Source organism: Hemitrygon akajei, chromosome 8 (genome assembly GCF_048418815.1).
Source record: "Hemitrygon akajei chromosome 8, sHemAka1.3, whole genome shotgun sequence".
In the NCBI taxonomy this organism is placed as follows: domain Eukaryota; kingdom Metazoa; phylum Chordata; class Chondrichthyes; order Myliobatiformes; family Dasyatidae; genus Hemitrygon; species Hemitrygon akajei.
The window spans coordinates 95374051-95489637 of NC_133131.1; the positions used below are offsets into that span (position 1 = coordinate 95374051).

Here is a 115587-nt window from a genome sequence, read left to right on the forward strand (position 1 = left end):
GTCTGTCTAAATCCAGATGGGCATTGCTTTCATATTAACCGTTTAGCACTGATAGCCCTTTTAATTTTTCTATGGTAAAAATAGCCTGTACAGATTTCTATTAGTCTGATTACTTTATTCATGATGGATCATGGTAGTTTTATTTTAAAATATTTGAACTCAACTACAATAGGTCAATTCTCTATTTTTCAAAATTTCTGCAATTAGAAGCACTGAACAACAGTATCTTGGCTTATTAACTTCACAATCTATTTTATGACTTATGTTACTACACAATAACTTAAAAGTCACTACTCAAACATAATGTAAACTTAATTTATGCAAACCACTTTTTCTGCATAGTCATCATGGTCAAAAACCTACACTATTGTTCTTTTAAAAAGGTTAATACAATTGCCTTAATGAAGTGCTGTTTTTATTGGCATTGTACATGAAATCAAAACACTTTTTGTGCACAATTTTAACAGTTTATATATAATAAATCTATCCAAAAACAGAATACAACATTATGCCAGTTAAGAAATTTGCATGAGCATGCAGACACTTGAAAAAAATGCGCTTGGGATTACATTTGGCGGAGAACTGAGATGCAACAATGAATTATCTAAACAAAATAAAGATCCCCCAGTCTCTAATGAAATTCAGGTAAATAAAAAAAAACTACTCCACAGGTATTAAATCTCTTAAAACAAGAGCGGCTTAAAAAAGCCCAAGGAAAAAAATGGTTTGCTTTATTAAACCAGTAGATAGCTTTTATGTTATCAGGTTTCCAGAAGAGTTTGGGCTGGGATTTGAAGCCCAGGAGTTTCCAACCTGGGATCCACAGACTCTAAGATTAATGGTAGGGGTCCAGGGCATAAAAAAGGTTGGGAACCCCTGCTGTAGCCTGAGCTAAATGATCAGATTACATTGTTCAGTGCCAATACACCATATAGACTCTTTCCGGTTCTCCCCAGCAAATGGCCTTACAGAAATTTGTTTCAGGGTTTTCACCTTTAGGGCAAGATCCATACTTCAATCTTTTGGAGCAAATCAAACTACTAAAACCCTATACTGTCCATTTATGAGAAAAGATAAACATACTATGAAAGATGCTTTGAATAGTATGTATGCTTGAAGTCAAAAATAAATCTATGCTTCATAAAACCAATCAAGTATTCTGCAAAATTAGATAAAAATATAAAAAAAACTGTCTTCAGTCATTAATGCATGAAAATTCTCCTTCTATAGAAGCAAATATCATTGAATGATATTTCACCTCTACAGCACTAATCCAATTTGAAAAAGGCAAAAATATTTAATCACAAATTTAGAAAGTGACAAAACTATAAACAATTCATATTAAAGAATTATAAAATATAATTTAACAATTTTTCACATTTCCTACCACCCTGGAAATCTGTCAAGAATGTAAGAATTTTAATTGAAAACTCAAAAGCTTTATTTGAAAACAAATAATTAGCTTTAAGTTATTTCAGGAAAAAGTTCAACCTTTATAACACCATTGAGATTGGAATCAGTGCAAAATCTCAAAAATGTTTAGTATTACAAAATATGTTCAATTTCCAAAAAACGTAACTCCAAATGTGAATGGGGATACTGAAACTGTGTTCCCAAGTGCAATTTAAACTTTAAGAGATTCATTTGGTATCAGGCTTTTGTTATTATAGTGATTTCTGTAACTGCAGTAATTTATAGCAAGTAAAAATCTAATCATTGCAGTTACTTCTTCAGCCAAATTATTTTAAATAAATTGAATAAAACAAATGCTTCATATAAAAAATACATCACCACAAGCCACGTATTCTGGAAAGCACATGCTGTTAGGGAAATGTTATAAACTGAGTCTTAGTGCAAAATTTACTCATTTGATCTTTTTGATTTTCAGAACAATTAATAAAATAGCAATTTACTAACATAAATAAAGGCGGAGTAGCTGTGGCAATTCCAAGCACATTAGTGCAGATATTACTAGAAATTTGGCTGCACTGTGGTAACTTTTCTACACCTCCCCCCCACCCCTATTCAACACCTGTTTGACCTCATTAAAAAAATTCTAAGTGCTAAAGCAGTTACTAGCCAGAATACCATGCATCATTTGATATTAATGACAGGAAAGTATTCAACTATAGAGAGCACTTACACAGAATACTATCACATGCACACATTTTAGCTCTTGACAAAGTAGAGCATTTAGCCCAAATCAGCTATCTCACTTATATACTCAGCTGTTGCTGATGGACCAGCTATGGTTTTACCCACTTAGTAACTGCAGGGAGGGAACCTGAGATTTTATTGAACAAAAAAATTAAAACTTAATTTAAATTTTTAACTTAATTCCAAAGAATTAGAATTAACAAATTTTGAAGATTCTTCTCTTACCCATTTTCAATTATCCTTAAACAAAAACAGATCAAAATAGAACCAGTGAAGTCTTGTAAGGTTATAAATACCAAATCCTTTAAAACTAATTGTTACAAAGTCAAACTTTAAGACTAATTGAGTTTTAGCATGTCTTGTTTAATAAAAGGTTTCTGACGTCAGATTTAGGGGTGGCATGGTAGCAGTGCGGTTAGAGCATCAATTTACAATGTCAGCAACCAGGGTTCAATTCCCGACACTATCTGTAAAGTGTTTGTTTGTTCTCCCCACGACCACAAGAATTTCCTCTGGGGGCTCCAGTTTCCTCCCATGTTCCAAAGATGTACAGGTTAGGTGGTTAATTAGTCACATGGATGTAACTGGGCAGCACAGGCTCATTGGGCTGGAAGGGCCTGTAACGTACTGTCCTAACATATAAAAAATTAAAATTATCTACAGTGAAATACACAGAAATGCTGAGATTCAAAAGCGTCAATGTGCAGAAGACAGTTTTAAAAGTAAATAGTATACTGCAGGATCTGTAAATGTGGGCTTGAATCAAGCCAGGTTAAAAAACTGCTTTTTTGAAAGAACTTCACCATGATTTGAAAGACACTGGTAATAATGGCTTATGGCACCCAGGTCATCACAAAAGACTCAGATCTGTTTTTAGCATTTTCCTTTCTACTCTCTCCTTTCTTATCCCTGCTAGAATCTAAATTTAGCAAATACATTTATCTTGTTTAAGGTTTTATCTAAAAACCAAATTGTAACATGTTGTTGGCATGGGTCTTTATATTTCTCAATAATCTCAAAATATAATTAATCATACAAGTTGAAGAGATCACAAACTAACATTTGACAATTCAATCACACTATCTTAATTTACAAATCGTTGCTCAATACCCTTGTACACTAAACAAGTGTCCTTAATTAAACCACTGTTTGTCATTTCATATCAAATTCCAACAACTATCACTCATTCCACAAGATTAAAAGCTATAACCAATGGGTGTAATTCTTAGCCCGTCATGATTTAACAACAACGCAACAACAGATTTAGTCATAAAGCCACAAAGCCCTAGAACATGAAGCTCTATTCATGTTTAACCCCTCCATTGTTGCACTTATAATGAATAACACACTGACTTCACTTCTTTTCCACCTTCCAATACATTTCAAGTGTTCAACATCAGAGTGTTAATATATTTAATAAATATGGCTGTACTAAATTGTGTAGAATATTATATGTAGGTATTTTACAATCAGATTTAAGCAGATGACTAAAATATTTCCTTCAGAAAACTGGAATAATTGCCATTTTAAAAAGTGAAAATATTGACAACCTGATGAAGACACGAAGTAAAAATCGCAGAAATGCTGTTTTACCAACTTTGAAATACCCAACACATGAATTAGCATTTGAAGAAATGCCATGTTTTCAGTAGTCAATCATGCCATTGTTATAAAAGTCACTTTCAAATAATCATAATTTAGCCAAACATTTTAGACACTATGTACAAATGCAGCAACTACTTTTTCCAGACTTGATGCTGTGTTGAATTTCACAGTGTTGCACTTAATTATGCTCTCTTTTCTCCATAAACTGAGGTCACTTCATTAAATATGAAGGTCAAAAGTAGTTATTACTTCAATTATTTGTTCACTTGTTCAAAAGATGACAACGCAAGAATCCCAAATAAAAAAATACCTACACACAACAATCTTTTCAGTGCAACGTAGTTATCTTTGGGAATGGTTATTTGTACAAGATCGTTTGTGATCTGAGAAATTTCATGAGCAACTAGAACAAAGATGAAGGTGCTGACAATAATATTGAGCACTGGGCTGCCAGGAATGAGTACAAGGATTCCTTTGGTATCTGCTGCAAGCCAGATGTGATATTGGCATATGAAGAGCTAGAAAAGAAAGGGAATCAATGTACAATGCGATTATCATGTTGATAGAATATACAAATTCAATATTATTAAAGAAAACGTACATTCTGTAATCTTCCTTCTGCTCTGCTGAATCTACAGGTTGAAGTGAATATACCTACCTCCCTAACTGCAACAAACTAAAACTAACTGGGCTGCATGCAGATAAGAACAGACTAGAATTTGCTACAGTGGCATGTTTATGCACACTGTCGCTGACCTGCAAACCAACTACAAAGCTTGGCCTTTCCGATGTGACAGTGCTATCCAAAGTCATTTCATGGAGAGTCACAGAAAGCCCTTAACAAAAAGTATTAAAAATAACCCCTGCCTGTGCATTCAGATGGATGGGCTTACTGTGCATGTTCCAGGTCTGGCTCTGGTTCAAGTTCAGTAAACAGACTACAGCTGGGAAATCACCAGTAACAATCTGCCCACAAATTTAGAACTGTGTATTCAATATTGACAGAACAATTACAATGGGGTGGGATGGTAAAGTTTGTTGATATGGCAGTCCTGCAGGTAAATCCTAACTTGTACAAATTATTTTACTAGTGACCTTCAAATGGCAGTGAACATAAAGAAAATTAGACAATTTCACCTCCCAATAGTAATCTGATCATGAATAGTATCATGTTACCTGCATGGCACAAAGAAATGGTCCAACAAATACATCTCCACTTCAGGGATGAAAAGGGGAGGGGAGGAAGGTACTTTAGCTCTGACTGTGAAGTACATATGATTGGCTTACATTTAATAAACATTCAAAAGGATTGCTGAATTTTCTTTCCTACTTCAAATTTAGAACATTGTGATTTTCATAACTCCTATTTAGCAACCTTTCCCATTAACAAGTAGTTCCACAGAAAATTTTTGAAGCTTTAATAGCTTTCAAAAACTTATAAAGAATTCATGACAGCTAATGGTGTCTTGAATCACATCTATAATTTAATGGAAATTACTAACCATCTTCACCGCAATTTGAATGATTACAAACACCCCTGACCCTTGCCATTTCTAATCTCATCTCAGCTTAATGCCAGTTTTTTTTTTAAATTCTCACACACATTTCATGTTAATCAAGTTCTTTTTTTTGACTCTGCTCAAAACCCAGTGACTTCACTCAGCAGTCTTTCCATCCATTTCTTCTCACTTCCCCTATCATCTATCAATGATTTAAGAACACACAGCCCATCGAGTCTGCTTACTATTCAATCATGGCTGATTTTTATTTTTAATCACACTCCCCTGCTCTCTGTGTAATTTTTAACACATTTATTTCCCTGTTCTCCAATCCTAGTGACTACAGAATGGCTGCGTAATGCAATATCAACTTGAATTCACATAACTCAGCTCTCAAAAACAGTCAACTTATGGTCTCACTTACTTCCAAGGAGATCTTGCCAAACCATGCAAAGAAGGAACTGTACACAGAGCGAACATAACCAGGAATGTTCCTAATGAGAACGAAGGACAGGATCTGAAAAATAATGTATGAAGGCATTCAGTAGGAAATAATGTTTATAAAAATGCTGCCCAATTTAATCCTGTAAATCAAGGAAATTACCTGCAATACAGAGAAGTAAGGATGATACTCATTGCACTCGGCTTTACTTTTACAGCTGGCACACCAGATTGAGTAGGTCTGTGAATAACAAGATTACCTCATTTGTTGCTATTGCAAATATGCACAGAAAAAAAGTATGATTTCTATAAAATATATACACGTTTTTCAGTTATGTTAACTACGGGTTCTGTTTCAACATTCTTCATTGTGGCAATAAGCATTGATTCAGAAAATGAATTTCACTTGATTTCATTTTACAAAGATTCAATGACAAAGTAATCAACTTCAAATTTCGAAATGTCCTTCCTGCTTCCATGTCCATGTACAATAATTTTTGACTGTTTTTACACAAAGTGCCACCTCAATATTTACATGAAAATACTTATTTTCCGTAACTGAATAAACAGTCTTGGATAATTTATTGAAAGATTAGACTCACCAAAAACACCACCACTGATGTAAAAAGTAAGAAGGACGACATTCTGGGCGCAAACAATGTCTCTCCTTTGCCTTCAGAAAGCAGATGACCCTTCTTTAATACACCATAAAGAAAAGCAAAGAACATACCATGTACAACAGCCTACAAACAAAAGAGCATAAAATAAGTGAAAACAGTTATATTTCCATAACACATGAGTTAAAGAATGTGTAAAGAGTATAACATTGTATGAAAGCTGCATTGAAGAGGCACTTAGACAAACAATGAACAAGCAGGGAATGGACTGACATCATGATTAGCACAGACTTCGGGAGCCAAAGCGGCTGTTCTTGTGGAAAATAGCAAACTGGTTTAAATGCAGATTTTGTATGGAAACTGGTCAGTTTCAAGCTTAACTCCTTCAATGGAAGGGCCAATAATGGTAAAAATCCCATTATGACTTCCTCACATTTAGTTCAAGTTCAATTGTCATTCAGCCATACTTGAATACTCATGTATACACCCAAACAAAACAACGTTTCTCCAGGGCCAAGGTGCAAAACACAGTACCAACAGTCATACACAGCACAAGAAACATATAGCACATCTATGGGGGGGGGGATTAGGGACACTATGCAACTCTTGGCATTTATTGATGTTCCTTTTTTCATATTTACAGTGTGATAGAGCTGGATAAATGCAGCTCCAATAACACTGAAGTAGCTTTACAAGCCAAAGTAGCTTGCCTGGTAGGTTGTTCTCCACTGTATTAATTCATAATCTCCACCAACAGTGCAAATCATGTATGAAATACTATCTTGTCAAGGTGCACTGCAGCAACTTGCAAGGGCTTCTTTGGTAAATCCTCAAAAACCCATGAACTTTACCACGTAGAAAGTCACTTTTTTTTTTAAAGACATCATCCAGCATAGATAATGTTAAAAAAAATCCTTAACTTGCTTCAAGATGATAATGAATCACCTCTGTTACCCCAGTCATGCTCATAATACTCATATATCATTAAGGAATAGAATGGTTTATTTTAAAAGAAAAATAACTTGTTCGTGTTATCGATATACGAAGATACTGACAATTTACTACAAGCAAGTAGTTAAGACAATATTTCCAGAAATAAGGCACTGTACTGCTTAATATATCTGCTTATGAAAGCTGACATGGTTACATACAAAACGATCCAACTTCCATCGAAACCACCATTCGTGAAGGAATCCTTGCCACTCAAATAGTTTTGAAATTGGCCATAGTGAAAAAACCTTCTCAAAAGAACTCTGAAATAGACAAAAATCAATACAACGTCAGGTATTTAAATACTGTTTAAGTGAACTAACTTCGAAACCACACGGAAAATAAACGTAAATTTGTTTACATGCATGTCAATAAACCCAATACCTGAAAATCTAAAATTTTAATCCAAAAATTTATTCAAGATATAATGCTAGTTTTATATTAGTTTGCACTACATCAAGCAACATTGCTTCCTAAGTTTGCATCATGACTGATAAAACAAGATCTGTGCACATTTTACTTTATTTCATACCTAATTTTGCAGTTAGAATAGAAATCCAACATAAGGGTAAAGCAATGCTAATTTGCTGAAAGGCAATGGAAGGTAGCTTGGGAAAAACTAAAGTTTTGTTGCTTAAGTGCTTAACATTTGATCTCAGATGAAACTCAAACAATGAAGTAACTGATCTTTCTGAACATCTTCTGTTTACTGAGTTTCTCTAGAAAAAAATCTAATAACTTTTGCAAAACATAATACAACATGAAATAGCCCCCCTTTCAAGACCAACATAAGGTGTTTGCAAATTATAGAAATTAATAGTAGAGTAAAAAATTGTGTACTCAAGAGATTGCAGATGCTGGAATCTGGGATGAGTAGGGGCTCCGCTCCTTTCTCTCTCCTTCTTAACCATGCATCTTCCCACTCACCCCCTTCTTTCCAAACCCAGCCCACAATACCCAAATGTTTTCCCTCCTCCATCTGGTTCCATTTACCTATAACCAAACATTTAAATCACCTTCATCCCCATCCCCTCCTCTCTGCTGTTCCCATCTGTCCAGTATCCCTCTCTTACATTCATTATCCCTCTCTTACATACAATCTAATTCTTATTAGATTCCATACTCTGTAACCCTTTGTTGCATCCACCAGACATCTCCCAGCCTCTGTTCTTATCTCCACCCTTCCTCCGGCCACCTGATGCTCCTCAGCTGGATGCGCCAGTCACAATAAATATCTCAATAACTTGGGGTAGGAGGTTACTATTCAGCTTTTGAACAGCCATTGCTGGGACAATTAAGTGTGCGATCTGACAGCCATTTCCATGTGGAAGTGTTCACACGTTGCCTTTTAGAACTAATTTACAGGCAACTTTAAAGTACAAGATCCTAACAGTGAAGTCACAGGAAGCACGATCTAGTAGCTTAGCTCGATTACAGAATAAATTAGTTTAAATCTTGAACAACACACACAAAATGCCGGAGGAACTCTACAGGTCAGGCAGCATCTATGGAGAGGAAGAAACAACCGACCTTAGAGCCAGTGGATATTTGCGTATGTGAAACATCCCAAAAGAGAGTAATGTAAGAAAAATTACAAGGAAAAGCAAAATGAATGTGAGTAAATTCCTGCTGCATTCTACATGGAAAAAGGAGGCAGTGGGGTGTAAATTAATCTGAGGAACACTTAATGCTTCAGGCTCCATGCTGTCATAAACCTCAAACAAGGGCCAAGTTGCATATGCACACTCCTATCAGGTGCAATTTGTGAAGGATGAACGACGATAAAGGGCTCAAATGCATGGCCTGAAACCACAGGCAGCCTATTGAGCAGTGGGGTTAATCAATGGACCCTGTCAATTTAATTATGCTGCTGCCATTTTATACTCCACACTCAAGCCAATGTTTAGCCAAAGAGAATAGAAGTGTTTTCAGGGACCCCACCAAAATTTCCAAGTTCAACAGGGCTGGTGGTGGGGGGAATGCAACATAGGGTGCATTGTATTACTAAGCAAGGAGTTATGATGCGAGATTTGTTAGAAGGCTCTTGAAATAAAGTCGCATAAAAAGAGTTTAAGAATAAAAAAGGGGGCTATGCTACAGGCCTCGTTGCAGAAGAAAGGGAGCAAATTTGTAGGTATATCAGAGAAGTGTAAGTGATGACACAAGAAAAGCTTACGATAGGAGGGGATTTCAATTCCCCCAATATTAATTGGGAAATCCTACATCTGAAAGGATAAAATGGGCTGGAATTTTTCAAGTGCTTCCAGGAGAGCTTTTTGTGATACTCCTACTGGGGATTCGGCAGTGATAAGCCTAATTCTAGAGAATGAAGTGTCAGTGGGCAAGCACTTTAATGATCATAACCCTACAAGTTAAGGGAAGGGTACCATGAATGGTAGTACCCTGGGGATGGTTGAGGTAAAAAGGGACTCTTGTGTAAAAAGTTCACAGATCCCTGAATGTGCAAATACAGAATGAAGGCAGAAGACATATTTCCCTCTACCTTGTCTGAAAAGGTGGGGAAGGGAGATGCTCTTACAATATTAAAAAAAACACTGGCTAAACACTTGAATCACCAGCATTAGAAGGCTACAGATCAAAGGCTGGTAAATGGGATTAGAACAAATAGATACTTAATGGTTAGCAAAGACATGGAGGGTTAAAGTTGAAGAGTCTGTTTCTGTGTTGTATGACTTTGACTATTACTATTAATAAAACAAGTGTTCGTTGGACATTTTGTTTTTAGTAAAGAAAATGCAGATTCTGGAAATAAACTAGCTTATGAAGTCCAATGCATCACCAGCGTTTCTCACACAGGAAGCTGCAAACTTGTACATCTACTCAAGACAACAGAACAGGAGTGCAATTTTTCCAAAGAGATTATTAACCATGACAGACATTTGTGTTGCAAGTATCTGGGAGTACAGTTAGACGAGAAGCTAGACTGGACTGCCAACACAGATGCCTTGTGCAGGAAGGCACAGAGTCGACTGTACTTCCTAAGAAGGTTGGCGTCATTCAATGTCTGTAGTGAGATGCTGAAGATGTTCTATAGGTCAGTTGTGGAGAGCGCCCTCTTCTTTGTGGTGGCGTGTTGGGGAGGAAGCATTAAGAAGAGGGACGCCTCACGTCTTAATAAGCTGGTAAGGAAGGCGGGCTCTGTCGTGGGCAAAGTACTCGAGAGTTTAACATCGGTAGCTGAGCGAAGGGCGCTGAGTAGGCTACGGTCAATTATGGAAAACTCTGAACATCCTCTACATAGCACCATCCAGAGACAGAGAAGCAGTTTCAGCGACAGGTTACTATCGATGCAATGCTCCTCAGACAGGATGAAGAGGTCAATACTCCCCAATGCCATTAGGCTTTACAATTCTACCGCCAGGACTTAAGAACTTTTTAAAAGCTATTATTAATGCTTTTTGAGATAGTGATTTAGATGCATATCATATTTTTTACTGAGTTAAGTATTGTATGTAATTAGTTTTGCTACAACAAGTGTATGGGACATTGGAAAAAAAGTTGAATTTCCCCATGGGGATGAATAAAGTATCTATCTATCTATTTCCTTCCCTATCCTCCCACTGCCAATTCCAAATATGGCATACTTAATCCTTTCTTCTCCATCTGGGAAAAAACAGCAATTTTTCCCTTGCATAATTTTCACTAACCTGAGAAGCAGCAAGCAGACATATGCACAATAGCAAACCAAGCAACTTGAACACCACTTCCCAATAAGGGGAACAGGATCCTAAAATAAAAATACAAGTTTTGGACTGGGTCAACGCTCAAATAACTTCAGATTATAAGAAATGCAAAAACATTCATTTGATGGTGGTGTTAACTAAAATATGGCGATTCACTACCTGGAAATTAATATGATTATTTACATGGTCCATATTATCCAATTCTCTTTTTTGATAAGTTAAACAATCCATGCCTTTTCAGGTTACAAGAATCATTTTTAGCAGAAGTCACGTATTTCCCCCATCTTTGTGCAAACATTCCTATTTGGTAGCAACACAGAGACCATAGTGGTGTATTTAAGTTTTTCGCTGGATTATTCAAATCTATCACAATTATTAAGTTATCTTTAAAAGTTAATCAGCAATAAATTGAGGAGCACGATGACCCACACATAACGATTCAAATAGCTTCTTCCCCTCTGCCATCAGATTTCTGACTATTTTTCTTATTTTTGCACTATATTTTGTATTTTACAGTAATTTTGTGTTTGCACTGTACTGCTGCTAAAAACAACAAATTTCACATCACAATACAATAATAAACCAGAATATGAAATAATTCTCAAATTGCCAGGAAATCAGCGTTTATTTTTGACAGTTAACATTTCACAATTTTTGATCATGTGTTTGCACTGCCTAATAATGCAGTCTGTCTGTAAAACTGAACATCTGAGCAACATGAGGACATTTTATAACTGCTCAGCCTCTCAGATTTTCAAATTTCCCTTAAGCCCCTTACTGGTAGAAATATTTAAACATAAACAAGTACTATACCATTTTCATCTTTTTTGCCAGTCTGAGGCCAAATCCCTAGAGTAGCATAGATGACCATGAACCAGAAAGTTACTAATGGAACAAAGTAGTAGAATTGATATGGTCGATCCATTACTAGGCACAATACCACCACTAAGAAGTTCAGACGAAATAAAATCTGCAAAAATAAATCACAAGTTATAACCCAACATTTCTGTAAAATTTCAAAATAAATGCAGTTGTGAATAATAACCATCATTCAATAGTTAATGCATGAATTTTCAACTTCACAAAATGTTTCTATACATTTTGGCTTGCTCTTCAAATTTCTTTTCTTGCTCTTCTGATACGAGCTTGTAACTAAAAGACTGATTCATTTTATTTGAAGTTTAACCTTAGTTTAATGGAAAGAAAATCCCTGAATGCTTTGCCAGAAATGTCATCACTATTTCTCTTTGATTAGTTAATCAAATGAACAGATAGATAGATACTTTATTGATCCCAAAGGAAATCATGGTGCCACTGTAGCCGTACAACTGCACAGATATACAAATATGAAAAAAGTAAGGAAAAATAAAAAATAAGTTACCTCAAACAGTCTAATAGGAGTGGTCATCACTTCCCTAGCTACAGGTTGACTCATTATAGAGCCTAATGGCGGAGATTAAGAATGACCTCATATAGCGCTCTTTGGAGCAGTGCAGTTGTCTTAGTCTATTACTAAAAGTGCTCCTCTGTTCAGCCAAGGTGGCATGCAGAGGATGAGAAACATTGCCAGGATTTTCTGTAGGGTCCTTTGTTCTACCACAGCCTCCAGTGTGTCCAAGTTTGACTCCTATAACAGAGTTATGCTTTCTAATCAATTTATTGAGCCCATTATACAGTATCCTGAAGAAGCCCTGGTTGCTTTCTTACTAAGACATATCAGCTGACACTGAATACCTGTTTCAGGCCAAGTAGGTTCAAAAATTCTGGAACTGTTATAAGGGGTAAATTCATTTTTTTCAACAGCTGAAGAAAGGCATCACAGAGCGCTGTGCTTGGTAAATAATTATAACGTTAAAAAACTTTAAAAACAAAGTTATTGGTGGTTATCCTCCAAACATGCTTTATACTTTAAAGCAATCCCTACAGATTGACAGGAGGAAAATGTGACTCTACTATTTAAATAGTGGGGGTGGGAGGAATGGGGAGAAAACAAACACGGAGATCACAGATCAGTAGTGTAACGTCAGGAGTAGAGGAAGTGACAGAATCCATTATAAAAGGTGTCATAAGAAAACACAATTGAGACTCAACAGAGTACATGTTTATGAAAGGGAGATCCTGACTGTCAATTTTAATGGTTCTTTTTGAGGCTGTTACAACACACAGAACATAGAACCGTACAGCACGGGAACAGGCCCTGTGGCTCATTGTGTCGGTAACCATATATCTAAAACTAATTCCTTCTGCTTGCATATGATCCATATACCTCCACTCCTTGTGTTTCATCAACCTATCTAACACTCCCTTGAATGCCACTATACTTGTCCCACACTATTCTTTAACATCCCCCTCTCACCTTAATGATAACGGCCTCTAGTATTTAACATTTTTACCCTGGGAAAAAAAGACTTATTTATCCTATCTATGTCTCTCAATTTTATAAACTGCCATCAGGTCTCCACTCAGCCTCTGCCACTCCAGAGAAAAAAAACAATCCAAGTTTATTCAACCTCTCCTTAAAGCTCATACCCTCGAATCTAGGCAGCATCCTGTTATACCTCTTCTGAATCCTGATCCTTCTTGTAATTAGGCAGCCAGAACTGCACACAATACTCCATATGTAGTCTAACCGAAGTTTTATACAACTGATAAACAGAAGAGATGCTGGAAATCTTGAGCAGAGCACACAAAATGCTGGAGGAACTCAGTAAGTTAGGCAGAATCAATTGAGGGGAATAAACATTTGACATTTTGGGCTGCTGTAACATTGACTGACAGACATACTTCATTGATCCCGAGGGAAATTGGGTTTCGTTGCAGCCGCACCAACCAAGAATAGTGCAGTGTAGAATAGTGACTTTACACAACTGAAACATGACTCGCATACTCTGTGCCCTAGTGATGAAGGCAAGCATGCCATAACCTACTTGCATTAAGGTCACTGATGACACAACAGTGGCTGGCCTCATCAACAATGAGTCAGCATACAAAGAGGTAGAGCGGCTTGTGGACTGGTGCAAACACAACTTGAATCTCAGCATGTACAAGGCTGAAGAGACGATTGTAGACTTCAGAAAGGTGCAGGTTGACCACTCCCTACTGCACATCAATGGCTCCTCTGTGAAAAGAGGAACACCAAATTTCTTGCAAGTGCACATCACGGACATTGGAAGTGTCCTGACCAGCTGTATTACTGTCTTGTATGGGAATTGCAAGGCATCTGACTGCAAGGCCCTGCAAAAGATTGTAAGGATTGCTGAGAGCATCAGGGGTGTTTCTCTCTCAATCCAGGACATATACCAGAAGCACTATATTCACAGAGCCCTCAACATTGTGACGGATTCCTCCCACAATCTCTTTGACCTTCTACCATCAAGCAGAAGGTACCACAGCATAAGAACAAGGACTATTAGGTGGGTAACAGTTTCTTCTGACTTCTGAACACCCTGCTACCACTCAGTACACATTATTTATGACAGCACCAATAGTAGTGGTACTGCTGTATATTTACGTCAACTTGTACATGAACTGAATATTTTATTAAAAATCTGTCAATATTATTTTATGCAGTGTATGTGATATATGTACTTTGTTTTGCACCTTGGTCCCTGAGGAACACCGTTTAATTTAGTATGCAAACATGTATGGTTGAATGACAACAAACTTGAACTTGAACTACCAATTTTAGGGCGGTATGGACCCTGACTCAAAGATTCCTCTGAATTTCAATGCTATTATGGGTCCTACCAATAACTGTATACATTTGATCTTCAAATGTGCAACCCTTCACACATATTAAACTCTATCTGCCATTTCTTCACCTACATCTGTAAACGCTTATAAACCCTGCTGTATCATTTGACGACCTTCTTCACTCTTCACAACTCAACCAACCTTTGTACTTCTGTAAACTTACTAACCAATTCATTTACATTTTCATCCAAATCATTTATGTAGAATATTTTAGTACTGAACATGCCATTTGGCATGTGATGCTGTGCTGATCACATGATCCCAGGAAGAGGAATTCAGGTCCTCTTCTTGTGCGTCATCCATACCCATTCCCTTCATAAATAAATATCCCGTAACAAAAGGTCCCAGCAGTAATCCTTAGTGGAATAAATAAGGATGAACCAGTGATGAATGTGAACATTCAAAGGTTTTCAGTAACGTTCCACATAAGAGGTTAGTGTATAAATTAAAGCATTTGAAGTTTGGAATAATGGATTAATAGGTAGGAAATAGGAGTAAATGGAGCTTTCTTCCAAGTGGCAGGCAGTGATTAGTGAGATGAAGTAACTTATACATCAGTACCATTACTGGTGCTGTCATAAATCAGTACCATGGCTATTCCTAATATGCATCAGCTATGTGAACAAGGGAGCTGTGAGGAGAGTACAAAAAGGCTCTAATATGATATAGGCATGTTGGATATGCATGAATCATGAAGTTTAAAATGGATAAATATATTATCCACTTAAGCTCCAAAACAGAAAGGCCTATTATTTGTGTGGCGATTGATTGGGAAAAGGAAATCTCAACGAGACCTGGGTGTCCTTGCAAACTAGTCATTGAACGCAGGCCTTCAGCTGCAACAGCTTGGAATTTAATGGTATGTTTGTCTTTATTCCTGCAGCTGTACAGGACATTGATGAGATATTATCTAGAGTTATAGTCTTCTTATCTGAGAAAGCAAGTTGCTATCATGGGAATACAACAAAAGTTGACTGGACTGATTTCTGAGATGACAGGATTTAGGGTAAGATGTGATTGGGCTGATTAGGCTACATTCATTGGGCTTCACAGAAACATAAAATACTAAAAGGATGAGTCACCAAGAGAATGTTTCCCATGGTTATAGCGTCCAGATCCCGGGATCAGAACTGTGAGTTATTAGGTACGTCAATTGAAATAGCTATCAGAGGAAATTTATTGACACTGAAGAAAGTGAACCTGGGGCATTTTCAATCACTGAATGCAGTGGAAGTCAAGTCAGTACATAGAATCAGGAAGATAGTAGATATATTTCTTAGTGCTAAAAGGATCAAGTGGTATGAGGAAGATTACTGAAGCAGATGATTGGCGATGACCACGATGAATGGTGGAGCATGCCCAAAAAGATAAACAATCTAACTCCTGTTCCAACATATAGATCTACATATTTATGTTTTATTTTAAAATATTAAATATCTTATAAAACTTTGGACGGGCTGTGTTTGAGGAATTGTGTGCATTACAGGAAAGATATGGAGACTTTAGAGGCAGAGGGTGTAGAAGAGATTCATAAAGATGTTGCCTACATTAGAGAGTATTCTTTTAAGAGTTTTCAAAGAAAACATTCTTTGATTGTTTTCTTTGAAATGGCAAAGGCTAAGGTGTGACTGGACCGAACAGCACAAAATAATGAGAGGCAAAGGTGGGGTAAGCAAACTCTTTATCCCAGGATGGAAATGTCAAGCACTAGAGGGCAAAGCTTAAAGGTGAGTGGCTGAAATTTTAAAGAAAATTTATAAAGTGAATTGTCTTTTTTAAGAACAGAGAGTGGGAAGCATTGCTAGGGGAGTGGTGGAAGCAGATACAATGCCAGCATTTAAGAGGTGTTTAGACAGGCACATGAATGGGCAAGGAATGGAGAGATATAGACCGTGTACAGGTAGACAGGCAATTTCGACGTGCATTAAGATCAACATGGGCCAAAGGGCTTGTACTGCACTGTACTGTTCTATGTTCTGAATGATTTGAATTCATGCTTTAACTGAACAAAAAGAGACAGTTTAATTATTCTACACAATGTGCAGTCTTTGTATAATTTTATATTGATTACCTGACAAATTCGAGAGATTCCATACTCCCCGCTTTTCCAAAAGTAAGAAAAGTGTCCATAGCCTGTTTGGAACAGGTAAGCTGCCACTAGAACGCGAACATGCATGTACACAGGTAAAAACTAAAAATAAAAAGTTCAACAGATTATAATGTTCATGTCAATAGTATTGAAATCAAAATATTACACATTGGCACCAAGGCACATTAACAATTAATGCAAAAGTAAACAAAATTTCAATCAAGCCTCTACTCTGAGCATGTAGCTAATATGCATAAGAACTGACACTTACAGTACTTGCTCCTGATATATGATATATCAGAATTATTAGCTGCATCCAGCCCTTCCATTCATCTGTCTGTTCTCTGTTTAACATAGTGGTCTAATAAGAACAAGAATAAACCAATCCATGAATATACATGTGTTAATAATGATTAATTCACCCCACTTATTAACCAGCACATTAATCTCTCCAGTTCTAAAGCCCAATAATATTGTTTGTCAGTCAAGAGCTTATTAGTGATTCAACCACCTTTTGATCCCCACTCCACTCCAAATCATTTATTCCCTTATAAAATAGCTTTTCTGCCTGCAGGACTGAACAAGTGCAATCCTTCCTATAGTCAAATGCAGAATTTCTCTACTTCACATCTAGCTTGGATGCGAGTTCACTAATAAGAAGCCAATACTGCGTAACTATAACATCATGACTTTCCATCTTGAAGGGAAACATGACAGCCAACCACCAAAGAAAAATAACCTTGAACATTATTTTGGACCACTAGAGTAGTGAAAGTATACTTAAGAACGCAAAATGCCTTTGACTAATGTTCAACTTAAATTATGGATCCAACCAATTACTTTAGAAAATCTGTAGTAGGACAAGTATCCAGGATTTTAACCACACATTCCTGAATTTCTTTGCAAATTCACTTTATGTAGCTATGAATTGTCCAATTTGATTTGAAATAAGACACACGTCAGTTTTATTCTTAATCTGCAATAATACTGTACTAAGCAATAAATGTACTGTAACATGTAGTGCTGAAAAACATAGATTAAAAATACCTCTTTTGTATTATCATTGTAGAAAACTCCCAGCACAATAATATACACCAGTGGGATGAAGAATGTAGAGTGTGTGTAATACTTCTGTTCTTTCATAAATAAATCAGCTCTATCGCAGAGATAGAAATAGCCCATAATCAGGCCTAATTTAGAAAGGCAAAACAATAGTTTTTCAGGACTAGAAACTGAAGCTGTGGCAGGTTTCTTCTCTTCTCCACTCTCCACATCAGCATTAGGTTTACTTCTTCGCCAACTATGACAGAAGTAAGTTGCAATTATACAACCAATTATGCAAGTGCTAAAAAAGCAGCCAGTCAGTTTCTGAATGAGAGAAAGAGGCGGCTGAGGATGGCAGCAGGAACCATCGATGGGCTTCACAATCCTGTTGCAGTAGGAATTCATAAGAATCATAGCATTCTGTAAGAAGAAAAAATTAAGAATTGCTATTTTACCTAAGACATCTTTCAATGTGATAAAACAGACCAAAATAGAATTTGTAATTATTCATTTCATATTGCATAAACACAATGTCACTACATATAAAATTTTACCGTATTAATCAATGCATTAAACATTATTGCATCAATGTATTAAAAAGTATCAGGACAACAAGCAGTTCACATTTTTGATGAGTGTTTTACATTTCTAGTGGTTTATCAGTTGGTTTACTCATCAAAGCCATTCATATATAAATAATAAAAGCACATACAGGAAGATCCTTCAGTACTGTCTAAATGAGCCTGGAAATGAAAAAAAAATACAGTAGGCTGCTAAAATACACTCAGTGGCCAATTCCTGTGCCTAATGAAGTGAACACTGAGTGTATGTTCATGGCATTCTGCCGCTGAAGCCCATCCACTTCAAGGGTCAATGTGCTGAGCGTTCAGCTATGCTCTTTTGCACATCACTGTGGTAATGCTTGGTTATTTGAATTACTGTGCCATCCTGTTAGCTTGCCAGCTTGGCCGTTCTCCTCTGAGCCCCTCTCATCAAGAAGGCATTTTCACGCACTCAGCTTCCGCTCACTGGATGTTCTGTTTCTCACGCCATTCTCTGTAAATTCTAGAGACTGTAGTGTGTGAAAATCCCAGGAGAGCAGCATTTTTTCAAATGCACAAAACACCCTGTCTGGCGCCAATAATCACTCCAGTCAAAATCGCCTATATCACATTTCTTTCCCATTTTGATATTTGGTCTGAACAGCAACTGAACCTCTTTTATGCACTGAGTTGCTGCCACAGGATTGGCTGATTGGATATGTGCATTAATGAGCAGTGTACAAGTGTACCTCATGGAATTGGCTGCTGCGTGTGTATCATTCCCAGCCACTGGGGTCAGACTAACTTCTGCCTCTCCTTTCTTGAGTAGAGAGTGAAGTGACATTTGCAATTTTCCAGTCTTCTGGAACCATTCAGAATCTAGTGATTCTTGAAAGGTCATTATTAATGCCTCCACAATCTCTTCAGAAATCTGGGGTGTTCCATCTGGTCCAGGTGACTTATCCACCTGCAGACCTTTCAGTTTTCCAAGAACCTTCTCTCTAGTTATGGTAACTTCACACACTCCATGCCCCCTGACACTTGGAATTTCCACTATACTGCTAGTGTTTCTACACTGAAAATTGATGCAAAATACTTATTCAGTTCATTTGCTATTTTATTGTCCCCCATAACTATCTCTCCAACATCACTTTCCAGTGGTCCGATACCTACTCGCCTCTTCATTTATCTGAAGAAATTTCTTGTATCCTTTTTAATATTATTGGCTAGCTTACTTTTGTATTCCATCTTTACCTTCTTAATGACTTCTTTAGTTGCCTTCTGTATGTTTTTAAAAGCTTCCGAATCCTCTAACTCCTCCACTAATATTTGCTCTAATATAAGCACTCTCTTTGCCTTTTATATTGGCTTTGATATGGTTGGGTCGTCTTTCCTTTACAGTATTTCTTCCTCTTTGGGATGTACATATCCTGTGCCTTCCGAATTGCTTCCAGAAATTCCAGCCATTGTTACTAGATATAAATAAGGTACGGAGTATTGAGAAAATTTTCAAGGATGCGGACCTGAGTTCCAATGAAAGATTGAACAGGTTATGACTTTATTTCTTAGAATGTAGAAGATTGAGAGATTTGGTAGAGACATATAGGGGATTATAGATAGGGTAAATGCAAGCAGGCTTTTTCCACTGAGATTGGTGGGCTACAACCTGACCTCATGGCTTAAGGGGGAAAGGTGAAAAGTTTAAGGGGAATATGAGGGGAAACTTCTTCCCTGGGTCCTGACAGTGTGGAACAACCTGCCAGAACAAGCGGTGCATGCGAGCTTGATTTCAACATCTAAGAGAAGTTTGGGTAAGTCTGGCACAGACCAGCCAGACCAGGGAGTCTGCTTCTGTGCTGCATTTTCTAATGACTCTACTATTAGCAAGCTGTAGGAGAAAAAAAACTCAGTGGAAGCCCACACGGTCACAGATAAAAATACAAACCACACACTGACAGCAGCGGAGAAACAAACCAGATTGCCAGAGCAGTGAGAGGGCTGCACTACCTGCAGAACTAGCATGCCATTTGTAGAGCCTTGCACAGAGGCTGAAAACATCGAGTGAAATACCAAACAGAGCAATGGAAGAGACCCCCGTCCTGTGCATTCTAAACTGATCAGTAACAGGTGTAATAGCAAGTAGATTTGCTCATCAATTCAACAGACATCCTCTTCCCCTGGGCTGTGAGACTGATAAACACCCTGCCGCAACCAAGATCTCGTTTCTAGGACTGTACTGTTTGCTGTTTAACTGTGGTTTTAAATTATGCTTTATTAGCTTATTTGTGGAAATAATTTGTCAAATATGCTTTGTAGGTGCAATGTGACCTAGATGAATGTTGCTTCTTTCAGTTAGAAACATAGAAAACCTACAGCGCAATACAGGCCCTTCGGCCCACAAAGCTGTGCCGAACATGTCCCTACCTGAGAAATTACCTAGGGTTACCCATAGCCCTTTATTTTTCTAAGCTTCGTGAACCTATCCAGGAGTCTCTTAAAAGACCCTATTGTATCCGCCTCCACCACCAGCAGCCCATTCCACGCACTCACCACTCTGCGTAAAAAACTTACCCCTGACATCTCCTCTGTACCTACTTCCAAGCACCTTAAAACTGTGCCCTCTCGTGCTAGCCATTTCAGCCCTAGGAAAAAGCCTCTGACTATCCACATGATCAATGCCTCTCATCATCTTATACACCTCTATCAGATCACCTCTCATCCTATATACAGTTGTACTGTATATATGCACAGTCTGAGGACAATTTACTTGGCTTTTACTACCCTTGCATTTCAACACAGAATGAAAACAGTGTCCTATGATCTTGCTTGTTTGAAAATTTAAAAATCTGCTGCTACATCAGAAATCTAAACTGTTGAAGCTGTTTGGCTTTTTGTGGCTGTAACCCAATTTGCCAAGTAACGTTAATTAAACTCCAGGGCAAGTGGGCAATGCTTTCTCTATACTCGTACAAACAAAACGCACACTTCTTCTATTAATTATGTTAACATACTCATTTTTTAAAATACTGTATTAGATTACCATTCTACTTGGATGAATCTTAACTAGAATAATATGAAATATACTGTATACAGTGTATTTTCACATAACTACAAAAATAAAACAAATATTTATACAGTTATTTTCACAGGATACCTACTATGTCCCTCGTAGTTTCAGGTAAATGCAAACCATCCAAAGAGCCTGCTATGGTTTCTTCTGCAACTAATTTGGAAGCCTGGAGAATCTTGACTTTGGCTGCTGTATTTCTGGTGCTGCTGTTCAAAATGCTCAAAGCTGCATTGTTGTACAAGCTAATCCTCTGATTAGTAATCATTTTTCTATTCTCACTCAGCAAATCTTCATATACTGGCTCTAAGAAAGATAATGAAAAACACAAGTTAGAGTAACAAAATATACATTTATAAAAAAGAAATGATAAAGACGGACATACCTTGTAAAATCCAATAAACATCATTAGTTTCTGCGAGCTTCTCCAGAAATGGTGTTATTGAAGTAAGGTTGACTTTGTACTGTGTGAGAGCTTCCATGCTCCCATTTTGAATTTTAATTGACCACTGTAAGCAAACAAACATTTGTTTGCAATGTAATGCTAACAAGAAAACCTGAAAATACTCTCTAATTCAATTTAGTGAAAAATTACCGTAGCAGCTCCCACCACAACAATATGTGGCTTCGGTTGGGTACCCTGCAAGGAAAAACAAGAATTATATACTTTTTACTGGCATACAAAGTCACATAACCAGACATTAAAAAAGACAAAGTTCTTCTGATATAACAACTCCAGAAGAAACACAATTACAACAACAGAAATACAATTAAGATCTACTTCAGAAGTTCACTCCAGAACTCAAGAAAAAATGCACAAGTACTTTAAATATTTATTTAATTAAATGTGCTCAAACTGAAAAGCCTACAAAAAATAGTGGATACGGTTCAGTCCAACGTGGGTAAAGCCCTCCCCAACACTGAGCACATCTACCTAGAGCATTGTCGCAGGATAGCAGTATCCATCATTGAAGACCCTCACAATCCCGTCCATGCTCACATCTCACTGATGCCATCAGGAAGGAGCTGCAGGAGCCTCAGGACTTACTCCACCAGGTTCAGGAACAGTTTTTACGCCTCAACCATCATACTACTGAACCAGTGGGGACAACCTCACTCAGCTACTCACTGAATTGTTCCCACAACTTGTGGACTCACTTTCAAGGATTCTTCTACTCATGTTATCAATAGTAATTGCTTTTTTTTATTATTGTTATTTCTTTTGTAGCTATGATAGCACAGAGGTTAGCACAATGCTAGTTTATCTCGGGGCATTCCAGAGTTCAGAGTTCAATTCTGGTGTCATTCTGGAGGGAGCCTCTATACATCCTCCCATGGATTACATGGGCTTTCTCTGGGACCTCAAGTTTCCTCCCACGGTCCAAAGATTCCTGGTAGGTTAACCGGTCACTGTAAGTTGTCCCATGATAAGGGTAGGGCTAATCGGGTTTGTTGGGGGTTGCTCTGGCAGTGTGGCTCAAAAGAACTGGAAGGGACTATTCCACGCTGTGTCACTAAATAAACAAATGGATAAGTTTGCACAGTTTGGTGTCTTGTGCACATTGGTTGTTTGTTCGTCCTGTTGGATGTGGTCTTTCATTGATTCTATTACGTTTCTAAGATCTACTGTGCATGCCCACAAGGAAACACATCTCAGGATTGTAGTATTAGGTTACAATTATATACTTTGATAATAAATTTGCTTTGAACTATAATGCTAGAGCTTGCACTTTTAAGTCCTACTGCATCAATGTTTCAGAACTTAAACTTTAAATAATTCATTTAATACCAATACTTGAAAAAGCAAACAAACTAATATCTCAAGTTATCTTGATTTATAGCAGAGTTATTTTGATATTGATTACCTTTTATTTGATATTTCATCAAATCACAATAGTTCCTGCTGGTTCATGGTAAAAAAAAATTGCTGCAATATTGCAAAGCATCAATATACAGGAACGTATGACAGTGTATTCATTATGCATGTATTACTGCACTTCTGCTTTCCACAGTTACTCAGATATTATGGAGCTTACAGACATCAGTATTAGTTGCTATCTTATGAATAAAATCCATCCTGTACACAGCATGTAAAAAGATAAGGTTATTCAAACTAAAAACTTTCATGCATTTAATTGATGAGAAATTTATTAAAACATGCCTTTAATTCTAAAACAGCATAAATACTTTTACAATTCTATTAAATATTTAGCCTTAATCCAGTTTACATATTTTCACCAAAGACACTATCTAGAAACAATATTCAAAAGATAAACTCTTTAAAATCAAGATTTAATTTTTAGGTGGATTATAGGTGATTATTGACATTGATTTTTTAAAAATTGTATTCCTCTTGCATTTAAAGTGATATGTCATGACTCAATGATTTCCGACCCAGTAGCTTAACATCAACCAGAAAGAAGTGTTTTGAGAGATGGGTAATGGCCCACGTCAGTGCCAGCCTCCCATACTGTTTAGACACCTGCAATTTATATACAGGAACAACACAGAGGATGCCATTTCCCTTCCATTACAGTACCTTGTAGAACTATTCAGCCCCCACCCCTTTGTTCACATTAAGTGAATAATACAAACAGGCATTTTGATCAATTTATCTGAGGATTTTTATTTGTGGACCACGTGCTCCTTTTTCACAGTAGAGCCCAAAAACTACAGGGAAAATTGTAAACCATGAAACGGAAACGTCAGTGGTTCAAAAGTACTCAGCTAAACCACCTGTTGCAGCTAATACAGCCCGTAGCCTTTTTGGATAGGTCTCTGTTAGCTTTGTATAATGCAATGGAGCAAGATTTGCCCATTCCTCCATGCGAAATTGCTGAAGCTGTGCCAGGTTAGCTGGGGAGCAGTAGTGGAGAACAATTTTGAGGTTTTGCCAGAGAGGTCTGATTGGTCAGGATTCTGACTGACCACTCAAGGATATCAATTTTCTTCATTCGAAGCCACTCCATGGAGTTAACTGCTGTCATGCAATATTAGATTTAGTAAAATCCCTGGTTGTAATACTCATTTATGTAAACAAAGCGTTGGGGACTAAATACTTTTACAAAGCACTGTACATACCTCAAGAATATAAGTACTGTATTAAGATATTACTCATTGAGTAACAGCCTAGTGGTAATGGCGCAAGGGGCTACAGATAGCAAGGTCAAAGTAGGAGTGAAATTGTAAACAACAGGCAACTGGAAGCTTTGGGTTACTCTTGCAGACTGAACTACAAAACAACTGCCCAGTGTGCACTTGGTTTCTCCACTGTAACGACAACCAACAGTAAACGCAACACACCAGAGTGCAAGTACAAATGAATAGCTGTTACACAAGTCTGATGCCTCACAAATTCATACAGCTAACAGAGCTAATGTGGCGACCCACTTTCTGCACAGGCGAACCAGCTCACAAATAGCCAGCGCGCGGTTAAGACTTTGGAAATGCACCTCCGACGTCATTTCCGCCCGGAGAGGGCGGGCGCTAGGGATTTAAATACCAGCACCGCGAAGTTTGAATAAACTAGTCTCGAAACGACTTACCGACTGCGCGTCGTTATTTCAGCGCTGTGTGTAGCACATCGCTACATTGGTGACCCCGACGGTCCAAACGGGATTTGGACCAAAGATGACCGACTCTTCATCTGTTCATGCAGTTTCGCTCAAACTGCCGACTTTCTGGACGCTGCCACCACGCGTGTGGTTTAGTCAAGCAGAAGCCCAGTTCCAGATTCAGCAGATATCCTCTGATTCCACACGTTACTACCACGTGGTGAGCTCCCTTGACTAGCAGACAGCCGCCCAGGTTGCAGATTTCATACAGTCGCCCCCGGAAGAAGGCAAATATGAAGCATTCAAAGCGCTGCTCATTGGGACCTTTGGCCTCTTACGGCGTGAGCGGGGTGCCCGCCTGTTTCACCTGGATGGTTTGGGAGACAGACTGCCGTCAGCATTGATGAATGAGATGCTGTCCCTGGCTGACGGACACAAGCCCTGCCTCATCCTCACCGCAGAAATCCACACCAGGCTTACTTCCCTCACAGGAAAATAGCCACTCACAGGAGACCTTGCCCACGCCCAGGATTACGGCTGCACAGGTGGAAGGTCAACTGAGGAAGATCTGTACCAGCAAGGCGGCTGGACCGGATGGAGTTTCCCCACGATTACTGAGGGCCTGTGCGACTGAGCTGGGAGAACCACTACAGCGCATCTTCAACATGAGCCTGGAGCAGAGAAGAGTACCCAGACAGTGGAAAACATCCTGTATTGTCCCGGTACCGAAGAAACCACAACCAAAGGAGTTGAATGACTTCAGACCTGTTGCCTTGACGTCGCACGTGATGAAGACCAAGGAGCGGCTGATAATACAGAATCTGAGGCCACAAACCAGGCACGCCCAGGACCCTCTTCAGTTTGCGTATAAGGAGAAGGTGGGAGTGGAGGATGCTATCACGTATTTGCTGCATAAATCACTCTCTCACCTAGAGGGGGTCAGTTGTGCTGTGAGGATTACATTCCTTGACTTCTCTAGTGCCTTTAACACCATCCAGCCCAAGATCTTAAGGCACAAACTAACGGAGATGGGAGTAGACTCTCACATGGTGGATTGGATAGTGGACTACTTGACAGATAGACCTCAGTATGTGCGGTTGGGAGACTGTAGGTCTGACACGGTGGTCAGCAGCACAGGGGCGCCGCAGGGAACCGTACTCTCTCCGGTCCTGTTCACCCTGTACACATCAGACTTCCAATATAACTCAGAGTCCTGCCATGTGCAGAAGTTCGCTGATGACATGGCCATAGTGGGGTGTGTCAGGAATGGACAGGAGGAGGAGTATAGGAAACTGATACAGGACTTTGTGATATGGTGCAACTCAAACTACCTGCGTCTCAATATCACCAAGATATTATATCCCATGGGGATGAATAAAGTATCTATCTATCTATCTATCATGTTCGAGCAAGCGTTCCTGCAGCAACTGCCCGAGGACATACATCTGCTGCTGGCCGACGCAGATTTCAGCGACCCCCGGAAGGTGGCGGCCCGGGCAGACATGCTGTGGAAAGCCAAGAGGGAGAGTGTGGTGTCCGTCAGTCAGATTACCAGGCCATGCGCCCAACAGCAGACCAGACCAGGCCCGGCAAGGGAGCGCATACAACACAGAGGCAGGAGTGAGGAGGACAGTGAACAGTGGTGTTTCTACCAACAGCGGTGGGGCACAAAAGCCCGCCGTTGTTGACCACCCTGCAAGAGTCAGCTGCCGCTAATGACTATGGCGGCAGGCCACCAGGACAGCCTCTTGTACGTCTGGGACAAACAGTCGGGACGCCACTTCTTGGTACACACCGGAACGGAGATCAGCGTTTTGCCCCCGACAGGGTACGACACCCGCAACAGGAAGCCAGGACCCACCCTGAGGGCCGCAAACGGCAGCACGATACGGACCAACGGCACCCACACAGTGCAGCTGCAGTTTGGTGCCAGCCGGTTCACATGGGTCTTCACACTGGCCGCCGTGGCCCAACCACTCCTAGGGGCGGACTTATTACGAGCTCACAGCCTGCTGGTCGACTTGCAAGGGAAAAGACTGGTACATGCCGAGACTTTCCAGACGTTCTCCCTGGGTGAAGCCAAGTTGTTGGCCCCACACCTGGACTCCATCACGCTGTCAGACAATGAATTCACCAGAATCCTGGCAGACTTTCCATCGATTCTGGCACTGCAGTTCACGGCAGCCATGCCCAGACGCGGGGTACAGCACCACATTCCGACCCAGGGAACACCCTTCCACGCCCGCGCACGAAGGCTCCCCCCGGAAAAGTTCTGCCTGGTGAAGGAGGAGTTCAAGAGGATGGAGGAATTGGGGATCGTACGGAGGTCCGACAGCCCATGGACCTCCCCTCTGCACATGGTGCCCAAAGCAGCCAGGGGTTGGAGACCACGCGGCGACTACCGCAGGCTGAACGAGGCTACCACTCCAGACCGCTACCCCGTGCCGCACATACAGGACTTTGCAGCAAACCTGCACAGGGCAAGAATCTTTTCTAAAGTAGACCTCGTTCGGGGATACCATCAAATCCCGGTGCACCCTGAAGACATCCCCAAAACAGCACTCATCACCCCGTTCAGCCTGTTCGAGTTCCTCCGAGTGCTGTTCGGCCTGAAGAATGCCGCACAGATGTTCCAGCAGCTAATGGATGCAGTGGGACGCGACCTGGACTTTGCGTTCATCTATTTGGACGACATCCTTATAGCCAGCAGTAGTCGTCAGGAGCATCTGTCCCACCTCCACCAGCTCTACTCCCACCTGAATGATATCGGCCTCACGATCAACCCAGCCAAATGTCAGTTTGGTCTCAATACCATCGACTTCCTGGGCCACAGGATTACCAAAGACGGGGCAACACCTCTGCCCGCCAAGGTAGACGCGATCCACCACTTTGCCTGGCCCAACACGGTCAAAGGCCTGCAGGAGTTCGTTGGTATGGTGAACTTCTACCACCGTTTCCTCCCCTCAGCAGCCCGTATCATGCGCCCTTTGTACACCCTGATGTTGGGTAAAGGCAAGGACATTACTTGGGACGAGGAGGCTGCGGCCGCTTTAGTTAAAGCCAAGGAAGCCTTGGCAGATGCTGTGATGCTGGTGCACCCCAGAACGGACGTTCCGACCGCACTCACGGTGGACGCATCCGACACAGCAGTCGGTGGGGTTCTGGAGCAGCTCATCGAGGGGCGCTGGCAACCCCTGGTGTTCTTCAGCAAGCACCTACGACCACCCGAACTCAAGTACAGTGCTTTTGACCGGGAGCTGTTGGCACTGTATCTGGCAATCCGGCATTTCAGGTACTTCTTAGAAGGCAGGCCGTTCACCGCGTTCACGGACCACAAACCGTTGACCTTCGCGTTTACGAAGGTGTCCGATCCCTGGTCGGCTTGCCAGCAGCGACATCTGTCCTACATCTCCGAGTACATGACGGACATCCAGTATGTCTCGGGGAAGGACAATGTCATGGCGGACGCACTCTCCAAACCAGCTGTCCAGGCCCTGTCCCTGGGGGTGGACTATGCAGCACTGGCAGAGGTGCATCAGGCAGACGACGAGATGCCCAGCTACAGGACCGCAGTCTCGGGTTTGCAACTGCAGGACTTTCTCGTAGACCCAGGTGATAGGACCCTCTTGTGCGTCGTGGCTACCGGCCAACCTTGCCCCATCGTTCTGGCAGCCTGGAGGCGGCGGGTTTTCGACTCCATACATGGTTTGGCGCACCCATCTATCAGGACAACCGTCCGGCTGGTCTCCAGCAAGTTCGCGTGGCACGGACTTCACAAGCAGGTCAGTGAATGGGCCAGAACGTGCGCACAGTGCCAAACAGCCAAGGTTCAGTGGCACACTAAAGCCCCGCCGCAGTAGTTCGAACCCACCCACCGGAGGTTCGACCACATTCATGTGGATATCGTGGGCCCCCTACCAGTGTCCCGAGGAGCGCAGTACCTCCTAACTATGGTAGACCGGTTCACGAGGTGGCCAGAGGCGGTCCCGCTCACCGACACATCTGCCGATTCCTGCGCCCGAGCACTGATCGCAACTTGGGTAGTACGCTTCGGGGTACCGGCCCACATTACCTCCGACAGAGGTGCCCAGTTCACCTCCAGCCTGTGGTCGGCTGTGGCCAGCTTGTTGGGAACGCAGCTGCACCACACAACTGCCTACCACCCACAGTCGAACGGACTGGTGGAATGCTTCCACCGTCACTTGAAGTCGGCTTTCATGGCCCGCCTGAGAGGACCCAACTGGGTGGACAAGCTTCCCTGGGTCCTGCTTGGAATTCGTACAGTGCCCAAAGAGGATCTGCACGCCTCGTCGGCCGAGTTGGTATACAGCGCACCCCTGGCCATCCCGGGAGAGTTCATACCAGCCCCAAGGAGACAAGAGGAAGAACCCTCAGCAGTCCTGGACAGGCTACGTGAAAGGTTCAGCAACCTGGCCCCCGTACCAACTTCACAGCACGGACTGACCCCGACCCACGTACCCAAAGAACTGTAAAACTGTAAGTTTGTGATTGTACGAAGGGGCGGACACCGGACGCCGCTACAGCGACTGTACGAGGGGCCGTTCAGGGTGATCAACAACAACGGGTCCACATACGTTCTGGACATTGGGGGGAAAGAGGTTTTCACAGTGGACCGACTCAAACCAGCCCATGTGGACTTGGCGCAGCCGGTTGAGGTTCATGCACTGCAACGCAGAGGCAGACCTCACAAACAGGGGCTGATCCAGACTGTGGACATTGGGGTATGTATCGCCCATTCTGGGGGGGGGGTTATGTGGCAACCCACCTTCTGTGCAGGTGAACCGGCTCACAAATAGCCAGCGCATGGGGGGAGACTTTGGTAATGCACCTCTGACGTCATTTCCGCCTGGAGAGGGCGGGCGCTAGGGATTTAAATACCAGCACCGCGAAGTTTGAATAAACTAGTCTCGAAACGACTTACCGACTGCATGTCGTTAATTCAGCACAGTGTAGCACATCGCTACACTAAATTAATTACAGAAATTATATAGACTAAAGGCTTCTGAAAAATGTACGCATAACTAAATTTTTAAATCATTTTTCAGAATTGCCAATTGCACAGAAATTATAAACATTCTTGTACAAGATTGGAGCATTAAATAAGTGGACAACTGAAAGACTGCTGTATGTTTACTCCAGGGAATAGTAATGACGATAATGGATAGTCAGTGGAATGAAGGGGGTGGAGAAAATCTCTTTCTCTGTGATTAATAGAAAAAAAGCATAGAATAAAAACATGCAACAACACAACAGTCTCATTACTAACATGACGTACAGCTGCATGTTCACGGAAAAAACAAACAAGGAAGCCAATCACAAGATTTTGCTTAACAAACTTTTGGAAAAAAAACCATGACCCAGAGACAAATGCATTCTCCTATCAAAAGAATTGCTATTACCTTTTCAGTATTGGATGCCTACATGTCTTATGGATTGCACAGTAACATGAATGAATCTAGGCACCGTTAAGGAAAATGAGAAGTTTGTATGTGTAATTAAGGTGAAGCATCCAGTGAGTGAACAGAAATAATATTAACGATTGGACATATTAGAGGCAATTATAGGAAGATACTATTGCTACACTAGAATAGATGAGGACGCCTAGGAAATGGAGGAATGAAGGAACAAGGCTACGTGAATATCAACATGTTAATTAGCAATGTAATTAATGAGTTGTGAAAAACCAGAACCTTCAGGTATTTGCCATGGTATATTTACTGCAACAGGTAGGAAATGTAGAAAACTGAAAGACCGGCTATTTGCTCAACAAGCAGTATTCATCTCTTGAAACATTTTGCACAGTTCTCATAATAATCTTGATCAGTTTTTCCTTGCAGGTTATTTCATTTTTTAAAAATATAAATAAATATAAATAGTACTGAACATTTTTAAAACAGACCTCAATCCAGGCCTTAAAACAGTCCTTCATGGAGTTGTTTACCTCTGGGTACCACAGGAAGTCCTGTATTGAAAAAAAGTACAAACACTAAGCAAAAAGGGTTTTACCCTTTAACAATTTGGACTAAGTGGCAAGATTATGAAAGTAGCTGCTTACATAGATTAAGCCAAATCATGAATAAGGACAAAAACTAGAAAGCAGGTGGGATATTATTCATATTCTATGCTTGCCTTTGATTCGTACACATTTTACAGTGATATCACTAGAAACAACAGGAGCAAAGATACTAATCTTCTTTGATTCTCCCTAGTTTGGAACAATGAGATCAACTGCAACCCTAAGAGCCTAGTAATAATCAGCTAAAGTGAAGGAAACAGATCAATTGAAAATCAATTGTTATACTGTGCAGCTAAGTAAATATACTCACTCTATTTACTCACAGATTATGGGGAGTCAAGGTGGTAGATCTCATCTGGTCCCTCAACACCACCTCTTTAGTCAAGATAGCACAGCAGCGACCCCACATCCTGAGGAGATTGAGGCGAATGAGATTTCACCGCCCCCCCCCCCCCCAATTCCAACCAATTTTTACAGAAGCAAGCACCATTGAGTGAATCCTGACCAGCTGCATCTCCATCTATTGCAGGAATTGCAAGGCATCTGACTAAAAGGCCCTACAAAGGATTACGAAGACTGCTGAGAGGATCATCGGGGTCTCTCTTCTACCCATCCCACATGTTTACTAGGAGCATTGCATACGCAGGGCCCTTAGCATTGCCAAGGATCCCTCCCATCTGTACAACAATCTCTTTGACCCCCTCCCCCCCATCCATCAGTGAGGCCTGGCTTCAACGCACAAGCCTACAGGTAAAGGTGGCAAGAATACAAGTGCAGCAGTAAATGGAGTGCACTCGGGGAAGACCCGGACAAGGTAATAGAGGTAGAAACAGCCACATTACTGGTGTTGCCCCAAACTCATTTAACTGTCAAATATGAAAAGTCTAGTTCAGTTTCACACAAAAAACAGGGAGAAAGATGGATTTGCTAGCTAGAAAATATAGCTTGTGACAGCTTTCCTTCACAAAAGAATAAAGCCATCAGAAGGATACAGTGAACACAAAGTACACTGCAGATGTTGTAGTCAAATCAACACGTACAAACAAGCTGGATGAACTCAGCAGGTTGGGCAGAATCCGTTGAAACGAGCAGTCAACATTTTGGGCTGAGACCCTTCGTCAGGTCTGAAGGAGGAGGGGGCAGGGGCCCCATAAAGAAGGTGGGGGAGGGTGGAAAACCAATCAGAGGAAAGGTCAAGGGGTGGGGGAGGGGAAAGGCAGGAGAGGTGAAGAAGGAATCTAAGGGGAAAGCACTATGGGTAGTAGAAGAAGGCAGAGTCATGAGTGACGTGATAGGCAGCTAGAAGAGGAGACAGAGTGAAAGTGGGATGGGGAAAGGGAGAGGGAGGGAATTACCGGAAGTTGGAGAACTCGATGTTCATACCAAGGGGCTGGAGACTACCCAGACAGTATATGAGGTGTTGATCCTCCAACCTGAGTTTGGCCTCATACATGGCCTCCTCTACTGCTGTGATGGTTTTCTACCCTCCCCCCACCTTCTTTATAGGGCCCCTGCCCCCTCCTTCTTCAGGCCTGACGAAGGATCTCGGCCTGAAACGTTGACTGCTTGTTTCCACGGATGATGCCCGACCTGCTGAGTTCATCCAGCTTGTTTGTTCATGTTAAGAAGGATACAGTGATTGTTCATATCAAAGACAGCACAGAGATTAAAAGAACAAGAATGGATAGAATCATGACCACAGCTTTTGACAGCTTTTTTGGCATTATTTGGAGGGATTTAAACTAGGAACCTCAAAAAAGATTTGCACAAATTTGTAGGCTTCAAGAATCTGAGAGCAATTTGAGCTTAGAAAGGGGGCAATAGTTTGCAAGGACAGGGAGGCACTAAAGTTCTTTTTGAATGGAGGGGTTGATTATGACTGATTTGTAGGATCAGGGCATGGTACCCAATCAGAAAGCAGCTACAAAGAGCAGAAATTAAACTGGATGGTCAGCGGTTTACTGGGAATAAGGCTAAGACAGGGTGAGATGTATTTCAGACAAGCTCAGTAGGGCAAGGGGAGGGGATGTAGGGAAACAGTCTAGTCATCCAAGAAGAATGCAAACTTATTGGTAGAAACAGTGGGGGGGGGGGGGTGGGTGTAGGAATTATAGAGAGAAAACTATTGCTGACTTTATAAAATTGCTAACCCACTCACCAGATTTTATCTAACTACAACATTAGGACATAGAAAAAATACTAGGACTTACAACTTTCAATGAACTACTTCCATCTTCAAAGGAAATATTTTCATGCTGTGAAAACAAAATAAGTAATTAAAATTTAAACAATGATATTCACATGAACAGTAAATTTTTAACAATCAGTTTCAAAACCATCAAAACTTCTGATTCTATATTCACTAGAAAGTTAATGTTCCCCACCCCCCCCCCCAACGCTTCTGATACTGAAACCAAGACTTATTACACCTTCAATTCTTACTCAAGCCAAGTTTACATATACTGCACAGAGGACAAGGTCTTGTTCATTTGGTGATATTGAAGTTGAAGACAACTTATCAATGGCATATGAAAAATTTTGAACCTTTTATAATGGATATAGAGCAGATTCAATTGTGAATAGAATTATAAAAAAACAAATTTTAATTTGTGTTTAGCTAAACAAGCTACATATGAAAAAATTTCAGCTAAATTTTGCACATTACTATTCTCTTGCAATATTCCTATACACTATATATCTGTACATTGTTAACTCAAAACTAAGTGTGCCCTGGTTAAATTAAGTAATTTTGAAGCACAGACATCTGGAACATAAAGAAATATGGAATTTTTTTCTTCCAGCTTCCCCACCACACCCCCCCCCCCCCCAACCCACATACACAAGAGAATCCCAGAGAGTTGCTGGTAGAGATAAATGTCCTTAGCAGGGTCTCAATACTTTACTGTAAGGAAAACCAGTATCTTATCCAAAATGTTTCATGAAGCTACTGAATACGTCAACCTTATGCATTGGACAATGATAATGCTGGCCTGTTCCTAACACTCCATGATACAGAAAATTGTATCTTAATGATAAGCACATAATACTCAACTTAAATGAAGACAAAATACAAGTTCGGCAAAATTCTAAAACATCAATCACTTAAGGACAAAATTAATGCTTTAAGTTGCAGCCAGGAACAAACTGTTATTAAAATTCATGTTGCTACCTTATCTGTTACTTCAACAAGGAAGAAACATGGCAATTGAACCATGTTTCCTTGGATAACTTATTTTACTTTCTATTCGTAGGCTTTGTAAGTTACTGGCAAGAGCACCTGCAATATTCATTTCTAATTATCCCCAAGCAGATAGCCTGAACAACTGCAAGCTTTGTGATAAGAGTTGAAACAAGGAATCCCAGATTAATCCAACAATGGAGAACCTAAATCTAGAGTGTACTTGGCTTTTGCTTGCTGGAGAAATTGTGAACTTCAAATTTCTCCCACACCTAAGAACTAATTCACAAAAATTCCAAGATTTTTCCTTTGCCATATGTTATCAATGTCTCTTCTCACTCCGAAATCTATGACAGCAAACTCAACATACACTATCAAAACGCTGAAGAGATGTGCGTTGGGGAGAAAGTGACAACACAATATAAGGTAGGGCCAAGAAGAAAGAACAAATTAAAAACAGAAAGTACTAAGAACATAATTAATTCATCCTATGTTCATTTTTGAGAATAAGAAATGGAGGCTTTTGAAGTAAACAAACTATTGATGCTGTATGTTGTGTAGTTAGATTTCCCAACTGTCTTGGAGAGAGCACTGCCTGGCTAACAAGAAATATAAAACAGACACAACTGGGTACTTTTTCTTCCCCGGTGGAAAGTCGTGGAACACAGGAAATAATCTTGGGGCCACAACTTTTTTACAATTTGCATAAATTAATATATGCAAAGATTCTGGTTACTAATTTGCTTTACAATGAAAATGGATAGGGAAGTAACATTTTGAAAAGTTCAAGTTCACTGTCATTCAACAGTAAACGTGTATACATATAGAGAATCAGATTATCGCCAACACGTCATGACATTTGTTAACTTAGCTGCAGCAGTACAATACAATACATGATAATATAGAAAGGAGAAGAAAAAAAAATAAGCAAATCAATTACAGGAAGTCCCTGAGTTACCAACGAGTTCCGTTCCTGAGTCCGTCTTTAAGTCGGATTTGTACATAAGTTAGAACAAGTACATCCGGTATTATTTAGTGTCAGTTAGTCAAAATTCTGTCTTAGTATATATTTTACCTTTCTATGCATATAAAACACTTAAGAAATGTATGTATTCCAATAATTAAACCACTGCGTTGCTTAGTAATAATTGTAGCTTTCATCAGGGCAGGGCCTTTCACATGTTCCATTATTCTCACTTTATCCTTCATCCTTTAAAATTGTCCCGATTGTTGACCGACTGTAGCCCAACGCTTTTCCAATGACAAATGAAGTTTCACCACTTTCCAAACGCTTTATTATTTCCACTTTATTTTCAATCATGATCGCTTCCCGTCAACGGAACAGGAACACCGCGGGCGGCGGGTCCCGAGCTCCTAAGGACCACTGCACTGAATTCCCTGGGTCCTAAATTCCACCGCACTGAGACAGGTTAAGTGGGACAAGTGGGGGCTGTGCTGGGTTTGGGTATTTGATCCTCCTCAATATTCCGCTTGGGAATTTAAACTGGAGGTGGCAGTGGTTTTTTTTACGAGGTTGAGTTGCAAGCTCGACATCAACCCGGCGCGCTCAGAAGCAGTCTGTCATTGGATCAAAATCGGGAACCTGCGTCCTCGAGCCCGACGCAGATCTCACTGTGACACCAGCCGACCAGAAAATGGTGGGGGGAGGGTCAGGGTGAATCTTGCTAAGAAAAATTTAAGCCAAATACAAAGTTACACACTCAACACAGCGTCAATGGCACAAATTAAAATGGTGGAAGGCGTCGTGATCCAACTTAAAATGGCAGACGGCATCGCGATATGACTTAGAATGGCGGACGGCGTACTCCTTCCTTGGTTCGTAAGTATGAGTCGTTCATAAGTCAGATGTTCGTAACTCGGGGACTACCTGTACCACAGGTATATATGCTCAGACCTCACACAGCATTGATTCATTACAACAGTTATTCAATTCTTTATTGAAAATTTTAAATATGACAAATTCATTCTAAAAAACACTTAAAACTTCCCAAAAGCAGCTGCCATTACAGTAAACATTCGATCGGCCAATGAGTGTGCTTTACATACGCTCTGAGCCACTCACAGCCAATCACGTATCAGGTCACGCACTGTCTCCCTGCATTCTTGCCTCCCTGCCAATTTATTCAATTTCTTTCACCCATAATGTCTGGAAAATGGCCTACAACTTTTAATGAGGGCGGTGCATCCAAGATGTTTAGGAAAAGCATTAGCATAGATGTGAAACTGCAAGTGATATGCATTTGGATGCTGGTGAATATTGGGTTGATATTGGCACCTTTGAAATTTACAATGTTCATCGATAAAAGGACACACAACCTCGTCCCTCCTCTAAGATGTAACCAACACCCCTTCCCTCCGCTGCTGCCCCACTGACATATAGGTTAGGCCTATTTGCATGTTTGCTACTCCAAGAAATTACTGTGTATACAGAAAATAATATATCATATATCTCAGGTTTGATTTATTTTTTTAATCAGGCACACGTCCTTTTACATAATGTTAAAATGACCCCACGTAGTATTGATTTATATAACACTTCATCTCCGAGGAATGCATCCTCAGCATTAAGTGGGGTCTGAGTGTACACATGTATTTTACATAAATTAAAAATAATGCAAAAACAGAAGTAGCAGTATTTTTTTAAAAATTAAGTCATATTCATGGGTTCAATGTCCATTTAAGAGTCATATGGCAGAAGGGAAAAAACTGTTCCTGACGTTGTGTGGATGCCTTCAGGTTTCTGTACGTCCTTCCTAACGGTAACAATAAAGAGGGCATGCCCTGGGTGATCGGGGCCTTTAATAATGGATGTCACATTTCTGAGGCACTGCTCCTTGAAGATGTCTTGGATACTCAGAGGCTAGTACCCAACGTGAAGCTGACTAATTTTACAACTTTCTGTAGCTTCTTTTGGTCTTGTGCAGGTGCACACACTGCCACCCCCATACCAGACAGTGCTGCAGCTTGACAGAAAGCTCTCCACTGTATATCTACAGAAGTTTGAGTGTTATAGGTGAAAAACCAAATTTCTTTAAACTCCAAATGAAATATAGCCACGGTCTTGTCTTCTTTATAGTTGCATCGACATGCAAATTTGCTGGGACCAGGTTAGATTCTCAGAGATCCTGACACCCAGGAACTTGAAGTTGCTCACTCTATCCTCTTCTGATCGCTCTATGAGGATTGGTATGTGTTCCTTCATCTTACCCTTCCTGGTCTACAATCAGTTCTTTCATCTTACTGACATTAAGTGCAAGGTCTGATGTCTCTCTGATACAACACTCTAGCTCTGAGATCTTCGATTTTATTTACTAGGGACTGTACATTTGCAGTAAGATGGGTGGCATTGGGAGTCGAAAACTGTTTTCTTAAATGCACCTGAATCTCTGACTGGCAGCAAGGGCTCCGGCTAGAAGTAGGCCACAATTGGCATTATTTCCGTCGGTTTTAAGCAGCGATAGATTATTCAATTGCATTAAGAGATCTTTATTAATTGTACATTTCTTGAAAGCAGTTGTGATTCTCAGCTGTATCCGGCTGAAATGGGAATATTTAATTGTATCCACTGAGCTGTGCTGCATGAGATAGGCTTTAAGGAAGCCAAAGGAAACAACGTTCCTCAAGGACCAAGAAGCAAAACGCAGCACATATATCACATAGGGCACATAAGGTATTTACAGTTAAAAAGTATTATGTTGATATATAAGTTGACATGAAGTCCATATAAAACACACAGTTAAATACACAACAGTTCTAATGCTGTCATAAATCATGTGAGCTGAATAGTAACAGGGTGTTCAGAAATCTCACTGCCTGGGGGAAGAAGCTGTTACCCAGCCTAACAGTCCTTGTTCTTATGCTGCAGTAACTTCAAACTGACGGTAGGAAGTCAAAGAGATTGTGGGACAGATGGGAGAGGTCCTTAACAATGCTGAGGGCATTGTCAAGAAGAGATATAGTGTTCGAGTGATTGGGCTAAAAATCCAGCAATTAAAGTATAATGGGGTAAACATGAAATTGTGTATTTTGACAGGAAAAGCAAAATCCTATTTTCTACATGGTGAGAATCTGAGACCGTGAAGGATTTTAATAGGCCAGATGTGGAGATAATTGTGTGAAGATCTGGAACTAAGGATCAGTGTTTAAAGATAAGGAGTCGTACATTTATGATAGAGAAGAGTCATTATTTTCTCTCAAAGAGGGTCTCAAGTTTTTGGAACACTTTTTCCAAAAGGCAGTGCGAGCAGAAATTTTAAATATTTTTAAAGCAGCCGTTGATGGATTCTTAACAAACAGTCAAGATGGCGCCTGCGAACAACACTTCCACCACCGACATCTTCTGGATTGACCATGAAACCATTTACTTCATTTCTGGTTTTTGTCCAGACTGTGATTCTGGAACTGTTAGAGCCTGTGATTAGCAGTTCAGAGATCGTTTGGGTGCTTCAGCGCTCTGCAGTCTCCGTAGAGGATTCCAGGAGGCAGAGGCAGCGAGCGCGAACCTTGTGGTGAGGGGACTGCGGGAGGGAGCATGAGTTGAATTTCGACTCCGTTTCGCTGATTAAAGTGAGGAGGGAGATTGAAACATCAAGGCGAATGCAGAGGGTGAGCATCAGCTGCCAGCCTTTTGATTGCTGGTGGGATCGCTCTGCTGTCGGAGAGGGAAGAGGCTGCTGCTGTGCCTGGAGAATGTTACCCAGGTTTTCAGCATTTTGGTTATGGACTTGGACTATTGGTTTCTTTTCAGTCTTAATTTTTTTTATATTCTATGTTTTCTGTCCGATCTTTCTTGTTTTTTTTGTGGATGGGGAGGGGGATTTGAGGGATCAATATGCCTGTTCAATTTTTGTACATTTTTTGTGCGAGGAGGAAGGATTTGGGGGTTGATAACTGTGCTGCAATTCTTTTCTTTCTTGGTCTTGTGCCTAGCTGGAGACAAAGGATTTCAGAAGCTGTATACTTTGATAATAAATGAACCTTTTAACAAGCAAAGCCTGAAAAATTACTAGCGGAAGAGGAAGCAGAGCTGAGGATGATATCAGATCCAATTATTAAATGCTGGAACAAGCTTGAAGGACTGAGTGGTTTAACCTTGCTCTGAATTCATAAGAATAAATGTAGTTCATATTAAGCTGCAGTTAATGCAGACACATGAGGCGTTGGTGAGGAACGACTGCTTTTGGATTTCTTTTCTAAAAATTGACACTTTTCCTAAAGAGTAAGTATAGTGTAGATTCACAAGCTTGGTTCCTCAAAGGTGGTTTTGTTGAATGAGAAACAATTGTGTAGACTCAGCTCTTAATTTCCAGAATTCAGAAGAATGAAATGTGATGTTGGAACTTGGAAAATTCTTATGGAGCTCAACAGGGTGCTTGCAAGGAGGCTGAAGAGTCCAGAACTACAGGGTTACAGTCACAGAGTAATGGCAGACCGAACAGGACTAAGACAAGGAGATATTTTCACACACAGAATGTGGAATCCTTTACGCAGATTGCTGTAGAGTTCAGTCAATGTTATCATTCAAAACAGCAAAAAATTTCTGAATATTAAGGGAATTAAGTAATATAAGGATGATAAAGAAAAATGCCATTTAGGACTGATTCTTCAACATCAATCTGGCAAATGGCTAAACAGACTTAAAGCAAGAGATGGCTGACTCATCTTGCTCTTAACTCTTCTGCTTTGAAGCAAATGATCCATGGGAGCAGAGAATAAACAAGTGCCTATGAGATCTTTTAGAAAGATAAAATGATTTATACAAGTACACTTAATAAGGATAAAGAATTGGAGAAGGGAGAAAAAACATTGTAGAGAGGGTGGAATGGCATTAGTTGGATAAAAGGAACATCACTGATTGGGTGGGACAGAACTGCCAAGGTAATAATCTGTGAAGTAGCCACCTGGTTGACAGATTAGTAAACAGTTACTGCCTCAGCTGCTAGACAGTTCCTATAACCTTGATCGGTATTTCATAGATTTTATAGGTCTTTTTATTTGCTTTCTCTCTAATTGCACATATTAATGTTACAACCAGATGGCTTTATCAACAACTTATCACTCTGCCAAGTTATCCTATCCTATCAGACATTACCTTTGTTTTACCTATCCCTCCCTCCCAAGCCTATTATGCAACTTAAAAAGAACTTGTTTGCTGTCCCTCCTGACTCTGAGACAACCCATCAACTGCCTGTCTTTCTACAGATGTTGCCTCAATGACTATCGTACAGTAGCACTCACAGCTAATGCAATGAAGTGCTTTGAGAGATTGGTCATGTTCATAATCAACTCCTGCCTAAACAAGGACCTGGGCCCTCTGCAATTTGCCTCTCGCCAAATGCCTATGTCAGGCTGCAGTTTACTGACCGCAGCTCAGTGTTCAACACAATAAAAGTTCAAAGTAAATTATTATTAAAGTACATGTACGTCACCATGGAAAAACCCCAAGATTCATTTTCTTGTGGGCATATTCAATAAAACTGTAGAATAATAACCAATACAGAACTAATGAAAGACTTCCCAACCAGGGCATTCAACCACAGTAAAGACGACAACAAACAGTGCAAATACAAAAAGAAGAAATAGTAAGTATCGGTAACATGAGATGAAGAGTCCTTGAAAGCAAGTTCACTGGTTGTTCACCAACCACCAAGCACATCTTTCCCTCCGTCCCCCTTTCTGCTTTCCGCAGGGATCACTCCCTACACCACTCCCTTGTCCATTCATCGTCGTCCCCCCTCCCAATGATCTCCCTCCCGGCACTTATCCTTGTAAGCGGAACAAGTGCTACAGCTGCCCTTACGCTTCCTCCCTCACCACCATTCAGGGCCCCAGACAGTCCTTCCAGGTGAGGCAACACTTCACCTGTGAATCCGCTGGTGCATCCAGTGCTCCCGGTGCGGCCTTCTATATATCGGTGAGCCACACATTTTAATTCCACGTCCCATTCCCATTCCGATATGTCAATCCATGGCCTCCTCTACTGTTGAGATGAAGCCACATTCAGGTTGGAGGAACAACACCTTATATTCCGTCTGTATAGCCTCCAACTTGATGGCATGAACATTGATTTCCCTAACTTCTGTTAATGCCCCTCCTCCCCTTCCTACCCATCCCTAATTTTTATTTTTTTCTCTCTCTCTTTCCCTCTCACAATAACTCCTTGCATGTTCTCCATCTTCCGCTGGTGCTCCCCTCCACTTTCTTTCTTCCAAGATCTTCCGTCCTGTGATACTCCCCTTTCTCCAGCCTTGTATCCCTTTTGCCAATCAACTTCCCAGCACTTAGCTTCATCCCCCCCCCCACCCCCACCCCCTGTCTTCTCCTATCATTTCGGGTCTCCCCCTCTCTCTCCCCCACTTTCAAATCTCTTACTGTCTCTTTTTTCCGTTAGCCCTGACGAAGGGTTGACTGTACTTCTTCCTATAGATGCTGCCTGGCCTGCTGCGTTCCACCAGCATTTTGTGCGTGTTGCTTGAATTTCCAGCATCTGCAGATTTTCTCGTGTTCACTGGTTGTGTGAACATTTCAATGATGGGTCAAGTGAAATTGACTGGGTATCCCTATTGGTTCAAGAGCCTGTTGGTTGAGGGATAATAACAGTTCCTGAACCTGGTGGTGTGAGTCTTGAGGTTCTTGTACACTCTTTCTGATGGCAGTAGCGAGAAGAGAGCATGTACTGGGTGGTGAGGGACCCAGATGACGGATGTTGCTTTCCTGTGACAGCAGTTCATGTAGACGTGCTCACTGTTTGGGAGGGCTTTACCTATGATGGACTGTGTTGTATCTACTACTGTATCTAAGATTTTCCATTCAGGGCATTGATATTTCCATACCAGGCTGTGATGTAGCCAATCAATATACTCTCTATTGCTCATCTATAAGTTTGTGAAAGCCTTAGATATCCTACGGAAATAGAGGCATTATGGTACTTTCTTTGTAATTGCATTTGCATGCTGGGCCCAGGACAGGCCCTCCAAAATAATAACACCTAGGAATTTAAAGTTGCTAACCCTCTCCACCTCTGATCCTCCGATGAGGACTGGCTCACAGACCTCTGGTTATGTCCTCCTGCAGTCAATAATCAGCTCCTTGGTCATCTTGCCGACAATGAGTATGATGTTGTTGTTATACCACTACTCACGCAGATTTTCAATCTCCTTCCTATATGCTGATTTATCACCTCCTTTGATTTGGCCTATGACAGTGGAGTTGACAAGCAAATTGAATATGACACTGGAGCTGTGCTTAGCCACACAGTCATAAGTATAAAGTGAGTAGGGCAGGGTAAAGCACATAGCCTTGTGGTGTACCTGTGCTGATGGAGACCGTGAAGGAGATGTTGTTGTCAATCTGACAAGGAAGTAAATCTGGGATCCAATTGTATAAGAAGGTATTGCAGCCAAGGTCTTGGAACTTATTAATTTTGAGGGGATGATTATAATGAATGCTAAGATGTAGTTGCTAAAGAGCATCCTGATGTATGCACCTTTGCAATCCAGATGTTCCAGGGTTCAGCGAAGAGCCAATGCAATGGCATCTGCTGTGGACCTGTTGCTCCAATAGCCAAATAGGAATGGATCTGAATCGCTTCTCAGGCAGGAGCTGATATGTCTCATTGCCAACCTCTCAAAACACTTCATCACTGTGGATATAAGTGCTACTGGACGACAGTCATTGACTCAGATCACCACACTCTTCTTGGGCACCGGTATAACTGAAGCCTGCTTGAAGCAGCTGGGTACCACACACTGCCAAAACGAGAGGTTAAAGATCTCAGTGAACACACCAGCCCATTGATCAGCACAGGTCTTTAGTCTTTGGCCAGGTATCCCATCTGGGCCGGATGCTCTTCATGGGTTCACCCCCCGAAGGCTCCTCACACACATCGGATTCAGTAACTGAAACCATAGGATCGTTAGGGGATAGGGGAGTTTGTGATGGCCCCTCCATCTTTTGACAAAGTGAGCAAAGAAGGCATTGAGCTCATATGGACTGAAGCCCTACTGTCCCCTACGTCACTTAATTTAAGTTTATAAGACATGGTAGTATTCAAGCCCTGCCATGAGCCTTCTCAAACTTTTTGCCTTGGAGACACCTTTGAAATAATTCTTAGGTGTCAGGGAACCCCTGTGTAAAAATTAAATCTACAGCTCACAGTACATTAGCATGATCTAAATTATAAGTTTCCTTTTAAGTCCAAGAATCTTGTCACTTGAAGTCAAAACATTTTCTCCAGAGCCTTGGAGAGACTTGTTTAACTAGTTCCTATGATGAAAAATGTCTGCTCAGTAGGCTAGTTTCTGCAGCCATTCTTCATCTTCAAAGTACTCAGCGATATCTGGCTTACTACTTTCTTGAAAGTACTACTGCAATTCACCTTTCAGCTCAAACACCCTGTTGAGAATCTTCCTCCACTAAGCCACCGGATTTCTGTATGTAGCGGGAGACTGGTGTGCTCTTTGTCTAGATTTTCACTCAGTTGTTTGACATTCTCGAGTAAGCTGGTCTTTAATAAAGTTAACCAATTTTTGTAGTATCATTCAGAAGTTCTTTCATTTCATCTCCAAGAGTTTTTGACACCAGCACCTCTCTGTGAAGCACTGTGTTGTGACAATGTCAGGGTTTTCTTTTCTTTACAAGAAAAATGAAATCACTCATGGAGTCAAGTATTGATGGGGCACCATCAGTGCAGATGCCAACACAGATCATTTGTTTCCAGATATGAAGACCGAACATTAAGTATATCTTGGCCTTTGCTTGTTTCAGGCAGCTCTTTGCAACAGAAAAAGTTTTCTTGAATTGAACCATCATTTGCAAATCTTACAAATGCTACAACATGACATCTATTGGTGAAATCTGTTGACTCATCAACCTGGATAGAGAAGCTGTTGTTTTTCAGTTTATCACACAAAACCTCTCCATGTAACATGTCATCAATATATGTTGTCTCATAGTAGTGCTGTTTGAGAGGGAAACCTTTTCAATTTCTCGTACTGCATCTTGTCCTAGCATTTTACCCACTATAATTTTACATGCTGGTATTATTAGGTTCTAAGCAGATGACTTTTCATTTTCTGGGTAATAATGAAAATTACGTCTCTAATTTTCTACTACACTGGTAGAGTTTGTTCACTCCCATAAGTCAGATATATGGTAGATAAAGGGAAGGTGGAGGAGGTAATTTGGGAGGGAAAGGCTGATGTCACAGCCCAAGTTGGGCAAACCCATTCAATGCTCAGAAAATGCACTTCACACTCATCAGCCTACCATCCTCCCCTCCGCACAATACAGCACTCACGAATTATCAACAGCCTCTCTCTCCTATCTCACATCAAAAACTGAGAGTGGACTCACCAAGTAAACACAGTACTGTGCACTGCCATACTAGACTGAGAGAGCACTAACAAAATTGCTAACAGGGCTGCCTGGCTACTGCCCACCACTGGGAGCACTAGCATTGTGCAAAGTTCAGAAAACTTTCAATTTTTTTTTTTAATCATGATCTCTCACAGGACCCTGGCTGAGAAACCCTGCTTGCCACAACAGTCAAGCATCCTTTGTTGATTCAAGTTTAGTCTGGAAATGCCACTTTGCCCGTAAAATGGCTTTCTGGGGATTATACCTGGACCTCCTGTAACTTTGTTGGTCAGCAAACTTGAATGCCTCTTGTCTGGCTCTCAGCAGATTTTGGATCTCATGTTTCATCCAAGGCTTGTGATAGGGGAAAACTCTAAATGATTTTGTAGGGACACACTCGTCTACAGCTGCTTTAGTAAAGTCCTTTACAACCATGGTGTATTTATTCAGATCCCAGATGAGTCATTGAACACGCCCCAGTCCATTTCGAGTTCACTGACTCAAAGCAATCCTATAGTCACTCCACTGCCTCCCACGCCCAACTCTTTGTTGTCTTAATCTCCGGTGCTTTATTCCTTAGCTTCTACCTGTACGCATGTAGAAGGGCCGGCAAGTGATCCAATTTCCCGAAGTGTAGATTGGGCATGGACTGATGGGTATTCCTTATCTTCGTATCATACCCTCAGTTGTAATCAAGAAGCTTCAAAACCTGAACCTCTGTACTTTCCTTTGCAAGTGGATCCTTGATTTCCTCACTGGCAGACCACAGTCAATGTAGATCGGAAATAACACCTCTCACTGACAATTCAAAACTGAAGCATCTCAAAGATGCGTGCTTAGCTCACTGTTCTGCTCTCTACACCCAAGATTATGTGTTTAGGCACAGCTCAAACGGCATCTATAAATTTGCCACCGAGAACAATTGTTCACAGAATTTCAGAGGGTGACAAGGAGGCATACAGGAATGAGATAGATCAGCTGGTTGAGTGGTGTCGCAACAACAACTTTGCGCTCAACATCAGCAAGAAATTGATGTGGACCAGAAAAGGGAAGTCAAGGGAACACACGTCTCAATGAGGGATCAGAAGTAGAAAAGGTGAGCAGTTTCAAGGTTCTGGGTGTCAATATCTCTAAGAATTAATGCTGGGCCCAACATATTGATGCAATTACAAAGAAGGCACAACAGTGGCTATACTTCATGAGCTTGAGAAGAATTAATGTATCACCAAGGCACTTGTAAATTTCTGCAGATATACGGCAGTGAGCATTTTAACTGGTTGCATCATCATACGGTACAGAGAGGCCACTGCACAGGATCGGAAGAAGTTGCAGAAAGCTGTAAACTTAGTCAGCCCCATCATGGACGCTAGCCTCCCTAGCATCCAGGTCACCTTCAGAAGGTGATGCCTCAGAAAGGGAGCATCTATCCCCATCACCCAGGACATGCCCTCTTCCCACTGCTACCAGTAAGGTGGTGGTACAGGAGCCTGAAGACAGACACAGACACAGACACACACACAGACACACACACACAGACACACAGACACACAGACACACACACACACACACAGACACACACACACACACACACACACACACACACACACACAGTTTCAGGAACAACTTCTCCCCTTCCCCCATCAGATTTCTGAATGGACAATGAACCCATGAACACTAGCTCAGTATTTTTCCCTCTCTTTTGTGCAACTTATTTAATACAATTTTCTTTATATATACTTTTTATTATAACTTACGGTTTTTAAATATTGCAGTGCACTTTTACCATATAACCATATAACAATCACAGCATGGAAACAGGCCATTCTGGCCCTCCTAGTCCGTGCCAAACTCTTAATCTCACCTAGTCCCACCTACCCGCACTCAGCCCATAACCCTCCACTCCTTTCCTGTCCATATACCTATCCAATTTTACCTTAAATGACACAACTGAACTGGCCTCTACTACTTCTACAGGAAGCTCATTCCACACAGCTATCACTCTCTGAGTAAAGAAATACCCCCTCGTGTTTCCCTTAAACTTTTGCCCCCTAACTCTCAAATCATGTCCTCTCGTTTGAATCTCCCCTACTCTCAATGGAAACAGCCTATTCACGTCAACTCTATCTATCCCTCTCAAAATTTTAAATACCTCGATCAAATCCCCTCTCAACCTTCTACGCTCCAATGAATAGAGACCTAACTTGTTCAACCTTTCTCTGTAACTTAAGTGCTGAAACCCAGGTAACATCCTAGTAAATCGTCTCTGCACTCTCTCTAATTTATTGATATCTTTCCTATAATTCGGTGACCAGAACTGTACACAATATTCCAAATTTGGCCTTACCAATGCCTTGTACAATTTTAACATTACATCCCAACTTCTGTACTCAATGCTCTGATTTATAAAGGCCAGCGTTCCAAAAGCCTTCTTCACCACCCTATCTACATGAGACTCCACCTTCAGGGAACTATGCACTGTTATTCCTAGATCTCTCTGTTCCACTGCATTCCTCAATGCCCTACCATTTACCCTGTATGTTCTATTTGGATTATTCCTGCCAAAATGTAGAACCTCACACTTCTCAGCATTAAACTCCATCTGCCAACGTTCAGCCCATTCTTCTAACCGGCATAAATCTCCCTGCAAGCTTTGAAAACCCACCTCATTATCCACAACACCTCCTACCTTAGTATCATCAGCATACTTACTAATCCAATTTACCACCCCATCATCCAGATCATTTATGTACATTACAAACAACAATGGGCCCAAAACAGATCCCTGAGGCACCCCGCTAGTCACCGGCCTCCATCCCGATAAACAATTATCCACCACTACTCTCTGGCATCTCCCATCTAGCCACTGTTGAATCCATTTTATTACTCCAGCATTAATACTTAACGACTGAACCTTCTTAACTAACCTTCCATGTGGAACTTTGTCAAAGGCCTTGCTGAAGTCCATATAGACTACATCCACTGCCTTACCCTCGTCAACATTCCTCGTAACTACTTCAAAAAATTCAATAAGGTTTGTCAAACATGACCTTCCACACACAAATCCATGCTGGCTATTCCTAATCAGATCCTGTCTATCCAGATAATTATAAATACTATCTCTAAGAATACTTTCCATTAATTTACCCACCACTGATGTCAAACTGACAGGTCTATAATTGCCAGGCTTACTTCTAGAACCCTTTTTAAACAATGGAACCACATGAGCAATACGCCAATCCTCCGGCACAATCCCCGTTTCTAATGACATCTGAAAGATCTCCGTCAGAGCTCCTGCTATCTCTACACAAACTTCCCTCAAGGTCCTGGGGAATATCCTGTCAGGACCCGGAGATTTATCCACTTTTAAATTTCTTAAAAGCGCCAGTACTTCCACCTCTTTAATTGTCATAGGTTCCATAACTTCCTTACTTGTTTCCCACACCTTACACCATTCAATATCCTTCTCCTTAGTGAATACCGAAGAGAAGAAATCGTTCAAAATCTCACCCATCTCCCTCGGCTCCACACATAGCTGACCACCCTGATTCTCTAAGGGACCAATTTTATCCCTCACTATCCTCTTGCTTTTAATATAACTGTAGAAGCCTTTCGGATTTACTTCCACCTTATTTGCCAAACCAAACTCGTAACTTCTTTTAGCTTTTCTAATCTCTTTCTTAAGTTTCCTTTTACATTCTTTATATTCCTCGAGCAATTCCTTTACTCCATGCTGCCTATATCTATTGTAGACATCCCTCTTTTTTCGAACCAAGTTTCTAATATCCCTTGAAAACCATGGCGCTTTCAAACCTTTAACCTTTCCTTTCAACCTAACAGGAACATAAAGATTCTGTACCCTCATAATTTCACCCTTAAATGACCTCCATTTCTCTATTACATCCTTCCCATAAAACAACTTGACCCAATCCACTCTCTCTAAATCCCTGCGCATCTCCTCAAAGTTAGCCTTTCTCCAATCAAAAATCTCAACTCTAGGTCCAGTCCTGTCCTTCTCCATAATTATATTGAAGCTAATGCTATTGTGATCACTGGACCCAAAGTGCTCCCCAACACATACATCTGTCAGCTGACCTATCGCATTCCCTAACAGGAGATCCAACACTGCCCCATCTCTAGTTGGTACTTCTATGTATTGTTGCAAAAAACTATCCTGCACACATTTCACAAACTCTAAACCATCCAGCCCTTTTACAGAATGAGCTTCCTAATCTATGTGTGGAAAATTAAAATCTCCCACAATCACCACCTTGTGTTTACTACAAATATCTGCTATCTCCTTACACATTTGTTCTTCCAACTCACGCTCCCCATTAGGTGGCCTATAATACACTCCTATCAGTGTTACTACACCTTTCCCATTCCTCAATTCCACCCAAATAGCCTCCCTAGAGGAGCTCTCTAATCTATCCTTCCAAAGCACCGCCATAAGATTTTCTCGGACAAGCAATGCGACACCTCCTCCTCTGGCCCCTCCTACTCTATCACACCTGAAGCAACTAAATCCAGGAATATTTAGTTGCCAATCACACCCTTCCTGCAACCATGTTTCACTAATAGCTACCACATCATAATTCCAGGTATCAATCCACGCTTTAAGCTCATCCACCTTTCTAACAATGCTCCTAGCATTAAAATAGATACATTTAAGATACTCTCCACCTCCTCCTCTCTTTTCATCCCTAGCAATGCATTCAAATTTATTATCCTTTTCTTTCTTCTCCCCTACATCTTCGGGCTGAGCGCATCCCTTCTCCATCACCTGCCTTTCCTCCCTCACACACTGTCTACTTACTTGCTCTACTGGTGAACTAACCTCCTCTCCCATAGTTTCCTCAAATTGATTTCCGCCGCCCCATCTTACTAGTTTAAAGTCTGCCCTGTAGCCCTAGCAAACCTCTCTGCTAGGATATTGGTCCCCCCAGGATTCAAGTGTAACCCGTCCTTCTTGAACAGGTCATGCCTGCCCCAGAAGAGGTCCCAATGATCCAGAAACTTGAATCCCTGCCCCCTGCTCCAATCCCTCAGCCACACATTCATCCTCCACCTAATTCCATTCCTACTCTCACTGTCGCGTGGCACAGGCAGTAATCCCGAGATTACTACCTTTGCGGTCCTTCTTCTTAACTGCCTTCCTAATTCCCTATACTCTCGTTTCAGGACCTCTTCCCCTTTCCTACATTGGTACCTACATGTACCACGACCTCTGGCTCCTCACCCTCCCACTTCAGGATATTTTGGACGCGATCAGAACGTCCCGGACCCTAGCACCAGGGAGGCAAACTACCATCCGGGACTCCCGATCACCTCCACGGAACCGTCTGTCTGAACCCCTGACTATCGAGTCCCCTATTACTATGGTCCTCTTTCTTCTATCCCTACCCTTCTGAGCTACAGGGCCGCCCTCTGTGCCGGAGGCCCGGCCACTGTCACTTCCTCCAGGTAGGCTGTCCCCCCCAACAGTACTCAAACATGAGTACTTATTGTCAAGGGGTAAAGCCACTGGGGTACTCTCTAGTACCTGCCTCTTCCCCTTCCTGACCGTGACCCACCTATCTGCCTCCCGTGGCCCCGGAGTGACCACCTGCCTGTAACTCCTCTCTATCACCTCCTCACTCTCCCTGACCAGGCGAAGGTCATCGAGCTGCAGCTCCAGTTCCCTAACTCGGTCCCTCAGGAGCTGCAGTTCGACACACCTGGTGCAGATGTGGACGTCCGGGAGGCTCGGAGATTCCAGGATCTCCCACATCCTACACTGAGAACAACAAGCTGCCCTCACACTCATACTTCCCGAATAACTGAAAATAACAGGGAGAACTAAAAGATAAGCCTACTGTGCCCTCTTCCGCCTAAGCCCTCTGAGCCCAAGCCCTACACTCTGCTCCCGGCTCACTCCGCTGCCCGCAAACGAAGCTGCCCGCTGCTTAAGGCTGCGTTCTTTTTATATCTTCCCTCCTTCCCAGGCCTCCTTCACGCGCCTGCGCAGTCCCGCCTCTCAGAACTCCGATCTGAGAAGCAATTTGAAAAATGGCCGCCGCCGCACTTCTTCTCAAAGCCTCGCTGTCCTCTTCCAAAATTTGCCACAAGACAACAAATTTCACGACATACAGTTGCAAGAAAAAGTTTGTGAACCCTTTGTAATTGTTTTTCTGCATTAATTGCTCATAAAATGCGGTCTGATCTTCATCTAAGTCACAATAATAGACAAACACAATCTGCCTAATCTAATAACACACAAACAATTGTATTTCTTCCCGTCAATACTGAGCACACCATTTAAACAATCACAGTCTAGGGTCAAAAAAGTATGTAAACATTAGGGGTAATGTCTTCTGCAAAATCAATTTGAAGTCAGGTGTTTCAATCAATGAGATAAGTTTGGAAATTTAGGGTTTAAAGGTGCCCTGCCCTATCAAAAAGACACAAAGTCAAGTTACTGACTGAACCTGCTCTTCTTAAGAAAGATGAGCACCATGCTTCAATCAAATTAACTTCCAGGGGACCTTAGAAGAACTGTAGAGATGCATGAAGCTGGACAAGGCTGCATAAGCATTTCTAAAGACCTGAGTGTACATCAGTCCACAGTAAGAGAAACTGTCTACAAATGGAGGAAATTCAGTACTGTTGCTACTCTCCCTAGGAGTGAGCATTCTGCAAAGATCACAACGTGCAATGCTGAAGGAGCTGAAAAAGAACCCAAGGGTAACAGCAAAAGAGCTGCAGAAATCTCTAAACTTGCTGACGTCTCTGTTCATGTGTCCACTGTAAGAAAAACACTAAACAAGAATGGTGTTCATGGTAGGACAGAAAAAAACACTGCTGCATGTCTGAAGTTTGCAAAATACGACTTGGATGTTCCACAATGTTTCTGGGACAATGTTCTATGGACAGATGAGGCAAAAGTTGAACTTTTTGGATAAAATGGACATTGCAATGTTTGGAGGAAAAAGGGCACTGCACACCAACACCAAAACCTCATCCCAACTGTGAAGCATGGTGGAAGGATCATCATGGTTTGGGGCTGTGTTGCTGCCTCAGGGCTTGAAGAGTTTGCAATCATTGAGGGAACAATGAATTCCAAATTGTATCAAGACATTATACAGAAGAATGTCTTTATCAATCTTTTTATTAATTTTTTTAAAAAGTACACATATATATATGAGGAGAATTATATCAAATATCTATATCGATAACAGTTCATTTAAAAGTTAAAATAAACATTATCAAGATCAGATATAGTATTAATCTAATAGTATAAAATAAAAATGATATATTCTCCACTTATCATTTCATGAAAAGAAAATAGATAAAGAAACTTCTATAATTTTATATACTGTACATAAAAAAACCCCACTAAACAAAAAAAGCAAAAGAAAAGAAGAAAAACAAAGGAACTGGGAAGCTCATACTGAGAGTGAAAGCAAGAAAAAAGAGAATTTTTCTGATCAAATCTAACGTTTCAAGAAAATAACTGGAAGAGCAATAAATCAAATCATATGAAAATATTGAATAAAAGGTTGCCAGGTTTCTTCAAATTTAAAGGATGTATCAAATGTCCGACTTCTTATTTTCTCTAAATTTAGACAGGACATAATGGAGGTAAGCCAATGAATAACAGTAAGTGGATTAGAGTCCTTCCATTTAAGCAAAATGGCTCTCCTAGCCAATAAAGTTGTAGAAGCTATCATCCATTGAGCGGAAACAGGAATATTTCCTGCTTCCAGTGGAGTGATCCCCAAAATTGCTTTAAGTAAATTCGGTTGTAGGTCCAAATTCAAGACTTTTGATAAAGTTTTAAAGACATCTTTCCAAAAATTATCTATCTTGATACAAGACCAAAACATATGTGTTAAAGTAGCCACCTCATTATTACATCTGTTGCAAATAGGATTAATATTGGAAAAGATACGGCTAATTTATCCTTTGACATATGCGCCCGATGTACTACCTTGAACTGTGTCAAGGAATGACGGGCACAAATAGATGAAGTACTTACCAAATGAAAAATTTTATCCCATTGATTATCTGAAAGTGACTCTCAAAATGCTAATACCCATGCAGCTTTAATTTTATCGTTAGATAACATTCGCAAATTCAATAACCATTTATAAATTATAGCTATCAGTCCTTTTTGAAATGGTTTAACCTGAAAAAGAGTATCTATAACATTGGGTGAATAAGCAGAAGAAAAATTTGGAAGTAAACTACGTAGAAAATTCCTAATTTGTAAATATCTAAAAAAGTGTGCATATTATAAGTAAGTCATATTTGTCCACTAACTGAGTCAAAGACATTACACAATCCCCCATAAACAAATCTAAAAAAGTTATTATTCCTTTGGTTTTCTAAATTAAAAAGGTCTGATCGGAGATTGATAGTTTAAACAAATAATTAAGGTGGATTTTACTAGAAAGAATTAAGTTATTAAACTCAAAGAATCTACGAAACTGAAATCGAATTCTTAATGTATGTTTAATAATGGGTTTGACAGACAGACAGACATACTTTATTGATCCCGAGGGAAATTAGGTTTCGTTACAGCCGCACTAACCAAGAATAGTGTAGAAATATAGCAATATAAAACCATAAATAATTAAATAATAGTAAGTTAATCATGCCAAGTGGAAATAAGTCCAGGACCAGCCTATTGGCTCAGGGTGTCTGACACTCTGAGGGAGGAATTGTAAAGTTTGATGGCCACAGGTAGGAATGACTTCCTCTGACGCTCAGTGTTGCATCTCTGTGGAATGAGTCTCTGGCTGAATGTACTCCTGTGCCTAACCAGTACATTATGGAGTGGATGGGAGACATTGTCCAAGATGGCATGCAACTTGGACAGCAACCTCTTTTCAGACACCAAGGTCAGAGAGTCCAGTTCCACCCCAACAACATCACTGGCCTTACGAATGAGGAATGAGGTCTCGACTACCAATCTTAGAATGCAAAAAAGAGGAGCTCCCAGTAAAGAGGCCAAAGAATACCCCTTCACCGAGTTTTTCTCCAAATCCACCCATAAAGGACAGTCATGTATGTCTGAATAATAAATCCGAAAAGAAATATATCAAATATTAATTGCCCAGTAATACATTCTAAAATTTGGCAAAGCCATACCACCATACTTTTTTAATTTCTGCAATAAAAGTTTGACAGAAGAATGTCAAGTTAGCAATTTGTCACCTGAAGCTTAATAGAAGTTGGATAATGCAAGAAGAAAATGATCTGAAACAGAAGAGTAAATCACAACAGAATGGTTTAAAAAGAAGAAAATTCATGTTTTGGAATGGCCAAGTCAGAGTCCAGACCTTAACCCATTTGAGATGTTGTGGCATGACTTCAAGAGGATCAGTCATGCAAGGTATCCCAGAAATACTGATGAACTGAAACAGTTTTGTAAAGAGGAATGGTCTAAAATTCCTCCTTGCCTTTGTGCAAGTTTGATCAGCAACTACAGGAAACGTTTGGTGGAGGTTATTGCTGAAAAAGAGGTTCTGCCAGTTATTAAGGACAAGGGTTCACATACTTTTTTTAGCCCAGGCTGTGAATTATCAATAAAGACCTGAAAAGTACAATTGTTTGTGAGTTATTAGTTTAGGCAGATTGTTTGTCTATTATAGTGACTTAGATGAAGATCAGACCGCATTTTTGAGTAATTAAAAGTAGGTAAACTGTTTCTTGCAACTGTATGCCCATGATATTAAAGCTGATTCTAATTCTAACCTGTTGAGTATTTGCAGAAATTTCTGTTTTTATTACAGATTTCTAGATCTGCAGTTTTCTTCTGTCATGTACCCCGTGACCCAGTTATCAAACCAGCAGAAATGGAATGATACGTTGGACTCTGGTGGTACTGTAACTAAAGGTGTTTATTAGTAAACTAAGTAATACAATATCAAAAATGCAAATATACATATAAAACAGGTTAGCAATGATAAATACAGAAGTGTAGGAATAAGAATCAAAACTAAGCTCTATCGTAGTCTAGGGGTAAATGAATAGTCTTAAGATAATGCAGAGTTCAGTTCAGTTTGGATTGAGGTAGTTGCTGTTGTGACGTGAGAGAGAGAGAGAGAGAGAGAGAGAGAGAGAGAGAGAGAGAGAGAGAGGGAGAGAGGGAGAGAGGGAGAGAGGGAGAGAGGGAGAGAGGGAGAGAGGGAGAGAGGGAGAGAGGGAGAGAGGGAGAGAGGGAGAGAGGGAGAGAGGGAGAGAGGGAGAGAGGGAGAGAGGGAGAGAGGGAGAGAGGGAGAGAGGGAGAGAGGAGAGAGAGAGAGAGAGAGAGAGAGAGAGAGAGAGAGAGAGAGAGAGAGAGATGAGCAGCTGCAGCAGGCAAACCTTCCGTTGTCTTCTTGTTCCGTTGTGGCCATCGATTATGACCCTTCCGTTCCCAGCTAGACCATTCTTCAGTGGTGGACTCATCACCCAGGTGAGGACGGACACACACACAAGCCCCAACCGGCCTGCCTTCACACACTGTGAGCTTCGGACTGATTCCCCCCGAATCGATCCTCCAAGCCCCCACCTTCCTGTGGGTGCACAACACTCGTTCAGTATCCAGTGGCGTGTCTGCCTGTGTCTCAGCAGACTCGTCTTTCATCTCCCCTGCCGGGGTACCAGCCATCCATCAACTGATCATGTCCATCAAACTGGGCCAATCCCTCCTGTCTCAGCAGGCACCTGGCACCCACTATGCTTGTGTCAGCAGTGATTCACACAAACAGGCGGAAGTGGCAAAGTCCTCGGAAGTAAAGTCAACAATCAGCGAAGAAGCCATAATTATTAAATCCTTGTGTCTCTCTCATTATCAGCATGTGCAGCATGGCGCCTCTCCCCCTCTTTATCTCTCTCTCGTTAGCAGCATAGTTCACGGGGGGTCAACTCTGGACCCCATCTCCCCATAGTTTTCTCATCACACATAACACTTCTTAATTTTCATTCATATTTAACAAAGGTTTTCACAACCGCAATAAAAAAAATGAATGCCGTTGTGAAATTAAAAATAGCTTTAAAAATTTGGCCAAAACTTCACTTCATAAATTGATTAAAAGGGCCCTTATCCACTTAGCAACCTAAGAAATGGATGCTTTCTTTGTCATAAACACAACTATTTGTGAGATTATTGTTAATTCAGACTAGCTGGATTGCTTCTTGATAAAATTTCACATTAAAAATAGTTTTCGTGGAGGTATTTTAGTTGTTTCTTGTCAAGGAGATGCTGCATTAATGCAAGGGTAACAATTATGCAAATAACAATTATCAGCTGCTTGGTGAACATCTAGAGAAAAAAGCCATTTAAGGAAAGCTTATAAATATCCTGTGATTTAAAGTCAACATATTTACTTTGTACATTTAATGTAAAACTGAATGAAATCATAAGCACTGGAATGACAACTGAAATCTACGTATTTATTCCAACATAGAACAGTATAGCACAGGAACAGATCCTTGGGCCCATCACATCTACAGTGACCATGATGCCAAACTAATGATCCCATCCGTCTGCACAAGGTCTATATCCCTCTGTTCCTTGCTTGGTCATTCTTCTACTTGCCTCGTAAACATTGCTATGGTATTAGCTTCTCCCAATAATGATTATTCTCCAATTTTCTGGGAACTTGCCCATGGCCAAAGATGATACAAAGATTTATTAAGATTTCTAACAGATTCCATTAGATCCTAGATACAGGCACCTTAATGGTTATCCAGGGAACCAAGATCTACTTCTCCTAATATTGACACGTCCTGGAATTTTCAGTGTAAGCCTCTTTGATTTCTACTTTCTACAGATCACTCCTTCCATAACTCCCAGCACTTTTCTCTGCCAGCAGGCAGAGGGCAACACTCATTTCTACACCTTTTCCCTCACCACCATCCAGGGACCTAAAAGCTTTTCCAGATGAGGCAAAGATTCAGTTGCCTCTCTTCAAACCTCATCTACTCCATTGGTGCTCCTGATATGGCTGCATCTATATTAGTAAGACCCAAATGCTGATGAGACGATCAATTTACAGACCATCCATGCTCTATCCGCAATGGCCATCCCAAACTCCCAGTTGTATGTCATTTCAATTTCAATCCAGGCATCACAGGGATGAACGAGAGAGGAAACAATGAATACAGTACTGCAGATGTTGTATATGGATGCATGCAGTATATGTGATAAGGTAAATGACTTTACAGCGCAGATCAAAACTGGTGGGTATGTTGTAGGCATCACAGAGACGCCTTTTGAAAGAGAAGGAAACTTCCAAGGATACACATCCTTTCAAAAGGTGGGCAGAAGTAGAGTGGTGGCACTGATGGTAGAATTGAGGAACCACAAAGATAAAAGGACCCAGACAGAGTTGCGACAGGAGTATAGTAGTCGAGATGTGAGATACAAAAGGCAACAGGAGATAGAAAAGGCATGTGAGAAAGGTTATGTTAGTGATCATAATTGGGAAATCAGATTAGAGGTAGATTGTAATGTCTATAAGATAGCTGCTCTTAAGCAGCTTGAGGTAGAGCTCATGTTGTGTCATGAGGCAGACTTCATCAGGGAGCTGAAGGTGAAGGAACTCTTAGGGGCCAGTGATGATAATATGATAGAATTCACATTGCAGTTTGAGAGCAAGAGAAGCTGAAATGTGATGTAACAGTACTACAGTTGGGTAAAGGTAACTGTAGAGGCGTTAGGGAAGAACTGGCTGGAGTTGACTGGAAGGGGATCTTATCAGAGAAGATGCTGGAGCAGCAATGGCAGAATATTCTGGGAATAGTTGAGGTAAAACAGCTGAAGCACACTAAGGGGAGTACTAGGCAACTATGGCTGACAAGGAAAGTCAGGGACAGCATAAAAGCCAAAGGAATACATGAGGCTGCAAAATAAGAGTCCACAACATTAGAGGCAGATTACTAACAAAAATAATAGATTGGTTGACTGGCATAAGGCAGGAATTGTGGATAAAGGGTCTTTTCAAAGATTCCTACTGGTAACTAGAGTTCCAGAATGGTCAGTGTTAGGATAGCAATTTATACATTAATTATCTGGATGAAGGAATTAATGGCATTGTGTCCAACTTTGCAGACAATACCACGAGAGGTAGAAGAAGAAGTAGTGTCATAGAGACAGGGAGTCTACAAAAGGATGGACAACTTGGAGGAAAAGATTCAAGGATAATCTAAAAGTCTCCTCAAAAGAGATTTGTGGGAACTACACTAACCTATGACAAAATTAAGGAGCAATCAAGAAGCAAGTATTCGTAAATTGAGAGCACTAAGCAGTCCAGTGTAAATGGCAGAATAAGCACACACTTCTCACTCACCGACCCGTGTCTACCTCTTGCCACCGCTACCAATGGTAGAGACAGAGTTCCGGGCTGACCTCATCAGCCACAGAAATGAAATGCAAGCAAGAGACCGCCAAAATGAGCAATCCGAGACCAACACCAAGAAAATAAAGTCTGAAGATCATCCTGGCAAATGGACGTATTTCAATTCAGTAAATTAAGAACCACATATTTTAAGAAAAGCTATTAACAGTATCAGCAACTCAAGCTACCATGTTGCTTTAAAACTCTACGTCCTTCTCTGATATAAACCAGGGAAAGAAAGCTTATGTGGTATAACGTATATGCAATTCCAGCCACACACTGATTCAGTGTGATACAGCTGATTCTGCCCTTAATGCCTTCTCTGTCCATTACTTGGTATACCAGGGAACTGATTTACTACTTATAAGACAATGCACTACAATTACATTTTAAGACCATTCTGCTCAATAACACTCACGCTTCTTTGGTCTTCAATAGTTAATATGACTAATTGTTACGGTGCAGATAAAAAAGACATTTCCAAACTGCGCAATAAACATTGATGCATTTCTAAAATTAGACTATTTGGTGTGTTTATATTAAAGCTGGATCATTTGGAGAATGGCTCTGCAGTCACAACCAAAATGGAATCCCTGGAGCATGATGTTGTCATTGTATGAATTAACTATTTCCTAATTGAAAACCTGACCTCTAACAGTCACTCAGTCCAAATCAAAGTAAATGAAAGTAGAAAAGTACCTTGTTTCCTTCTTCTTTGACAGCAGAGTTTATAATTTTAATAAACGAGTAGAACAACTGCCGAATTCTGGAGTCTCCAACAAAAGTTATGTATTTGTTCATAAGACAGCTCTTTACTTCACTGAAGGAAAGAAAAAGAAGTTCATAATAGGTAATACAATTATAAATTCAAATATAAAATTATAAAGAATATACAGAAAAGGTCAATTGGATCAACCAGTTCAGGCCATTTCTACTGACCTTGAGCTTCAACCCATTCATTCTCAATTAAGTCTTTCAAGAACTCGATCGACCTAAAACATATCTTTATTATTTGTCTCTGCTCTTGGATTTGCCAGCAAGTTCCACATTTTAACCATGCTCAGGATAAAAAACTGAGGAATATTACTTCTGAATTTCTCATTTACCATCTTACCGATATAAATGGTTTCTAATGGTTCTCTTCCATACACGAAGAAAACATTTTGGTATAAATAAATAATTTAAAAGGTGATCATTTAGTTATCTTAAAACTTCATTTTCATGGGGAAAAGAAACCCAGCTGGCTCACTTTTCCTTTGTAAGAACATAAGGACTGAAGTTGACTGAACAGACAACCACAGAATTAAACAAAAACTATTTTTAACAGTATCAGTGACTCAAGCTACTATGTTGCTTTAAAACTGTATCATTCACTGATATAAACTGGGGAAAGAAATCTATTGCTCTTATCTGATATAATGCATTAGCTTACAATTACTGTGTATAATAAATTGTTTTAAACTCTTTTTTATGTCCAGACTCTTCCCTGTCTGGTATAAAACAGAATAGTTAAAACAATTTAAAATTAAAACAAAATAGCAAAAAGGAGATACAAATGCAGATAAAAGACAAAAAAGTAACTGATTTCAACAGACGTTAGTGGTATGACAATGAAGGAAAAGAAAACTGCCATTAAATGGGGGATTCTGGAGACTGTTTTTGAGGGAATAGCAATAGGATCATATACAATGCTGTTGGATTCTGCAAAGGATTATAAAATAACCAGCAGTAAAAAGTTGAAAAGATTATATACACTATTGGAGAACTAGGAAAATTCCAGATCTTAAGCAGTAGAGGCCATCAAAATGATAATGAAACTTCAGCTATCGCTCCCAACAGAGGCCAGAGGGTCAGCGATCTCTCCCAGCAGAGGTCAGAGTGTTAGTGATCGCTCCCAGCAGAGGGCAGACGGTCAGCGATCGCTCCCAGCAGAGGGCAGATGGTCAGTCATCGCTCCGGACCGAGGAAAGAGGGTCAGCAATTGCTCCCAGCAGAGGGCAGAAGGTTAGCGATCGCTCCCAGCAGAGGGCAGAAGGTCAGCGATCGCTCCCAGCAGAGGGCAGAAGGTCAGCGATCGCTCCCAGCAGAGGGCAGAAGGTCAGCGATCGCTCCCAGCAGAGGGCAGAAGGTCAGCGATCGCTCCCAGCAGAGGGCAGAAGGTCAGCGATCGCTCCCAGCAGAGGGCAGAGGGTCAGCGATCTCTCCCAGCAGAGGTCAGAGTGTTAGTGATCGCTCCCAGCAGAGGGCAGACGGTCAGCGATCGCTCCCAGCAGAGGGCAGATGGTCAGTCATCGCTCCGGACCGAGGAAAGAGGGTCAGCAATTGCTCCCAGCAGAGGGCAGAAGGTTGGCGATCGCTCCCAGCAGAGGGCAGAGGGTCAGCGATCTCTCCCAACAGAGGGCAGAGGGTCAGCGATCGTTCCCAGCAGAGGGCAGAGGGTCAGCGATCGTTCCCAGCAGAGGGCAGAGGGTCAGCGATCGCTCCCAGCAGAGGGCAGAGGGTCAGCGATCGCTCCCAGCAGAGGGCAGAGGGTCAGTGATCGCCCCCAGCAGAGGGCAGAGGCCAGAGGGTCAGCGATCCCTCCCAACCAAGGGCAGAGGGTCAGCGATCGCCCCCAGCAGAGGGCAGAGGCCAGAGGCCAGAGGGTCAGCGATCGCCCCCAGCAGAGGGCAGAGGGCAGAGGCCAGAGGGTCAGCGATCCCTCCCAACCGACGGCAGATGGTCAGCAATCGCTCCCAGCAGAGGCCAGAGGGTCAGCGATCATTCCCAAGGGTGACAAGAGTGTCTGTGACCACTCTCAATGGAGACCACCATTTAGACCAGGACTGAGTTCTGAGTCACAGAAGGGCTGTTCAGTGTCTGTGATTTGTGTGGTTGGCCGTTACTTTACATTGGTCTCCTTCAGTTTTTTGGTGTTTTCTTTCATGTGAATGACTGGCGGGTGAGTGATCTGTAAGTTGTGTGTGAGTGGGGGGTGGTAGGGGGTTTTCAATGTTACTGTTGCCGTTCTTTTTGTGAGTGAGAGGGTTGGTCGCTGTTTTTTTAAGCATGGGAGGGTCTGGATATGTGTTGCTATTGTCACTGCCTTTTTTTCCCCTGCAAGTGAGGGGCTCACATATTATTTTTTTCCTGTAGTGGTGGGGGTTCGGGGATTGTTATCGTCACTGTTCTTTTTCTGCAGAGAGGGGGTGGAGAATTCTGGGGTCTGCGTGTTTTATTTCTCTTACTTTTTCCTGTGTATTTCATGACTATCTGGAGAAGATAAATATTAGAGTTGTATTGTAATGCATTCTTTGACAATAACATAATCCTCGATGGAACAGGCAAATTTCTTGAATTACTTAACCTAGATTTAGCAGTTAGTACCAAATGGTGCTAAACACTCATTACCCTTGCTTGTTTGATTTTTCTATGGAAATTTGTGAGAATTAAATTAAAATAAGCCAGCTTCAAAGGAAAATTTCAGAGCTTTGTGAAGAGACAAAACAATTCTACACTTATCTAACCAGACAGAAAAGTCCTTATTGAGATCAGCAAGAACCTGGAAATGTACCTTAGAATAATTAATTCAATGTGAAATAACTCACCAAAAGAAATATCAACCGTAAGTGATGGGATCAAGAGAAGTAAAGAGACAGATGAAATACAACACAAATGTTTTTGTCTTGTTTTAAAACCTCTAGGAACTAAAATCTCCAGGGATCAGTTAACACATTTGTAGGAGTTAATTTCCAGTGACATGGGGATTGTTTGGTAACACTCAAGATAATAGACAATAGGTGCAGGAGTAGGCCATTCAGCCCTTCTAGCCAGCACCGCCATTCACTGTGATCATGGCTGATCATATACAATCAGTACCCCGTTCCTGCCCTCTCCCAATATCCCTTGACCCCGCTCTCTACAAGAGCTCTATCTAACTCTCTCTTGAATGCATCCAGAGACTTCTCCTCCACTGCCTTCTAGGGCAGAGCATTCCACATATCCACCACTCTCTGTGTGAAAACGTTTTTCCGCATCTCAGTTCTAAATGGCCTACCCCTTATTCTTAAACTGCGGCCTCTAGTTCTGGACTCACCCATCAGCGGGAACATGCTTTCTGCCTCCAGCGTGTCCAATCCTTTAATAATCTTATATGTCTCAATCAAATCCCCTCTCATCCTTCTAAATTCCAGTGTATAAAAGCCCAGTCGCTCCAATCTTTCAACATATGACAGTCCCGCCATTCCGGGAATTAACCTTGTGAACCTACGCTGCACTCCCTCAATAGCAAGAATGTCCTTCCTCAAATTTGGAGACCAAAACTGCACACGATACTCCAGATGGGGTCTCAGCGGGGCCCTGTACAGCTGCAGAAGGACCTCTTTGTTCCTATACTCAATTCCTCTTGTTATAAAGGCCAGCATGCCATTAGCTTTCTTTACTGCCTGATGTACCTGCATGCTTGCTTTCATTGACTGATGTACAAGAACACCTAGATCTCATTGTGCTTCCCCTTTTCCTAACTTGACTCCATTTAGACAATAATCTGCCTTCCTGTTCTTGCCACCAAAGTGGATAACCTCACACTTATCCACATTAAACTGCATCTGCCATACATTTGCCCACTCACCCAACCTGTCCAAGTCACCCTGCATTCTCATAACATCTTCCTGACATTTCACACTGCCACCCAGCTTTGTATCATCAGCAAGATGTGGAATTAGCAGTCAATGAAATAGCTAATATTGAGCCAATTCTGCTATATTCATCACAAACACAAGTATTCCAACTTTGCTTATTTCCACTGGATTTCAAAACTGGAGTCTTTCAATTGTAAATCAGAATAGCATAACTTTTGGTGAAAAAGATCTCCTGTTCACTATTACGGAACTGTAAATTGCATAATTATTTCTGATGACTGGGTGTGTGTAGTTAATTACAGAAAACCAAGAAATTGCTTTTCTGTAATTAACTACACACACCCAATCACCAGAAGTTATGCAATTTACAGTTCGGTAATAGTGAACAGATTTTAGGCTGAAAGGTATCAGCTTTTATAGTCAAGGTTGAGAACATGCAGAACTACCGTAGATTCCGGACTACAGAGCGCACCTGATTAAAAGCCGCAGGCTCTAATTTTAGAAATAAAATCAATTTTTTAATTGTAAAGGCCGCACCGGATTTTAGGCCGCACCGCTACTTTTAAATATACATACGTATCGGTAACACAAATTACGTTGCATATACTTTTTTACTGAACAGCACGAACAACATTCCAATATCTCCTAGCGACTGGTAAAAATATATATACTGCAGCCTACCAGGAAAAGTTATTGATCGACTTTAACTTAAAAGCAGCGTTTTCGCTCGGGTCTAATCGGGTCTGACGCGCTCGGGTCTTGCTTTTCTTCGAGTATTTTCCATGTTGATGAGGGTGAGTACAAATGACTGATTTACAATAATTTAATTGTGAAAGTGCGCTTGATTTATCGTACAATTTCATTGGACCTCTGTGAACTACTCATCAATTTTATTGGTCTACTGTTACGAGGCAAAATGTTTACGAGGCGGCATGAAAAAAACCATGTATTAGCCGCTCTGGATTATAGGCCGCAGAGTTCAAAGCTGTTCAAAATGTGGGAAAAAAGTAGCGGCTTATAATCCGGAATCTACGGTAGTTTTTAAATATTCTAAAAGTAAAACTAGTTTAACCCAGGACTTGATGGAATTGTTCTGTAGATTCCAAGAGTTGAGAAAGGGAAAATTAGGACCTGTGTGGGGAAGTTAGTAACACTAATCATTAAGGACAAAGTGAATGGGTACTGAGAAATTTCAATTAGAGAAAAATGACAGGATAGATGACATAAGACAAATGGTAAGGTAAATGGCTTCACTGAACATGAAAGTCCACTAAAATGTTAAGATCCATACAGTATAGTAAAAAAGGACAAAGATAAACATCAGTTCAATTGGAAAGGAGTGACTGCTGACATATATCTAAGATTGGATTATAAAATTATACAGAATCAATTCATGCTGCCTGTGTTTTGTTGGGGAAGTCTACTTCTCTGATCAGTCAGACCAGAATATTATTAGAATTCTCTGTCAGCTGGAAATAAGAAAATGCAAGCTGTTATTTCAAAAAAAGATTTAACTTGAAGTTTCAGTTATATTATTTTGAAATCTTCTGTAATTTAAATTCACATTAACTTTTAAACATCTCTGAATGAGATACGTAAAAGCTTAAATTGCACTCTTAGCTTTTAAAGGAGACAATGCTCCGTCCAGAGATGTATTCTGTCAAAACACAGCATAAGTCAGCAAAACTATAGCTTGCAAACTTTACAAAAACAAATGTGGTATTTTCTGTTTGAGATCAAAAAACAAAGATAGAAGGGAGACTGCAGGCTGGTAAATAAACAAGCAAGCACCAGTTATTTTGCTTTGCACAGAGTCAGAGTACTACAGCATGCAAACAGCCCTTTTGCAACCACAGCAGCCTCCCTGCTAGTCCCAGTTGTCCACAATCAGCCCAGAACGCTTTGAGCCAATCCACTCCAGTACCTACCCAAATTCTCAAATGTTGCAGTGTTGCACAATACCCATCTCAACCACTTCCTCTGACAGCTTATTCCAAGTTCTCACTATCCTCTATGACAAAGAAGCTACCTCACAGGTCTCTTAAATCTCTCCTCTTTTACCTAATGCACCTTGTGCCCTTTAATTTTGTACTTCCCCATCCCTGGGAAAAAGATGATGACTATCCAGCTTATCCAGACCAAGATTTGGGTAAGGCCTTTGATTCTGCATCAGGAATCCTGTGACTAGGGGGTGTGCCCCAGGGGTCAGTGTTGTCAGTTAAATTTCTATGAGGCCACACCTCAGTCTCCTGTACTCCAGGGAAGGAAGACCCAAAATCTCCCTATAACTCAGGCCCTCTAGTCTAGGCAGCATTCTCATACATCTCTTCTGCAACCTCTCCAGCTTGACAAAGTCTTTCCTATAACATGGTGACCAAAATCGTACATAATACTCCAAGTATGGTCACATCAATGACCTATGTAACTACAATACACTCAGACTCCCCCATGACGCTACCCCGCATGGCACTTATTCATTAAAGCAATTAGGCAAAGAGAAGTGTTTTCGACATGATTTCCTGCTACCAAGAACTGCATCATAAGAGGAAATTTAAGAAAAGGCAGTCAAATCTCAACACTTACTTGAAGAAGCCAAAGTTAGAGGAGGACCCTTCTCTAAGATGTAACCACCACCCACTTCCCTCCGCTGCTGTGGCCATGTGTTGCTGCTCCACTAATGCACAGGTTAGGCCTATTTATGAGTAGTATTTGTTAATCCATGAATTACTATGTACAGTCGGCCCTCCTTATCTGCAGGGGATTGGTTCCGAGACCCCCCGCGGATACCAAAAAACACGGATGCTCAAGTCCCTTATTTAACCTGGCTCAATGCAGTGGTCTTTAGGACCCCAGTGGAACCCCGGACTTTAACATGCTCAGTGCGGTGGACATTAGGACCTGGCGGTGCAGCTCTGAATCTGCGGTGTTTCTGTTCACAAAAATAATCGCAATCACGATTGAAAGTAAGGTGGAAGTAATAAAGCAATCGGAAAGAGGTGAAAGGCCATCGGTCATTGGAAAAGTATTAGGCTACAGTCGGTCAATGATCGGAACAATTTTAATGGATAAAGTGAGAATAATGGAGCATGTGAAAGGCCCTGCCCCAATGAAAGCTACAATTATTACTAAGCAACGCAGTGGTTTAATTATTGAAATACGTATGTTTCTTAAGTGTTTTATATGCATAGAAAGGTAAAATATGTACTATATACTAAGAAAAACGTTTGACAGATACTAAAAAATACCGGATGTACTTGTTCCGACTTCAAATCCGACTAAAAGACGGTCTCAGGAACGGAACTCGTTCATAACCCGGGGACTGCCTGTACTTTTAAGTCATTTCTAGATTACTTAAAATACCTAATACAACGTAAATGCTATGTAAATAGTTGTTATACTGTATTGTTTAGGGAATAATGACAAGAAAATATAGTTTGTTCATGCTCAAATAATGAGTGCTGGAGAGAGAACTTCTGGGTTTTCCCGATCCGCGGATAAGGAGGGCCAACTGTATACATAAAATAATATACCATTTATCTCAGGTTTGAATATTTTTTTAAAATCAGGCACACAAGTCCACTTATGCAATATTATTATGACCCCGCAAAGCACTGATTTACATAGTGCTCTACCTCTGAGGAACACATCTTCAGCATTAAGTTGGGTCTGAGTGTATAGATGCCCCTACTCCTAAACTCAATGGCCTGACTGAAGGCCAACATGCTGACAAAACGCCTTCTTTACCAGCCTGCCTATCGTGTGGTTGCTTTCAGCACATTGGACACTTGTACTGCCAGCTCCCTCTTTTCCACTCATCACTGTCCTGCTAGTCACTGTGTAGGTCCGACCTGGGTTTGAATCCATAAAATGTATCATTCACAGTTACCCAAGTTGAAATTCATCAGCCATTCCTATCTTCCTAACTGATCAAGATCACTTTGCAATTCATTGTAACCAGCTTAGCTATTGACAAGACCACCTAATTTAGTATCATCAGCAAACTTGCTAATCATGCACATCCAAATCATGTACACTACATGTACAATGAACAACAGAGGTCTCAACACTGACCCCTGGGATGCCCCACTAGTAATAGGATTTCAGATGGAGAATCAACTCTCAACGATTACCCTCAGCTTCCCATCATCAACTCAATTCTGAATCTAGCTCAGTAGATCCCTGAATCCCTAGCAATCTAACCTTCCACATAAGCCTGCCATGAAGGGCTTTGTCAAAGGCCTTACTAAAGTCTATATGGACAATAACTACTGCTCTATCCCTGCAGCTATCTCTTTGGAAAATTCTAAGATTGGTAAAATGTGACATTCCACACACAAGATCATTCCTAAACAGGCCTGGACTATCCACGAAGAAAGAGTAGATCTTGTCTCTCAAAATTCTCTCCACTATCATCTTTATAACTGAAGTCAGGCTCACCAGCCATAATTCCCTGGCCTGTCCTTGCTACTCATGAACAATGGAAATATATTAGCTACATTCCAATCCTCTGGAACTTCGCCAGTAGCTAATGATGAAGAATATCTCTCTATTGGGGCCTTCGCAATTTCTTCATTAACCGAAGATACACTTGATCAGGCCCTGAGGATTTACCCACCTTAATATGCTTTAAGACCACAAATACTTCCTTCCTTATAATCTACGCAGGTTTCGGGACCTCACTACTTAATACCTTTATTTTATTTGGAATCCATGATATTCTCCTTAGTTAATATGATATGTTTTAACCTACAATTTGAGAAGGAGAAGGGAAAATCAGATGTGTCAGTATTACAGTTGAACAAAGGGAACTATGGAGCTGTGAGGGAGGAGCTGGCCAAAGTTCAATGGAACAATACCCTAGCAGGGAAGACAGTGGAACAACAATGGCAGGTGTTTCTGGGAATAATGCAGAAGGTGCAGGATCGGTTCATTCCAAAGAGGAAGAAAGATCCTAAGGGGAGTAAGGGGCGGCTGTGGCTGACAAGGGAAGTAAAGAACAGTATAAAAATAAAAGAGAAGTATAACATAGCAAAGATGAGCAGGAAACCGGAGGAAGCTTTTAAAGAGCAACAGAAGATAACAAAAAAGGCAATACGCCAAGAAAAAATGAGGTACGAAGGTAAACTAGCCAAGAATATAAAGGAGGATAGTAAAAGCTTCTTTAGGTATGTGAATAGCAAAAAAAAAGTTAAGACCAAAATTGGGCCATTGAAGACAGAAACGGGTGAATTTATTATGGGGAACAAGTTCAACTCATGGCAGATGAGTTGAACAGGTACTTTGGATCTGTCTTCACTAGGGAAGACACAAACAATATCCCAGACATAATAGTGGCCAAAGGAACTAGGGTAATGGATGAACTGAAGGAAATTTATACTAGGCAAGAAACGGTGTTGGATAGACTGTTGGGTCTGAAGGCTGATAAGTCCCCGGGACCTGATGGTCTGCATCCCAGGGTACTTAAGGAGGTGGCTCTAGAAATCGTGGATGCAATGGTAATCATTTTCCAATGTTCTATAGATTCAGGAACAGTTCCTGCTGATTGGAGAGTGGCTAATGTTGTCCCACTTTTCAAGAAAGGAGGGAGAGAGAAAACAGGGAATTATAGACCGGTTAGCCTGACGTCAGTGGTGGGAAAGATGCTGGAGTCAATTATAAAAGAGGAAATTACGACACATTTGGATAGCAGTAGAAAAATCAGTCCGAGTCAGCATGGATTTACGAAGGGAAAATCATGCTTGACTAATCTTCTGGAGTTTTTTGAGGATGTAACTATGAAAATGGACAAGGGAGAGCCAGTGGATGCAGTGTACCTGGACTTTCAGAAAGCCTTTGATGAAGTCCAACATAGGAGATTAGTGGGCAAAATTAAGGCACGTGGTATTGGGGGCAGAGTACTGACATGGATTGAAATTTGGCTGGTTGACAGTAAACAAAGAGTAGCGATTAATGGGTCCCTTTCGGAATAGCAGGCTGTGACCAATGGGGTACCGCAAGGTTCGGTGCTGGGACCACAGCTGTTTACAATATACATTAATGATTTAGATGAAGGGATTAAAAGTGACATTAGCAAATTTGCCGATGACACAAAGCTGGGTGGCAGTGTGAAGTGTCAGGAGGATGTTATGAGAATGCAGGGTGACTTGGACAGGCTAGGTGAGTGGGCAAATGCATGGCAGATGCAGTTTAATGTGGATAAGTGTGAAGTTATCCACTTTGGTGGAAAGAACAGGAAGGCAGATTACTATCTAAATGGAGTCAAGTTAGGAAAAGGGGAAGTACAACGAGATCTAGGTGTTCTTGTACATCAATGAAAGCAAGCATGCAGGTACAGCAGGCAGTGAAGAAAGCTAATGGCATGCTGGCCTTTATAACAAGAGGAATTGAGTATAGGAGTAAAGAGGTCCTTCTGCAGCTGTATAGGGCCCTGCTGAGACCCCACCTGGAGTACTGTGTGCAGTTTTGGTCTCCAAATTTGAGGAAGTACATTCTTGCTATTGAGGGAGTGCAGCATAGGTTCACACGGTTAATTCCCGGAATGGCGGGACTGTCATATGTTGAAAGATTGGAGCGACTGGGCTTGTATACACTGGAATTTAGAAGGATGAGAGGGGATCTGACTGAAATATGTAAGATTATTAAGGGATTGGACACACTGGAGGCAGTCAGCATGTTCCCGCTGATGGGTGAGTCCAGAACTAGAGGCCACAGTTTAAGAATAAGGGATAGGCCATTTAGAACTGAGATGCGAAAAAACGTTTTCACCCAGAGAGTGGTGGATATGTGGAATGCTCTGCCCCAGAAGGCAGTGGAGGCCAAGTCTCTGGATGCATTCAAGAGAGAGTTAGATAGAGCTCTTATAGATAGCGGCGTCAAGGGATATGGGGAGAGGGCAGGAACGGGGTACTGATTGTGTATGATCAGCCATGATCACAGTGAATGGCGGTGCTGGCTAGAAGGACCGAATGGCCTACTCCTGCACCTACTGTCTATTGTCCATTAACACCAAGGAGAAATGGACATTAAAAATCTCAGCCAACTCCTATGGCTCCACATGTAGGTAGTTCTGATTGTCTTTAAGAGGAACTAGTCTTTTCCTAGTCACCGGTTTATTTAACTGAAGAACCCCTTTGGATTATCTTTAACCCTACCTGACAAATCTATCTCATGTCCTCTCTTTCCCCCTCCTGATTTCCCACTTAAGCTTTTTATACTTGACAAGGAATTAATTTGTGCCCAGCTGCCTAAAAGCATGTCTTGCTTTCTTCATTTTCCTGACTAGAGGCTTTGATATTTCTCATCAGGCAGGGTTCCCTGAACTTGGTATGTCTACCATTCAGCCTAACAGGAACACTTGATATGACCTATTAAAAGCCTCCCATTTACCAAATGTTCCTTTGCCTTTAAATAGAATCACCAGCTAGATACTGCCTAAAGCCCTCAAAGCTGGCTCTGCTCCAGTTCAGGAGTTTATCATGTGAACCTGTTCCATAACTATTTTAAGACTAATAGAATTGTGTCACAAAAGTGGTCCCCCACTGCTACTTCAGTTACTTGCCTGCCTTGTTTCTTAAGAGAAGGTATTGCTCCTTCCCAAGCAGGTTCCACTAGTTCTCAAACTACTTTGGGTTAACACAACCTTGACTCACAGATTGCATTACCAGCATCCACTCTCCTTTTCTGGCTATTACAAAAAAGTTAAAAAGAATTTTGATTTATGATGCAGTGAAAGAAAATATGAAGTGAAAATTCAAAGCAGTGCCAAATAATGCAAAGTTTATTCAATCTAAATGACAAATAAAATTATATATTTAATTACAATGAAAGCAATTTTTAATCAACAATTTTAGAGCATACATTAATAGCCCAACTATTCAGTACTTCATTGCTTTTTCACCTTTCAAAAAATGGCACTTAAATCGATCAGGCAGATTTGGAAAGGTTGGGTGCAAGCTGAATCGAGGCAGTGGGGCCCAGGGTCTGAGGGTGTAGCAACGTAGCAGGGCCCAGGTCAGAGAGCGAGGAATGACCTGAATTTTGGACTATTTAAGTGCCAGGCCAGATTGAAAAGGTCAGGGTGTCAGGGACAGGCCGGTTCAGTTTTATTCATCTCTGCACTGAACCGAGGCTGTGGCCTGCAAGTAATGGGCTACTAAATCAGCTGCAATGAAGACTGGCTTCACGGCTGTGGACTCACTTATGCAATCTCTATTTGTTTGCTTGCACAATCTGTTTTTTTCCCCGGGCACACTGGGTGTTTGCTGGTCTATTTTTAAGATGGATTCTATCAGGTTTCTTTGTTTTATGGGTGTGTGTAAGGAGATGAACCTCAAGGTTGTATATAGTATACATACTTTGATAATAAATGTACTTTGAAAAGGATGGGCTATGTGCAGTGATATCAACTTCTCAACATTAGGTTCAATATCACTCAGGGTCATCTCAGATCCCCACCTTCAGTATTTGAGAGTCTGTTTTGTTGATCTGAAACAAGTTGGGAAATTGAACTGAAAACATGCTCCACTAAATATGATGCTGGAAAGGCAATAAAGAATATCTTTTCCACAGTGCAGGATAGCTTTTAGAGATTTCTTTCTGCAGCCAAAACTCTTGATATGATTTTTTGAACCTTTGCATCAGCTCAAAGTCATTTTGTACTGAGATCAGTTCTTCCTCCATCCCAACGTGAAATTCCTCATTACAAGTGTTCAGGAATGGACTTATTGCCTAATCGGGAATTTGGATCGAGAGAAGATGCTGAAATCTCTCTGACATCTTAAGTGAGGACAGTATACTTGAAGATCATCTGGTATTCTTTCTTTCTCCTCCAACTCCGAGGCTCAGAAACTGGAAAAAGGTTGTGACAGCCAGTGTTGCACTTAAATGAGCTCCACTCAATCTTGGAAAGAATTACTTCCGCCTCCATGCAATTAAAACGCACTGACTACTCTATCACGGATGGTATAAGGAAGTTATTTTACCCTTTTGCACTCTGGGTAGCCAATCAATACCAGGAAAACTTAAATCTCCCATCAGCAACACCCTACTATTCTCACAACTACTCTCAATACACCTGTTCAAGTTCCAATTGACATTTGGGGGTGGAGGAAGGTGGAATAATATGGACTACCAAAGTGACTATCCCCTTCTTATTTTTATGTTCTACCCAAATGTTATTAGTTAACCCCAAGGATATCCTACTAAGCACTGTTGTCAGGTCCCATCTTAAGAAGGAACTCCTACCTGAGGAGCAACTCGGATCCGCTCCAGTTTGCCTAATGTCATACCAGGTCAACAGCAGATGCCATTTCATTGGTTCTTCACTCAACCCTGAAACATTTGGAGAGTGAAGGTGCATTCATCAGGATACTCTTCTTTGACTACAGTTCTGCATTCAATACTATCATCCCCTCAAAACTAATCTACAAGCTCCAAGACCTAGGCCTCAATACCTCCTTGTGTTACTGGATTTTCGATTTCCTAGCTGGCAGACTCCAGTCAGTTCGGATTGGCAACATCTCCACAATTACCAACGGGGTACCACAAACAAGGCTGTGTGCTTAGCCCCTGCTGTACTATTTGCTTTATACTTAAGACTGTGAGGCAAAGTATAGCTTCAATGCCATATTTAAGTTTACTGACAACATCACTGTCATTGATCTAATCAAATTTGGTGACCAATCAGCATATACTGTAGCAGGGAGGTCAAAAACCTAGCTGAGTGGTGCCACAACAGCAACCTCTTACTCAATGTCAGCAAGACCAAGGAGCTGATTGTTGACTACAGGAGGAGGAAACCTGAGGTCATCATTGGAGGGGTGGGGGGGAAGGTGGTCACAGGTGGAGAGGTTCAGCAACTTTAAATGCCTCAGAATTATCATTCCAAAGGATCTGTCCTGGGGCCAGTACTTAAGCGCCATTACAAAGAACTACTTTCTCAGAGGTTTGTAAAGATTCAACATGTCATCTAAATCTTTGACGAAATTCTATAGATGTGCTGTGGAAAGTATACTGACTAAATGCATCACAGCCTAATATGGAAACACCAATACCCTTCAGCGGAAAGGCCTAGAAAAATTAGTGAATACAGCCCAGTCCATCACAAATAAAACCCTCCCCACCACTGAGCACACCTACGAGGAGTGCTGTCACAAGAATGCACCATCCATCATCAAGGACCCGCACCATCCAGGCTATGCTCTATTCTCACTGCTGCCATCAGGAAGGAGATACAGGAGCCTCAAGATCCATTCCACCAGCAACAGTTATTATCTCTCAACCATCAGGCTCTTGAACCAGAGGGGGTAACTTCACTCAACTTTACTGACCCCAACACTGAACTATTCTCACAATCTATGGACTCACCTTCAAGGACCGTTCATCTCATATTCTCAACATTTATTGGTTATTTATTATTATTTTAGTATTTGCACAGTTTGTCATCTTTTGCACTTGGGGTGAATGTCCATTTTGTGTGGAGTTTTTCATTGATTCTGTGGCGCTTCTTTGTATCTACCATGAATGGCTTCAAGACAATGAATCTCAGGGTTGTATATGGTAACATATATGCACTTTGATAATGAATTTACTTTGAACTTTAAACTCCAACTTGGTCCTTGGTCACACTGAAAGCATAGTATTCCCAAACATTAAGCTGCCAGTCCTACCCTTCTCTCAGATATTTCTGTTACGACCACAAATATCCCAGTTCCTAAATGCAATCTACACCCTCAGTTCATCTGCCTTACATGTCAAGGTACATGCATTGAAACAGATGCAATTTAAAGTAGGCCTTCTATCTGCTCTTTCAAAGTAACCATGACTATACTGATTGCTGGACTAATAATGTTCTTTGGAGGTTTCTGTCTTTTCACTGACTTTACTCTTATGAGTCCTACCCCTGCCAAAAAAACTCTCCCTGGTCACAAAAGCAAATTTCCCTGCTAGGTTACCGTCCCCCTCAGGTTCAAGTGCAACCCATCTAAACGGCACAGGCTTTGTACCTGTACATTTACCCATGTAGCTGCTGTTCCAAGTGCTTCACATTTTCCTAGAAGAGAGAAAAGAGAGACACAGAGAAGGGGGGGGGGGGAAGCGAGGAGGGTGGGGAGCGAGGACATGCACACATGCACACATGTCAAATTGTCAAGTGAACGATTAGTTTTTGTGGGACTGCAGATCATGATCTCTCTTTGGGGGCTTTGCTAATGCTTGGTGGGTAGTGGGTCCTGATGCTTCCTGCAGAAACAAGTGGAGTGGGTGAATGCTTCGCCACAGGAGGGTGGGGGGGCGAAAGAGAGGGCTTTGGGGTTCTAACATTTTACTGTCATTCATTCTTTGTGGTTCTCTTCTGTTTTCATGGATGTCTGTGAAGAACAAGAATTTCAGGTTGTATAATGTACACATTTTCTGATATTAAATGGAACCATTGAACCACTTCTCCTTTCAATAACTCAGCCAACCAAAATAAATACCTCAGTGCTGGCAAGTTATTGTTCCCTACACAAATCACAGGTGAGAACAGAAGTTTGTATTCAACTATGTCTACGGAAGTATTTAAATAGAGGATAAATGTCAGTAGTGGATCAACCATATTGAACATTTTGCCATTTGTAAAATTTAGATGGCATTTACAGAATGGGAGAGACAGATTTCTTCTGCATATTTGAGTGTACATAAGCTGTGTGCACATTCTGTGGAAATTTACCCAGTACATTAGCCCCAACTTAGCAAAATGATCATGCACTGACATACTGGAGAAAAAGATCACTATTTAACGAAGTAAAATAAGGATTTCAGTCAAAATAACCCATAATATTCTGTTAATTTAAATAAAATGGATTTGACAACAGTTGTAACTTAAAAGTCACTTTTTGCACAAGGCGAAGTATAATAACTGTGGACTGTATTAAAAGTATTATTTAAAACCATTTGACCTAAAATAAAATGACATGGAAGGCAGAAAAAATACAAAGCTACACAATTCAACTGTAATATGTAGTGTTTCCAAAATCCACACCACGGTGTTATGCAGGAAACAGACTTGCTTTATGAAACCAAATGTGAAAATGGCCATTTCTATGTTGTTTCTAGTCAGTCTGGAAATTTGACACAGACCTTTCCACGCACCCTTGGACACCTGACACTTTCTGTATTGGGGTAGATAGGACAACACAATTCCCCATTCACCACTCCAATTGCAAGAGAAATCTGGTTAAGTCGCTACTCTTCGTGCAACATTGTTGTGTGGTTCTAAGACAACAGCACAGTAACGTAGTGGGCTAGAGTAACACTTTACAGCAGCAGCAACTGAGGTTCAATTCCCGCAGCTGTCAGTAAGGAATTTGTATTTGCTCCCCATGACTGTATGGATTTCCTCTGGGTGCCCCAGCTTCTACTCCCCAAAGACATATGCAATTGAACAGGCGCGGGAGGCCTCACACAGTTCGAGGCGCAAGAGATTTTAAATAAAGGAACGTCTGGGGGATTTCAGTGATGTCGTCACAGTCGGCCTCATGCAATAAGCATGATAAAAGGCAAATTAAATGAAGGCAAGAACAAGTGGAGCAGCCATTGTGTGTGTGGTCCAGTGTTAAGAGTGGGGAGGCTTTCGCTCATCAGGCTTGGGCAAGGTAAGTATCTGGTAAGTTTCTTCTTCTCCATTCTTTGTCCTTTAGTACATAGTTAGAGCAGTAAGAATAGCTCCAAGGGCTGTGTTTTATTCTTTGTGTGAGATGTGGGAATTCTGGGAGACTCCAGCCTCCCGGATAACCACATCTGCACCAAGTACACTGAGCTACAGCTCCTCAGAGAATGTGTTAAGGAACTGGAGCTGCAGCTCGATGACCTTTCACTCATAGAGGTAACTGAGGTGAGATGATAGACATGAACTACAGGGAGGTAGTCACCCCCAGGTTTCAGGAAAATGGGTGACTGTCAGGAGAGAGAAGGGAAATGGGCCGCCAGTGCAGAGTACCACTGTGGCTGTTCCCTTCAACAATACGTATACTGTTTTGAGTACCATTGAGGGGATGACCTATCAGGGATTCAGCTGCACCGACTGGGTCTCTGGCACCGAGTCTGCTGCTGTGACTCAGAAAGGAAGGAGAGAGAAGAGAAGAGGACTGCATTAGTGACAGAGATTCCATAGTTAGAGGAGTAAACATGAGATTCTGTGGATGTGACAGAGACACCCAAATGGCATGTTGCTTCCCAGGTGCCAAGATGGCCTCGGACTGGGTCCACGGCATTCTAAAAGGGGAGCATGAGCAGTCAGAAGTCTTGGTACATATTGGCATCAATGACGTAGGTTGGAAAAGCAAGGAGGCCCTGAAGAGAAAACTTAGGGAGCTAGGCAGAAGGCTGGAAAAGCAGATCTTCCAGGGAAGCAATCCCTGGAGTACTACCTCTTCATGCATCGGTGAGAGTAAGAATAGGATGATTTGACAGATAAATGCGTGGCTGAGAAACTGGTGCAGGGAGCAGGGTTTAAGATTTCCTGCGTCAATATGGCTTCAGGTGAAGGTATGACCTGTACAAAAGTGTCAGGTTACACCTGAACCTGAGGGGGCCAATATCCTTGTGGGCAGGTTGCAAGAGCTATTGGGGAGGGTTTAAACTAATCTGACAGGGGGGTGGGACCCAGCGTGATCAGGCTGAGGACAGGACAGGGCGGGTGGTTTACAAACAGAGGCAGCATCTATTGAGACTGTCAGGAAGGATGGGCAGATGATGGAACAAACTTTCAGTCAGTGGGATGAGTTGCAGTGTAAAAGGGGGACAAAAATCGAAGAGGATGTTGAAGAGAGGATTGAAAGTTTTATATTTGAATGCATGCAGTATACAGAATAAAGATGATCTTGTAATGCAATTAGAGGCAGACAGGTATGATGTTGTGGGCACCACCGATCTGCTGCTGAAAAGATTACAGGTGGAAGCTTAACATCCAAGGATAGACATTGTATCAAAAGGGCAGGCAGATAGGCTCTGTTGATTAAAAGACAAAATCAAAGCTGACATCGCATCGGAAGACATAGAATCCTTGTGGGTAGAGTTAAGAAGCTGCAAGGGTAAAAAGACCGTGATGGCCTCTGAACAGCAGCCAGGAAGTGGGCTACAAATTACAATGAAAGATAGAAAAGGCTTGTCAAAAAGGCAACGTTACTATAATCATTAGGGATTCGCAAAATGCAGGCAGATTGTGAAAATCAGGTTGGTGCTGGATCCTAATAGACAATTTAGACAATGCCTACAAGATGGGTTTTTAGAGCAGCTCGTGGTTAAGCCCACTAGACCAGCTATTCTCGATTAGGTGGTATGTAATGAACCAGGAAGCTTAAGGTCAAGGAAATCTTAGGAGGTGGTGATCATAATATGATGGAATTCACCCTGCATTTTGAGGGACAGAAGCTAAAGTCAGATGTGTCAGTATTACAGTGGAGTAAAGGGAATTACAGAGGCATGAGAGAGGAGCTAGCCAAAGTTATTTGGGAGGGGACTCTAACAGGGGTGACAGCAGAACAGCACTGGCTGGAGTTTCAAGGCACCGTGGAATCTGTTGCCATGGGCGGCAGTGGAGGCCAAGTCATTGGGTATATTTAAGGCAGAGATTGATAGGTATCTGAGTAGCCAGGGCATCAAAGCTTATGGTGAGAAGGCGAGGGAATGGGACAAAATGGGAGAATGGATCAGCTCATGATAAAATGGCGCAGCAGACTCGATGCGTCAAATGGCTGGTTTCTGCTCCTTTGTCTTATGGCACAGGATGGATACATCCTAAAGAAGTAGTATTATTTTAAAAGGCAAGATGATGCAACCACGGCTAACAAGTCAAAGCCAACATAAAATCAAAAGAGAGGGTACCGTAGATGCCGGATTATAAGCCGCTACTTTTTTCCCACGCTTTGAACAGCTTTGAACACTGCGGCCTTTACTACGGTACGGCTAATGCATGATTTTTTTTCATGCCGCCAAAAACATTTTGCCTCATAACAGTAGACCAATAAAATTGATGAGTAGTTCACAGAGGTCCAATGAAATTGTACGATAAATCAAGCGCACTTTCACAATTAAATTATTGTAAATCAGTCATTTGTACTCACCCTCATCAACATGGAAAACACTCGAAGCATTGTGCTGCCTTTATGGCAGTTATTTAGTTTATAATATTTTCGCTTAGTAATTCATTTGTTAGTATTTTCTAGTTAAAGTTAGAAGTGTTTTAAGTATATTTGTTTTCTGTACTACATCCCGGGATGCTACGACGTCACATCCGGTTTCGCCGCGTCTTGTGGGAAAATACCGGTTTGCGATAAACGGAAAGGTGGGGGCCGAGCGTATTAGACCCGCGCGAGAATGCTGCTTTTAAGTTAAAGGCGATCAATAACTTTTCCTGGTAGGCTGCAGTATATATTTTTTTACCAGTCGTTAGGAGATATTGGAATGTTGTTCGTGCACTGTTCAGTAAAAAAGTATACGCAACGTAATTTGTGTGTTACCGATACGTATGTATATTTAAAAGTAGCCGTGTTATAGGCACGGTTTGAAAAAAAGCATTTGCATTATGTATTTGTTTATGTTACCATACGGATTTAATTAAAAGTTAAAAAATCCTCACGTGTAATATCTTTCTGTGTAAATATCTCATATTACAACGTGGGACACCTGCGGCTTGTACAAGTACAAAATTGATTTTCTTTCTAAAATTAGAGCCTGCGGCTTTTAATCAGGTGCGCTCTGTAGTATGGAATCTACGGTATATAATAGAGCAAAAATCAGTGGGAAGTTAGATTGGGAAACTTATAAAAACGAATAGAAGGCAACTAAAAAAAAAGCCATTACAAGGGAAAAAAGATGAAATATGAAGGTAAGCTAGCCAACAATATCAAAGAGGATAGCATAAGTTTTTTCAAGATATATAAAGAATAAAAGAGAGGTGAGAGTAGATATTTGACCACTGGAAGATGACACTGGAGAGGGAGCAATGGAGTACAAGGAAATAGCAGACGAACTGAATAAGTATTTTACATCAGTCTTCACTTTGGAAGACACTAGCGGTATGATGGAAGTCCCACAGTGTCAGGAGGAGAAATGAGTGCAGTTGCTATTACTAGGGAGCGGGTGCTTGGGAAAAATGAAAGGTCCTGCACATAAGAGTTTTGAAAGAGGTAGATGAAGACATTGTGGAGGCATTAGTATTGATCTTTCAAGAATCAACAGATTCCGGCATAGTTCCAGAGAACTGGAAAATTGCATATGTCAATCCACTCTTCAAGGCAGAAGAAAGGAAAGTATATGACAGTTAGCCAGACTTCAGTAGTTGGGAAAATGTTGGAGTCAATCATTAAGGATGTTTCGTGATACAGGTTTCCCCCGCTATCCGAAGGTAGAGCATTCCTATGAAAGCGTTTGTAAGCCAAAATGTCGTAAAGCGAAGAAGCAATTACCATTAATTTATACGGGAAAAGTTTTTGAGCGTTCCCAGACCCAAAAAATAACCTACCAAATCATACCAAATAACACATAAAACCTAAAATAATATGAATATATAGTAAAAGCAGGAATGATATGATAAATATACAGCTTATGTAAAGTAGAAATATTGTATGTACAGTGTAGTTTCACTTGTATCACAATTGGGAAGTCAGTGAGCCAAAATCAATTTGGAAAAAAAAAATCAGCACATACACGCCTTTGCATGTAGACGCATACATACGTACATGCATATGCATGTACACGCATGCGCACACAACTGCCCTCACAAGGCTTCACGGATATGGTAGTCTTTCTCGGGGTAAACACATGTATAAAGCAGGCGTCTTCCTTTCGTAAAAGCGAAAATCCTCTTTGATTAGTGAAAACAAGTACTAATGTTGTTGTAAAGCGAACGTTCGAAAACGGGGGCCACCTGTACTGTACTTGGAGACAAGTTGACAGGCCCATTAGAACTCTGAGGAAATAACAAGCAGGATAGTCAAAGAAGAATCAGTGGATGCTGTGTACTTAGATTTCCAGCAGGCCTTTGACAAGGTGCCCCACATGAAGCTGCTTAACAAGATAAGAACCCATTATGGTATTACAGGAAAGATATTAGCATGGAAAGAGCATTGGCTGACTGGCAGGAAGCAAAGAATAGAAATAAAAGAAGTCTTTTTCTGATTGGCTGCTGGTGACTAGTGGTGTTCCCCAAGGGTTAATGTTGGGACTGATCCTTTTTACGTTATATATCAATGATTTGGATGACGAGACTGATGGCTTTGTGGCCAAGTTTGCGGACGATACGGAGATAGGTGGAGATGCGGACAGCGTTGAGGAAGCAGGGAGGCAGAAGGACTTTGATAAATTAGGAAAATGGGCAAAGAAGCAGCAAATGGAATACAATGTCAAGAATTGTACTTCGGCAGAAGGAGAGAAAATTCGAAATGTAGAGAAAATGGAAAAATCTGAGGTGCAAAGGGAATTGGGGGGCCTCGTGCAGGATCCCCTAAAGGTTAACACGAAGAAAACTGCAGATGCTGGAAATTCAAACAACACACACAAAATTCTGGTGGAACACAGCAGGCCAGGCAGCATCTATAAGGAGAAGCACTGTCGACGTTTTGGGCCGAGACCCTTCATCAGGACTAACTGAAAGGAAACATAGTAAAAGATTTGAAAGTAGTGGGGGGAGGGGGAAATGCGAAATGATAGGAGAAGACCGGAGGGGGTGGGATGAAGCTAAGAGCTGGAAAGGTGATTGGCGAAAGTGATACAGAGCTGGAGAAGGGAAAGGATCATGGGACGGGAGGCCTTGGGAGAAAGAAAGGGGGAGGGGGGGAAGCACCAGAGGGAGATGGAGAACAGGCAGAGTGATGGGCAGAGAGAGAGAGAGAAAAAAAACAACGAAATATGTCAGGGATGGGGTAAGAAGGGGAGGAGGGGCATTAACGGAAGTTAGAGAAGTCAATGTTCATGCCATCAGGTTGGAGGCTACCCAGACGGTATATAAGGTGTTATTCCTCCAACCTGATTTTGGATTCATTTTTACAGTAGAGGAGGCCATGGATAGACATATCAGAATGGGAATGGGACGTAGAATTAAAATGTGTGGCCACTGGGAGATCCTGCTTTCTCTGGCGGACATAGCGTAGGTGTTCAGCGAAACGGTCTCCCAGTCTGCGTCGGGTCTCACCAATATATAAAAGGCCACACCGGGAGCACCGGACGCAGTATACCACACCAGCCGACTCACAGGTGAAGTGTTGCCTCACCTGGAAGGACTGTCTGGGGCCCTGAATGGTGGTGAAGAAGGAAGTGTAAGGGCAGGTGTAGCACTTGTTCCGCTTACAAGGATAAGTGCCAGGAGGGAGATCGGTGGGAAGGGATGGGGGAAAGGGGGGGAGTCAATGAGCTCAGCAAGTCTATACGGGTATCCGTCCCCCTCTTTTCCTTCGCTACATTGGCGACTGCATTGGCACTGCCTCCTGCACGCATGCTGAGCTCGTTGACTTCATTAACTTTGCCTCCAACTTTCACCCTGCCCTCAAATTTACCTGGTCTATTTCTGACACCTCCTTCCCCTTTCTTGATCTTTCTGTCTCCATCTCTGGAGACGGCTTATCTACTGATATTTACTATAAGCCTACAGACTCTCACAGCTACCTGGACTATTCCTCTTCCCACCCTGTCTCTTGCAAAAATGCTATCCCCTTCTCACAATTCCTCCGTCTCTGCCGCATCTGCTCTCAGGATGAGGCTTTTCATTCCAGGACGAAGGAGATGTCTTCCTTTTTTAAACAAAGGGGCTTCCCTTCTTCCACCATCAACTCTGCTCTCAAACACATCTCTCCATTTCCCGCACATCTGCCCTCACCCCATCCACCCACCACCCCACTCGGGATAGGGTTCCCCTTGTCCTCACCTACCACCCCACCAGCCTCCAGGTCCAACGTATAATTCTCCGTAACTTCCACCACCTCCAACGAGATCCCACTAACAAGCACATCTTTCCCTTCCCCCCCCCCCCCCTGCTTTCCGCAAGGATCGCTCCCTATACGACTCCCTTGTCCACTCGTCTCCCCCATCCCTTCCCACTGATCTCCCTCCTGGCACTTATCCTCGTAAGCGGAACAAGTACTACACCTGCCCTTACACTTCCTCCCTCACCACCATTCAGGGCCCCAGACAGTCCCTCCAGGTGAGGCGACACTTCACCTGTGAGTCGGCTGGTGTGGTATACTGCGTCCGGTGCTCCCGGTGTGGCCTTTTATATATTGGTGAGACCCGACGCAGACTGGGAGACTGTTTCGCTGAACACCTGCGCTCCATCCGCCAGAGAAAGCAGGATCTCCCAGTGGCCACACATTTTAATTCCACGTTCCATTCCCATTCTGATATGTCTATCCATGGCCTCCTCTACTGTCAAAATGAATCCAAAATCAGGTTAGAGGAACAATACCTTATATACCGGCTGGGTAGCCTCCAACCTGATGGCATGAACATTGACTTCTCTAACTTCCGTTAATGCCTCTCCTCCTCTTCTTACCCCATCCATGACATACTTAGTTGTTTTTTTTCCTCTCTCTCTGCCCATCACTCTGCCTGTTCTCCATCTCCCTCTGGTGCTTCCCCCCCCCCCCCCTTTCTTTCTCCCGAGGCCTCCCGTCCCATGATCCTTTCCCTTCTCCAGCTCTGTATCCCTTTTACCAATCACCTTTCCAGCTCTTAGCTTCATCCCACCCCCTCCGGTCTTCTCCTATCATTTCGCATTTCCCCCTCCCCCCACTACTTTCAAATCTCTTACTATCTTTCCTTTCAGTTAGTCCTGACGAAGGGTCTTGGCCCGAAACGTCGACAGTGCTTCTCCTGATAGATGCTGCCTAGCCTGCTGTGTTCCACCAGCATTTTGTGTGTGTTGTTTGAATTCCCCTAAAGGTTAATTTGCAGGGTGTGTCACTGGTGAGGAAGACAAATGCAGTGTTAGCATTTATTGACAAGACTAGAGTATAAGAGCAAAAATGTAATGCTGCGGCTTTATAACGCACTGGGGGGGGGGGGGGGGGCTCTGTTGGAGTACTGCAAACCGTTCTGAGCTCCTAATTGAAAAAAGGATGTGCTGACATTGGAGAGGGTTCAGAGAAGGGTCACAAGAATGATTCTGAAAATGAAAAGCTTTTGGTATGAGGAGTGATTGATGGTTCTGGGCCTTTATGCTGGAATTTTGAAGAATGAGGGGGTGATCTCATTGAAATCTATCAAAAGATGGAAGGCTTAAATACAGTGGGTGTACAGAGGGTCATTCCTATGGTGGGAGAGTCTAGGACCAGAGGGGACAGCCTCAGAATAGAGTGTCATTCATTTAGAACAGAGATGAGGAGATATTTCTTTAGCCAGAGGGTGGTGAATCTGTGGAATTTGTTGCCACAAGTGGCTGTGGATAGCAGGTGACTGGAAGTACTTAATAGAAGGCTGATAGGTTAATTAGTCAGGATGTGAAAGGTTATAGGGAAAAAGCAGCAGAACGGTGTTGAGAGAAAAATGGATCGACCATGATGAAATGGTGGAACAGATTGGATGGGCTGAATGTCCCAATTCTGCCCCTACGTCTTACGGATTAGTAATTTGTGGGCATGCTATGTCGGCACCAAAAGCATGGCAACACCGGTGGGCTGCCCACAGCACATCCTCAAACTGTATTGGTTGTTGAACCAAATGACACATTTCACTGTATGTTTTGATTGATATACTTGTGACAAATTAACTTTAACATAATTTTCCCAAGATAAAAACAAAAGGAAGTTCCTTCAAGCAAATCAATGACTTGCCTTTCAGCCCTTGGGACAGTGATCCCTGAAATGTACAACGCCTGGTTGGCTTATGCTGAGAACTTGAACTACAGATGAAAGTTTAGAGCCAGGGATAGCACAGAGTACACTGAAATTTCTAGGCAACAGGAGAATGCAGTGTCCATGTAAGCTAAATCAAGGTTTTAGTTATTTTAAATTTTATCAGATAAAATTGATGGTAACTACAATCTATATTTCTTTTCAGAAAGAACCTGAGATTTCTAGCTGGGGATCCCTGACTAGTTCCTAAATCATAAGTGTTTTATTGGAGAAGAGCAGAGCGAAATAATCAGATGTATTGATATCCAAAATACTTCTAAAATATCCCAAGATGAGAAGTTTCTGTTTTTGTGCAGATGTTTGCTATTTCCTAAACATCTCAAAGCAGCTTGGCGTTTTATACTATGGGGAATGCCATTATCATAGACTAGGAGAAAAGCTCTTTAGCCCACAATGCCCATACCAACCATATAGCAATAGCCTCATTTTCTAGCACTTGGCACATGTGCTCATCTAGTTACTTAAATGTTATGAAAATCTGTGCCTCCACCAGTCCCTCAAGCTGTGTTCCAGATTCTAACCACCTCTATGTGATGATGATCTTCCTCAGAAGCCTCTAAACCTCTTACCGGTTATCTATACATCTCTGCTATGGGAAAGGTTCATACTATCCAAGACTCTTGTAATTTTATATACTTCAATCATCTTCATTTGTGCTAATGTTACAATCCACACAGAACTTTAAAGAGAAGTAAATCAAAGTAACTTGCCTAATTTTGTATTTGTGCATCATACAGCCATTAGGTTGCCACACATTTTCACCAAGGAATCGGCCACTAGAAAGAAGCCATTCACAACTATCACCACCTAGAGAAAGGAAATCATAAATTTAAAATGATTATCTAGCTCGTTCAATAATCCAAAACAAGCTATCACAGGCAAATGCCAATAACAAAATTGGGTAATGATTAAAACAAGCAAAATTGTGAGAAAGCTGAGGTGATCAATTACTGTGCAAACTTATGCTGCGGAATGGAGAAGATATATTTATTTATTTTGATAGACAAAAATCATTATACAAACACATAGGATGCAACCACCAGCACAGAAAAACATTCACTCATGACTACAATGTCAAGACAGAAGCCCAACCTTCTCCAACCACAAGTGATAAGATTGACCCTAAAGACTATTCCCACTGTAAGTTTAATATGAAGGGAGTTTGAACTTTCATCTTTATGCCCATGTAACACCAAATTCACTTAATGTTTATTGTTTTCTGATGATAGCATATAAATGCCTTTATAAAACGTTTGGGATTGCCCAATGATCTGCATGCTTCTGCATATGGTTGGCCCTCCTTATCCGCGGGGGATTGGTTGAGACCCCCCCGAGGATACCAAAAATTGCGGATGCTGAAGTCCCTTATTTAACCTGTCTCAGTGCGGTGGTCTTTAGGTCCCAGCGGAACCCCGGACTTTATTTAACATGTTCCGTGTGGTGGACATTAGGACCCGGTGCAGCTAAGAATCTGCGGTGTTTCTGCTCACGAAAATAATCACGATCGAAAATAAGGTGGAAGTAATAAAGCGATCGGAAAGAGGTGAAACGCCATCAGTCATTGGAAAAGCATTAGGCTACAGTCGGTCAACAATCGGAACAATTTTAATGGAGCATGTGAAAGGCACCGCCCCGATGAAAGCTACCATTATTACTAAGCAACGCAGTGGTTTAATTATGGAAATACATACGTTTCTTAAGTGTTGTATATGCATATAAAGGTAAAATATGTACTACATACCAAGAAAAATATTTGACTAATTGACGCTAAATAATACCAGATGTACCTGTTCCGACCTCTATTCCGACTTAATGACGGACTCAGGAATGGAACTCAATCGTAACCCAGGGCCTGCCTGTACTTTTAAGTCATTTCTAGATTACTTATAATACCTAATACAATCTAAATGCTATATAAATAATTGTAATACTGTATTGTTTAGGGAATAATGACAAGAAAAAATAGTCTGTACATGCTCAAACAATGAGTGCTGGAGAGAGAACTTCCGGGTTTTCTCGATCCGCGGTTGGTTGAATCCGCGCATGAGGGCCAACTGTACTACCAAGGGTGGTGTTGGTAGATACAGAGGAATTTATGAGGCTCCTAGACAGACACATGAATATAAAAAGAATGGAAGATTATGGACCTAGTGCCAGGCATAAGGGATAGTATAAGGGATATAAAGGATAGTAACTTCTATAGATGTGCAGTGGAGAGCATACTAACTGGTTGCATCAAAGGAAAAATTTACAATAAGTGGCGGATACAGCCCAGTCCATTATGGGTTAAGCCCTCCCCACCACTGAGCACATCTACAAGGAGGAAAGCAGCATCCGACATCCAAGACCCCCCAACATCCAGACCATGCTCTCTTCTCACTGCTGCCATCAGGAAGCAGGTACAACAGCCTAGGTCTCACACCACCAGGTTCACAAACAGTTATTTCTTCTCAAGCATCAGGCCACTTGAATCAGAGGGGATAACTTCACTCACCTCAAAACTGAACAGGTTCGACAACCTACGGACTCACTTTCAAGGACTCTACACTTTCATGTTCTTGTTTTATTTATTTATTGAGATACACCACTGAGTAGGCCCTTCCGGCCCCTTCAAGCCACGCTGCCCATCAATCCCCCCAGAATTAACCCCCGCCCAATCACAGGACAATTTACAATGACCAATTAACCTAACAACCAGTATGTCTTTGGACTGTGGGAGGAAACCCACATGGTCACATGAAGAACGTTCAAACTCCTTACAGGCAGCGGTGGGAATTGAACCCAGGTTGCTGGTACTGCAAAGTGTTGTGCTAGCCACTGCACAAATGTGCCACCTCTTATTTATTATTACTATTTTGTCTTTGTTCACTCTTTTTGTATTTATACCATTTGTTGTTTTTTTGCATATTTGTTGTTTGTCCATTTGTTATGTAAGGATTTTCATTGATCCTATTGTGTTTCCTTGCTTTCATTGTGAATGCCCACAAGAAAGTCAATCTCAGGGTAGTATATGGTGACATATGTGGACTTTGATAATACATTTACTTTGAACTTTAATTAGGCATCGTTAGCTCAACACAACATCGTGGACTAAAGCATTGCCTGGTCTTGTACTGTTGTATGTTCTATGAGGAGTTAAAAGCAATGTGGAAAGCAACTGAAGATTTTTTCTTTAACTAACATATTTATGCCATTCACTTGTCAGTGAGATCATCTGATAATATTCATCTGAGCAAACTTTTCCAGGTGTGATCAAATATCAGGGTCTTACTTTTGGCTAAGATTTGATTATGTATCATATACCACCAAGGTTATCAGTTCTGAAGAAAGTCATAAAACTAAAACATTAATTCTTTAACAGAAGAAAATCTGCAGATGCTGGAATTCCAGAGTAACATACACAAAATGCTGGAGGAACTCAGCAGGTCAGGCAGCATCTATGGTGAGGAATAGAGAGTCAAAGTTTCAGGCTGAGCCCCTTTATAAGAACATTATTTTTCTCCACAGACTTTGCCTTTGCAATCTTTTGCAGTAAATTCTATAAGAATACAACTATGCAGAATTAGCACCATATCACCCTTCAAATTTCATCTGTCCTGCAATGTCACCTTAAGGCCGTTACTGCGTTCAAGCTCAATTTCCTGAAGATCCATATTGTCACAGGGGTTCAAATTTCTGGTGATTTTCAGTGAACAAACTTAACGACCAACCATCTACTGTTCCCATTAAAGAATTTCAAGGATATACAATATGAAATCTTCCCCCCAGCATCTTGGCATGTCTCTTGTCAATCTCCTACAGAACCTCGTGCATCCTTACAAGATCCTCCATCAATTCAGCAAGCTGCAACGGGATCCTAACATTAGCCACAGCTTTCTCGCCACCCTCCACCCTTTCCTGCCTTCTGAGGCTACCAGGTTTGCTCATCTCTCTCCACTCATGCTTACCTGATCCCTGGCACTTCCCCTGCACAGCAAGTACAACATTTTTTCTTGCACTGCCAGCCAGAGACCTCATTAACCCTCAGGGTGAGGCAAAGATTCACGTGCACCATTCTCATCTACTGCGTCTATACTCATCCCGTGCTGTGATTTGGCCTCCTCCTTCACATCAGTGAGAGCAAGCACAAACTAGGCGACTGATCTTCAGAGCACCTCACTCTGTCCACAACGGCCAACCCCAGCTCCCATATACCATCCATTTTAACTCCTCTTCCCATACCAACTGGCCCATCCTCTCACTTCTCCAGTGCCAGTTTGAGCGAGGCTCAACACTTCATAGTCTGCTCAGCTAGTCTACAATCCAAAGGTGTGAATAATGAATTTTCCAATTTTAGGTAAACTTTAACCGCTGTGTATCCCCCGCTCACCTCCTTCCTTCCAATAACCTACAGTCCTCCCATTTTTTGTTCCTTTTCTCATACCACCCTCAATCCAATTTTGTCTATCCCCCCTACTGGCTCCATCCATTTACTGTCCATACATTTTACCCAAAAGATCCCCTTATCAGGCAGTTCCATCTGCCCATCGTCTCTCCCAATAGTTACCATTATCAATTTCCTTACCAATTTCACCAAGTTCAGGAACAGTTATTACTCCTCAACCAAGAGACTCTTGAACCAGTGGGAATAACTTCACTTGCCCCATCACTGAACTGTTCCTATAACCTATGGACTCACTATCAAGTTCTGTTCATCTCAAGTTCTTGATATTTATTGCTTAGTTATTATAATTACTTCTGTATTTGCAGTTTATTGTCTTTTGCACCTGGTTGTTTGTCTGTCCTGTTGAGTGTGATTTGCTTTTGGATTTATTGAGTATGCCCACGAGTACTTTGGTAATTAACTTACTTAGAACTTTGAACACTGGAAAGTGTTAAGCCGGACAAGCTGGATAAGCATTTTCATCCAGCTTAATACCCTGTCGCTACCTTCACACTTGGCTCCAGCTACACGATGTTTTTAAACTCTTGCCTGCTTCCACCAATCATCCACCTGCCTGTCACTCAACTCCACCCTTCCACCTTCCCCACCCAGCTCCATCTCCCATCCTTCACTTCTAATTGATTCACAAACAACTACTTCTCCTTACAATGACTACCTTCCCTCTCATTTCCAAATCTTGATACAGTATCTATCCAATGTCGAGAATTTCTTTTGTAACAGATCTTGGCCCACCGAGTCCTCTAGCAGTACTTTTTTGGCCATGAGATCACCTCACACATTTCTAAATCCATACAAGTTCAGGCCGATCTTACTTAATCTCACCTTTTCGGAAACAACCTCATATCAAGAATAAAGTTACATTTGATAAAATATTTGAAAATCAAAATCAGACATTGCACTCTAAATATAGTTTCCTTAAAACTGCAAATTCATAGCTTCAGTGCTTGTGTACACAAAATCTTTTTCACTAAAGGTCAACATGACATTTAGCTTAACCTCAGATTTTCCTTCTGACCTGAAGCTCATCTTGGATTTTTCTGTTTGGCTGGGCACATGTGGAAGCCTGAGACGAGAAATGCAGCATGTAGCTGAGTGTTAGTTGTCAGTCAATGTGAATTAAGTCTGCTAGAATGTGTCAAAATTTAAATGTTGCACAAGCAGGCTAACAGCATATAGATACTGTTGGTTTCAATTATAACAAAACTCTCTCAATATCTGGAAGATGCTGATAAGAGCAAGATTGTAGATGAAGACATGTGGGACAAGGTACAAATGGATCCTGAGGTGATTGTAGAGTAAATGTAGATATTGGTTAAAATAATGTAATGGTAGAAGTGTTGGTTGAATCATTTTGACCGAACTCATCCATGCTTGAGTGCCTTCATGAGCTAGTCTATTTGTCCACGTGACCAATTTTTCTCTTTAAGATTTCCCATCCACGAATCAGTCCAGAGGTCTTTTAAATATTGTAAATTTACCTGCTTCTATCACTTCCTCTGTATCAGTTAGTTCCATATCCCACTGTGTGTAAAAACTGCCCCTCGTCCTCTTTAAATCTTGCCCTTCTCAACTTAAAATTGTACCCTCTCGCCTTAGACTAGCCTGGGGAATAAAATCTGACTATCTACCTAATCTATGCCCCTCATTCAATAAAACTCTATAGAATTATCCTTCAGTCTATTTCACTCCCAGGAAAACAGTCCTAGCCTATCCAATCTCTCCCTGCAACTCAAGCACTCCAGTCCTGTCAACACCTTCTGAATTTTTCTGCGCTGTTTCTAGTTTACTCACATGCTTCCTAAGTTGTACATTAAGAGGATTTGAAATTTTTGACATGCTTCCTACAACAACCAGAATTGCTCACAATATAAAAGGTAGCAAATAATTTATTTGCAAATCCATTATTTGGGGATCTGCCAAGGCCAGAATATATTGCCCATCCTCAAATACTCTTAAACTGAGTGACTTACAATGCCTTGAAAAAGTACTCAGCCTCCACAACCATTTTCACATTTTACTGTCTCATCTTCTAAGTTTAAAATATATTGAAGTAGGATTTTTGAGGTTATCTACAAAACATTGTGCATCATGTGACATCAAAAGAAAAATTCCAAAACGTGTCAACAAATCTACTAAATATAAAACAGCAAAATAGTGAGGCTGAAAATTGGTAATTACTATGCTAACTTTCCTCAGCTGCAATATACATATTATCTTACCAACTCACCCAATTTGTTGATGTACAAATTTGGAGGATCACCTGCTTTCAATGAATTCATAAGAATAAATACCCCCTTTCTCTCAGGTCCTGCAGTATGATAAATTTTCAACAGACCAAACCAAAATGAAGATTTGAATGAAACACTGAAGACAAGTCAGAAAAATGATAATAGAGAAACACAAATCTGGGGAAGAATAGAAGACCATCAGAAAGGCACCAAACATGCTTCGGAGCTCAGTGCAGCCCATCGTAAAAAAATGGAAAAAATATGAAACCACAGCCACACTGCCCATGTCAGGCCGCCCCTCTAAACTAAGTCACCAGAGAAGAATGGTACTTGCAAGAGAGGTTACTGTGACATCAACAGTCACTCTGAGTGAGTCAATGGTTGCAACTGGAGACGAAGCTCCACAATCTCCAAGAGCTTGCACAAAAAGGGTATTTATGGAAGAATGGCAAGGAAGAAGCCCTGGCTAAAAAAAAAACCTGCCCATAAAGAATTTGCAAACCATCACTTAGAAGATACCATAAAGACGTAGAAGAAAATCTTGTGGACGAGACTAAAGTTGAACTTTTTGTCCTCAGTGCTAAGCAGTATGTATGGCGTAAATCTAATACTGTCCATCAGCTAGGTAGCCCTACCCCTACTGTAAAGTATGGTGAATGTAGCATCATGCTATGGGGATGCTTTTCAGCAGCATAGGCTGGAAATCTGGTCAGAAATGATGAAAAGGTGAATGCCACTAAATACATAGAGATCCTGGATTAAAACCTGTTGGACTCCGCCAGAAAGCTTAAATTGAAGAGGAAGTTCATCGTTCAGCAGGACAACAGCCCAAAGCACACTGTCAGAGTAACCATGGAGTAGCTTCAATTGTCATTGAGTGGCCTAGTCAGAGTCCTGACCTTAACTTGATCAAACATCTCTGGCAAGACCTCAAGATTGCTGTCCAAGACTGCTCCCCAACTAACCTGGCACAGCTTGAGCAATTTTGCAAAGAGGAATGGGCAAATCTTGCTCCATCACATTGTTCAAAACTAATAGAGACTTACCCAAAAAGATTACTAGCTGTAATAGCTGCAAGAGGTAGTTCAACTAAGTACTGAGCAAAGGGGGTTGAATACTTTTCATCTGCTGACATTTGAGTTTTTGAATATTTAATTTTTCATGCTTTATAATTTTCCCTGCTTTTTGGGCTCTACTGTGAAAAAAGGAGCAAGTGATTTTCAAATAAAAATTCTCTGGAAATTGAACAAAATCCCTGGTTGTAATATTCATTTATATGAACAAAGGGTTGGGGGCTGAATACCTTTTCAAGGCACTGTAACAGGTCATTCCAGACAGCATTTTAAAAACTACATTAGCAGATCTAAAAATGCACAAGGACAACAGTTTTCCTCTCCTGAAGGACATTAGTGAAGTGGATAGAGTTTCCCAACAATCTAGTGGTTTTGCAATCATCATTATTAATGCTGTGGTGGAACTTGAATTTAGGATCACTGGTATATGTTTCTGAATTACACATCAGGTAATTTAACCACAATACTTCTCACTAAAATTATTGCTTTGTCTTCAACTAAAAAATGTTGAGGGAAAAAAAGAGAACAAAAGATACAACACAGCTATAAAATAACTGGTAGAAATATTAAAAGAGAGTGAGAAATAATAAACACTCACAGTTACACAGTATTGTAGGTGCGCCTGAAGAGCATCAATGCATGTGTATACAGGGCGGTGAGATTATGTTGACTATCTATTTATCCTATACTGCATCATGTAAATTTTATGAATCCTCTAAAATAAAGACATGTTGGTCTAGGACAGTTCAAACCCGTCTTTTCTCTTTTGATGATGACCAAAATCTGACTGCAATAGGTATTAATTGATTTGCCTTATTATATTTCTGCATGGTCTTTTACTTCATGCACATTCAATTGCTACACTATGTTGCAGAATGATCAATCCCATCACAAAGAAAATTCGACAGTAAACAATACAAGTCAAATGCCTTTAAATAAATCAAGTTTAAAATCTACGTATGCATTTATTATTATGACAGAGGACCGCTCTTTGTTTAAGCTTTTCAAAGCAGTAATGGGAAAGAAAGAGGGGTTTATAAGGGGCAGCCCGCATTTCAGAACGCTGGCTGTATCTCACGTACTCCGTTGTATAGGTTGAGGAAGGCACCTCGACCCCAGGGAAACACAAAAGCAATAGCGAGGACTGACAGACACCGCCAAACTAGGCGCGCACTGACCGCCCCGACGAGCTGCCTGCAACTGCGTGTGTGTGGCTCACAGGTAGTAAGGCTAACAATGACAGTAGCACACTAGCCGGTCCTTTTCGTAGGAACCGCTCCGGGCCCGGCAACGTTGGTCTTCGGCTGCACGAAGACGGCTGGCGCCGAGCTGAGGAGCAGGGAACGGGCACTGCTCTCCTCCCCGGACCACCCACCCCTGTTCCATCCCTTCCCGCAACCTCACCTCCGTAGCTCCGGTTGATCCCGTGGCCAGCAGTTAAGATCAGCACGAAGCTGATGGCGAGCAGCTTGGCGTTCTTGATGTTGAAGTGTTGATTAATCTCCCGCCTGCCCATCGCGTAGGCCTGCGCCGCCATCTTGGCTCCTCCATGACAACCAAGTGCTAGCCGAGCTCTTACAGAAGCTGGAACAAGAGAGCAGAAGAGGCGGGACTTGAGTATATCAGAGGGGAGGAGCAGGGGGTTACGCTGAACTAAAGGTTAGATAGAAGGGAGGGAGCTGGGGCGGGGACACATTGAATTTAAAGCATGGAGCTGGGTTAGGGGTTTGTCCCTACCTTATCTGCAACATAAATAACTTGGTCTCTCTCTTTCATAGTTCTGATATCCGAAACGTAAACTCTGTTTATCTTTTCTAAATCATAGATATTGCCTGATCCACAGAGCTTCCAGCATTTTACTTCTTAAATTTCAGATTTGCAGCACCCGCCAATATTGAGAGGTGGTGCGGGTTCCGAATAGCGAAGAGGCGTGACTTACTATAATAGAGGGTGAGGAGAACCCTTAGAAGTGGAAGAATAATCACTACCCAGTCCTTCAAGATTAATTCTCCCCCAAAAACGTCCAATTCTATTTACTAGTGATTGTGGATGCTGGAATTTAAAGTTGGAGGAACATCTGGTTCTTCTTTCAAAATTATTTTAGATTCCTGACCTGCCACCAATACAAACAGTTCCTGATTTTGTTTTCATCTTGTCTAAGCTTTTGATGGCTTTGAACACATAAAATCATTTCTCTTCCTTGCCTGCTCCAAGAAGGATTGTTCATGCATCTTTAATTTATCAGTTACACTGAAGTTTCTCAGTCTTGTGAATTTCTTGCACTTCCTTAATTGGGAATGACAGAGTAGATGCAGGGCCAGTGTTTTCCCTCTGGCTGAGGTGTTTAGAACCATGGGTTAGAATGTCAAGATAAGAGAATGGACTGTGGAGGTTCGGTCTCTGATATATTAAAGATAAAAATTGAAAGATTCTTGCATACTAAGATGGTCAAGAAATGTGAGATCTGTACAAAAAATCAAATATGAAATGACAGACAGAGGCAAAAGTTAATATGGCTTTTGCTACTTCTGCTTCTTGTTTCATTCCTGTGGTGACCAGAATTAGAAGTATTAGTTTAGACAAAGTGTAATCAGTGCTTTATAGATTTTCAAAATAATCACCCTGCTCTATTTCCATTTGTAACATCCAGCATTCAGCACAGTTTTCTAAACAATTACTTTCTCAATCTATCTCCTAGCTCTAAATACTTATAAGAACATAAGAAATAGGAGCAGGGGTTGGCCATCTGGCCCATTGAGCCTGCTCTGCGATTCAGTAAGATCATGGCTGATCTGGCCATGGACTCATCTCCACCTACCTACCTTTTCCCCATAACCCTTAATTCCTCTGCTATGCTTAAATCTATCCAACCTTGTCTTAGATATACTTTCAGAGGTAGCCTCCACTGCTTCATTGGGCAGAGAATTCCACAAATTCACCACTCTGTGGGAAATGCGGTGCATGTGGAAGGGCATCTAGGACATCACCAATTACAAGACAACATCACCTGACTGCAGGTGATGCCTCCCTCCCAGAGGGGCTGAATAACTTCTACGCCCGGTTTGAGGCGGAAAATGATGTGGCGGCGATTAAGTCCACCCCTCCTACAAATGACCAGGTGCTGTGTCTCACCGTGGCCGACGTGAGAAGAACCCTGTGCAGGGTCAAAGCACGGAAGGCTGCTGGACCAGACAACATCCTTGGTAAAGTGCCAGAGGATGTGCAGACCAGCTAGCAGATGTTCTCACCGACACCTTCAACATCTCCCTAAGCAGCACCACCATTCCAACATGCTTCAAGGCCACCACCATCGTCCCCGTGCCGAAGAAATCTTCAGTATCCTGCCTAAATGACTACCGTCCCATTGCACTTACATCCGTCATCATGAAGTGTTTCGAGAGGCTCGTCATGAGGCATATCAAGAAACTGCTGCCCCCCTCACTGGACCCCCTGCAGTTTTCATAGCGTCCCAACCACTCAACAGATGACGCCATTGCCACCACCCTCCACCTGGCCCTAACCCACCTGGACAAAAAAGACACGTACGTTCAGATGCTGTTCATAGACTTCAGTTCAGCATTCAACACAATTATCCCTCAGAAACTTATTGGAAAGCTGAGACTACTGGACCTGAACACCTCCCTCTGCAACTGGATCCTAGACTTACCATCACACTGAGCACAGGGGCTCCCCAGGGTTGTGTGCTCAATCCACTGCTGTTCACTCTGCTGACCCATGACTGTGCTACAACACACAGCTCAAACCATATCATCAAGTTTGCTGATGACACGACCGTGGTGGGTCTCATCAGCAAGAATGACGAGTCAGCTTACAGAGAGGAGGTGCAGCGGCTAATGGACTGGTGCAGAGCCAACAACCTGTCTCTTAATATGAACAAAACAAAAGAGATGGTTGTTGACTTCAGGAGGGCACGGAGCAACCACTCCCCACTGAACATCGATGATCTCACGACCAGACTATGTAACAGTTTCTTCCCCCAAGCTATCAGACTCCTCAATACCCCAAGCCTGGACTGACACTTTGCCCTACTGTCCTGTTTATTATTTATTGTAAATGCCTGCACTTTTCTGTGCACTTTATGCAGTCCTGTGTAGGTCTGTAGTCTAGTGTAGCTTTCTCTGTGTTGTTTTTTTATTACGTAGTTCAGTCTAGTTTTTTTGTACTGTGTCGTGTAACACCATGGTCCTGAAAAACGTTGTCTCATTTTTACTATGCACTGTACCAGCAGTTATGGTTGAAATGACAATAAAAGTGACTTGACTTGACTTGAAAAGCAATTCCTCCTCATCTCTGTCCTAAATCTACTCCATCAAATCTTGAGGCTATGTCCCCTAGTTCTAGTCTCACCTACCAGTAGAAATAACTTTCCTGCCTTTATCTTATCTTCCTTTCATAATTTTTTATGTTTCTTGAATATCTCCTCATTTTTGTAAATGAGTACAGTCCCACATGACTCAATCTCTCTTCATAGTCTAACCCCGTTTTCTCTGGAATCAACCTGGTGAACCTCCTCTGCACCACCTCCAAAGCCAGTATATTCTTCCTCAATTAAGGAGACCAGAACTGCATGCAGTACTCCAGGTGTGACCTCACCAGTGCCCTGTACAGTTGTAGCATAACCTCCCTGCTCTTAAACCCCTCTAGCAGTGAAGAACAACCTTCCATTTGCTTTCTTCATAGCCTGCTGCACCTGCAAACTATGCACAAGCATTCCCAAGTCCCTCTGCACAGCAGCATGCTGCAATGTTTTACCATTTAAGTAATGATCTGGTCTTCCATTCTTTCTTCCAAAGTGGATGACCTCACAATTACCAGCATTGTACCCCATCTGCCAGACTCTTGCCCACCCACTTAACCTATCTATATCTCTCTGCAGCCTCTCCATATCTTTTGCACAATTTGCTTTTCCACTCAATTTAGTGTCATCAGCAGATTTAGATACATTACGCTCGGTCCCCTCTTCCAGATCGTTAATGTATATCATGAACAGTTGTGTGCCCAGCACCGACCCCTGTGGCACACTGCACACTTCTGACTACCAACCAGAGTAACATCCATGTATCCCAACTCTCTGCTTTCTATTAGTTAACCAATCCTCTATCCATGCTAATACATCACCCCAACTCTATACATCCTTATTTCATGGATAAGTCTTTTATGCAACACCTTATCGAACACCTTCTGGAAATACAAGAATATAACATCCGTCTGTTCCCCTCTATTCACTATGTTCGTTATATTGTATCCTCAAAGAACTCCAGTAAGTTTGTCAAACGGGATCTGCCTTTGTTGAATCCATGCTGCATATGCCTGATGGATCCATTTCTTTCCAGATACCTCGCTGTTTCTTCTTTAGTGATAACTTCAAGATTCAAGATTCAAAAACTTTATTGTCATTCCAACCATACATACATCAGCTCTGCAGGGCAGAATGAGACAGCATTTCCCAGGGGCAAGTGCAATCATAACATAACAAACACAACAATAAATAGTAAAACACAACAGCCACATGTCGGTTAAAATCAAGTTATAAGTATCCATATGTTAAAAGTGTTTACAAGCAGAGTCAGGCAGAGCAGCTACTTAGCAGTCTGACTGCTTGTGGGAGGAAGCTGTTCAGTAGCCTTGTGGTTTTTGTTTTGATGCTCCTGTAATGTTTGCCTGATGACAGAAGAACAAACAGTTTATGTAGAGGGTGTGAGGGGTCTTTAATGAGGTACCGTGTCTTCTGGAGGCATCGACTCTGAAAGAGGTCTTGGATAGAAGGTAGGGAGACCCCAATAACCTTCTCTGCTCCCCTAACCACTTTCTGCAAGGCTTTTTTGTTGGCAGCACTGCAGCTGGAGTACCAGGTTGTGATGCAAAAGGTCAGCACACTCTCAACCACGCCTCTGTAGAATGTAGTTAAGATGTTAGTGGGGAGTGATGCTTGTTTAAGTTTCCTCAGAAAGTGCAATCTCTGCTGGGCCTGTTTCACAATCCCAGTGGTGTTCCTGGACCAGGTGAGATTGTCCGAGATCTGCACCCCAAGGAACTTGATGTTTTCCACTCTCTCCACTGTGGAGCTGCTGATGCTGAGGGGTGTGTGCTCAGGCTGAGACCGTCTGAAATCAAGCATTTTCCCAACTACAGATGTTAAACTAACTGGGCTATAGTTACCTGCCTTTTGCTACATCCCTTTTTGAACAGTAGTGTGACATTTGTCATCTTCCAATCTGCTGGGACCTACCCAGAGTATAGAGAATTTTGGTAAATTATCACCAAAGCCTTGACTATACCTTATGCCATTTCTTTCAGTACCCTGGGATGCATTCCATCAGGACCAGGGGACTTGTCTATCTTCAGGCCCACAAGTTTGCTCAGCACTACCTCTTTCATGTTAGCTATTGTATCAACATGCTCACCTCCCATCACATCCATAACATCTCTCTTTAGCATGTTAGATGTGTCCTCCATCATGAAGACCGACACAAAATAGTCATTCAAAGCCTCGGCCATTTCCTCATTACCCAATATCAATTCCCCTTTCTCATTCTCCAAGGGACCTACATTCACTTCACCTACCCTTTTCTGCTTTATATAATTATAAAATCTTTTACTATCCAGTTTTATATTTTGTGCTAGTTTACATTCAAAATCTATCTTCCCTATATTGCTCACTTAGTGGTTCTTTGTCACTTTTTAAAGTTTTCCCAGTCTTCCAGTTTCTCACTACTCTTGGCAACTTCCTACGCATGAGTTTTTAGTTTAATGCCGTCTTTCATTTCCTTAGTTATCCAAGGCTGGCCCTCCCCACCCTTACTGTCCTTACTTCTAACTGGAATATACTTCTGTTGAGCACCATGAAAAATCTCTTTGAAAGTCTTCTGCTGTTCCTCAACCGTCCCACCATATACCCTGTGTTCCCAGTTACAATAACCAAATCCTCCTTCATCCCATTGTAGTCTCAATTGTTTAGGCATAATACACTGGTTTTAGATCAAACTATTGCACTCTCCATTTGTATAAGAAACTCAATCATACTGTGATCACTCTTTCCAAGTGTGTACATATACATCTGTCTCTACAACCTTTTAGAATTATACTCTTGGTCTCTTTTGGGTTTTTTTTGTTGCACTGTTTTAACATTGTGTTAAATTTCATCTGGCTATCCCAGTAGCCATTTTGTACTTGCATTCCCTTAATCTCCATCGCTATGAACTACTCTTCCAAGGTTTATATCTTCTATAAAAGGTGTGAAATCCATTTAAATCAAAATCTTCAATATACATCAAGAAAAGCACAATATTAATCCTTGGGAAACAATAATACACTTCCTTCCGGCAGCCCATCAACTCAACTCCGATTCCTTTCACTAGTCAGTTTTATATTTGTGTGGTCTCTGTCCTTTTTTGGGCTAAAATTTGCTTTAAGTGTTATTATTGTAACTTTCTCAAACTTCTTTTGGAGGTGTATAGACATACTAGCCACAATACCCTAATCAACCTGTTGCCTTATTTAAAAAAAAAGTTTGTCAAGCAAAATTTACCTCTGACAAGCAAGACTGGCTTTTGTTTAATATTCAGTATTTGTCCAAATGTCTATAGATTGAAGCTCTAGTTCAGCACCCTTAGGACCTGACTGGTGTCAGACCACAGAAATTGCCCTGATCATCCCTGTCTGAGCAAGAGAACAGTTATCGTTAACCCTGGGTCGCTTAAGGGTTCCAAGAAGATCTGGTAATCTGGAGTTTCCTTAAGTAGGAAAAGTTGTTGCAAAAGGTGCAACATTGAAGTTAGTTATCTACAGATTAGTGCAGAACATACTATTTTTCCATCTTAAGTTGAATTAGTTGATTTGTGCAGATCTGTTCTGCAGATTTAAGTGACCGGATTTGACGGACCACAGAATCCTGAACTGGAGAATTTAATTTGGTAAAATCTTATCTCTGAGTTCAACAGCTTTTCTGTGATCAATGTTGAAGTGACTGGCCCTCAAAGTCAACTTCTAGTTTATTGTTTTATGTCCAAGTAATGTACACATATGTACAACTGCAATGAAAACCTTACTTGGAGCAATGTCAAAGCCACATTGAATCAGATAAGCAGAATTCACAAGAAAAATACAAAATAAACAATTTTACACAAGAAGGAATATAATTAGAACAAAAAATGTCCACTTTTGGCAAACTTTCACTGGGAAGTTGGGCAGAGTGGTAGCAGGTGAAATTTAATCCAGAAAACTGTTAGATAACACATTTTGAGAAGTTACATTTGAAAGGCTCACTACCCCATGAGAGAAGAAATGAGGCACCTCTTTGATTGAAAATAGTCACAACTGTGGCACCTGAGATCTTTTGATGTTCTCTCTTCTTTCCAAAATAGAAATGACATAGAGTTCCAGCACATTTTAGTGTTCATTTGCCCCTTCTACTGAATGGTTGGTCTACTAATATATGCTCTAAAATTGTTAATGAAAATTATTTTAATTAAATAAAGAAATAATTTTATTTGTACCTTTAAATAGATTTGAATCATTTTTGCAATTATTTGTCACTGTTTTTAATTTGCAGATCACATTTTCTTTCACTGTGCATCATAAATCAGAATTCGTTATCAGACATCCCACCTCTCCCAGAAGTTCCGGGAGTCTCCCGCAAATTGATATCGGCTCCCTGACACCCGCAAATGATATACAATGTCCCGGAAATCGATTTTTGGGAGAGCAACAGCGGGGAGTGGGAGCGGGGAGTTTAACAAGCGTCATTCGTTCATTAGCAGAGCTAACATTATTTAAGCTATCTGGCTAGCTGCTAAGGAGCCACTCTGTTGCAGATATCCCACCTCTCCTGGGAGTCTCCCGCAAATTGATGGTGCTACCTCCCTGAAAAGAGTTTTTACAGGGTGGGATGTCTGCTTTATAGTTTTATGTAATGGCTGGAAAGGGGTAGGGGACACTGGGAATGTGATCTGGGAGCCATGGGGGTGGTAACCCAAAAATATTTGGGAACCACTGAACTAGAAGATGGGCCACACCAGAGGACAACTTGAAAGTCTGGCCCGGAATAGAGGAATGGTAAACTGCTGTCAGCAGCCAATGTCCCAGTAGAGTTGATGAGCTTAAGAGGAAGAAGAAGAGTTTGGTTAATCCCAATGTTGTGCAGGTTGGTGGGCCAGTGTAAAATGCTCTTAGCATATAGATGAGTGGTAGGGAAGCTGAGAAGGTTAATGAGAGTATGGAGAAAATATTTTTAAAAACATATTAAGGCAGGATTGGAGTAAATGGATGATTGATGGTGGATACATACTTAGAAGGCCATGACTCTGTGGTTCATTTGTCTTATTGTGGTGTGATTACAGAGACTGCAGGTGGGATCAACCTGTACTTGGCAGATGGGACTAGAGTAGAAATCAAACCAAACAGTACCAGTTTGTTGGTTAACCTAGACCTAGACCAGAAGCAGGTCCACACTGCACCAGGAGGGTAGGCTGCTGGAGAGTAGGAATATATTCAACCACATAGAGAGTTGTTCCCTTTCAGTGAGAGAATACATTAGAGAAGGATTGAATCAGTGAGATATACAGATACACCAAGAAGATCAGAAAGAGGAATGGAAAAATAGGATGTCATGTAAGTAATTACAACAGGCTAGAGAAAAGCGGCAGTTTGGAACTCATAATCCATCTCAATCATCAGGGACAAAGCGCAACACACTAGAAGGATCAAAAATCCAGCTAGAAAGAATGCACAGAACCAAACTCATTCTAAAACAAAATATGTTTAAATTTATCTTCCTTTTTAAAAATAACATTACTGGCCATTAATCGTAGAGTAATTACTCACTATCAAGCTAAACTACTTCAAAACAATCTGTACTATATTTACAATTTAAAACATTCAAAAATGCACTACAGTCAATCTAGAAAATTTTATTTACCTCCCCATGATGGTAATTTCTGTTCTGTTGCTGTACTGCTGGAGTTTGAGTCCATTTATCGGAGATTCTGACAAGACTGCAAGAGGTACGAAGCAGCAGGTGTCTGCGCAAGTGAATTCAAATGGAAATAAACCTTCCCTTTCACTTTCTGTCCAAGTTACATACCTTCCTGTATAGGTGTGGTTGAGGTGCAGTCAGGATTCTTTCTACACTCTTAAAGGGACAGTGACACAATATTGCTGTAGAGGCAACTAACCAGAAAGCTATATAGCAATGTCACAATCAGGTTTATTATCACCGACATGTGTCGTGAAATTTGTTCACTTAGCAGCAGCAGTTCAATGCAATACGTAATATAGAAGAAGAAAAGAATAATAATAATAAATAAATAAATAAATAAATAAATTACAGTATATCTACAATGAATAAAAAATAATATATTGAATGTATATTGAATTAAAAACCATACAAAACATAAATAATATATATTGAAAAAGTGAGACTGTGTTGACGGGTTTAATGTCCATTTAGGAATCCGATGGCAGAGGGGAAGAAGCTTTTCCTGAATCGCTGAGTGTGTACCTACAGGCTTCTGTACCTCCTTCCTGATGGTATCAGTGAGAAAAGAGTATGCCCTGGGTGCTCGGTGTCCTTAATAGTAATGGACACTGCCTTTCTGAGACACGGCTCCTTGAAGATGTCCTGGTATTTTGCAGGTTAGTACCCAAGATGGAGCTGACTAAATTTACGACTCTCTGCAGCTTCTTTTGTTCCTGTGCAGCAGTTCCTCCCACCCCCCCCCCCCCCTGCATATCAGACAGCGATACAGCCTGTCAGAATGCCCTCTGTGGTACATTTATAGAAAGTTTTGTTAACATACCAAGTATCTTCAAACTCCTAATGAAGTATAGTCGCTGTCTTGCTTCCTTTATAGCTGTATCAATATGTTGGAACCAGGTTAGATCCTCAGAGATCTTGACACCCAGGAGCTTGAAATTGCTCACTCTTTCCACTTCTGATCCCTCTATGAGGATTGATATGTCTTCCTTCATCTTACCCTTCCTGAAGTCCATAATCAGCTCTTTCATCTTACTGATGTTAAGTGCAAGGTTGTTGCTGCAACACCACTCCACTAGTTGGTATATCTCACTCCTGTATTCCTTCTCGTCTCCATCTGAGATTCTACCAACAATGGTTGTATCATCAGCAAATTTATAGATGGTATTTGAGCTATGCCTAGCCACACTATCATGGGTGTAGAGAGCGTAGAGCAGTGGGCTAAGCACACAGCCCTGAGGTGCACCAATGTTGTTTGTCAGCAAGGAGGAGGTATTATCACCAATCCACACAGATTGTGGTCTTCTGGTTAGGAAGTCGAGGATCCAGTTGCAGAGGGAGGTAACTTCTCAATCAGGATTGTGGGAATGATGGTGTTAAATGCTGAGCTAAAGTCAATGAACAGCATCATGGCATAGGTGTTTGTGTTGTCTAGGTGGTCTAAAACCATGTGGAGAACCATTGAGATTGCATCTGCTGTTGACCTATTGTGGCAATAGGCAAATTGCAATGGATCCAGGTCGTGGCTAAGGTAGGAATTCAGTCCAGTCATTACCAACCTCTCAAAACATTTCATCACTGTAGATGTGTGTGCCTCTGGGTGATAGTCATTAAGGCAGCTCACATTATTCTTCTTAAGCACTGGTATAGTTGTTGCCTTTTTGAAGCAAGGGGGAACTTCCGCCTGTAGCAGTGAGAGGTTGAAAATGTCCTTGAATACTCTCCCCAGCTGGTTGGCACAAGTTTTCAGAGCCTTACCAGGTACTCCGCCTGAGCCTTCTGCCTTGCAACATAAGTTTTGTTGTTGTAATCATCTTCATCTTCGCCTCACTGTTCCTTTGCATGCCACTATCTTCATTCCATCCGTGCCCAACTGCTGCCGTCATCATCATCCGATACGCATTTCCAGTTTGTGTTAGTTTTTTATTGTAATTTAGTCCCGTTAATGATGGATAAATACATACGGCATAATCTCCATGCATCTGAAGGTGCTGAAGCCTTGAATTCTAATTCTGCTAAGAAACAGAAACAAGAGAAAATGCGTCAATACAACATTACATACCTGGTGTGTTGCCTTTAAGGCATTTGTTTAGTTTATTATATTTTCGCTTTAGTAATTCGTTATCGTTTTCTAGTTAAAGTTAAGGTTGTTTAAAGTAAGTTCGCTGTCTGTGATATATCGCGGCATGCGATGACATCACACCCGGTTTCGCCGCGTCTTGTGGGAAAATACCGGTTTGGAGAAACGGGAAGGAGGGGGCTTATGTGTGCAGGATCAGCGTGAGAAAAGTTTTCTTTCTACGCACTAGAAACATTAGTGAAGCAACGCCGTAAATTCATGAGATAATCGTTATGTTGAATTAAAAATGTTAACGCTGATTCAGTTAAAAGTAATGATGATTGATAAAGTTTATGCTTTTTTTGTTATTTAAAGAGTTGCAGATAGTTTGTGTTGAAGTGTATTTAAAGCCAGTCGATGGCGTAGGTAGATTCTGACTGTATGTTGCACTTTAATGTAATATAGTTGTTGTAGTTTTACTTTTGCAAGTATTTATGATGTAAATGTGATGTCAAGAAGGAAACAAATACTGTATATATTTTGTATTGTTTTATCAACAGTTTTCACCATACGTTAATGTGGAAGAGTGAACAGTAAACGGTTAATCTTACTGGGACCGCCTCATTAATTGGTTTATGCTTGGTGTTTAGTTCAGAGTTCTTTTACACCTGTGCGAGAACACTACACCTGGAGTATGATTTTATTCTGTTCCCATCAGATCAGTGACACCCCATGTGTCTTATTTGTAATACTGTACTGTCTAAAGATGCCGTGAAGCCATCATGATTGCAGGAACGCTTTCGTAAAAGACATACTGAAAAGTCTACTTTTGGTGTTACTCAGTTCCAGAAGATGAAAAAGCATTTGAAAAACTTTGCACACTCAAGTCATTGCCAAGAAAGCTAAAATGACCTTGAAAGTGGTCTCATTGCTTCTTATAACATTTCCAAAATGATAGCAAAGTGTGGCAATTCTCATACAATTGGTGAAAGATTAATAATGGCTGCTGTATCAGAAGTGCTCAGTACAGTTCTCAAAATAGATAGAAGTATCTTGAAATCAATTCTTCTGAATAATAACTCTGTAGCTCATCATATTGATGAAATGAGTGAAAACATTGAGTATCAACTATGCACAGAACTACAAAAAACAGAATTCGGGATACGACTGAAAATGGAAAAGTATACGAAGAGATTCTTTTTGTAAGAAGTTTAAAACAAATTTCAATGGAGAATCAATGTATGACAGGTCACCAAACTGGTTTGAGATCAAAATATATATTGAAGATAAAGGTGTAACAATTAGGAATGTAATTTCTTGTGCAACAGATGAAGCAACATATATGACACATCACCAAACTGGTTTAATGGTATTTGTAAAAAAATAAATTCCAAATCTGTTTGCAATCGATTATGTAATTCATCATCAGCATCTCTTAGGCAAAAACATCTGCCAGTGACTTTTTTCCAGCACTTCTCTTGTAGTATCTGCTAATATTAAAATTAAGGCTCATCCATTAATATTTTGCCAGTTATGCCAAGATAATGATGAAGACTTTGAATGCTTGTTACTTCACATTGAAGTGCGCTGACTGTCAAAAGGCTGATGCTTAAAATGCTTCTTTGATCTTTTTGACACGGTGATTGAATTTTTGCTCAAAGTCAACAAGAGTTTGGGAAACAAGATTGAATTTCTACGTGGAGATGTAGCATACCTAGCCAATCTGTATGCCAAAATGAACATTCTAGATATGAAACTGCAGGGTAAGAATTTCAATGTAATCCAGGCAAAAAGTGCAGTGTCCACTTTTATCAGAAAATTAGAAATATATAAACAAAATATTAGGAGAAGAATGTTCTCACAGTTTCCCTGCATGGAAAGTATGGCACTCTCTTTCACAGATGGTGATTTGTAAGGGTACTGCTTATACTTGCAGTCACTGAAGAAGTTTCGGAATCGATTCAACGATTTGAATGATCTGGAAATTCCGGACTGGGTGATTAACCCATTTCTTTGCAAGGTGCATGAACAAAAAACAGAAACCGCTTAGACATAGCTATGTGTGAGGACTTAAGGTTTTTGCTGTCACAAGTTGAACTAGATATTTCAACTCTTGCTAAAAACCATCAAGTTCAAGGATCACATTAATATCAAAACTGCTGTACAGTGCATAGGTAGTGTGTAAGCTAGGTGTAAAGATAAATAAGAACTTCAAGCAGAAACAATTCTCTGATGTTAGCATATGTAGACATGTTTTTACACTATGAGGGCACTGTGCCTATGAGGAGGGAGGGCAAGTGTGAAGGTGCTTTAGGGGATGTTGACAAGTATAAAAGTGCTTTAGGGAGGCATCCGGCTAAAAAAGGATGGGAAACTTAGTTACTTAGTTACTTCCTAGTCCCTACCTTTTACACCCTTAGCTCCCTAAAGTTGATCACTCATATTGTACTGAATTGTGAGTCTAGATTTTGTGTTGAAGTTTCTAGAGTAAGATATGAATCTTAATCTACAAAGGCGGTACTCGGACTGGACAGACTGGAGAGCTTATCTATTGAGACTATATGGGGGGAACTGAAGAATAACCAGCAAATGGAATCCTTAAGCTGATACACTGCTCGAGTGGGCTACCCTCTTGTGAATTGTAGTGGATTTGTTTCCCTGGAGCCTCCTTTAAAATATATACATATTGATGGGTAATACAGATTTTTCCCAGGAGCTGATCACTTTGGGAGATATGAAGCTACTTATTATTGGGAGTACTGTTCTATTAGCTACCTGCTGGTATGCTATTCCAGCCATGTATTCCATCATCTAAGTCATTTATATACAGCATAATAAGAAGTTATCCCAACATCAACCCCTGTGGAACACCACTAGTCACTGGCAGCCAACCAGAATAGGATCCGTTTATTCCCACTTACTGCCTCCTAGGAGCCAGCCAATGCTCTAACCATGTTAGTAACTTACCTGTAATACCATGGACTCTTAACCTGGTAAGCTGCCTCATGTGTGGCACCTTCTCAAAGGCCTTCTGAAAGTCCAAATATACAACATCCACTGTATCCCCTTTATCTATCCTACTTGTAATCTCCTCAAAGAATTCCAACAGGTTTGTCAGACAGGATCTTCCCTGAATGAAACCATGCTGACTTTGTCTTATCTTGTCCTGTGTCATCAAGTACTCCAACACCTCATCCTTAACAAGTGACTCTAACTTCTTCCCAACCACTGAGGTCAGGCAAACTGGTCTATAATTTCCTTGCTGATGCCTCCCTCCTTAGAGTGGAGTAACATTTACAATTTTCCAGTCCTCTGGCACCATGCCAGTTCAATGATTTTTGAAAGACCATTTCTAATGCCACCACAATTTCTAACGCTACCTCTTTCAGAATCCTAGGGTGCAGTTTCTCTGATCTAGATAACTTGTGTACCTTTAGGTCTTTCAGATTTTTGAGCAGTTTCTCTCTTGTAACTTCCTCACTTCTCTTCCTTCACACACTACAACATCAGGCATACTGCTAGCGTCTTCCACAGAGAAGACAGATGCAAAATACTCATTTAGTTCATCAGATGTCTCCTTGTCCCGCATTATTATTTCTCCTCTCTCAATTTCTAGCTGTCCTATATCCCTTCTTATTTTTAACATACTTGAAAAAAATTTTACTATCTACCTTGATATCATTTGCTAGCTCACTTTCATATTTCATGTTTTCCCTTCTAATGAATTTTTTGTTGGTCTCTGCAGGTTTTTAAAATCTTCCCAATCCTCTATCTTCCCACTAAGTTTTGCTTTGTTGTATGCCATTTCTTTTGCTTTTACAATAGCTTTGACTTCCCTTATCAGCTACAGTTTTACTATTTTACCATTTGAGTATTCTTCATTTTTCCAATACACATGTCCTGCATTTTCCTAATTTTTCTCAGAAGTGCACACCATTGCTGCTCTGCTGACATCCCTGCCAGCAGTTCTTCTAACTCCTCTCCCATACCACTCTAATTTCCTTACTCCATTGAAATACTGCAATATCAGACTTCACTTTCTCCCTATCAAATTACAAGTTGAACACAATCATATTGTGATCACTGGTTCCTAAGGGTTCTTTTACCTTAAGCTCCCTAATCGCCTCTGGTTCATTACGTAACACCCAATCCAGTATAACTGATCCCTTAGAAGGCTCGATGACAAACCGCTCTAAAAAGCTATCTCTTAGGTATTCAACAAATTCACTCCCTTGAGATCCATTACCAGCCTGATTTTCCCAATCAACCTGCATGTTAAAATCTCCCATGACTACCTATATCCTGCGCTGGAGGCATTAAAAATGGCTGTGCCTGATCTTCACCAGCGGTGTGATTAGCACATTCACACATCATTGGTGTAGGGAGGGTATCTTTTGATCTGCAGCCCTCTTCCCAGTAAATAGAGTGTGAATGATTTGAATGCAGAGAAATGTGAGTTTGCTTTTGTGTGTGTGTCGACTTTGCCCTTAAGAGAATGGAAATATATTGTGATCCACCAAGTTGCTTTTTCCTTCTCGGTCGTCTCTGATAAGTGTGCTGTTTCTCTGTGATAAATTAACTGTCTGTTTTAAGTTTTTGCAGTTCTAAAGTTTTAAAGAAGTGGAGTATAACCTGGGCTTTGTGTTTGTGTTCCAATGTGTTACTTTGTTTCTTGTATTTGTTTAGTCAGTGAATTTGTTTCTTGTTTTTTAAATTTGTTATGAATTTAGCGTGTCTTAATCTGCTACTTTCTTGTTTCCCCATGCATTTGGTTTTAGGGATGACTTATTTCATAAATGCCATATGAAATTTGAGTTGATGGGGCAGTAATTTGGGCAACTTTATATAAGATGCCAACATTTCAGAGATAATGGAGCATTTGGGGAGCAATTCTAGTGGTTGTATTGTTTTGTGTTTTCTAAATATTCAGTGACTAATCAGGAGTGAGTGCATTGGTATTTGAATTTGCACACTTGACCAATGGGTCAGATTTTCTGAATTTGTATGAGGACTCCTTACTACATCACGGAAGGGATGATATTGATCCCTTTGACAAGGCAGAGACTATTGGGAGAAATTGTATGGCTAGTTGTGTTTTGACAGTCTGGTTTAGGAAACTGTGATGGGGTAGCCTATTCCAACCAACTTCAACCCAGAGTATGGCAACACCCTTAAGGGACTTGAGCCTTAAAAGGAGTAAGTGCTCTGAGGGCTGATATTTCCCTATAGACCTTTGTTTAATTGGAAGTTCCTGACTCAAAGTGTTTCGCCACTTGACTGTGTTGGTGTAGGTGGTAGGCTGAGTACAGGTGCAAGGTGGATGGGAAGTGTGGGCAGGAACAGTAACCTGGGATGGCTGCATCTATGCCAAATGGTGGGCACTTGCTGGTCTCTGAATGGAACTTACTGACTATGCAGTTCCTAAGCCTACCTGTGGTTTCCACAGGGTGGTGCAGTTGATATGTGGTGCCATATGTATACCACCCCAGTACCCTGGATAAGCAACTTGCCCATGCTGGTCAGTAAGAGGACTATTACAAAGGAAGGAAGGTTTTGAATGAAAGCCTTTCTCAGCATGGTACGGCCAGACTATCCTGAGGACTGATTTTGATGGCCTCAGATTATCTGCTCACAAAGAAAGGTGGCACGTGGTCAAGAATGCTGCACCTACATTCCTGATGAGTCAGGTAACGTCACTCACCTGGTTAATTATATCTGTGAGTTAGTGTATAAGGTTAAGTGTGGGGAGCAGCTCATTGGCTATTACACTCCAAGGAGTGGCTGGTGGCCTTTTGGGGCACAGGGATGCTGGTGTTCCTCTGCAGAATCTTTGTGGGGGGTATTGCGGGACTATTAGTTGACAGTACTGAGTATTGTACGTTTGTTTTATGTAACTTAGGGAGATCACAAGAATCATACTAGAAAGGGGTTGGATCATCATGTTTGCAACTCTTGAGAGGTGAGGTGTCCTTTTAGAGTGTGGCTTAGTCTGATTATCAACAATCACTCCCATCATGATTGGTTAGTTTAGAAATTGCATCTGCTTTCTCCATTGCTTAGTTGCCTGGTGTCCAGTTTCAAATATCCTGTGTATATAGAGAGCACATGTGGGAGGTTTTCTCTTTTCTTTTGCTTAAGGCAAGTGGTGCACATAACCATCGGGAAGCTATGCTCAGCAGGCACTTTTACCTAATTATGTTTGTTGAATGTATGCCTGCTGAATATTCGGCTTTGTAGCTTCTTTAACTTGGGGAACATGAATGTTTGGTTGAATTTTTACTCCTTGTAAATAAATAATTAATGGAATTATTCGCAGTGTTCTCTGTCTCACTTTCCAGGCCTGTGAACCTGATTCAACATTACATATTGTAAATATATTGTTTGACTAAACATTCTTGTTTACTTAAATACTTCAGTACAGGTTCTATGTAAAAGTAAGTGAATGGCATATGTCATTATGCCACCACATTAAATGTGCACACCTCACTAAGTAAGAAACGAAGTATACCTGCATTTCATGGCTCCCTGTGCCTCCCTTTCAATTAGTTTTATGTTTTGGAGTAATAAAACATAACAACATCTTTGCTATAACCTGCTAGGAAGCTGGCACTGTCCTGCTTTTGCCTGCAACTTGCAGCTCATTCCATGTTCAATACTTCTAAGTAGATATCAGTCACTATCTTGCCATCACAAAACCAGTGCTTATATTTAAGTTAAGGATACCAGTACCATGAAAATAAAAATAAGTTCAAGTTTAGTTATCATTCAAGCATACATGGATATAGCCAAACAAAACAGTGCTCCTCCAGGGTCAAGGTGCAAAACAAATTGCCAATAGACAACACATAATGCATTAGGTACATATGGTTACAACAGCAGAAAATCATAGTTACACAAGAAGTGTGCCACCCAGGTGCCCGAGTGACATGGCCTCTAGGTTGGTGGTGCATGGGATGTTGTCCTGTTCAAGCTTGTTCTTCCACTGAATGAACATTGGAGGGCAGCAATGGATGAGGCAAGCCTCCAATCAGTACATATTCCAGCATGCCCTCAGAGACCTCTGCTCTCTCCCACACTCACTCTAGTGTCTTCTCCGCTAGCCATGAGGGCCTAGTCTGTGCCACAACTGATGCAATGCAGCTCTCCCGCTGTTAGTCTCATCAGTGAACCAATGTATCAGACTTGCAGTATTCTACATTACCATTATCCAACAGGGTCTTGCAATTACAAGAAAAATGTTCAAGACAATCACTCGCACTCTTTGTTGGAGTCAGCAGAGAAGGGTATGCAACAAGTCCAGGTGACAACACAAGAACAGTACTGAGTAAATCAAACTCCATCACTATTGAGCAACTTGCTGATTGGGTAGTACTTGATATCTTAATAACCAGCAGTGTCTTGTAATCGTAAAAAAGATGGAAAGGACAAACAATTTCATCTCTGCTTGGACTCAGAAAGGCCGCTGCCTTTGAGTGTGCTGTCATTCTATAAGAGTAATTTTTCATCCCCATATTTCCAAAAGAAATATTTAATGACTTCACATTAATTCAAATAAGCCAGCTACAATTATACTGCAATGTTGCCTGAGAAATATCTTGTATGAATTCTTTCAGCCTCTAGGTGGCAGTAAATTGAGATCTCAGTTGATGGATCACCACGCTGGAAGAACTCAGCAGGTCAGGCAGCATCCATGAGAAAAGAGTAGCCAACGTTTCAGGCTGAGACCCTTCTCTCCTCCTCACCAGCCTATCACCCCCCCCCCCCTTCTGGTGCCTCTCCTCCTTCCTTTTCTCCTATGAAATTCCTTCTTCTTCAGCCCTTCACCTTTTCCACATCACATCCCAGCTTCTCACTTTATCCCCCTTTCTACATCTACCTTCATTCCCCCTCAGTTAGCTTCACCAATCACCTCTAACTTGTACTCCTCCCCCTCCCTATCTTCTTACTTTTCTTCTTTCCCTTCCTTTCCAGTCTTGACTGAGCCTGGCACATCAACTCTTTATTCCTTTTCAGAGATGTTTCCAGACCTGTTGAGTTCCTCCAGTATTTTGTTTGTGTTGCTCTGGATTTCCAGCATTGGCAGAATCCCTTGTGTTTATGATTTACTGCAACTATCAGGCCTGTTTTGGCCTGAAAATTGTTCCATGTATCATCTGCTACTTATTACTCTGTTCCTTGACAAGATGGAGCCAGTGAACCATGGTGAAGTTCTGTGGGTGACGTACAATACTTCTAAATATAGCTCTTTTGAATTACTCCCACTGCAATTACAGCATGTAATTTCCCTTCAAGTAGTGCGCTTTTGAATTGAATTAATGAACTACAGATTTCATGGTCTTCTGAGGGACTCGGCAGACTTAATTCTCAAGCAGTCAGGTATAGCACCTTTAAATAGATGGAGGTTCATCACATTGGCCAGAAGTGCAGCAGGAGGAGGGGACTCCAAGCCAAGCTGAAACACAGAGGGATGAGGCCCCCTCCACCCAATATCTTGTTGGCAAATGTGCAGTCATTGGAGAACAAAATTGAGGACCTAAGGGGCAAGATTAGTGTACCAAAGGGAAATGAGAAATTGTTGTGTTCGGTGTTTTACCAAGGCATGGCTTACTCAGAGCACATCAGATACAATGAGCAGATCTAAATGCTTCTTGATACACAGGATGGACCTGTTTCAGAAAAGGCAAAAGGTGGAGGTGGGTGCTTCATGATAAACTCTCTGTAGTGCTCTGATGTGGCAGTTTTGTACCCTTCAACCTTGAACACCTGATGATGAAATACTGACTGTTCTATTTACCAATAGAGTTCTCCTCCATAATCCTGATTGCTGTTTTCATACCACCATTGGCCTGTTGTAATCAAGCTCTCGAGATATGCATGATGCTGTCACCAAACAGGAAACAGCCTACCCAACACATTTCATATCATAGTTAGGGATTTCAGTCAGGCTTGTTTGAAGAAATCCTTGCCCAATTACCACCAGCATATAAGCTGTAGCACCAGAAGTCCCAATATGCTAGAGCACTACCATTTTACAATAAGGAATGCCTACCATTCCATGCCCAGATCGCATTTCAGGAAATCTGATCACTTGGCTGTCCTTCTCCTACCTGAATACAGGCAGAAGGTAAAGGGCAAGGCTCCAGAGGTTAGGACAACAAAGAGGTGCTCATATCAAGACGTACAAAAAGGCTGGATGAACTCAACAGGTCAGGCAACATCCGTTGAAAGGAGCAGTCAACGTTTCGGGCCAAGACCCTTCATCAGGACCTTCGTGAGTCCTGACGAAGGGTCTCGGCCCGAAACGTTGACTGCTCATTTCAATGGATGCTGCCTGACCTGCTGAGTTCATCCAGCCTTTTTGTGCATCTTGATATGACCACAGCATCTGCAGTGTACTTTGTGTTTAACGAGGTGCTCATGGGAGGCAGAGGAGCAGCCACAGGGTTGCTTTGAGTCGAGGGTCTGGGCCATGTTTAAGGACTCATCTGTGGATCTGAATGAATACACCATGGTTGTCATGTCCTCTACAAAAGCATTTGTAGGTGAGTGTGTCCCCACAAAATCGTTCAACGTATTCCCCAACCCGAAGCTCTAAATGAACCATGAAATCTGGAATCTGCTGAGGGCCACATCAGAAACATTCAGATTTGGGGACCAAGAAAGTTAGAAGAGGTCTAGGTACAACCTCTGGAAAGTCATCCACCAGCAAAGTGGCAATTCCAAACCAAACTTGATTCAAAGAAGGATGCTCAACAGCTGTGACAGGTCTTGAATGTCATCATCTCTTACAAAGTGCAATCAAGTGACATGGGTGAAATCAGAGCTTCATTCCCAGATGAGCTCAATGCTTTCTATGTTGGCTTTGACAACCAAAACATGGAGGAACCTTCACGACCTCCCACAGCCTCTGATGATCTTGTGATTTTAGTCTCTGAGGCCAATTTGGGAGCATACTTCAGGAAGGTGAACCCACAAAAAGCTTCCTGCCTAGATGGGGTACCGAACAGAGTACTAAAGACCTGTGCTGATCAACAGGCTGGAGTGTTCACTGAGATCTTTAAACTCTCACCTCAGCAGTGTAAGGTTCCCATCTGCTTCAGGCAGTTTTCAATTATACTGGTGCTTAAGAAGAACGTGGAAACTGGCCTCAATGACAATTGTCAGTAGCACTTACATTCATTGTGATGAAGTATTTTGATAAGTTGGTAATGAAATGTACCAACTCCTACCTGAGAAGCAACTTGGATCCATTCCAATTTGCCTACTGACACAACAGGTCCACAATGGGTGCTAATCATTTGGCTCTTCACTCAACCTTGGAACATCTGGACAGCAAAGATGTATATATCAGGATGTTCTTTATTATTTACAGCTTGGCATTAAATACTATCATCCTCTCAAAACTAGTAAATAACCTTCAAGACCTTGGCCTCAATACCTCTTTTGCAATTGTACCCTCAATTTCCTCACTTCCAGTCTCTAGTAATTTTGGATTTACAAAAACATCTTCGCCACAATCTCCATCAGCACAGGTGTAACATAAGACTGTATGCTTAGCCCCCTGCTAAGTTTGAAGTTAATAACTCAGTAGTTAATAACTGATCGGGGTGATTGATAAGTTCATGGCCTAAGGTAGAAGGAGATGTTATTAACTTCAAACTTTCTGCATAATCACTCAAGGAGTTGACCTGCATGAGCATGTAACGAGAGCTGTATAACTCATCTCCTTCTACCTTAGGCCACAAACGTATCAATCACCCCTCGTGTGTGTGTGTGTTTATATGTATAAATATATATATATAATATAGCTAAGACCTTTGCACAGTACTGTATTTGTCCATGTGGAGCAAAGATCAAGTTTGTAAATCTGGTGTGAGTAATGGATGCTGAAAATGGCGAGGGTAGAGTGCTGCAGGAGGGGTGTGGGACGGGTGGCAGAGACAGAGTGCCAGGGGTCGGGAGTGGCGCAGGTGCAGAAATGTCCAGCCCTGAGACACCAGGCAAGGTCATTTAATTCCAAACAATTGGTTTATTGATCATTACAGAATGCCCCTCTGGTGCTTCCCACTCCCTCCCCTCTCCCTTCCCCTTTTCCCAACCATGATCCCCCACTCCCTGCCCCCTTCCCACTCTCAGACCCTAATAGAGACCCCTATCAGAATCAGGTTTATCATTGCTCACATATGCCATGAAATTTGTTTTCTTTTGCAGCAGCAGTACAGTGCAGTACATAAAGTTACTACAGCACTGCAAAAGTCTTATGCACCCTAGCTATATAAATGTACCTTAGACTTTTGCACAGTATTGAATATACTTACTGTCATTCATAGTTTTTATATTATGTATTGCATTGTATTGCTGCTGCAAAGACACCAAATTTCATGACATATGCCAGTGATATTAAACCTGATTCTGATACTTGAATAATGAACATTTGGTAATTAGCTGCGCTGAATATTACTAGAATTCTTCTGCAGCAAGGATTCAAGGCCTTTATAAAAATACAGTCCAACCATGAAAAGAGACAGCTTGTCTGATATTGTTGCTGAAATTCCCCAGATCTTAGCGTCTGTGTAACTTTATCCATTTCTCTCAGAATTTCACATAATGCAGTACTTTGAGTAAAGGCCTGCAAAAGGCTAAGGATACTGATGTTTTAATCCCACCTGAATATGAAAATGCCCGACGCTGGCCTCTCAGGCCGGAGTTGACGTCATCATCATCATAAACATGAATATGAAAAACATGCCTTGCCCATGATTTTGCTTAGAAACATGATTTTGTTTTTACTTCCCCTCCAGTGAAGGACCATGGTGCACTTTACTATATAATGGAGATAAAAACACGAGTCATGGGAATCTGTAAAGCAGCAGGAAAATTCAAATAGATGGAGGATAAGAGGCATATTCAAATAGAAGGAATTTAAAAGAAAGATAATGAAGCAAATAGCAAAATAGCAAGTGGTGGTAAGAAAAAAAATCAAGAACACACACACTGAAGGTGATATGGAATATTAATAGTCCATTGCTTTAAGATCTAAAATACACACAAGGCCACAGAGATGATAACGTTATGATTAACATTTCAAATTATGTTTATTTTCTGAGTTCCAGCAAAGAAGATTCTCATGTTGAAAATAAATATGAAGTCTTCTGTTTTAGATATACTGTCTATTTATCCAGAGTTGTGAAACATTCAGTTTAATCTTTTCTTTTGACATTGTACACTGTCATTTTAAAATATGTTTAATTGCACTGATGACCCAATTTA

General features: G+C 41.3%; 1 protein-coding gene across 3 annotated transcripts; it reads right to left on the reverse strand.

Moving 5' to 3' along the window:
• Positions 1-393: 393 nt before the first annotated feature.
• On the reverse strand, positions 394-101318 carry casd1 (CAS1 domain containing 1). 3 transcript variants are annotated; one of them, XM_073054206.1, is made up of 19 exons: positions 101202-101318; positions 92669-92848; positions 84230-84326; positions 58718-58838; positions 33310-33354; positions 30983-31045; positions 22104-22148; positions 21894-22017; positions 21600-21814; positions 17903-18319; positions 17127-17216; positions 16838-16957; positions 11827-11983; positions 10978-11057; positions 7471-7572; positions 6305-6445; positions 5866-5943; positions 5686-5778; positions 394-4280 (listed from the first exon to the last, which is right to left on the reverse strand). In XM_073054206.1, the coding sequence occupies exons 1-19, from the start codon at positions 101254-101256 to the stop codon at positions 4017-4019; spliced, it is 2487 nt and encodes an 828-aa protein (XP_072910307.1). In that variant the 5' UTR covers positions 101257-101318; the 3' UTR covers positions 394-4016. The 3 variants fall into 3 exon arrangements, with proteins under 3 accessions (XP_072910307.1, XP_072910308.1, XP_072910310.1); XM_073054207.1 differs by lacking the exons at positions 84230-84326; positions 92669-92848; positions 101202-101318 and adding an exon at positions 55002-55192 and having other exon boundaries at positions 58718-58814; XM_073054209.1 differs by lacking the exons at positions 33310-33354; positions 58718-58838; positions 84230-84326; positions 92669-92848; positions 101202-101318 and adding an exon at positions 31423-31466.
• Positions 101319-115587: the final 14269 nt, after the last annotated feature.

Excerpts from the sequence above, each read along its gene's own strand:
- casd1 (XM_073054206.1), bottom strand. The coding sequence starts at position 101,256 with ATGGACTCAAACTCCAGCAGTACAGCAACAGAACAGAAATTACCATCA. Across the intron at positions 22,149-30,982 it reads GTTTTAAGGCCTGGATTGAG|GGTACCCAACCGAAGCCACA; the intron begins GTCTGTTTTAAA and ends TTTTCCTTGCAG. Across the intron at positions 5,944-6,304 it reads CATCAGTGGTGGTGTTTTTG|ACCTACTCAATCTGGTGTGC; the intron begins GTGAGTCTAATC and ends TGTTATTCACAG.